The 144,179-nt window shown below is 42.7% G+C and overlaps 1 protein-coding gene across 1 annotated transcript; it reads left to right on the top strand.

Annotated features, from left to right (window-relative positions):
* Positions 1-49,094: 49,094 nt before the first annotated feature.
* CPLX1 (complexin 1) lies at positions 49,095-130,519 on the top strand (the record flags this gene model as incomplete). The annotated part of the gene is made up of 3 exons (XM_080363166.1): positions 49,095-49,125; positions 98,347-98,522; positions 130,316-130,519. 3 exons carry the CDS (start codon positions 49,095-49,097, stop codon positions 130,517-130,519), a joined length of 411 nt encoding a protein of 136 aa, XP_080219292.1.
* Between the last annotated feature and the right edge of the window lie 13,660 nt (positions 130,520-144,179).

Below are 144,179 nucleotides of genomic sequence, written 5' to 3'. Positions count from 1 at the left end.
ATCAAAATGTTATTTTCAGTATTATTCAGGAGATTTCTGGAACTGTTTGTGTCTGCTGTATGTTAGTTCCAGTTAACATCTGTGAAGTTGAAGTTGCCTGTAAGGATGAGGGCAATTGATCTAAAGATTTCTATTAATTCTTTATAAGAATAATAATACATCAGTGTCACCATCCTGGCTGGTGGTCTGGGAGTAGACTCCCACAATAACATCCACTTTATTAATTTTATCCCTATTCTTTACCCAGATGCTGTCAACAATGTCATCCCCAAGCACAAGTACCCTACAGTCGAACCCCCTCTTTACATAAAGGGCTACCCTTCCACCTTACCTGCCTTGCATATCTCTCCTGAAGAAGCTACAACTGTCCATCACAACACTCCAGTCACAGGACTACTCCTACCAAGTCTCACTTATACCAATGATGTTGTAGCTCTGGGACTGAGCCAAAGCTCTAGTTCCTTACACTGCATACATTAATGCACAAACATTTCAGAAGTGCTCCAGTGTACTCAGTACCTTATGGAGCAGAGTGAAAGCCCTCACTGGTACATCATCCCTCTAAAGTTGTCATGGCATCCCATAGCTTATAACTAATAAGCCTGATTTTATTCCTTTTCCCCTTTGAACCTGCTCAAAAGGTCTTTCAATCAATCTTGCTAACTTGTGAGTAAAAATATTTTTTGCCCATTGAGAAATGTGAATCCTGTCAGGCCTAGCAGGCCTGTTGTTGTATAGAGGATCCCAAAAGTCTTCTATGGTCATTTACAGTAGCGGTCCAAAAACTTCTCTCAACCAAGGTGTGTCATTGGTCAAAAGCACTGTCTGTCAATCAAGGGGCGTGTGCATGACCATAGTGGTAGGTCATCCTAGAACTTCCTGTTGCTTTGGGGAGGTGGGGAGAGGGGAGGCGCAGGGTGCAGTGACAGGGGGCATCTGTCACACTGTCCAAACCAGGAATTCTTTGGCTTTGATTTCCTCTGCAGTGGCTGAGCAAGGCTAAAAATCCACAGCTCTCATACTGCAGGCCTTTCAGGAGGCTGTGGCTCAAACTCCAGTTCAAAACTAAATCAACTTTATCTAATAGAACTTGCAAAGTGATTGCTTATGACTGTATCTGATATCTCTATATCTGAACCATGGTATTTAGGATTGTCTGGTTTTTTGTGGGGTTTCAATGGTGAGGAAACCTGTCAGACAGAGAAAGTGGCAGAAAAAACACTTAGTATAAATTTCTGCTTTTGGTCTACAAGACTGCTCCTGTGCCTCTATGATTTCCTCCTTGAAGAGAGACCAACCTTCCTGGACTCTTTTGTCTTTCAAGACTGCCTCCCAAGGGACTCTGCCAACCAGCCTCCTAAACAGATCAAAGTTTGCCCTCCAGAAGTCCAAGCTACTAGATCTGCTAACCACCCTGCTTCTCCAAAAATAGAAAACTCAATCATTTCATGGTCACTATGCCCAAGGCAACCTCCAACTGACACATTAACCACAAGTCCTTCTCAAGTCACAAACAACAGGTCTGGTGGGGTGCATTCCCTAGTTGGCTCACTCAAGAAGCTGTGTCAGAAAGTTGTCTTCCATACACTCCAGGAGCCTCCTAGACTGTTTCCTCGCTGCTGTGTTGTATTTTCAGCAGACATCTAGAAGGTTGTAGTTCCTCAAAAGAACAAGAGCTAGCAATTGGGAGACTTCTCCCAGCTGCCTGTAAAATATTTCATCTGCCTTTTCATCCTGGTTGGGTGCTGTAACAGATCCCCACCAGGATGTCTGCCTTGTTGCCCTTCCCCTTGATTCTTACCCATAGACACTCAACCCTATCATTGCCCTCATCAAGCTTCAGACAATCAAGCATAACATACAGGGCTATCCAACCTCTTCTCCTTCCTTGCCTATCCTTTCTGAACAGTTTTTAGCCACCTAATGCAGCACTCCAGCTGTGAGAGTCATCTCACTATATTTCTGTGATGGTAACTATATAATAGTTTTTCTGCTGCATGATGGTTCCCAGCTCCTCCTGTTTGTTGCCAATGCTGTGTGCATCCGTACAGATGCACTTCAGCTTTGCTATTGATCCTGCCACCTTCTTCTGGTGAGAAGACCTAATTCCTTTGTGGCCATCTTCAGGTGCTTCCTTGGTTTCTAACACACCTATAACCCTTATGTCTCTTCTACTGCATGACTCTCCATCCCTTGCTTCCACTGGGACAGCAGACCAAAGGGCCTTGTTAGCACTTCTTCCCTCAAATGCTGGCATGCTGCCCTTGGGTTTTCCTCTGCCACACCTGGTTTTCTCCCCTAACCCCTTCAAATCTAGTTTAAAGCTCTTTTAGTGAGCCCTGCTAACTCCTGCCACAGGATCCTTTTCACCCTTTGAGAAAGATGTGTCCTATTTGTTGCTAGCAGGGCAGATGTCATGTAAGTTGGCCCATGATCAAAATCCCCAAAATTCTGCTGGTGACACCAGTCCCTCAGCCAGGTATTTATCTCATGGGTCTTCCTGTTTCTTCTCTCATCATACCCTGTGTCCTGGTTTTGTTAAAAACAAGTTTCTCTTTCAGTGAATTTTGCCTGTCAGCTAAAGCCTTCATATTAACTGCATTTTCCTGGAGAACCAGACACATGTTTTGGTAAAACCTAGCAATGGAATGCAAACTTATTGATAAGCATGGATGGACATCTCGCGAGAGGGGCGATGAGGAACAACTGACCAACTGTGTATAACATTCCATTCACGTGAATACTTAACATAAAATGGGAGATCACGAGGATCTCGTCCCTTTTTCCCTTCTGCTTATGGCCAACATTAGGAGAGGACCTTGCTAGTCGTCCCTGCGAACTGAGGCCTAGTGACAGACTGAATCTAGCTCTGGTTGGCTGTGGAGTCTAATCCAGGACTTTGGGTGCTGGCTCTGCAGTTGCTGAGACTTTCAAGATTGGTTTTGTATATTTTGTATTATTTTCTCTATTCTTATTAGTAGCATTAGTAAAACATCTTTAATTTTTCCAACTCTCTTCTCTCTGTCCTTCTTTTTTTCCTCCCAATCGCCTCTCCTGAGTGGAAGGGGGGGAGAGGGAGGGGCAAAAAGGGGGAAGTGGGGGGGGAGAGGGGGTTAACAATACATCTGCCAGGGTTTTATTGTCACCCCGCAATCTTAACCCTCGACACCCTGCAACTGGGGGGACAGAGGAGAACACTACTTGTGTTCCTGGTCCCTTGACCAGTCATCTCAAGACCCTGAAGTCCCTCTTGATTGCCTTAAGTTTTCCCTTTTCAGTTTGATCTCTGCCTACTGGGAAAATTATTAGGGGATAACAATCTGAGGACCTAACCAGGGCAGGAAGTTTTCTGTCCATGTCTTCAACCCTGGCCCCACGGAGGCAGCAGTCTTCCCTAAGAACTGGGTCTGGCTTGCATATAGAGCCTTCTGTTTCCTTTAGAAGGGAGTCTCCTATGACCACGACCTTATCAACTTATGGAGGGGAATCAAAGATTATTAGTGTGATATTGCCACCAGTGCACTGTTGTGGTAGAAAGCAACACCTGCTCGTCATCAGCCCTCAGCAGTCCTACAACAGAAGGATCCTCTGAGAGACTAGGCAAGTTAGACAGCTGGTTGATGTCCTGCATCTCCACAGCTGCTATGGCCAAAGCACACCAATAGTTTTTGGGTCTTTAAAATACCCTCTCCTGACATAGTCTACACCCAGGATGCATGGAGCATCTGGACCAGTAGCAATGGGGTGCTTTTGCCAGTCTTTTCCAGTCAGACTCACCTCAGTGTCTAATACAGCCAACTTTTGGGATCCCCCAGTCACTCTGGAAATGGTGATGGGTTCTGCCCCTTCATAATTTGATGGAATTAGAGTACATTGGGCCCTGGTGTCCACTAGAGCCTTGTACTCTTGTAGATCTGATGTAACAGCCTATCAAATCCACACAGACCAATAAACCCTCTCCTCCACCTGGCCGGAGGCAGGGCCTCTCTAGTCCTGGTCATAGCATTAATTGTTTACTTTTTGGAATAATTATTCAGAAGTCCTTTCAAGAGCGTCAGAAGCAAGATCAGGTCTTCTAGTCTGTCTGAAGAACTACCCACTGGAAACTGGGGCAACATTTTTTCCTGGCATAATGTCCTCCTGTCATTGTCTTTCCTTGCCACCCATGTACTCTAGGACTGAGGCAGGTTTCCATCCAACATCCTCATGTCTTCTCCATTGTTATGTAGGAAAAACCACAGGGTGCCCATTAAGTATATCCTCTGTATTGTCTCTCTTTATCAGAGAGACTCTCATTCCAAGTAGCTGAGACCCTAGGCCATACAGGTGGGAAGCAGAACTTGTCTTCAAAACACTGGAACTCTTGGGCTAATTTTTCAGGTAACACGTCTGGCAGTTTCTCCATAGCTGAGACACAAGCCCATAGGGAGGAAGATGGACATCCCTCGCATCGCCGGAGCTGGCCAGCCAATCATCCACCATTTGTCCCTTGCTTGCTTTCTGTGACATTACTGGCAATGAGCTGGCATAGGACAATGGTATACTCTGGAGGAACTTCTGCCACATGGGTTGTGGGTAAATTGTCATTATTGGTGACATTATAAATCACCTCCAGAACAGATAATTCCCTCAAGCACTGGATACCTTTCTCCATGGTGGTCCACTTTCCTGGGTGACTTGTAACATCTTCCTTGAAGGGATACCTTTCCTTCACACCTGACAGAAGTCTCCTCCGGTGGCTGAGGGTTTGTGTCTTTCTTCCAATTGCTTTCTCAATGTTCCCTTTCCTAGGCAGGAATCCTAGTTGCTTAGGCTCCCTACCTTCTAATTACACATTACCAGCACCATTATCCCAGCATCAGAGCAGCCAAGCAACAAGGTGCTTGCCATCCCAGCAACTGAAATAATTTTGCATATCTTGCAGCTCACCTGGGGACAGAGATTGAGTGATTATCTCTGGTTCTGCCTCCTTCTCCTGCTCTTGTGATGGGGTTGGCACCAAAACGTCGTGGGCAAGAAGGAGCAGTCCCAAGCCAGCAGCAAAGCAAAAAAAGAACATGCCCGTGGCTTCTCCTTTATACTTGAGCTTGACCTTATATGGTATAGAATTCCAGGATGTCCTTGCAGTGTAAAAATTAACCCCATCTTGACTGACTCAGCACACTGGACTTGCTACAGAGCACAGCTGAGCCCTACCACTGAGCCCCTCAGCCAAGCCAGTGGCATCTCTGGAAATGTCGTTAAGAAAGGGCAAAAAGTGCTGCACAGCAACTGTGAGAGTGCACAGTGAGAAAATACAAGAGGAATTTAGAGACCAAAGTGAGAAAATGAGGAGGGAAGAGGTGCTCCAGGCTTCCCCTGTAGCTGTGGAGGTCACGGTGGTGCAGATATCCACATTGCAACAGTCCCTGGAGAACCCCACACTGCAACAGGGGGAGATGTCCCCCAAGAAGCTGCAACCCATGAAGAGCTTATGCCAGAGCAGAGTCTTGGCATGAGCTGCAGCTTGTGGAGAGGAACCCAAGCAGCAACACGTTTTCTGGCAGAAGCTGCAGCCCACGGGGAACCTACACAGGAGCAGTTCATGATGGACTGTATCTTGTGGAGAGGGACTGCTGAAGCAGGGGGATAGTGAATAGGAAGGAGCAGCAGAGAGGAACTGTTACGGACTGACTGTAACCATCACTCTGCAATGTCATTTACAAGGAAGAGAGATTAAAAAGTTGAGAGTGGAGAGAAGGTGAGAACATGAGAAGGTGTGGGATAGCAGGAAGGTATTTTAGTTTTGCCTTTGTTTCTCAGTATCTTACTGTCTTTCAAATCAGCAATAAACTAAATTGAACTATCTAACAGAGTCTGTTTTGCCTGTGATGGTAATTGGTAAGTGACATCCCTGTCTTTATTTCAGCCCAGGAGATTTTTCACTTTATTTTCTTCTGATGTCCTGTTAAGGAGGCAGAGTGAGAGAGTACCTGGGTGTGTGTCTGGCAGCAAGCCAAGGCTAACTTGCTATGAAAAGAAATAAAAATTCTTGCTTAGAAGCTTTCTATTACTGCTCTGTTTTTTTATCAGCTTGGTAAAACTCAATTCCAAATGTTTTTGGAGTGCCTGTACTTCCTAATTATTATCAGCATGTGTTCATAAAGTTCTGTATTGGTGCTTCCAGTTAGATTTAGTAAAGTCTGCAGCTGCCAGATGGGAAGCAGAGTAGATAACTTTACTTTCTGAAGAACTATAGGTTTTAACCTGATGCTATGGGATACTTCTCTCATTCTGATGCATGTCAATGTCCACCTTTTATACATGTTAACTTTCTGCCAACTTGGACTCTACATCTGTTTTGCAGTTCTCTGTCTCATGGAGGAAGATCAGGCCATAAAGACATGTGCTTGGTCTTCCTGTTGACTACTTCAGCAGGACCAACAGGAAGGTAGGGGAAAATTATGAAGAAACCAGATAATGAGAGGGTTTGTGAGTGCAAACAAGTCAGAGAAATATCACAGAGTCATGGCAGGAGGGATTTTTCACACACAGAAACACCTCTGTTTCATGCTTAGGCAGTAAATACGTCACTGCAAAAAACCCTCCATAATGTGCATGAGAGATACTAATTTTTCCTTAGGATGAGGCTTGGGAAATATTTGTTTGTCATCTGGCAAACTGTTACAAGTGGACTTTGTGGCTTTCAGTCACACAGTATACAAACAGACAGCTGTTCATTTTTGCTTTTGTGTCTGTACACAAAGTAGTCTTTAAGTTTTATGCAAGAGACAATATTACAAAGTTAAAATTAGTTGATACCACGCTTTGGTCAGTATTTGAAATGAAATACAATATGTAGGTGGGCCAGGTCGGCAGAGAGGGTAATTTCCACAAGAAGCCAGGACAGCTGACCCAAAACTAAACAAAAAGATATTCAATACCATATAAGGTTATGCGGGGTGCTGGCTGAGGGGAGGTTTCTCTTTCTCTCTGCTGGGGAGCGGGGTGGTCTAGGATGCTCTGGACCAAGTGCGTTTGGTGCTATTGTATTTTGAGCACAAGCTGCTGTCTGGGGTGGGAGGGAGGTTTTTTTCATTGGGCCACAGCTGGGAGTTCATGATTGCTGCTCAGGTAAATAGTTGCTTGAAAAGGTTGACTGCACACCAATATTACCATGCGGTGACAGATTATGCTGTAGATCCCTTGCTTTGCATATTCTTTCATTGGGTTTTTTTGTTTGCTTTTGGTTTTGTTTTCTTCTTCTCTGTTCTTATCCCAACCCACAGATTTTGTCCCTTTGTTTCCTGATTCTCCTCACTTCCCACAAGGTGTGGGGAAGGGATGAGCAAGCAGCACATAGTTTGAACACTTGGGCTCAATCAAGCCAGTAGGCTCAGCAGCTCAGATTAGCTGGGACTACAGGCATACACCACTATCGCCCTCAGCCAGCTCCCGTTTTAAAACTGGGTGTGAATTTATATGGTATTGAAAATCCTTTTGGCTAGTTTTGGGTCAGTTGTCCTGGCAGTAGTGAAGCTCTCATTCATTACCATATTTTAGTTGGGATGAGATCACCACCAAAACTTCAATATACAAACATTTTCTGGATAAAATAAACATGGATATTCCAAGTGGTTTATCAATCTAAGGACAGAAGCTCTACAAACAACCTGTCATTAACATTTCAGCTATATGGTCCTCACTAGTACACTCATGATTCATCCAGACTGACTAGTTCTCCCTCATGTTCCAATATCCTCTGACAAGAACTGTCTCTGAGCAGGAGTGAGCTTTTGAGGAATTTGTGAATTTTCTTTCTCTTAGGTGTTTGTCCGAATTTAGACATATTGAAGCTGCGAGCTGTTTTTGAGAAGGGAACAGGATCTCTGAAGGGATATCTGGGATCCCAGTTTTGTGTGTATCATTGATCTGGCTTTTCCTGGTTGATGAATTTTGTAAGCTGAATAGTCATAAAATCAAATTTGTGGGCATATGGGTCTGATTCTGTTCACACTTGCTCCACTGGAGGCATTAAGCCTGCCTGATCTTGGCATGAAGAACAATACCTCAAACTGCAGACTGCAGAGTGTTTCCAGGTCACAGAGTTGTTTGGAGGGTTTTGTTTTCTACGAAAAGCTTAACTTTCTATTTGTAGTGATTGAGCACTACAGTGGTCAGAGGAACTCAGTGGACATTAAGCACAGAGGACATCTACAATGCAAGAACATTTTGTGATTCTGAATCTAGTGATAACTGTGTCACTGCTATTGGGAAGTGGTGGGTGGGAGACCAGGATTGGAGTCTAGGAATGCTGTAGAGCTTTAATGAGCCTTACTGTTATACCTTGTACAGATGCATTGAACTGTGCTATGTACCCTGAAAAGGAAGAGAATGCAATATGATATTAAAGATCCCTAAAAGAGGAGGTAGCTTAATTACAGGAACTAAGGTAGTTACATAAAGATCCAATGCAATGGAACAGGACTGGATCAGGATTATGACTTTCCATTCCTCCCTGGAGCACTGGCTCATCTTGATCAAAAGCCAGGTGTGGTTTCCTGCACTCTGTACATTTTATGCTAGTGTCAACTGGTCCGTATGGTGTAGTGATGGAGTCTCTCCACTGTTGTTCTATCAAGGCAAGGCTCAGTTTTAGGAGTCTCATAACATGTCTGTGACACATGGCTGGGATCGAAAGTCATCACTGGCTAAAATAAGCAGTGCCATCAGAGCAATGCAAAGAAGCCTTCTTGAAATGAGGATCAAGAGGAGGAAAGGATTTTGGGGAACTTTTTTACAGCCTGGTTGATTGCCAACTTTAGCTTGTTTAAACAGCAAGCTCTTGAGGGAGGACTACTGTCCTCTGACACTTCGTGCACAACCCTCAGCTCTCAGGTCCCAGAAACAGCCCACATTAAATTATGTTTACCTTTCAGTTCCCTGCAACAACAGTGTTCCTCTGCTTTTGCAGGAAAAAAAAAAAAAAAAAAAGGTACAGCCTGTAAAGTTCATGGAAAATACAGCCTATAAATGTTATAGAAAATAAGTGCAAGAAACTAGGCCTTTTGCAGGACTCCCTCTAAGGCAGAGTCACTGACTGTTGTCATAGGGGATGTGGGTGCTGTTTTTGCAGTGGTTACCATCAAGAAATACTCAAACACCAACTGCAAATATAGACATTTTTATAACAGATAAAGCTGTATATGCTCCAGTCTTTGAAATAAAGGAGGGATGCAATTTATTCCTGTGATCTTTCCCTGCTGTTCTAATTAAGACCTTGTGAGCTTTCCTATTATAAAACCCATTATTCAGATATCTAGCAAGAGCTGAATGAATGAACTCCAGTAAAGAATTCATCCAGCAAATTTGCCTTCTGTCTCAAATGTCGGGATGTACATACTAGGCACAACTATTAATAGTTTCCCTTAGTGCATGCATACTCATGACTTGTTAACAACATTTTTTTATGATGCCTGTGGATCTGGAATCCTCCCAGGCTTAAACTGATCCCCTCAGCTGTGGTTGAAGGCACCAAATTTCCAATAGGTATGTGTGGTCACAATTCAGCTGGAGAGCTATTTTGAGTTACCAGACCAAAGTATGTAGACAAGGATGTCTTAGGAGTGATACTGTCACCTGCAACAAGCAAAACTGACTAGGCAAGCTTTTTGCACTTGCTCAACCTTAACTTGAAATTGTTCAGGTTTCCTTTCGTCCTATTTCTCCTTCACATACAACCCTTTCTCTGGAATTAAACTTTTTTTTTTGGTTTTTTTTTTTTTTTAAATAAAGTTATTTTTTAGTTAAGATTGAAAAAAAAACCTGGTTGCTTAGAATCTCTGAATTTACAGCCATTCTGGAGACACAACTTCTAAGCCAGCCTTGCCAGAATATCTGTTATATTTGTAAACAAATTAAAAAAAATCCTCTTACTGCTCTGTGAGCACAATAGCTAATCTTTTAGAACAGTCAACAACAGTGAACATTAAGGTATGTTGTAACTAATGCCTAATTCTTTTACATGTTTTCCTCTGTCTTGTCTGAACTTGGTTTGGCACAAGTCACACTTTTGGTTCACATAAATGCCTGATTGCAAGGCAACTGAGAACCTCATATGGGATTTGTCATTAAATTAGTCAAAAGCTTTTGACTGAATTTTTGAAGGTAGGTTTGGATTTTGTTTTTCCTTTATCTGAACCAATACAGATTTTAAAAAAAGTAGATGGTACCTATTTCATCAAAATATTTTAGACATTTTTATTCTTTAATATCCTTAAAAGATGGCAAGTACATAAACTTTATTCCCAGCAGGCTGTCAGCTAGTTTGTATGTGGAAATGGAAAGCTTTAAAGTTAAAATGATCATAAAGGCTTTTAGAGTGACCCAGCTGTGCTGAGCAAACCTTGATCAAGTGTGAAACATATGGTTACCATGTATAACAGGTGCATTATTAATTTATTCCTTACAGGATGTGACACATATATATTTTGTATACAGTATTATACTCTGCATATGCATATAATAGCTTTTCCTATATTGTATACATAAAAATATACAATATGTATACAATACAATACTTAATTTAGATAGTAGAAAATAAAATATAGTGTAATGGTGTGGCAGAATGCAAACCCCCCTGTCTCTCCTTCCCTCCTTCACCATGGAAGGTGTAGACACATCTCCCTCTCTCTCTGCTGCTTGAGGCTAACAGCTTCTTTTGTTTGGCCCCAGGAGCCCCCTGGCCAGGGCTGTTAGGAGAAAGGAGAAGGGAGTGCTGAGGCACCAAGGAGCCGCTGGGTGCCTGCGGCCAGCGTGGGGATGTTTGGAAGCTTCAGGGGCACCCTACAGCGAGTGTGGGGGTGCAGAGAAGCTTCTGCAATGCCTACAGTCAGATCTGATCAGTCTATAAAATGGGATTCTCATCGACACTCCGCCCTTTGTTGCAGATCTCTTGGAGCATGAGCGAGATGCTGCCATCGAGAGCCCTGCCCGGGATGGAGACTCTGCTTGCCTTGCCGCCACGTGTGTGAGTAAAATTAGTCCTTGCAAACCTCGGATTGCGAGTGTATCTACTTTCCGTGCACATATGCACGCATACTTTCCAGGCTCAATACAAGCACGTGTAAAATTAATCCTCGCATAATCACAGGTGTATTTTCTTCCCTTGCTTCCACATAAGCACCTATAACCTTCTGTGCACATTTGCAAGCGTACTTTCCGTGCTTAATACAAGCACGTGTAAAATTAACCCTCGCAGGATTCTGAGTGTATCTACTTTCTGTGCACATTTGCACGTGTATTTATACTTTCTGTGCACATTTGCATGCGTACTTTCCGTGCTCAATATGAGCACATGTATAAATTAACCCTCGCAGAATCGCGGGTGTATTTTCCTCCCGTGCTTCCACATAAGCACGTGTAATATTCTGTGCCCATTTGCACGTGTATTTCTCCTCACAGGATTGAGAGTGTATGATAAATTTATCCCCTCAGAATTGCGAGTGTGCACTTTCCGTACTCAATACGAGCACGTGTATCCCTTTAAAATAATCCCACACCATGTTCAGGCAAGTGTGTACTCTTCCCGGGCTCAGGGGGGGCTCTGGCATTGTTTTTGGTGATGCCACAGGTATGCACACTATGGACCTCCTGAATTATTAGTTGCCGCCCCTTAATAATTTTCCTCAACTGATATCTGAACCTGTATTTAAGTCACTTTTGGAGTGCTAAAACCCTGTTTCTCACCAGTTTAATAAAAGTTGTTTTGGACCCTGTTGTCCCTTAAGCAAACCTCGGGGTGCCTCCGTGACAAATGGCAACAAAGCAGCCAGTGCTAGTTGTGCAACCATCACAAGATATGTGATAATTCTTGTGTGTGATATTATGTGCACCTTGTCTCAATCCATCAGGCTCTCAAAGAGCTCAATACTGCCAAGGTTTCCAGCAACCTGAACAGTCTTCACCCAGTGTTCAGGGAGGATACTGAAGCACAGTTGTCTGCCAAGAGTCATGATAAGGTATTTTTTTTAAGATTCCAACCTCCTTATTTAAAAGAACGTTTGGTAAATTATAGATTTGGACATTAGAATATCATTTTTCTTCCATCAGCAGTTAATGCATTCATCCATTCAAAATGAAGTTCGTGGAGATGAGGAAGGGCTATGTTTATTCTTGCTATGTTCTTGTAGCAGGGCTGCTGGGATTATTGGCTCTTCTTTGCCTAGCTGTAATTATTATCACATTGCAAATGTGTGTTTTACAAAAGACCTTACAAAAAGGGTTTCAAACTCCCATCCATAAAGTCTTAGGAATTTAGATCTAGACTTCTCGGATAGCAAAACAGACAAAGCATTAATGAACAGCTGGGCTTAAGAGTTTCTTCAGACTTGTAGAAGAGTCCACTGTTTAAAGAGGAATAATATTTTCTGAGGTTTCTGGTGATGTTTCTCCAGATGAAAATGTTTATTTTTAAATATCTTATCTGATGATTCTAAGTTATTTATCTGATGAAAATTGTTTCATCACATAAATATGTTTTTTGTCATCAGGCACACTGTAAGAACTTTTAAGAACAGTAGCAATTTTCCAAGATTATTGGAATCTAGTGTTTGTTATGCATCATTGGCATAGGGTGAAAATGGAAAGAAAACCATTGAATTTGAGAGCTGATGAAGGAGGGTTTCCTGAAGTGTTTCACATTGCAGTCCACAGCAAGTTTTGAGTCCTTCCAGTGCCTGTAAGTTCTCAGCTTTCAGCCACTCTAAAGTCATTGCTCTCATCAGAGAATCACAGAAGTGTTTAGGTTGGAAGGGACTTTTGAGGTCATCTGGATCCTCCTTCTTTCTCTTCTTGAACATGGGAGTGGCATTTGCTTCCTTCCAGTTGTCAGAAGCCTCTCCCTTTCACCATGACCTTTCCATGACCTTTCCAAGACAGCCTAGCAGTGGCATCAGTTCAGCTCCCCCATCATTTGTGGGTATATCCTGTCATGCCTCATGGACGTGCATATCCAGTTTAACTGCTCCCTAACCTGGGTCTCCTCCACTGAGTGTAAGTCTTCCTTGCTCCGGACTTCCATTCTTATCTCAGGCCTCAGTAATGACTGAGGCAAAGAATTGTTGCCTTGCTTTAAACCTTGACATAAGGTCACAGCCCTGTAACTACACACAGGCTTCTAATTCTTCCTGTTTCTTCCCTATGCTGCATGCATCCATGTAGAGACATTTCAGAGAGACACCCAAGCATGCTGATTCCCAAGAACAGGCATGAGAGCTTTTCGCATAAGGCTATTCTGCAGACAGTTCCTTCTTTACATGCGTATGCTTGAAGTGACTGCCTTTCACCTCTGCTTTGTTGATTGCTGTCTCTCTTCTGTTCCAGGCACCCTGGGCCCTTCGCTTTCCTACCTTATCCACAACTCCTTCACTTGTTATTTGATGAAACTCTCTATGACACCATAATTCCTGGCTTAAACTTCTCCTTGTCAGGATGGCAAGCCTGTTGACAAAAATAATTTTGTCCCACCTTGCCATGTGGATTCTGCCTCTTACAAGAGGCTGTTGACCATGAAACAGGTCCCCAAGGTCACAGACACTGATCAGCAGAATTGAGGCGAGCACCACCTGGCTCCTCATCCCTTTGATATGGTCCTCAGAGCCCTGTAGTCACTTCCTAGGTCACCCCCATCTGTCCCTATATAGAAGAGTAGACACAGGTAAGAAGTGGACAAGCAAGTGAGCAGCAAGCCTTCCTTGATGGCAAATCAGGTTGGGGACTCTCATCACTTGTGGTAGAGACTCCTACCACTATTACTTATCACTTCCTTCTAGTGATACTGTGTGACTCAGACTCCGCTGCAAGAAAAGATCCATTTGGCAGCACTCCCAGCTCCTCATCAGCAATGAGAATATTGAATGTATTTCTGTAGGTGCAGGGCGGGGCAGGACCTTCCTCTTAATGTGAGTAATCATCAGCTTCCATCCTTCATCATGACTGGAGTTTTCACCCTTCCTGCCCCTCTACTACGGCTGAAGGTTCAGGCTCTTGAATCTGTGGTGTCTTAGATGTGATCTGGCTCATCTCTTTCTCATTCTTTCTGACGCTGTAGGGTATGGTGACCTTCTGCAGCTCTTCTGCTGAGTTAGATTTCAGTACTCAGATGTTTCTTTTGCAGCTGAGTGAAGTCCCATTTCTGCAAGGAAAGGAACACTGCAGATGTCAACATATGTGGTCCCTTTTCTGGGTGTAAGTCTGGTGGGAAGTGTTTATTTTCTGATGATAAAATGCAGAAGTTAACATTTTCATGACTACATTTGGAAAGCTTGTTAATCAAAGTGGTGAACTGCAGTTGGAACTGTTTTTACACATATGAAAATTATTTCTTTTCTTGTTTCTGTTACTATGTTTATATCCTCCGGGCTGTTGGACTTTCCAAAGCTAGTCTGTAAAGCTAAGCTCATCTGTTTGTGGGCAGTGTTATATGGAACATACGAAATAGGGCTCAGTTGGACACTTCTTCAGAAAGAAGAGACTGCAAAACACAGCTAGACTTTACCTTTCTGGATTGATCTAGCAAGGCCAAATGAAGCTCTGCAGCAATATCAAAATTACATAAGATAGTACCTGCTCACCTGAAAACACAGAAGAAATCAAAGGAAAGAAACTGCAGAATACATGGGAGTTATTCAAGTCCACATCTGCAAGGAATGACATCATGGGAATGGGGCTTTGTCACGTACTGCCCAGATATATGAGTTGGGGGAGAAGTGATTTGGGTTTGTGAGCCACCTTGGTTGGAAAACAGAACGCACAGTACTTACGGTCCATAAACAAAAGGATTGTAGAGGAAACCATATGAGGAGCAGCTGAAGTCACTTGGTTTGTTCAGTCCGGAAAACAGACCTCATCATGGTTTACAGCTTCTTCGCAAGGGGAGGAGTAAGAGTAGGCACCAAACTCTTCTCTTTAGTGACCAATGACAGAACCCGAGGGAATGGCAGAAAGATGTGCCAAGGGGAGGCTTAGGCTAGACATTAGGAAAAGGTTCTGTCCCGTCCCAACAGATGGGATGAGGGATGAGTTAACTCTGAATGTGACACGTGCTCTTACTCAAAAGATGAGATCAGGTGTGAGTTAACTCTGGGTATTTCTGCACCGTTATGAGAAGTGAATGACAGACAATCACTCCAGGGGTCCAATTCAGTTATGTGTTTACTAAAAGCACTTGATGGAATACAAAGTACAGCGATTAGTGACTTGGCAAAAGTATGTTATAATATCACAAAACTTATCAATACATTGACAGCAGAAGACTTTCTACAAATGGTGGATTGGCAAAAATTAGTGACTATAATACAAAACTTAACAAGACTTTACAAGACTTGTACAAGTCTTGACTTAACAATACAAGACTTGTACAATACAAGACTTAACAAGACTATGTTTATATGTTCAAGAAAAAGGAAAAGAGAGAGAAGGAAAACCAAGATATGAGACAGAGAGAAAGAGAGTAAGATAACACCACTCCACAGGTTATTGATCCAGTGATAAGGGAGGGTGGGTGGATGCACTGAAGACTTTGGTCATGCTGCACAGCATACACACACACCACACCTGATACCATGTGTGGGGTCATTTTATAACCCGGTTCATTTACATGCGGACAGTTTATCTCCTCCCTCTGCCTGCTCTTCATGCTAATTAGGAAGACTCTTCTGGAAATGGGTCTTGGGTCTTCAGACTAAGGGAAAGTTCACAGTACTGACCAGAATTGAGTTGTCTTACCCATCAGGGGTAGCTGTTGGTTCATGGTTACTTCTGATAATTAGTTGTCTGACAAATTGTTCATCTCATTCCAATTAGGCCATGAGGCCTTCACAGCAATTGACAAGGTGCCTGACACCACAACTATATATCTCTTCCACCAAAAACACCACTTTGGGAAAGATAAGGGAGAAGCCTGCCTACACAACCATCTATCTTATCCTCCCAAAGTAACAAACCCAAGACATTTAAGGCATAACAAGGTCCTTTGTTCTACTGAGGATGGGTGGGGAAGTGCTTCAAGGTTGTCACAGGTTCTCCACCCAGAGGGTGGTGGAGCACTGGAACAGGCTTCCCAGGGAGGTGTCACAGCTCCAAGCTTGACGGTATTCAAGAAGACACTGGAGAACACCCTCAGACACATGGTGTGAACTGTGGGGTTGTCATATGCAGGGACAGGAGTTGGATTCAATAATCCTTGTGGGTCCCTTCCAACTCAGGACGTTCTATGATTCTGTGATTATTGTCTTAAAGCTTGCTTGGTAAAATAATGTGAATTATTGTCTCAAAGCTCGTTTGGTTGGGGCAAGAAGGCAGGAAAATGCTTACAGTGCTTGCTTGTTGTGTGTGCTGTAAATACTTTACCACAATGAGTTCAGGCAGAAAATAATCACTGTGAGCTGCTGTTTGTGGAGAATGCTTATGTAAACTCAGAAAAAGCATAAGCCTTGTGTAAGCTCAAGCAAAGCTCAAGTCACATCACAGTATGTTTGAGATTGGAAGGGACCTTCATGCTAATTAGGATGACTTTTGGAAATGGGTCTGGGGTCTTCAAACTAGGGGAAAGTTCACAGTATTGACCAGAAGTGAGTTGTCTTGCCTGTCAGGGGTAGCTGTTGGTTCATGGTTGCTTCTGGTAGTTGTTTGTCTGACAGATGGTTCATGTCTATCATCCCAATTAGGCCATGAGGCCTTTCACAGCAGCAGTGTTAATTGTCCTTATCTTCCAAGATGTCTGCCTTCATGGCCATAAAACTTCGGGAAAGATAAGATGAGGTGTCATCTATCTCTTTCTCCCAACATAACAAAACTCAGACATTTAAGGCATAACAAGGTCCTTTGTTCTGCTAAGGATGGGGGGGAGGGGGGCAAGCGCTTCAAGGTTGTCACACCACCCCGTGACTTAAACACTGGGTTTTGCTTCATCTAGGGTAGTGATCTTGATGTCCAGAATGTCTGCCACCCCGTGGTCCAAAAAATCATCATATTTGGGAATGGTGATTCTTACATAGCGAACAGAAGGAGAAAAGAGGGAAGAGGTAGAAGAAAGCAAGCAAGAAATCATACACTTAACAATAGCTATGCCAATCATTAGGAACAGTAATCCAGTTATAATGGATAGTCCAATTTGTAATAACCATTGTCCCCACCCAGTTAGTCCCAATGGCCTTAGGACAGAGGAAAACCATGAGCTTGGACTCCACCCATTAAGGATATCTCTGGGTTGCATTGCTAGAAACAACTCTCCCGTAACATCTGCTATCTCTTTCATTTTTTGTCGAGCTTCCTCTATAGTGGAGGAGGCATTGTGTATAGCTACACAACATTCTCCTTCTGTAAGATTCAGAATACCACAAACACCATGTTCCTTTAACAACAACACATCTAGGGCTAAGCGATTCTGTAAGGTCATTTTGGATGTGTGTTGTAATTGTGAATTTAATTCCCCAAAAGCAGTTCTTGACCAATTGCTGAGAATGTGAAGATGTCACGTCAAATTTTCCAACACATATTGATGTCTTGTAAGTGTAACGTATGGCATAAAGAAATTCGTAAGGGAGAGGGACATTTTCATGCTGAAAGTATAATAATCAGGTACTTCGACTCCATGTATTGCCCAATCAGGTTGTGCTTTTGGTTTTTCAAATTCTCTGCGTTTTCTAACAGAGTGTGGGACTGAAAAGTGAAATGTTTTAGATAGACACATGGTAGGAAAACCAACAGAATATCCTAGCCCTGTCATTTCATAAATGTTCAAATGTGAATATGCTTTGCCATCAGAACATGCCCATATGGTTCCCCATGGAGGAGGATACTGAGTAGTGGAACAGGTGGTCCTACCATCACTTGCGTTGCTCTGCCAACAGAGCGTATAAATGATGGTTTACCATGTTCACCTCTTTGAGAGGTTATAGGTATTCCACAATGATGGACAATTTTGTATCCAAAAAAGTCCATTTCTTTGTCACACAACATATTGTTATTTTGAAAACCTAAATCTGGGTATCCCCAACAGGTACACATGTCCCATATGAAGGTTCTTAATTCTGGAATATACCAGGTTTCTATGGGATCACCAGCTCCAGCAGTACAATTCAAGACCTTTTTACAGCTAAATTTGTCAGATTTTGTCCAATTTTTGTGTGGTATTGCTAAAAGAGGTACATTATCAGGTTCTTCTCCATGTGCAGGTAGGTCTTCCAAGTCCAAGCCCCTTTATAGTTGGTGTGTTCACCTCGATCAGTGATTTATGGACCTACTGTGTTGGGAATTTCAATACACCATTCAGTGTCCCATTCAACAGTAAACTCATGGTTGTAAGAATCGCTCTCAATGTAAGGGGGCCACCATTCTACATAGGTACATCATGTACTAATTCTCCTAGAAGCACGATTACAAGTAGATGGGTTTGATCCCTTGTCAGAGGATGGCCATTTGCAACATGTAATGTTCCATATATCAGCCCAAGTAGAGTTCCTTGGGATAATAAATTGGGTCCCAGAGGGGCCAAACCATGTGCTATTTTTATCAAGATGAATGTGATCTAATTTCTTTGACAAAATATCAGAAAAGTTCAGGTTAATTATCGCAAATCTAAAACTTTCGCCTGCAGATGTGGGCAATGTAATACATATACCCTGGTCAGTTTGATTCCAAAGACGGACAAATCCTTGTAATATTTCCTAAGCTAGGTTTTGGTCAGTTACATTTTTGGGAATTTGTACAGCAATGCATCTATACAATACGAATCCGTAACACAAGATCCACAAGTTGCTCCAGGCCATTTTCCTCCTTCTTATTCTATAACAACAATAGGCATTTCTTGTCTAAGTCTACAAAGATTTAGTAACCCAAAAAGATATTCACACAAATACAAAAAATAAAGCTGAAACTCTTGACAGGCGAAGATCTGCTTCTGTACAAACATCTGTTTTTCTTCTTCCTGCAAGGAAAAAGAAAAGAAAAAAAACAGCTCAGTTTGTCACTGAACCAACTTTAAAAAGAAGGAACAATCCACCTAGTATTGATTTTATGCTCCCTGCCATGGGCATCAGTGGCTACCCACATATATTTGTTGAAAGGGGTTTTTAATACCAAGGGGACTTGTCCCACATTGGGGAGTTCAACTAGGACAGGTTGTCCAGAGTGATGGAGAACGTCTCTGGCATCTTCAGTTTCTCTCATTTGAGGAAGTAAAGATGGTGATTTAGGGCAAAATGGAGTAATTCGAGGACATCCATTAACACCCCAGTGGTCATTTACTTTCGTTACAGCTTCTGAGAGCTGCATGAACCATCCAGGCTCATGAGGTTTCAGAAAACATTTCAAGAGACCATTCGGTCATTCTACTATCCCATTAGCTTGAGGATAGCAAGGCATGTGAAATGTCCATTGTATACCCTCTGATTTTGCCCACTCTTGGACCACCCCGGCAGTAAAATGGCTTCCATTGTCTGATTGAATTATTTGGGCTTTGGCAAGAAACTAAACCACAGCTTCAGTTTTTCCACTGTATTTTCTCCAGTGGCCCGTGACACTGCTCCAGCTTAAACAAGTCCTGATACTACTTCTACCCCAATGAGTACATAATGCTTCCCTTCTGATCTTTTAAAGGGTCCTATGTAATCAATCTGCCAGGTTTCCCATAATCCTTTTCCATCCCACGGATAGAGCGGAGAATCCTGTAAAGGGTGTTTCTCTAATCTAGTGCAACATAGCCCACAAGCAGAAATAACTGCGCTACATAATTCTTGGGTAATAGGCCATCCTCTACTCACAGTTTCCTTCAGAAGGTCTTTGACACCTGAATGTCCATGTTTAACATGCAGCCACTCCAACAGGTGTTCCCATTTCTCCTCTTCCCCCTCTTTTGCCAGTGAAGCTAAGTGACTGAGTGAGTCTACCTGGTTATTCCAGATGTGTGCTGGGTGATTGCCTCCTTGGTGGGTGGCCACACACCCCACATATATGGGTTTCTGTTTAGTCATGGCTAATATCTCTTCCCATCTTCCTTTCTGCCAGACAGGCACTTGATTAACCTCCCACTGGTTCTGTTCCCAAAAGGGGAGTCACTCAGTACATCCTTTGAATACAGCATATGAATCTGTATAAACATATCCAGGTTCAGTACTGTCAGCACCCTTCATTATTACACTCCAAACCGCTACCAGTTCTCTTGCTTGTGCAGAACCTTCTCCTTCTGTTGTAATACATTCCCCAGAATCAACACACAGAGCTACTGCCCGATACTTCCATGCTTTTCCTTCTCTTTTAGCAGAAGCATCAGTGAACCATACATTCTTCAGGTGAGAGTCAAATGAAGGGGCTTCCTTTATGTAGGAGAGTGGTGGTTCCTTATCTGGGAAAATGGATGATCCCTCGTGTATTTGAAGTGTCTCAGGTGCCCCTTCTTCTACCTGATACATGTGACTGTAATGTTCTAACTGGGCATACCACTGCCTGACTGTTTCGCGTTGTGCCACTCCCACAGGGGGTGGTGTGCCAGCCAATATGGATTTTAAAACTTTAAAAGGCCCCTGTAAGATGATTTGCTGTTGTCGTATAATTTTTTCAGCTTCCTGCAAGGCTAAACTGACTACAAAAAGACCTTTTTCCCAGGTTGAGTATAATTTCTCTGCATCTTTAAAACTGCGTGAATAACACCCAATGGGGTGGGTTGGACCTTCTGGGCCCTGCTGTCACATGTGTATAGATGCTCTGTGGATTGCAAAACCCCATTCAATTTGGAGTGGATCTGTTGGATGTATTGAGCCTAGGGCTTGATATGCCCCTGCCTCAAAAACTAATAACTTTAAGGCCTCTTCATGGATAGGGGTCCAGTACCAGATAGCTTTTTTGTGGGTTAAATCATGCAGAGGGCAAGCTATGATAGAGAAATCTGGGATGTGCTTCCTTCAGAATACCAGTAAGCCTAGGGCGTGTTGTAGCTCCTTTTTATTTTCCGGAATCTTTATCTGTTCTAAAGTGGTTAAAGTTTCAGGAGGAATACACACTGTTCCTCCTCTCCACCATATACCTAAAAGCTTTACCTCAGGAGAGGGAAGCTGTATTTTCTCTGTAGGAATCTGAAGTCACCTGAATTTTCCAGGTGAGTAATTATTTTTGCCTGAGTTTGTCCCACAGCATCAACATCAGGCCCGCCCACCAATATATCATCAATGTATTGGTAGAGTTTAACTCCCTCTTCTGGATTGATTTCTGTTAATGCCTGGGCCAGAGCGTGATGCAGTAAAGTGGGTGAATGTCTGTACCTTTGAGGTAAACGAGTGAAGATGTATTGAATACCTTCCCACATGAATGCAAATTTATCTTGATCACTTTCCTGTATGGGTACCATGAAAAACATAACTTTCACATCAATGGTGGCTAGGATTTGATGGGCTTGCTCCTGTATAGTGGAGATCAGTTCAGCTATGTTAGGCATAGCTGCTGTTAAAGGGCTAGTGCCTGCATTCTAACGCCGATAATCAACTGTTAGTCTCCACTTACCATTTGGTTTGCGAACTGGCCACACTGGTGAATTATTAGGAGAGTGAGTTTGAATGATTACTCCCTGCTCTTGCAGTTCTCTTATTACCCGAGTAATCCCCTCTCTGGCTTGCAGTGGCAGAGGATGAGGTTTCATATTCACAGTTTTGGAGGCGGGGAGAGTAGGAGCAGTTTGTAAAAGCCTTATTGGGACTGATGAGGACCCAAACTTCCATTCACTACGTGCAGAATCCATCCAGGTTTTCCACTTCAGTAAATCCAACCCCAGAATGTTTGTGGGAGTCCTCAGTATCACAGTAGTCTCAGTAGGAGTGGTGTCCCCAGGCAGCCAACACTTTACTTGGGCTGTGGGTTGGAGCTTAGAATATCCAAAAACATCTTTAATCCATATTTGGTTTTTTGTCAGCGACAATTCCACTTTGGTCTGCAGTGTCAGAACCTAAAGCAGACATTTGGGCTCCTGTGTCTACTAGAAAAGTAGCTGAAGTCTTGAAAGGGCCAAGGGGAAATGTTACCAGCAGATCCCCCTGATTATTTTCAGTGAACCGTCTGAAATATATCCATTTGCCATCCCCCGGCTCACTTACTGGGGACGGCGAAAGAAGTTTCCCAGCTTTAAGGGGTTGTTGAATTCCTCTCTAGGAGCTGTAGGAACAACTGGCACAGCTGACACCTGAGTTACAGGGGCCATGGGGGTGTCTTGCTTTCCCGGTTGATCTGTATCTGCTGGTTTCCACATCTTTACAAGCAGCTGTAAATTGGGGAGGGGCAAACCATCCATCAGTTCCCGGGGAATACTTTTATCCAGACCTAATTTCCAGCAAATATTTGTAGCTGTGCCTGTGCCAGATATAATCCATCCTGAGAACATGTCACCCACCACTTTTTGGATGAACAGCAGATTGAAAAGGGGATTAATTGAAAAAAGCTCTTTTGCAGCATGTACTGTTTGAATCCTTATTCCCCTGTCCACTGGTATTATTTTTTAGATGTTGTTCCTCCCTGGCTGCTGCAGTTGTGAATCCTGATTGAAATGCTGCTGGCATTCTGGATGTTGGAGACAAGTGGTTTCCTGAGGATTACTACTACAGTTGTTTTAGTGTCTCTCCATTTCAGTAACATCAAATGATTCAGCAATTCATTCCCTATTTCCCCTGTTGTCACTTCCTCCCATGATAGGGGTCAGGATCTGGTCCTGTGATAGAATTTAACCTTTGACGTGACAATGCAGAAATCTGTCCACCACAGCCAAAGTGTGCAACATCACATTTGTCCTTAGAGGTGATTTCTCATGGTAAAGGTTTGGGGCTGAAGAACTGGCTTAGCTCTGCTTGCTAACTTTAATCTTTCTTAGTTTTTTCCTACTTCTCCCCCGTCACCTTGCACCCTCCCCTCTACCCCTCCCCAAAAAAGGACAAAAGATGCATCACAACTGCTCCTTTCCAGAGGTATTGAAAAGGTTTTTCAAGGGAAAAAGAAAAGGAGAATAGTTCCTAGAGGAAGCTGTGTGCATATGTGGGTGACAATTTTTCACCAAAAAAGTACCTGGAATTTCCTAATTTTAAATTAAAAATTAGTGCATTTTCTTTGGAGATGGGGATAAGGAAACCAGTGTTTTGTGATTTTCTGATTATTTCTCTTTCATGCATTGTCCCTTCTTATCTAGGTACAGGAATGCATATGTGAAAATATCATTGCAAATTCCTGTAAGGAGGGGTGGTAACATGTCATGCACTACCCATTCCTGACACACTGGTGAGAATGTCATCGAATCATAGAATCACAGAATCATAGAATAGTTTGGGTTCACAGTATCACAGTATGTTTGGGATTGGAAGGGACCTCAAAAAATCATCTAGTCCAATCTCCCTGCTGGAGCAGGAACGCCTAGGTGAGGTCGCACAGGAATATGTCCAGGCGGGTTTTGAACGTCTCCAGAGAAGGAGACTCCACAACCTCCCTGGGCAGCCTGTTCCAGTGTTCTGTCACTCTCACTGAGAATAAGTTTTTTCTCAAATTTAAGTGGAACCTCTTGTGGTCCAGCTTGATCCCATTACCCCTTGTTCTATCATTGTTTGCCACCGAGAAGAGCCTGGCTCCATCCTCATGGCACTCACCCTTTATATATTTAGAAACATTAATAAGGTCACCCCTCAGTTTCCTCATCTCCAAACTAAAGAGACCCAGCTCCCTCAGCCTTTCTTATAAGGGAGGTGCTCCACTCCCTTAATCATCTTGGTTGCCCTACGCTGGACCTTCTCCAGCAGTTCCCTGTCCTTCTGGAACTGAAGGCCCAGAACTGGACACAATATTCCAGATGGGGTCTCACCAGGGCAGAGTAGAGGGGAAGGAGGACCTCTCTTGATCTACTAACCACTCTCCTTGTAATACACCCCAGGATGCCATTGGCCTTCCTGGCCACAAGGGCACAGTGCTGGCTCATGGTCACCCTGTTGTCCACCAGGACCCCCAGGTCCCTTTCCCCTACACTGCTCTCTAATACGTAATTTCTCAACCTAGACTGGAACCTGGGGTTGTTCCTGCCCAGATACAGGGCTCTACACTTTCCGTTGTTAAATGTCATCAGGTTATTCCCCGCCCAACTCTCCAGCCTGTCCAGGTCCTGCTGGATGGCAGCACAGCCTTCTGGCATGTCAGCCACTCCTGCCAGCTTAGTGTCATCAGCAAACTTGCTGATAGTACACCCTATTCCCTCATCTAAATCGTTAACGAATATATTGAATAATATTGGCCCCAGTACTGACCCCTGAGGCACTTCACTAGATACTGGCCTCCAACTAGACTCCGCACCATTGACTACCACTCTCTGGCTTCTCTCCTTAAGCCAGTTTGCAACCCACCTCACTACTCTATTGTCTAGACCACACCTCTTCAGCTTAGCTGTGAGGATGCGGTGGGAGACTGTGTCAAAGGCTTTACTGAAGTCAAGGTAGACCAATCCTCGGGCACCTCTCCCGTTTCCAAGACTTGGCAAAGATGAGGGAGAGCGGTCCAGCAATGACTTCAGCCAGCTCCCTCAGCACCGGCGGATGCATCCCATCTGGACCCATGGATTTATGGATTTCCAGACTATTTAATTGCTCTCTGACCCAGTCCTCGTCAACTAAAGCAAACTCCTCCATTGACCTGGTTTCATCCGGGGTCTCAGGGGTACAGGGCTCCTCAGGACACCTCCAGCAGAGTAGACAGAGACAAAGAAGGCATTCAGTAATTCTGCCTTCTCTGTATCTTCTGCCACCAGGGCACCAACCCCATTCATCAGTGGGCCTACACTGCCTCTGGTATTAGTTTTATCTGCTATGTATTTGAAAAAGTTCTTTTTGCTGTCCTTGACCCCTCTCACCAGCTGTAATTCTAAGGAGGCCTTGGCTATCCTAGCTGCCTTCCTACATCCTCTAACAGCAGCCTTATATTCCTCCCAAGTGGCCAGCCCCTGCTTCCATGACCTGTAAACTCTCCTCTTCTGCTTGAGCATACCCAACAGATCCCTATTCAACCACGCAGGCCTCCTGGCTCCCTTCCTTGACTTCCTACATGTGGGGATGCTCTGATCCTGAGCGTGGAAGAAGCAATCTCTGAATGCAATCCAGCTGTCTTGGGCCCCTTTTCCTTCAAGCTGTCTTGCCCATGGGATTTCCCACAGCAATTGCTTGGAAAGCCCAAAGTTGGCCCTGCTAAAGTCCAGGGTTGCAATTCTACTTGCTATTCTGTTCCTGCCACACAAGATGCTGAACTCCACCATCTCGTGGTCACTGTAACCCAGGCAGCCCTCAAGCTTTACTGCTTCAACCAGACCCTCCTTGTTAGTGAGGATGAGATCCAGCAGTGCACCTCTGCTAGTTGGCTCCTCCACCATTTGCATGAGAAAGTTATCATCAATGAGCTGGAGGAACCTCCTGGACTGTGGCTGGCTGGCTGAATGGTCCTTCCAGCAAACATCAGGGAAGTTAAAATCACCCACCACAACCAGGGCCTGTGACTGTGAGGCCACTCTCAGCTGCCCATAGAAGGCCTCATCAACTTCCTCAGTCTGATCTGGTGGCCTATAATAGATGCCCACAACAGTGTCACCCCTGCCAGCCTGCCCCTTGATCCTGACCCATATACTCTCAACTCGCTCCTGGGCAGAATTTAGTACATTGTAGTTGCTCTCTCACATAGAGAGCAACTCCACCACCACGCCTGGCTGGCCTGTCTTTCCTGAAAAGGACATAGCCATCCATGACCACATTCCAGTCGTGTGAACTGTCCCACCATGTTTCTGTAATTGCCACCAGATCATAATCTCCCGACCAAACATAGGATTCTAACTCCTCCTGCTAATTCCCCATGCTGCATGCATTGGTGTACAGGCATTTCAGGGAGCGAGCAGAGCACACCGATTTCTCCCTAGGGGCATAGGACGCCACCCAGTCCTCATCAGTTTTAGAATGCTGCACCACTGGGACAAGCCCAGCTACAACCCCTTCCCCCTTCGAGCCTAGTTTAAAGCTTTCCAAATGAGCCCAGCTAATTCCTGCCCCAGCATCCTTTTGCCCCTGCGAGATAAACCTTTCCCGCATGACACTATCCGGACTGGAGTCTTATAAAACCAACCATTATCAAAAAATCCAAAGCCCTGCCTGTAACACCAGTCTTGGAGCCAACCATTTAGAGACTGAATTTTCCTTTTTCATCCCATATCGTCACCTGAAGATGGAAGGAGTGAAGAGAAGATCACTTGAGCCCCTGAGTCTTTCACCATCCTTCCCAAGACCTTGAAATTGTTCTTCATTCCCCTCAGACTACGGGAAGCAGCTTCCTCCCCATCTGTCTGTAAGACCAGCAGGGGGTAGTAGTCTGTCGGGTGCACCAGTTTGGGGAACTCTCTAGCGATCCGGGCTCCAGGTAGACTACAAACTTCCCTAAGATAAGGGTCAACTTTGCATATTGGGCCCTCTGTTCCTTTCAGAAGGGAATTTCCTATTACAATCACCCTTCTTTCTTTCTTATCAGAGGCAGTCTTAAGTTGTGAAGTCAACTGCCTCTTCCTGTGTGATCTTGTAGGCAGGCTTGGCACCACCTCCTCACCTACCTCCTCTTCGAGATCCAAGGCCTCAAACCTATTACGAAGGGGCACCTGGGGAGGCAAAGCAGGCAGGGAGGAGCGCTGCCTGTGACGCCGAACTGGAATACGCTTCCAGCCCTCGTTGTCTTTTAGGTCCCCTACCTCTGCCCAACAGCAACAAGGGTGGGGCTGTCTCAGGACTTCCACCTCTGTCTGAGAGGGCAGGAGGTCCATCTCCTTTTGGGGGGTACCTCCCTGAGACCTCTCCCACTGGCACGTCAGGGTGTTACTTCACCAGTCAATCTCCCTTTCGCACTCCCTGATGGTTCTCAGCATCTCAACCTCTTCCTTAAGTTTCACAACCATGTCGAGCAGGTCTTGCACCTGCTCACACCTCACACAGGTGGAGTGCTGGCCTCCCTCCCCCGGCAGCAGCATGCTCTGGCACTCCCTGCAGCCAGAGACCTGAACAGCCACCGTTCCGGACAGAACCTCAGTCTGCGTTGCCATAGTCTGTTTGAGACAAGCTCTCCTCCTGGAGGCGACCATAGCCGTAAGCAGTCTGCGATGCTGGCAATAAGTTAGAGGGGCTGACAAGCAACAAGTGCTCTCTACACCTTGCTGCACAAGCTACCACACCCGCTGCTGCAGCACAGTGTGGGTGGGGCTCACGCACTATGCAAGCTAATTGCTCCTCCCAGCACCTGGTGAGCCGCTACTAGTCCCCAAAGGCTTTTTCAAGGCAAGGGGAGGGGATGTGGTCACCGTCACAGTGGGAACGCCCCCGGCCACGTCAGCCGCTCTCTCACAATGGCTGCCGGGGCTACGGGGATCGGGAGCCGCTGGGAATCACGCTGTCCCTGTACGTTTCCCTCTGAGTTTCCTAATCTCGGCTGAACCTCGTGGTCGGCTGAACCCCGCTGGCTTCTGTTCTCGCTGGGCTGGCTCCGATCAGCTGACTGAATGCTAGTATCGAGTTTCAGCCGCTTTTAAACCTCCTGCCGTCACAGTGGGAACGCCCCCGGCCACGTCAGCCGCTCTCTCGCAATGGCTGCCGGGGCTGCTGGGATCGGGACCCGCCGGGAGTCACGCTGTCCCTAGACATTTCCCTCTGAGCTTCCTGATATCGGCTGAACCGAGAACTGGGTTGGAAGAGACCTTCAAAGGTCATCTAGTCCAACTCCCCTGTAATGAGCAGGGACATCATCAACTAGATCAGGTTGCTCCAAGCCCCATCTAGCCTGGCCTTGAGTGTTTCCAGGTTTGGAGCATCTACCACCTCTCTGGGCAACCTATGCCAGCATGTTACCACCCTAACTGTAAAAAATTTCTTCCTCGCATCTAGCCTCAATCTTCCCTCATTTGGTTTAAAACCATTACCCTTTGTCCTGTCGTAACAAGTCCTGCTAAAAAATGCATCCCCATCTTGCTTATAGGCCCCTTTAAAGTACTGAAACGCCCACAGTAAGGTCTCCCCCAATCCTTCTCTAGGTTGAAGAGCCCAAACTCTCTCAGCGTTTCCTCAAAGGAGAGGTGTTCTATCCCTTGATTGTTTTTGTGGCTCTTCTCTGGACCCTCTCCAACAGATCCATGTCTTTCTTGTATTGAGGGCTCCAGAGCTGGATGTAGTACTCTAGGTGAGGTCTCACAAGAGCAGAGGGGCAGACTCACCTCTTGGACCTGCTGGCCACACTCCTTTTGATGCAGCCCAAGATACGATTCGCCTTCTGGACTGCAAGCTCACATTGCTGGCTCATGTCCAATCTTTCATCCACTAGTACTCCAAAATCCTCTGCAGGCTGCTCCCTTCATCCACCAGCCTGTATTGATACTGGGGGTTACTTCGACCCTTGTACAAGAGCTTGCACTTGGCCTTGTTGAACCTCATGAGGTTCCCATGGGCCTACTTCTCAAGCTTGTCCAGGTCCCACTGTATGGCATCTTATCCCTCAAGTGTGTCAAATGCACCACTCAGCTTGGTGTCATCTGCAAACTTGCTGAGGGTGCATTCAATCCCACTGTATATGTCATTGATGAAGATATTAAACAGCACTGGTGCCAGTATGGACCCCTGAGGAACACTACACTGGGTAGTGTTCCTATCACTAGTGTCCATCCAGATATTGTGCCATTCACTTTCTGGGTGTGACCATACATCCAGTTCCTCATCCACTAAACAGTCCACCCATCAAATCCATACCTCTTCAATTGAGAGAGAAGGATATTGTGGGGGACCGTGTCAAAAGCTTTTACAGAAATCCAGATAGACAAAATCCATAGCTCTTCCTTTGTCTGCTGATGTAGTTACTCTACTGTAGAAGGCCACTAGGTTGGTCAGGCAGGACTTACCCTTGGTAAAGCCTTGCTGGCTGTCTTGAATCACCTCCCTGCCTTCCATGTGCCTTAGCATAGCATCAAGGTCTGTTTCGTGATCTTTCCAGGCACAGATGTGAGGCTGACAGTTCAGTGGTTCCAGGTGTCTTTCTTTTTACCGTTTTTAAAAACGGATGTGATGTTTCACTTTTCCCAGTCACCAGGGACTTCATCTGACTGCCATGACATTTCAAATATCATGGAGAGTGGCTTGGCAACTATGTCAGCCAATTATCTTGGAACTCTGTGATGCTTTTCATCAGGTCGCTTAGATTTACATATGTTCAGGTTCCTCAAGTGGTCATGAACCTGACCTTCATTTACAGTGGGAGGGACTTTGCTCCCCAAGTCTCTGTCTTGAAGTTCATCGACTTGAGAAGTGTGGGAAGAGAGCTTGCCAGTGAAGACTGAGGCAAAGAAGTTGCTGAGTACATCAGCCTTCTTCTCGTCCATTGTTAGCGGCTTGCCAGTCTTGCTCATCAGGCACGGTACACTTTCTTTGACCTTCTTTTTCTCATTGACATACCTGTAGAAGCCCTTCTTGTTATTCTTTGCATCCCTTTCCAAGTTCAGCTCCAGCTGTGCCTTGGCATCATCTATGCACAACCAGGCAGTGTCCCTGTACTCTTCCCAGAATACATGTCCCTGCTTCCACTGTCTGTGCAATTCCTTTTGCCCTTTATTTTGACCAGCAGCTCTTGACTCAGCCATGCTGGCCTCTTGCCCTCCTTCCCAGTTCATTACACCTGAGGATTGAGAGCTCTTGTGCTCAATGGAAAACATCCTTAAAGATCTGCCTGCTCTGATCTGCTCGTTTGTCCCTGCGGACAGTTTCTGAAGAGAATGTCAGACCTGCCTGATTTCAACTGACATCTGAGTGAGATTATCTTTCACTTATGCTGCTTTGTGTGCCATAAAAGATGAGCTGACACAACAAATCCAGAACAAATAATCAATGTGCTCTTTCACACTTGTTTCTACTAAGAAGCACAAAGCTTGAAAATGAAAAGGCTAGAGAAAAAGAAATCCACAACAACCAAAACCCACATGGGAATACATAATGTACTCACTGCAGGAGTACAATCCTCCAAGGTTCTGGTAGTGATATTGTTGAAGTATTATTGCTTTTGTGAACCAGGCAATCACATGATGCAATATTCCAAACAGTAAATCAGTTTGAGCAGTGGTGTACCTTATAATTAAGCAATGCAAGTAATCTGCCTAAAATGGGGGACATATGAAATTGTAGTGTCATCAATCAATAGCTCAATCACAATTCTGTGTAGAGTTTGGTAATCAAATGAAAAATATTGTTTAGTTATTAAGGCCCTGAATTTTGAAAATCCTAGTAAGTGTTTAAGTACCCTGTAAGAACACAGAAATACTTCCCAGGTAAGTCTCAGACCTTGTTTTTGTGTTGAACTGGTAGAAGACATTTTTATCTCCCCTGAAGTCTGATGAGAATTGAGTTTCTGACAGTGTTTGTGTCTTCACTCTGGAAGCCTTTATTTTAAAGGTGAGAACACTGTGTTCCTATCCTTTTTTTTTCTCTCTGAAAGCTAATCATCTAGTCTCAGAAGTTTACAAAAGGATCCTACCATTACATTTTAAAAATCTTTCATAGGAAAAAAAAAAAACAAACTCTTGTCTTTTGTTCCATGGAATCCCTTTACAAAAACAAAGGGGTTTTAGACTTCTTTGTCATCAAAGTAAGCCCTTTTAAGTTTAAGAGGAACATTTTGAGAAGCAAATCTTCCTTTGTAGTTGAAAATATTTTTTCTTCTAGAAACTGGAAACAGAAATAAGTAACAACTTTATAAAACATGAGGTTTTCTCTGTAACATTTTCTGTAGAAGTCTTTGGTTTTCAGGTGATTTTGATAGAAATATGTGAGGTTGAATTTTTTTTTAATACCAAAAATACCAGATTTCAGAAATTAAACTACCACTATTTCTAGTCAAAAACTTGTTTTGAAAAACAAGTTGAGAGTGGTTTTTTGGTTTGTTTGTTTGTGGTTTTTTTTTAATTTTTTAAATTTTTTTTAGTTTAGCCTTTCTTGAACTCTTTGAAAACTTAAGCAAAAATAATTCAAATGAAAACTTGACAAGTAACAAAGGAAAAAAGCACCACAATACCAAAGCAAAAAAGGTCCTTCTACAGAAACTCTAATGAAAAATACTGTCATCCTGTGGGTTTTATTTCAATCCTGTTTTCTAGGGCTGAGGATTAACACTGTTCTAACAAGTTGCATTTATTTTGTTTGGGGTTAAGCTCTCATTAGTGTTTGCTTGGTAAATGCTTTTTCATTGATTTCATTTTCTGCCTCCTGTGATATTTTAAAGCTGCAGCCTACATGAAGTCAGAAGAGCTCTTATCTCAGCTGCATCATGGGGTGTGCCCTTTTTAGCCAACTGAATATATCACCATGACTTGAATTTTCATCTGGGATTTGCGAATTGAACAGATAGGTTTCTCCATTCCCTCTGGATTGATGTTCATTTGTGAAATCTTGATCTTTACCTGCTGAATACCCATTTCATTCTAGGCTGAAAATAATTCAGTTACAGAACCCTAATGAGGTTTCCCAAACTTGTTGGTCTGCTAATTACAAAGTTCTATCCTATGCGGGGAGCCAAGGACGGAACTGGTTATCAATTAACCATGACATTTCTGCTGTTTTCCTGTCTCAAAGTGAGATGATGTGTCCCACTAATCTTCTTCTTGGGTCTTCAGGAAGTCTACAACATATTATTGTTCTGTATACCATTATATTATCCAGTACTTTTCAACTAATATGTACTGTAGGAGCTAAATGTAACAAAACTCAATGCAAGACCTTATGGAAGAAGGAGAGACTTTAATTTAAATAATCTCTAACTAGGTTAAAGCTATCACTTACATTTTCACACTGAGTAACCAGCACCAAGATGAGTGTGCCCAGCTGCTCTAAGATCAGTATGACACAGAGAACAATGGATGCTCACTGCTGAGTCTTCATTGTATCTTTTGCATTTGTCTTGGTAAGTTTTTGGACAAATTGGGTTTTAGATAAGCCTTTCATACACTTCAGGAATCATCAGCTATTTTGCATTGAGTTTTGCTTACTCTGTCCTCCATGGACACTAAACAAGATAAGCCCCATGTCCTTGTTTCCTGAGTTTTATATAATATTAAGAGTACAGTCTATGTTCTTAAGATAGAAGGAAGAGGACCAGCATAGGATGTGCTATAGCCAAGTTGCCATCTTCCTGTTAAGAAAGGTATCAGTGACAAGTGGTGGGCTGTGACCTTAGAAGGGCACTCCCCTTCTGAGGTCAATGTAAAAAACCTCTTTTCTGGCATTTAGCACTTTGATTGCTGTCCCCTATGACCTTGGTTACCAATACAGTCTGTTGTTGTAAAACTCATTCCACTGTTTCTTCTGGTGCTCTTAAGTATATGCACACAGACACACAAATACATACCTTTTAAAGAGTTTCTCTTTCAGAACAATTGTTATCTTTCTGTTAAAAATCTTTATAGAACAATCTCAAAACCTGATCATTCAGCAACAGCTGTACAGCTAAAGGTCATGGCAGGTCACACTCTAGTTATTTCTGACTACATTTTTTCTGGACCCTTACTGTGAGCACTTCTGAGGGATGGAGAGTAATGGTTCCCTGATACTTCACACTGATGTTACCCAATTGAGTGAACTCTATTTTTGTGTCATACTCTGTTTTTGCTGCCGCTTCAGGAGTCTGAAAAACACAAGCTTTCCTTTTCAGGCTATGTTTCCAAAGGAGTCTTATGAACCTTGTTTGTTCAGCTTAGGAGGGTGTGTCCCATTACAGGGAAGAGTTTACCAAATGTGAAAGAGTCTGGCTAAAATAGCTATACTTCCTGCTGTGGTATTCATTTCTTCCTTTTCTATGATCATTCATTTTGTGAGGAGCACCCTGATTGGGTCATGGTAATCAGAAAATAAAAGCTCTTTATACTACAGCAAGCACTGGGGTTGCTAGTGGCCAAACTCTGGTCATGGACTCCACAGCAGATGGTCACATAATCTGGGAAAGACGTGGCCCAGAAAGGAAGAAAAAAAGGTGTAAACTTTCTATGTCCCAGGCAATGAAGGAAGAGGTGTCTTCATGCCTTCCTTTTGAGCCCTTTGAGAAACAGGTCCCCCCAATATGTTCTGATTTATCTCCTCTAATGTTTTGGAAAATATTAGCTTACATCAGGATTTTTGAATTAGTATTTTCTGCTTCTCTGAGCTACTGAGTAATGTCACTTCTCCAGGGTTACTGTCAGAGGTCATGGGCTTCTTTGGCAATTTTCAAAGGCCAGTATTAAAATAAAATTGAGAGTAATTAGAAGACATCTTACTTGAACCTGCTGATGAGCTTAATGATGCTGAGGCCATGTCAGAAATTTAATGCCATTTCTAATTAAAAAAATCCAAATCATAATGTGTTAGCTTTTACAGGAAAATCTATATATGAAATGCAGTGATATGAAGTAACTGCTAGCTCTGAAATCTTCCTCACCCATGGCTATGATCTTGGGGAGCTGACTGTATAAATCCTAGGATGCTTAGAACAGCCTGTTACAGAAAAGCAGCACAGTGTTTGAAAAACAACTCAGCTGACATTGTCTGAAAAAATGTTCTAGCATCTCTGTGTAAGAGCTTTTAGTGGAGTATATTTAGCTCAGATGCAGACCTGTCAGGTTGGGTGGTGGTTCGCACTGCAACAACAAAAGTGGCGGTGTATTATTTTTTCCCCTCGATGAAGAGCTGCTGATCAGCAATGGGGTTGAGAAGTAGTCATGGTAAAAAATAATGTGACTGGAAACAATCAATTTCAAATTCAAGGGACACTAACAGATGACATGTGTTTACGGAGAGAAGTGATTCACCTGAGGCCTTTCAGGATTTGTTTGGCAGATCCAGAGAAGGAACCCAAACAGTCTCCACTGGTCAATGTCATCTGCTTTTCATGCAAACTGGAAACCAGGTATGTTGATGTCTGAAAGCAAAGGTCCTGTAGAGGTTAAGGACTGACAGCATTTTGACTTCTGAGCATGCTGAAAGGCCATGACTGATTTGATGGGATGGTGGTTGTGGGGGAAAGAGTAGGAAAGTATATCTCACTTATTCCTCTTTCTGAATCTACAATCATGAAACATTGCAATTAGTGTTCTAATGAATCTCAAAGTGCCCCACAGACTGAAGCTAAACCTGAACCAGCAATATGCCCTTACAACAAAGAAGGTCAACAGCAACCTGAGCTGTATTAGAAAGAGTGCTGCTACACTGTTGAAGGAGGTGATCCTTCCTCTCTGCTGAACACTGGTGAGAATGCATTTGGAGTGCTGGGTGCAGTGCTGGGCTTCCCAGTACAAGACAGTACATGGTCTTACTAGAGAAACCCAATAAAGGGCCATAAAGGTGACTAAAGGACTGGAGCATATACAGAGTGAGAGAGTGAGGGCTGTTCAGCCTCTTCAGAGAAGGCTCAGGGAGATCCTACCAATTTGTGTAAATGTCTGGGGAGAGGGAACAAAGAAGAGAGAGTCGGTTGTCAGTGGAACCCAGCGACGGGACAAAAGGCAGTAGTCACAAGTTCATAGAATCATAGAATGTTGAGTTGGAAGGGTCCCAGAAGGATCATTGAGTCCAACTCCCGTCCCTGCATATGACAACCCCACAGTTCACACTATGTGTCTGAAGGCATTGACTTGTCTGTTCTTGAATATTCGACAGGCTTGGGGCCGTGACTACCTCCCTGGAGAGCTTGTTCCAGTGCTCCATTACTTTCTGGGTGAAGAACCTTTTCCTAATGTCCAGTCTAAACCTTCACTGATACATCTTCCTGCCATTCCCTTGGGTTCTGTCATTGGTCACCAGAGAGATCGGCACCTACCCTTCCTTCCTCCTCGCCTTGTGAGGAAGCTGTAGACTGTGATGATGTCTCCTCTCAGTCTCTTCTTCTCCAGACTGAACAAACCGAATGACTTTTAGCTGCTCCTTATATTGCTTCCTCTCCAAACCTTTCACTACCAGGAGGCCTCCTTATGCAGCATCCCGGACTAAGGGGAGGGCTCCAGTTCACTGTCCCACTGCTCTGAGAAGACCTCTCAAAGGGGGTCTTCAGTGGGGCCCCATTTTATAGCCTGGTCAGATCTGGCTGTGATCATTACAATATGGTCCAGAAGCTTCTCAGCTTCTCTGAACACCTCCTTTGTTGAGGACCCTGTCAATCGACTCATAGTTCCACCACTCCTGGCCCCAGGCAGATGGGGGTGAAGTCACCCTGGTCCCCAAGTGTGGGGAGGGCGTGACTGTCTCCACCATCCCAGGTGTATACATGGGGACAGGCACAGTGGGGCAGAAAACGTGCTGAAGAGCCATCAACTGTCCTATTGAAGGGTCCGGATCTCAGGGGGTGTGCAACTCTCACATACATGTTCAATGAAATTTCAATAAATGAGTGGTACAATTTGAAATCCATGCAGATAACAGGTAGCAGACTTCTACAGACTCTCAAAGGGCAATTTATAGTTTTTATTTATGAAAGACAGGTCCTGCTTGCCTAACCTCATCTTCTACGATAACATGAGCTGCTTAGTGCATGAGGGAAAGGCTGTGGATGTCATGTACTTAGATGTTAATAAAGCCTTTGTTACTGTATCCCACAGCATTCTCCTGGAGAAACTGGCTGCTCATGGCACAGAGGGCCACACTCTTTGCTGGATAAAAATCCATCTGGATGGCCAGGTCCAAAGATTTGTGGTGAACGGAGTCAAATCCAGTTGGTGGCTGGTCACAAGTGGTGCTCCTGGGGCTCAGTATTGGGGCCAGTTTGTTTAATATCTTTATCAGTGATCTGGATAAGGAGACCAAATACACCCTTAGTAAGTCTGTGGATGACACCAAGTTGTATGGGAGTGTTGATCTGTCTGAGGGCAGGAAGGCTCTACAGAGGGATCTGGACAGGCTGAGGCCAACTATATGAGGTTCAACACCGCCAAGTGCTGGGTCCTTCACTCAGGTCACAACAACTCCATGCAACACTACAAATCTGGGGAAGAGTGGCTGGAAAGCTGCTTGGCAGAAAAGGACCTGGGAGTTTTGGTCAATAGGTGGCTGAATATGAGCCAGCAGTGTGACCAGGTGGCCAAGAAGGCCAACAGTATCCTCCTGGCTTGTATCAGAAACAGTCTAACAATCAAGACTAGGGAAGTGATCATCACCCTGTATTCAGCACTGGTGAGGCCCCACCTTGAATATTGTGTTCAGATTTTGGCCCCTCACTAAAATAAAAATATTGAGGTGCTGGAGGAAGTTCAGAGAAGGGCAATGGAGCTGGTGAAGGATCTAGACCACAAGTCCTATGTGGAGCAGCTGAGGGATGTGGGGTTGGTCACCCTGGAGAAAAGGAGGCTGAGGGGAGACCTTATTGCTCTCTACAACTACCTGAAAGGAGATTGTAGTGAGGAGGGTGTTGGTCTCTTCTCCAAAGTATCAAGGCCTCAAGTTGCATCAGAGGAGGTTTAAATTGGACATGAGGAAAGGCATTTTCTCAGAAGGGATTGTCAGGCATTGGAACAGGCTGCCCAGGGAAGTTGTTGAGTCACCAACCCAGAGGTGTTTAAAAGATGCATAGATGAGGTTCATTTTGTGACGGAGGTAGCTCCAAGTAAAATGTTGAGTGCAGAAAAGATGGTTCCAGTTAAGTCCTTCACCATTTCAAATAGAAGGGGAAAACAAAGCCAACACACCACCAAGCTTATATGATGTGGATTTCTTAAAACGTCTCCTGAGTATATACTCTGTTGCTTAGTGGGGATTCTTACTGTACTTTTTCCATCATGATGGCTTAACAAATTTAACTGCCTCTTCTCTACCAAGCCAATATTTTCCATGAAATTAATCAAAACTTATATTTTGGGACTTTTACTCCTCTGTTATGTGAGGCTGAAACTTGCTGGTGAATTAAAAAAATGATGGAACAGATAGAGGATACCAAATGAATGCACAGTATGGTTGTATAAGTCCTACTTTCTCCTCCTTCTTACTCCTTTGGGGTCTGAATCAAGCCACAGCTCTTTTTCAGCCAGGTTGCTTAAATATGTGCTAAGCTGCTAAGGCCTAACCCATTATTTGCATATTTATCAGTATTCCAGCCTAATACTGAAGCAGGAAACACTGAAGTGAGTGATTTAGTCCAAAATATAGTTGTGGTGCAGACTAAGTGGCCATGAAACAAACAACAATTTGGAGAGGAAGCCCCAGAGAGGAATTTACCACCATCCTCAGACAGCGTGGCAACCTAGATTAAAAATAAAATAAATGGAATAGGAAAATGAAGTTTTCTATGTGGCTGCTTAAGCTTGCTATGAATATGCATTTCTCAGTCCTGTATAGACAAAGTATGAATGCAACTTCAGGCAGACCTCAGTTTAGCTCCCCCTGCCCTGCCCCTGCGTGTTAGTTAGTTTCGGAAAGTGGATGAATGACCGCACTCTGATAAACTGTAGCTGGCACAGTAAGGGGGAGCTGGCAAAGAGGCATCCATTTTTATCTGCAAGAATAATTATCTGCTTTGCTTGATGTGCATCAGCTGGCTTTCTGTGTTTGATTAATGCTATAATTTGAAGATTAGATTTTATAAAAGGAGATTAGATGAGAAACAGCACATAACTAATTAGTGGGAAGCAATACGAAACTGAAAGGCAGACAAACATATAGGACAATGTTTGTTTTTAATGAAGATTCAGGCACACTAATGATTAATCATTTGAGTTATTGAATCCTGAAATGCTTTGACTTTCAACATAGGACATTTTCCTCTTTATATCTGCATCTTCTGAAGATTCACAAATTCAGTTAATTTTACCGTGTAGTCTGTACCTGATTATAGCAAAGACTAATCGTAAGGCAGTCCTTGTGTAAGAGTTACATTGACAGATCATGTTTCCAAATTACACCATTTGTATTCAGGGAAACCCATCATTTGAGATGTTCAGGCCTAAAGGAGCTAATCTGGATTCAGAAAAGCATCTACCTACATGCACTAATGGAAGTATCTGCTTAAGTCTAGTTATTTCAGTGTAGCTTAAGGACCTGCTTTAAGTCAAACCCTTTCTCTAGTGCTTTATCTTAAATTGGAACCTTTGTTTTTGCCTTTCTTCTCTAATACTCACTTCATTTATGAACTTTTTTATGACTACTGACATCCAAATTCTACCAGACAGTAGTCAGCTATCCATTTAATAACTGTTTAATAGAGTCACAGTGGATGTGTTCCACACAAACTAACATTGTATAGCACAGCTAACTTTTTTCCTTTTTGCTAGGGCATTCACTTGCATACACTGGGCATGGTGAGGATGTGAAAATGGAAAAAATAAAAAGTGGGTTTTTGTTTGTTTGTTTGTTTGTTTTTAAAAATAAATTTTAGTTATAAAAGTTATTACAGGATCAGAATAAATCCCTGGAGTCTGACTTACTAATTGCTATATAACCCAATAAGACAGTGGGATGATATTGTAGACCTAACAGATGTGGTATGAAATACATGCTAGTAAGAGAAGAATCAAGAACAAACACAAAATTTTAGCTCCACTTGCTTTGAGTTGCACATGTGTATACTTTCAGAACAAGAAAGATGAAATGCAAACTTACAGTATTGTCAGGAGAGTGTGGCACTTAATGATGAGAGAAAATATTAAAAATATCAGAAGGAAAATGAAAAACATTATAGGGACTGTAGGGACTATGACATATATGATCAAATGACAAGATGAGGATGAAACAGGGATGGTAGTGGATCTCCTTGGAGCCTCTTGGGGAGAGGGTTTGTAGACGAGTTTCCTCATTGCATGGTGGACTTCGTGGTCACTTGTGCAACCTGAAGGTATAGAATCTCCAGCATTGCTACTTGCAATCTTGTTCCCACAACACCTGTGGAGCTGTTAGTTGTCTGACACTGAACAGACCAGCTGCAAGAAATATCATGCTAGTAAAGGCAGGGAACGAGTTGGTTGCTCACACTTATTAATTTATATGACATTACAAATTATACTTTAAAGTTCCACTGAGGGAAAAAAATAGTCATTCTAAGCTGAAATGTATGTCTATATTTTGTGGATCACATAGACCTGCTAGTTCTAGGCACTGCTCTCTTGCTCATCCTGATTCAGCAAATACCTTCTACCTAGAAAATTACTCCATCACATGCTTAGGTTCCTTATAAAAGAGAGGCAGCGGAGAACAAATTCAAGACTGAAATAGGAAGGTATAAGGACTCCTGAGCTGTTGGATTGTATCCAAGTATTATGCTCTCTTTGGAGACATCTGAGCGTAAACAGCATAAGATAGTAACAACTTAATTTGCTGGCATCACACTTCACAGCTAAAAGTAATTGTTCCACAAGTGTCTCAAGTATCTAAAGAGATAAGCGCACATTCACTTTGTGTCCAATGAAAACTTAAAAATAATAAGGAATTTAGTTGGTTGTTATGGCTGGGAAATTATGCCTACTAAGGTGCATAGTTCCTTTCCAAGATGAGTTCAGAACTCTGGACTACTCTTTTTACTTGGGAAAAGAACTACAAGACACAGCAGCTGATACCAAGCTAGCATCTGGAAGCATGTGCTGTGCTCTGTGCCACTGTCTGGAACACTATCCTGGGCCTTGAAAAGCAAGTCTTATGGTGACATGGCACCCAGAGAGAATTGAGTTAGACAAAGGGACTAATTTCTGAAAAAAACTCATAGATACTTGGACCAAGGAACATGGCATTGAGTAGGTATATCACATCCGCTACCATGTACCAATCTCTGGGAAAATCGAATTATACAATACATTTTTGAAGACTACACTGAGAGCAATGGGTGGTACAACCTTCAGAAATTGGGATTCAAATTTAGGAAAGGCCACCTGGTTAGTTAACATTAAAGGATCTACCAATCAAACTGGCCCTGCCCAATCAGAACTTCCACATACTGTAGAATGGTATAAAATCCCTGTGGTGCAAATGAAGAATGTGTTGAGCAAAACGGTCTGGGTTACTCCTGCCTTGGGCAAAGACAAATCCATCAATGGCATTGCCTTTACTCAGAGACATGGGTACACTTTGTGGGTAGTGCTGAAGGATGGAGGAGTCCAATGTGTACCTCAAGAGGATCTGAGTCTGGGTGAGAATACTCACTCATGTTGTGAACTGTAGGATGTTAATTGCTACTGATAGTTGCTACATAATACTATACACCATACTAACAGTATTCAGTAACTGCCTTTCAGGTTAATGAAGAACAAACTTTGATAAAAATGAACAAAGTGCTGCAATGATAGAACCAGAGCTGGCTTCAACTGTCATCCAGACGCATCCTTGAGGCTGGCACCTTTGACCTGCAAACCATGCACACAAACCATGCCAGATGCACCAGCTACAAGTTCAGGATGCAGCATGCAACAATGGAACACTCCAACATGGCACTCCATCTTTCTTGCACTGGGATATCATTCTGAGAGACAGAACTCGAAGTCATGGACTGAATGGACTCAATGAACGTTTTAGCAGGATAAGATGATGCCATGGGCTAATGGAATAATACTGGTGTGCATGTGTGTGTGTATGTACATATGTATATATATGAAAAGTGATAGTAATTAATTGAAATGCACTGGTAACTGCAAGACCCGAGCATGATATAAATTGTATAGAATGAGGGGTGGAATGTGCTGGGTTGGCTGAGGCAGGTGTTGAGCATTGGTAAGGATCATGGCTGAAAACATTGTGACTAGTTCAGCCAGAAGAAGACACATTCAGAGCAGGAGGCACTGCGATCTGCACATCAACGACGAGCTAATGAGCCACAGATCGGGCTGGCTGACCGACAGGAGATGGAGGATGTGCTGGAGGGCACATAGACCCATCTCCTGATATGCCCAGCTTGGCAAACCAAGGGGAAAAGTTGAGACCCTTTATCATGGCCCAGAGCTTGTCAAAGCTTGTTGATGTTTTGCAATCACCATTTCCCCCTGGATTTCTGCATGACACAAAGGGAGACCCTCAACGTGGCCCAGGACTTGTCCAGACTTGTCCCTTTTTTGCAATCACCACTTTTGCCCCGCCCTGAGACTTTCCCCTACTCTGGAAGCTATAAAAAGCTCACCCTAAAACAGCATGGGGGGGAATACCAGTCTCATCAAGGGAACACCAATTTCACCAGGGCCTACCAGTCTTCACCAAGGGAATACCAGCTGGGCCTCACCAAGAGAATACCAGCACCCTGAGGACCCTCACTCTGAACCAGACATCGGAGGACACTGCGCTCCTGACCCCAGTATCCTCGCCGTAGAACACCGAGGCCACACATCATCGTACAAGTCCTGTCATCCACACTGTGGAGCTGTAAGAGACTGGATCCCTCATTCTTTTCTTTCATCCTTTCTCTCTGCTCTTTCCTTCTCTCCTTTTTTCTATACCCCCACTTCTTTGTCTCTCCTTCAATATACATAAAATTTTCTTTTTCTCTTCCTTATACCTTAGTTTTCCTTCCCATTCTACCACTCTAGTTCTCTCTTTCCCTTTTGAACATATAAGGATAACACCATCTTTAAGCTCTGCTGTTGATTTCTGGTAAATTTCATATTTTAGCTACTGATGGTTGTCAATATACCGCTTGTAGTAGGACTTTCGCTGTTAATGTGTTGATAAGTTCTGTTATACTTTTGCCAAGTCACCATTTGCTGTAACCAATATCCCAACAAGTTCTTTTAGTAAAACTCACAATTGAATTGGACCCCGGAGGTGATTGTCTGTCATTAACTTCACGTAACTGCGCAGAATTAACCCAGAGTTAACTCGCACCTGGTCTCATCTGTTGAGTCAGAGTGCGTGTCGTGTCTAGAGTTAACTCCTCCCTCATCTCATCGGTCAGGATGGGACAGCAGGGTTAGTTTCCACAGGTAGCTGGGGGATTACATAGCTGACCCAAAACTAGCAAAAGGATTATTTGATACCATAGAAAGTTACGCTCAGTTATAAAAGGGGCGCTGACCAGGGGCTGAGTATCTTTCTCATTGCTGGGTGGCAGGGTGGTCCAGGATACTCTCAGTTCTCTTTGGACAGCATGGTTCACTGCTACTGTGCTTTGAGCATGAGGTCTGGGATGGGGAGGTGAGGTTTTGGCATCGGCTGTGGTTGGGAGCCCATGGTTGCTGCTTTGGAGGAATCGCTTGCTTGGAAAAGGTGAACAGCAATAGTGGGAATACCATGTTGTGGGTGATTTCACTGTGTATCCCTTATGGGTTTGTTTGTTTTTTTTTTTTTTGGTTATGTTAAACTGTTATTAACACAATGGATGAGTTTTGTCTTTGTTTGCTGATTGTCCTCCCCATCCCACTGGGGGCAGGGGAGGGGTGAGCAAGCAGTACTTGATTTTAGTTGTCCACTTGCAGGGGTGGGGGGGACCAGGGCTAAACTATGACAGACTCTAAATTGCAACAACGAGAAAAAAATGTCACATCTTTCCCCCCTCCATGACACAGAAAATCTGAAAAAAAAAGGTACTCTGCTATGATTATGTGTTTAGTTTTGACACAGACATGCATTGCTAGAAGAGTCATGGTAAAATGATTTAGTCATTGCCAAAGTGCAGTGCTTTTTTTACAAGAAAGTAAGAATATTTTCTTTAGCTATTTTTGCCTTTAAACTTCTGTATATACTGACACATTTCCATTTGGATTACTCTTATTTACTGACAGAAAAACTCCTGTCAAAAATACTTGAAGTAGTGATCTCACAACAAAAAACTTCATATGCTTTGGATAGAGACATCATGATTTTATTACCTGAGTGATAAATATGGATTTGCAACCTTGGGGACAACTTCTGTCTGCCAAAGAAGCCTTATAATATAGAGCAGTACATCCTGGAGATAAGAGCTAGTATCTTTACCCCATCATACCTATCTATCTGCAGGAATCCTGAGATGGGACTTTCTATCTGTCAAGGCAAGACCTTATTCAGAAAATAAGAAACAAGAGAAAGGGATGGAGCTACAGGGACAAGTTGGGTAGAAAAGGGCTTGGACACCTGTGCTCACAAAAAAGAAAATATAAAATGCATGCCTGTGTCTGCAAGTCATGGAGACACGGCAATTGATAGTAGTTTGTTTCAGATTTTATAAGTGCAGGCAGCTAAAATCTGGTCATGTGATAGCTACAGCAAATGCTCACCTAGAAAGTTGATCTGCAGGAACTCTGAAGTGACTTTTTCTTCAGAGCTATCAGAAATGGTTGGAAAGTCCTTTCACAGTTTTTACTTAAGGGAAGCACCAAGTTTTTTAAAAGAATATAAATATATATTTGTATTTTGTTGGAATATAAAGAACTTACTTAAAGCCTGCTGTAAGTTGAGTAGAACAACAAGAAACAAACAATACTTTTGAACAGACAAAAATGACTGAATTTTGAAATGTTTTGATAGTCAGAATTGACAGCTGAACAGCAAGCAGAAACATGCAGTCAGTTTGTGTTCAGTGAATTAAACCCCTGGAAAGAGAGCAACTGCTGTCCATAAACCACACTTAGCAAGTGTCTGATGACTCAAAAGCTAATAATCTTGTTGCTGTTCTGCCTGCAGTTCCCTGAACAGTGCTGCTGTTACATCACTGTGAATTGATAATGAGGTGGCAAAAAAACAAACTAAGCAAACCAACCAAAAAAACTAGGAAAAACAAAAAACCCAAATGGTTCATTTTGGACAGCTGCTTAAGTGTTTAGTGTAACTTTCATACTTAGTTTGTGAGCTTTCTTATTAGTATCATTTTAATATGGCATTAATTTCAGTTTAGCAGTCAAACACCATATGGAACTGAATAATGAAGCATTGCCTTTAAAGATATTGAAGAGATTGAAATGATTTTCTTGAGACCTGAATATATATATATATTTTAAATGTAAACTGTGATCAAAACTGATTATTGGCTTATTCCATCATACACAGACATCAGTAAATGCACAGATTCCAAGATGATGGCCAAGGAGTCTGAGTTCCATGGACAAAGCTCTATAGAGGATCTCTTTGCTCTGAGTTTTCTGTACTTTCATCTGCACTAAGACAGGCCACAGCATGGATTAGTTTTGTTCTGGTTCTGTAAAGGAAGAATTAAGCCTGTTCCCATAATCAGGATCAGGTATATCTTAGTCATACAATGCAAACCAGACTAAGAACTGGCTATAGTATTTTGGTAAGTTTTGGACTTATCAGCGTGTGTGTCAGTTGTCGGTGTGTGCAGCAGTTCTCCTCTGTACTTGGTGCTGGGATAGATCCCACGTGCAGATACCAATTGCTGTTCCTTGCCCTGATGAGGAAATATTGCTATTTCTGAGTTTTATTACTGTCCAGTAAATATACTATTAAATTGCACTACTGCCAGATTCATATTCATAATATACTCTGGACATAATATATTGTTATATGCCATCAGAAAGAAGATCCTTGGGACATTGCTCATATAATTGCTGTACTAGGCAAGCTGTTATTTTTCTTGTAGCAGAAGTCATATATCTCAGGTAAATCACATAACAGATCCCCATGAGTCCATTCTTCCAGGTTGATTTCTCAAAAGTTGAGGGAAGGTTGTGTCAAAACACCTCTGTTCAATAACTTGGGTAAAAGCCTTCTCCAGAAGCCTTTCTGAGACCATTGTGAGATACAGATCTATAGACATCATCTATTTTTCACCATGTCCTTTCCTTTCACTGTGCCTGGATCCTATGTGGTGAGATGGGTACTGATGGGATATTTTATGACTGATAATTCAGGGTACAACCTGGATAAGAGGTGCCAAAATCAGGCTCAGAAGCATTTGGGTTTTCATCTTGATGGTACATCCTGTGGTAGTTGCTTGGAAGCTGGAACTTGAGCTAGGGAAGAGATGCTGAAACTGGGACTATGAGTATCTCAGTGGGTTTTGTGGTTTGTTGATTATACCTTGTTGTCCTGAAGAAGAGGGAGGGAGCTGTGAAGAGTCTGTTTTGAGGTCATGTTTCATTGCCTCGTCTATCTTGATTTTCTGTGGCAGCTGTTTAATCTGTAAAAGGTAGGAGCAGTTTGGGGGCAGAACCAAGTGCATGACCTTTAGAGAGTTGGCTGGTTCTGGGAACAGAGCAGCAGCTATAAACAGGTCAACGAGAAGCTCAAGGACCTCTCAGAGTCTTCTCCTTGATGTGCCTGTTGTTTTGCCTGGCTTGTGAAAGGCCCTGCAGATGACATCACTCTGTTTTCTGCACACAAGGGATCACATGTGCTGTTGCAAAGCCTGTAAGGAGCCTATGAACAGGAAGAATAATGTTTCTCACCAACTCCACTTGGCTATCCTGACCCTTGGCTACTACAGGAGTTCCTTGATGTAGCAATGCTCCACGATCTGCAAATCAGGGAGAAGGAACCTGGGTTTAGGCAGTTAGGGCTTTTAACTATTAACCCAACACTCCTTGTGTTTGAGGACATTTGAATTGTTTTTCCCTAAACTCCAGGATATAAGAGCAAAGTGTGCACCTGGAGATTTAGTAGTGTGGCGTGGGAACACTGTCCTCTTCTCCAAGAGAATCACATGATGAAGGAAGAATGTGAGGTGCTGTACAACAGATCCAAACTATAAGCCCTGCTGAAAATTATGTGGGCACTTGTGGAGGCAAAACAAACCTGGAAATAATGTGTTAAATGCACAAGAACCTGGACGCACTAATCCAGCAGGGTCTCAGGTTCATTCCTTGGGTACAGCCATCTCTGCTGAGCCACAGCTATACATACACTGAATGTTTTGAAAAGAGACCATAAAAAATATACCAGTATGTCCTTTGGATTGGAAATGCTAGAGGCGAGTTAAGTTTTAAAATAAGAGGGTTTGCCACCCTCTCTGGAATTAATCTTTCCTTTCTGAATTTTGTTAGTAAAAGTCTAGTACAAGCCTACCCAATTGAGCTTCCTAGGCTGATACTAGTGTCTGTTTGAAAAGTGGCTTTCTGGGAACTCAAGAATAGAATAGAATAGAGGAGAGGAGAGGAGAGGGGAGGGGAGGGGAGGGGAGATCAGGGGAGGGGAGGGCAGGGAAGGGGAGGGGAGGGGAGGGGAGAGGAGGTCAGGGGAGGGGAGGAGAGGGGAGGGAAGGGGAGAGGAGGTCAGGGGAGGGGAGGGGAGGGGAGGGGAGGGGAGGGGAGGGGAGAGGAGGTCAGGGGAGGGGAGGGCAGGGAAGGGGAGGGGAGGGAAGGGCAGGGGAGGGCAGGGAAGGGCAGGGCAGGGAAGGGCAGGGCAGGGAAGGGCAGGGCAGGGAAGGGCAGGGAAGGGAAGGGAAGGGAAGGAGAGGGAAGGGAAGGGAAGGGCAGGGCAGGGCAGGGCAGGGCAGGGCAGGGCAGGGCAGGGAAGGGAAGGGAAGGGAAGGGAAGGGAAGGGAAGGGAAGGGAAGGGAAGGGAAGGGAAGGGAAGGGAAGGGAAGGGAAGGGAAGGGAAGGGAAGAGAAGGGAAGGGAAGGGAAAAAGGGAATCGTTCAGTGGAAGAGACCTACAATGATCATCTAGGTCAACTGCCTGACCATTTCAGGATGACAAGAAGTTAAAGCATGTTATTAAGGGCGTTGTCCAATTGCCACTTAAACACTGACAAGCATGGGTCACTGAGGCAAACCTAAGTGAGTGGACACTGTCCTGAGTGTAGACATATTCCATTCTGCATCTGCAGCTGGCAACCCGAGAGCTCTGCAGGCTGCGGAGCCCCAGTGGCTGTCATTGCTGCCCCAAGCAGGATTAGTTTGCTTGCCATTAATCTGGACCTGCATTAAGCTGGACCTGCATGGCTTTTCCTGCAGTGCCAGGTGCGACCCCAGTGCCCTCTGTGACCTTCAGACAGCATCACCCAGCGGGTAATGCCAGAGCCTCCCCATGGTGCCGGCGCCACTGCTCTCACACCCCTGGGCTCCCACTTCTGCCAGCACCATTTCACCCCCTCCTCCCCCAGTATTAGCTCCATATTGGTTGCTCTTGGGGGTTCTCTCCCACATCTCCTGCTGTTGACAGAAGGGTGGGTCAGCAGCAGAGCTTGTTCCCCCCCACCAGGGCCCAAGACGGCTAACGGCATCCCTAAAGGTGTATGCCGGTGCCGTGAGGGAGTATTGTTCTGCTTTGCCATGTAGCACTTGCATCGCACACAGCTCCTCCCTCCTCATCTTCAGATGCTGTCCCAAATCGGGACTCAACAACGGATTGTTGCACTCGCGCCCTTCAACTGGCAACTGCAGGGAGGGGACATACCCCTTCCCTCCCCTTCGTTCAGCCCCTCCAGCTTCCTTCTGGGCTGTAAACACCGCTGGAGAATGAGAGAACTGAGCTAAGCAGCTGGTGATCCTTATCCAGTCACAGTAAAATCCGAGGTGAAGGAAGGAGGAGAAGGCTCTGCTCGCTCCCTATCTTCTCCATTGCCACTCCAACTCCTTCCAGGACCTAGGCAGTGGGAGATCTTCGGGAAGGACTAGGAACAGAGGACGCGGATAGCTCTCCCACCCTCTCCCTCCAGCAGGACGCCGTAATTGCAGATATTTCCCCTGACATGCACACTGACTCCGGAGGAGATGCAAGGAGATGCAATTGCAAAATTTAACAGCGGACTGACAACCTTCCCTCCTTCCTCCACGGCAAAGCGCAACGACACACGGCTGCTGCAGACAGACGGGGTTGGGGTTGGGGGACATACATGCAAATAGACGCACCCCTCCGAGGGGCTGGGGCGCGCTGTGGTCCTCCTCGGCAGCGAGCATCGCATCAAGGGGCGGGGGCGGTGCAGGGAATGGGCGGAGGAGCTGGAGGCAGGGCGGGGGAGAGAGCCCAGTTCCCGCAACGCGGGGAGGAGGAAGGAAGAACCGTGGCGGTGGGATGGTCCGGAAATCCTGTGATAAAAAGAGGGGCGCGGGGGAAAAGTAGGGAGCTCATTCTCTCTCCCCACCACCGCATCCGCAACTTTCCCCGCAGCCCTCGGGCTCATGGGCGCCGGCTGGAGCCGCTAGGAGCGGAGACGCCGCATTCACCTGTCGCCGGCCCGGCACAGCTCAGCACAGCGCCCGCCGCCGAACGAGGTATCGGCGCCGGGGAGGGCGAGCTGTGCTGTGGCGACCGGCGTGCGGAAGGGCAATGAGGAGACGGCGGAGTGTGGGCATGCAGGGGTGGGAAAGGCCCTCCCACGTGCTAGTGGGCCGCGCAGCCTCACGACTCGGCTGTGACCCAAAACCGCAGCGGGTGCCGGGTGCGGGGGTGGCAGCCTGCCTCCGAGCCGAGCACATTCCTCGCCGAGGCCAGAGGGAGGCAGCAGCCTGCGCAGCGAGGCTTTTGTGCTGCACCTGCCGCCGGCTGCTCTCAACCTTGAGCCGTCCTGGCTCCTCCTGAGGAGGTGCAGCCCTTTCTGGCATCGCGCTGGGGGATTTCTGGATGAGGTTTCTGAAGGGTTAAGTTTGGGGAGCCTGCAGTGCATCCATGCTCTCCATCTCGCCGCTCGGGCTGCATCCACAACCGAGTCGCCGAGCTTGTCCCACTTGCCCCTCTGGGCAATTGTGGAGCGCTTCACCTTCAAATGCCCCCACGGTGGTCACCGTTGCAGCTGCCACTCGGAACCTAGCCCTTCGAAAACCTAGAGGACCAAAAGCAGGCGAGGAAACAAGAAAGTTCAAAGGTTTAACGCTTTCTTGCCTATCTGCAGGAAACTGGGAGGAGGACTGCGGTACTCCTCCAGGCTCACTCCTGGCCACCTGCCCTGCCCGGGGGAACCACCATGTCCCCATAGCTGCCCCTCCTCCTGCCCATTTTCTGCTCGCCAGCATTCATCTCTGCTGCCCGGGTGCCTTGTCCTGCAAAGCCAGGGTCTGCAGGGGTAGACGTTTGGAAACTTGCCTGCACTCAAACAGCGGGAGGAAAGCTGTGGGGAGACAGCAGAGAAATGCCAGACATCAGCCTTTTCTCCTCCTAGAGACATTATTCCTCTTTTGGTTGTGCCTCTTTGCAGGCTGCCCTCTAAGGATTCCTGGTCTCTGTGCATGTGAGGTGTGAAGGTGGGCAGCACGCTGAAGCCATCACAATGGATTTTGTTATGAAACAAGCTCTGGGAGGTAAGTACGCTTGGCACGTGGGGGCCATGCATCCCTTACCCCTATTCTTTTGCGCTTGGCAAGAGAGGGGATGAGCTATGAACCTCTGCTAGGGTCTGCACCTGGAAGAGCTCTTTGGGGACCCAGGTCAGCATGCCTGTCACTGCTTCATGATCTCAGAGCCAATTGTTTGAAGAATCTGAGCAGGAGATGGCAGCAACAAGCAGAGACAAAACTCCCATGTTAGGGGAGAGACCTTCCACACAAGGTGTGCAGAGAATACCTTATCTGACACCCTACCAGCTAGCTGCACATTTTGCTGTGCAGTGCGCAGGTCTTGCTTTGCTTCATGCCATGCCACTGAGGCAGGTATTACAAAGGTTGCAGACAGGTTCAGCCAGAGTAAACCCAAAGAAAGAGTAGCATTATGTGTATGAGTCCCTTTTTCATCCTCCCTCCAAAATCTGGCCAGACCTTCATCAAAAAACAGGCATTGCAGAAATTTTTGTCCCTGGTATTTGGAAAGTTGTTTCTAGTAGGGATATTGCTGCATTAAGCAGGGAAACACTAATAAAGTATCCCCTCCACACCCTACCTGGTTTTCAGGCCAGATTTTTATATGGTTTCAGTATATTTCCTTCCATGTGTGATGAATTGTTTTAACCTAGTGCCAGGAAACAGAAAAGGAAGTGGTGTTGGGGGAAGAAATTGAAAACAATGCAGAAGTATTTGGGAATAAGATTCCTTTGTTCTGCCACAGTTACGCTGCCTTTCTGGGCTGCTTGGCCTGAACATTCAGTCAAAACAAGACTGTCACTGAGATGATACTGAATGCTGGTTGCAGTTGGGAATTGGAATAGCTGGCCTCAGAAGAATCTAATGAAGTGGTTCTGATAATTCTCTATTGTACTGTATTTCATGTGTGGATTTTCCATTCATTTGCCTTTGAAGAAACTGTAGAGTCATGGTCATGTTTCATGCATGGTGTTATTGATGTCATATGTACCTTCAACATTTACTGCAGAACTCTCTCCCATGGCATGAAAACATGATTTCTGTCTTTGAAAGCAAAAGACCTGGTGTTGTGGGTTGGTTGTTTCCTTGTTTGTTTGGTTTTTAAGAAAGGGAGCAAAATTCTCGCAGTTAGAATAGAGCAAGCCACCCAGGTTTTAGTTGGAGTGTTTTGAATGGCAAGATCAAACTGAAGAAGAAAGGGTCTAGTTTGATTACATGAAGGTATCTATGTGAGATGATAACAGTTTGTATGATAAGAGTGTTACATTTTATTGCTTTTCAGTGCCCATTTTGAAGGAGAAATAGTTTTGAGAAGAGCAGATTTTGCACTGTTTGCTACAATGTGAATAAGGTTGCTTACACAGAAATGAACAAGTATCTGAAAACCGGACAAATAGCCACTGCAGCTGGAGATCCATGAATCCACTGAAGAGAAATAACTGCTTAGAGACTGCAGTTAAAGGCAGGGGGAGGAGGTTTGCAGCAAAGGAGTAACAGCTGAGATGCCTGCCTTTTCTTGCAGCTTCGTGACTAACCTGAGTTGGAAGCAATGTCTTCCCATACTTAACAGCATTTACTCTGGTTGGGTGGTCATGCTAACATAATGTTTCATGCCAGGGTCACGATTTGCATTACAATAGGAGTTGCTGAGAAGGCAAATTGAAAAAATGTCTTTTGGAGAAGCCTGAGTTTCTGATGTCTGTCAAGATTCTGTCAAGGGCACCAGCTCTTCTGCCTGATGACTTAATGTATCAACAAAATGCGGCTGCAACTTGTCCACTTAGTAAAGGAGAAGTCTCTGCAGAGTGGTAAAATCCAAGAAATGTTAATTCATTAAGCAAGAGACCTATTTTAAAATTAGAAATAGTTTCAAAGAGGAAAACCAAGATCTCCCAGGGCAAATATAATTTGGAAATTAAAGGTGTTTGTGGACACTTCTTTCCTACTGGAGTTAAAGCCCAAGCTGACGCAAACGTGCAATCTGGCCACACTGATACAGAAAGCCAAGGACTAAGGGTTACAGTTTGTTTTCTTAATTATGGGGCCAGCATCCTTTTTATTTGCCATTTCTGACATGCAGAGGAACATGTTCAAACTGAGCAAAGCAACAAACCTCTGGTAGATGACAGGCTTGCTTTGGTTGGAATATATGATGTGATCTGCTAGTTAGCTTTTTATTATCCCCACTTTCAGGGAGATCTTCCTTTGGACTTCATGTTGTTGATTTTAGTTTAATGTGGATTTTCCCAGATCACCTCTGAATTAATTTTACTGTCAGCTTAGGATTTTTTGAATGGTGCAGAGTTTCTTATCCCACCCTCAAAATCTCTTCTGACACTCCTGGAAGAAAGAAAAAATACTGCAATTTTGTCAGCCAGGTCCCCTCCAGTTTACAAAGAATCAGACTTGATGCAGGTATTGCTTGCAGACCACCTACAGCTATAAAAGCTTAACCTTTGCCCTGTCTCAGGGGAGGACACCTCACACAGGCTGAGGGCCAATTGAATTTCCTTGTTTCAGCATTACGGGCACGGTATTTTTTCTTCCCAACACCTAGGCCAAAGCTTATGGTAGCTCGGAACCTGGATTTGAGAACTGTTTGCAGGTGGGGTGCTTTTGTACTTTTTCCTGCTGGACAGGGCTGTGCAGGGCTCTGAAGCATATGAGGACTTTGGACCAGGTTTCATCTATTGCAGTGATCAGAGGAGGTACTGGAAGGAAAAAAAAAAATCTTTCGTACCTTCTTATCTTTTTGAGGAAAAGGAGGTCTCACACTGTTTAATTAATAGTGAGCAGTAGCCTTAGCAGAACACTCCTGTGGGAGTTTTCCTATTGCCTTTGAAAAAATCTTTGAAGACATTTTCTTTGTCTCTGATGGCACAGGACAATCAGCTTTGTTATTCCTTTGGGTTTTTGCAGTTTGTGGGGAAGAAGACAGCAATGTGCTTTAAAAGGCAGGTGAAGTAAGTTAGCAAGCAAGGAAAGGCTTAGAGATTGCATAGAGATTCTTTGTCTGAAGTCTGTGTGACTAGAAGATACAGGCTTTGTGTTTGACAGGTTATTGTATTGCTGAAGGAGAATGTGTTCCTTCCCTGACTTCTTGTTAAAGATGGTCTGCAGAAGCCTGCTGTTTCTATGCAATGGAAGGTGTGCTGTGCTCTGCTGTGCTGCCAGCACTGGGCTTTTGCTGCTAGTGTTGGCAGCAGTGTCTTTGCCTGGTGATTTACAAGCTTGCTATGTGTCTTTGAAAATCCCTGCCCTCTTCAGTGTAAAATTCTTGATATTTTCATTAGCAGTGGGAACTATGGTCCAGGAAAAAGCAGTATGAAATATTGACTTAGCCAATTTGCTTCTGTGGCCTTTTTTGTGCTTCTCAGACCTTTCAGCACCCTGAACGCAAGTCGCTCCATTTACTGTCTGATAGTGACAGAAGCCGTAGAGATGAAATGCAGTTGTGATGCTGATGAGCTGTGTAGGGCAACAAGAAGAAAATAGCAAGAGGAAACCTAGAGGATTAAAATTGCTGTTTGTTCTTCCACAGAACTAACAGAGACAGCAAAGGAATGTTTTGTATCTGTGACCCTGCCACACTAGCAGACATTGATATAGGTCTGTAGCCAGGGTGACTGGTCACTTTGCTGTTCCTGTGACAGTTCACTAAATGAAGGTAACCAAAGTAATTCCATGATTGCATTTTATGTTGTCAGTGCTCTTTACTAATCCAGGTCAAAGCTCTGGAGTGCTGGTTTTGTGACAAAGGCATATGATTTCCCAGGAAAAAGCTATAAGTGAAGAACATGAAATGGTCCCTGTAGTTATTTATTCATAGGTTTACGTGCAAGGGTGCATTAACACCTGACTCCCATGTCATACAACATGGTCTCATTTCCTCTGTCACTGGTAACTTGGACAGATAGGGAAACTGGACAGAACTTAATAACAAACTTAATGACTGGCTGTCATCCTGCTGCTGGGACACCTGAGGACCAGGAGTCTTAGGCATTTTCATGACGAAAAAGAGAAGGGCAGAGCCGATAGGCAGGATTTGTCTGTGGTGGAATCATGATGTGGTTAAAAAGGTAGACACTTCTTACAGCAGAAGCTAGCATTGTGTAGACCAAAACACTGTGAAGATATGGATATACAGAACAGCCACAATAGCTCTATATTATATGGTGTTGTTCAGGGCCCTTTTGATGTGTTCCTTTTATTGGCACAAATAGGAGAAATGTCTAGCTCGGATGGCTGCCTTAAATCATGACTTTTCCTAATGTCATCCTGTGGATAAATTGTGTAACTTGTTTAATATATAATGATGCACATGGATGCTACTGTCTAAATTGCTTCCTCATGCTGCCAGTACCGCTTGAATTCATTGTGTAGTGCAAGCAGGAGGAAGGGTACATTTGGTATCTGGGTGGATATTTATTGGGCTATATTACAGGCATGTTTTTCTGTTTTATTGGCAGCAGCTTAGAGTGAGGACTGCTGGTTGGCATTCACTTCTTTATCTGTCAAGATTAAGTGAAGACTTGTTTTCATTCATAAAGATTCTTAGAATACTGTAAGCAAAAGACAAATGCAACCAGACTGCCATCTGGAATATGTCAGCAGGAGGGACTGCCTACTTCGTGTCCCTTACTGACAGCTTTGGTTCAGGTATACCACAAAACACAGTACAGAGGGACTCCCCTTCTTCTTGAAGATAGCAGAGATTTAAACTCTCCTGAAAATAATGGTATTTAAGTCACTGCCTATAAGCTCTGAAAAAGCAGACTCTGTGCTAAGCTTAGGTTAGTGAAGATGTGTGTATGAATGCCAGATAAGCCTGGAGGGAAGCTGTGCTAGTATTGAACAACACCTTAGTAGTGGCCTTCTGTGTGGCTGACGAAGTTTTTATTTTGCTGCTGCATTTGCCTCACTTCATTTCCTTGTAATGTGGGGATTAAGTCCTTATTTTTTCCTGGAGAAGTCAGGGAGAGGCAAAACAGACCTGTACAGGCTAGAACAGGCAATGAAATAAACACAGTGGTTTCTGCTTTCTCCTCTTCCAACTCAGTCTCTTGTTTCTCACATTCACAGTTCTCTGCTGAGCCTCTATCCTGCTCTAGAACCTCATGCATCAGCTAGACTGTGCTTTGCTGCTTATGCTAATTTATGAAGTCCTGAAGCAGGACAGAAACTGTACTACAGAACTAGAAGTTGTTGTGCCAACAAGTAGTACTGGTATTTACTTCTGGGGCCTGTAGTCCTTGAAACCTTTGACATATGTGGTCTTTCACTTTGCAGTCAGGTGTTTCCAAGTCACAAAAACTGGAGAATCTGAGATCAGACAGGAGGTTTCCAGCCCACTGTATCTTGAGGTAGATGTTGAGACCCCATCTACCTTTGTTCTCAGATAGCTTCTGCCTGTATTGTGTGCAGTTCTGGGCCCCACAATTTAAAGAGGATGCTAAGGCACTTGAACACATCCAGAGGAGGGCAACAAAGCTGGTGAAAGGCCTGGAAGGAATGTCCTATGAGGGATGGCTAAAGGTAGCATTCTGCCTCTGCAGTACCTCTTCTTGCCCACTAGAAGTTGCAACACAAATTGTTTAAGGCATAACCAAGGTCGCATACTCTGTCCATCACAGGGCAGGCAGTTGGACTAGCTGATTGTTGTAGGTCCCTTGCACTGAACTATACTATTCTATACTGTTCTTAAATGAGTAAGAGTATAAGATGAATTCTGCAGCCTTATTTTGTAGTATGATTGTGTTTGTGATCTGTTATCTTCTAGATCCTTTTTTCTTTCTTTGTCTCATGCTTTGAGTATATAAATTTTAATGGCATTTTGAAGATGAAGAGGTAACAATGATATCTGATGGACACATTTTTCAGGAATGGTTTTACGGGCTGCCTTTTTTTTTTTTTTTCTTTTCTAAAATGTATGGCTAGCAAAGGGATTTTCATAAAAAAAAATGGATTAATTTGAATGCAATCATGATGTCTGTTGCTGAGACAAGGATAGAAAGAAAAATCCCACGTAGCTGCCTCACTGCTTTCAGAAAAACAACACAACAGAAGTTCTATAGCTGTTCAAGGCTGATTACTCTATACCAGCCTTGGATCTTCTTTATTCATGTATTTGATACCAGATCCTTCAATAGCAATAGTCTGTTCTTCAGGAATCCCCATTAAAACCAAGGAGTGAGATGGCTTCCAGGGAAGCAAATTGTTCACTGTGGAGACGATACCAGTGGAACAAACACAATAAGGGTCAGCTGATTTATTCCATTCATGATCCAAACCAGGAGGAGGATAACTGGCCAGGTTTTTTCTTCCTGTGATTTTCTTGGGAAACATTTCTTTTATATTTTCTTGCCTCTGTTGTACCTGTTGCTGTTAGAATCATACAAATGCTCTCACTTGTGTCTGAGATCTTACTTCTGGTTGTCTTATTTGTAAACTGGCACTGAGAGCAGAGTGTCCTTATTTAGTATCCTTGGAAGAAATGGGCAGCCTTCAGCCTGCTGATTGTAGAGATACTCCACAAAGAGCTTAATTAACATTTCTCCTGCTGAGCATCTGCTTGCAGATGTCCCTTGACTTCTTCAAGGGACATGACATGGATAAGCAGGAAGTTTTCTCGCTGAGAGACAGGGAGAAATAAGGAAATTTCACATACATTAAGGAGTTTGTCTAGGATTCCTTCATGGCAGAACAAAAGATGCTTCTGTTTGATTCTCTGTCCACATTGAAGTACTTTTCATGCGTACTTTTCATTTTAGCATCTGTTGCTGTATACCTGAATATTTCTTGCTTTTTTTCTTTTTCTTCTTTCAGAACTGAAGTCGATTCTCATGGGGCAGAGAAAAGTGATGGTTTCTTGCCAGCTACATACTTTTGGCACAAATAGAGTTTGTCAGTGCTGAATTTTTGGCCTCTGTTGCATAGGATACCTTACCTACAGCAACATATGTGGGGCTTGGCAGGAGTTTAGTGCATGATGCATTACAGTTATTCAGACCTTCCTGGTGATGTGTAACTCCAAAAATATAAGTTACTTGGTCTTCCAAGTTCTCTTTCATTGGTGGGGCAGAGAACACTCTGCCTTAGCCTTTGATGCTCCTTTTTGGAAGTTCGCAACTCTGCACTGCTTTTGTATATTCATTCCATGTCCTGAAATCAAGTGCTTGCTCAAATCTAGACAGAACCTTAAACATTTGTGGAAGTTATGGCTTTAAGAATTATGTTGGTTGCTGACTAATTTTTCACCTGCAGCTTAATTGTGAGAGCTTGGATATAGCCAGTTGTTTCTTGTAGGTTGGTTTTAGTGACTGGAGTGTGTGTCTCAAAGGGTGTAGTGCTTTCCTGAGAAGGCTGAGAATTTATGTAGGTTGCTGAGCAGGTGATCGCGTGGTTTTCTAAAGGATAATAGCTGCAGTTACTGATATGGCAAAGGTTACTAGTGATCTTCCTATCACTGGTACAAATCCCAGTGCATATTAGAAACAGAACACCTAAAAAAAATTGTATCTGTCTTCCAGGCACAAAGTGATGATCACACTGTGCCATTTGAGAATTGATTTCTTGCCCCCCCTGCATCCTCCCACAGTTTAAAATGAACTGATTTTGAATTGGGCAGATGCTGTCACTGACATTGCAGAAACGCATTAATATAAAACATGAATTTAATCTGCTCACTTTGATGTACATCTTTTTACAATTTGAGTTTGTCATTACTTACAAGAGTGAAGCTGCTTACCAGCTGCTTATGGTTTTGCAGCATGATTTGAGTCTTGTGGTTATTTGCAGTGATACAGACTTTGAAGGAATGTAAAACACGCAACATCAACACAAATTTGAGATTCAAATGGCTGTGAATTATTTTCTGTGGAAAATAAGGGAAGAAATGAAGAAACCCAAGTCTGGATGGTGGAGCTGTTTTGATAACTCTTGTCTCCTGAGAGAAAGGGAGCAATGAAGGGGAAGGCAGATAACAATTAAAGGTAAAGGGGTGGCAAAGAAATGTGTGTCAATGCTTGGGTTGGCAGATAGCAAATCTCTCTGTGTCGCTGGATCCACCTCTTCTTTTTTTTAATGGTGAGCATAGGCAAAGTTGACCAGTGGAAAATAATTTTCAACTTTGTCTTTGAGTTAACTGAGGGGGAGATGGTTGTCTCAGCTGCTGGCCTTGTCTGTGGGAGAACTCTGCGTGTGTTTGGGAAGGTCACTTGCTCTCCTCCAGTCCCCTGGCATAGGAAGCAGTATGTGGCTCCATTGCCCGAAGAACCAGACAGTTAAGCGTGACTCAGGGGCACCTGAACACCGCCCTTCTCTTCATGAGAAGGGAATAGCATTCTTTTTTCCTTCTGGTACTCTTTCTTCTTAGTGCTTGACATAGCTGAACTTGCATAATAAATGGATTTGAAGTTTTGTCCTTGACTTGATATTGGCAGTGAAACTTGTTCATTCTGCTTCCCTCCCACTGTGTTATTGCATGCAGTGTGAGACTTTCTGCATGTACCCTGAACTGGCAGAAGCTGTGGGACTGTCTGGTCTCTGTTCCAGTACCTGTTGTAGGTGTAGCTGCTCATTAAATTCCTTGAAAATTCATGTGTTAATTAAAATTTTAATTTGCAAAAGGACTTTGGAAAAGTTTACTAAAACATGTTTTTTTTCAAGAAAAGCTTTTAGACACACAGTTTGTACTTTCTTAGCAATCAAGGAGAGAAACACCCGTCACAAACCTGAAACACTAAGACATCATACACAAACAGATGTATTTTTAATCTGTGTCAGACATTTATTTTATGCTGGAGTTAAGCATATACATACCATTCTTCACTCAATGAGTGTGGCTCTTACTGAGTGAAAGATTTTGTTCTTTGTGAATGAAGAAATTTCTCTTTGCAGTTTCCTTCAGATTTATTTTGTCATTAAATAAAAAATTTGTTTTTAAAAGCACAAACAATCAAAATACAAACAAAAAATGAGGAGAAAGAGAAAATATTCAGAAATTTTGGTAACTGCCAACACATTGACATAGCTGCTTCTATGCACAGCTCTAGATGGGAATAAACTGTTTGGGAGAGTGCTTAGAAAAACCCCAGTCTCCATTAGAAATAGAGAAGTTTGTTTTTTTTTTTTTTAATTTATTTTAAAACTTTTTTAAAAATACATATATCCTGTATAGTTAAAGCTTTTCTTGTGACAGTTGCAGCTTTCTCCTCTGTGTTTTACTTACTCACTGTTTAAATGTGAGCAGTTCCTGTTCTGTGTCAGCCAGCCTGCGCAGTAACAGATTAAAAGGAGCATGAAAGAGGAATTCATAACTACACGGAGATATGTTAAAATACTGAGGAAAAAGGTAAAGAAGGGACCCAACTCCTCTCTCTAAACATGTGATAGAGGTAAACATTGCAGTGAAGGAAGAGCTACTTAAAGTGAAGGACAATATTGTAAAAGAAAAATGTGAATAAATTGGCCATGCACATACTCAAGTCATGAAGCAGAAGAGTGTTTCTGACTAGAAAAAGACAACAGAGGTGCCAGAGGAGGTTTCCACTGGAAGAAGTGAAAGCTGAGTCTCAGGGGGGTTTCAAATATTGCATCAGTATAATTGTGCATGCCCAGAGAAATGGGGCCAGTGAGGCAGGAAATAACTTTCTATCCTGAGTACTTTAATAGGAAACAGACAACATCTTTGACTCTGTCCATAATAACAAAATCATCTTTAAAAGAGGCTTAGTTTTTACACTCAATTTTGATGTTGTTACAATATGTCATAGTCTCTGATGGGGCCCAGGGATCCGGCCCACTTCAGCTGGAGCCAGCAGTGTGCCCCTCTGGGTGAGGTTGTCACAGAGCTATGGTTAATTTTCTCTTTTCTGAAAACTTTTTAGTACTGTTGTTTCTGTATGAGAGGAGAAGAGGTCTGCCAGCTATATCATCTCACTATTCCAAGGATGATCTGAAATGCACTATCAGAATCAGATTAAAAGTTATTTTATTTCAAAGGACTTGGTGGATTTGCAAAGTAATTTCTAGAATAGCTGTTTGGGTTGCTGCTGAGTAAAGCAAGCTCACAGCGACACTGGATATTTTTCCAGCAGTGGTGTTTCAGCCAAAGCAGAGATTGAGTTTCATGTAAGAAGCATAGCTTGAAATTGCCTCCATGGTAACTTACCTGCAGTTCACATGGAAACAGCTCTTTTCAATACTTTCTTTGTTTTATGCTACATTTGAGAAAGATATAATTTCAGAACTACGTGCTTCCTGGGAATCTCCTCCCAGTTTTGAAGAGTTGTCTGAAAACAAACTATTCTGTCTTCCTCAGTAACAGTATTTACCATTGTGATAGCACATTGTTAGACTCAGTTTATACTCCTCACTTTATGCTCCTGCTCTCTACCCCAGCAATATCCTCGACTCATTCTTGCATTCCAGTATGACTTTGTTCTCTGCCTAGGTAGGCGCTTTAGGAGGGTGCGTCATGCTGGTTTAGCACCCAGGAAAAGAAGCAGGTTTTGTATGCAGGACAGAATATCTTGGGCTTAAATATCTCTTGTATGGTTGTGCAGCTTTGTCCCCAGGGCTGATAGCTATCCACCTAAGTCTCCTTAAAATGACCTGACTACTGGAGGAGTGTTTGTGTTGTTAAAAATTAGTCCTAATTAAAAGACAGATATTGAGCTAATCTAGTCCAACAGATACAAGCTCTGGGCTTAATTCTGCACAGCAGAATCCTGAACCCTTATAGGCACTACTCTGATACAATATAATATAATTTACAAATTTCAGCTGTTCTAAATGTATTTTTTGACAGAGATTTGTCAGTCTGCTGCAGCTGAAGGCCAACATTTCTACTAATTTCTTGCAGATGCAAGTAAAATAATCATAGGATTTTTCTTCCCCTTCTCCTTAAAAACTCACAAAAATCTCCTCAAAATCTCACAGGCTGGAGTATTTCTTGTTTCCACACAGTCTGAAAAGTATGGGTCAGATATTCCATGTCCGCTGGTGGATGTGCTTGGAAGAGGCATTTGTATCACATTATTAGGGAAGGGCTATCTAATCCAGAGATTCTGTTAGTTACATGACATCTCAAACACACCCTAAGTGCCTCATGGATGCTTTGGAGTGAAGCAGTTTTCTATTGTGTTGTTTTAAGAACAGAGCAACCTAGATTATTTCTTCTTTTTTTTTTTTTTTTTTCCCTTTTCTTTTCTTTTTTATTTTTTTTTTTTCCCCTTTTCTTTCCTTTTCTTGCCCACTTAATTGATTAAGCTGCAACACTTTTATAACTGGTTATCTTACAGTTGGGAATAAAGCAGATGTAGAAAGACTGGAGGTGTGCCCCTTCTGCCATTTTTCTTAGCTAAGAAAAAGTTTTAAGAAGGATAAGGAAGAGAGGCTTTAAGTTGGAAAGGGTTTAAAGGCTTTACTAATGCTACTAATAAATAGAGAATATATACAAAATATACAAACCCCAATCTTGAATGTAGCAAGGTAGCAGCGTTTAAACCCTCCTGTGGTGGGCGGAGCTGGCGGCTCCAGCAGCTGCAGGGCAGGCACTCCGAAGTCCTGGTCGGGACTTCACGGCAAACTGGAAACTGGATACAGGGATGCAGGGCCTGGCCTCGGATTGCAGGCACAGGTGGCAGGGTCCTCTTTAGATGCCGGCCATGGTTGAAGAGAGTGAGACCCTCATAATCTCCCTCTTATATAGGGTATATGATGCTTATGGGATGGAATACTCAGTTGGTCAGTTTTAGTCACCTGTTCTGTCTGCCCCTCCTTACAAATATGCCCCAATCACAACAGATCATGTGAAATCTTATCAGGATTCTTGGCTGTCATAGCAATAAATCTAAACATGAGCTTCTTCAGCATTCCATTGCCACTCTTATGTGTCTTGGAGCACAGTGTCCAAGAAACATGCAGGCAAAAACTCAGAAAAATGCAGTTGCTTAGAAGTCACTTAGAAGAACTTAGCTGAAAGGAAAAATCACTAAAAGAGAACTGGTCTTGTTTTTAACAAAACCAGGACATATAGTGACAGTGTGGTTCATATTTTTTCTAAGTTAATAAATCAACCACATTGAGACTGTGCGTTATTTATAATTTTAATGCACCTGCAAATTCTCTAATAAATCATCAGATGCATCAGTAGGGCAAAGTAGTCATCCAGGTAAAGTTTGCAGAGGAGGTGACCAAACTCCAGCTGGAAACAACCCACCCTGCACAGTCTTTGGTAACAGAATTATCCTTTAGGTTAAGGACATGACAGCCAGGTGACATATGCTCAATGCTAAATAATATTGTATTTAACAGAAACAGACATTATCTCAGTGTCATATTTGTTTCTTAATCTGTTTTCTTCTCTCACTTAAGGCTAAGGGAACAGAACAAAAGCAAATCTGTTCAGTGAAGGACAACCTGAAAAGCAAAATTCCTCTTCCCATAAAGTTCAGGGAGGGAAAGGATCCAACTAGAACTCCTAATCCCTGAACACATGTAGAGTCAAATTGCCCTCCTAGGTAAATATCTTTAGGCAGATATCTGTAGCAGGGATGAAGCTATGGATTGAACCCAGCACGAGATTTATGCATGAACTCCAAATGGTGGGAATACCTTTTTTCTCTTTGGGCTGGGTGATTAGCACAGCTTTTTGCTGTAGTATCACATCACCTGCAGCTGAGCAGTGTGCATTCACACTGTTGCCACCTGCACATTCAAGCATGACAACTTTTCCAAGTGAAAAAGCAGCTGGCATTTTCACAGAATCACAGAATCGACTGGGTTGGAAAAGACCTCAGAGATCATCAGGTCCAACCCTTGGTCCAACTCCAGTCCATTTACTAGATCATGGCACTAAGTGCCATGTCCAATCTCAGTTTAAAAACCTTCAGGGACGGTGAGTCCACCACCTCTGTGGGCAGGCCATTCCAATGCCTGACCACTCTCTCTGGAAAGAATTTCTTTATAATATCCAGCCTAAATTTCCTCTGGCAGAGTTTAAGCCCATGCCCCCTTGTCCTATTGCTAACTGCCTGGGAAAAGAGATCAGTCCCCACCTGGCTATAACTTCCCTTCAGGTAGTTATAGAGAGTGATGAGGTCACCTCTAAGCCTCCTCTTCTCTAGACTAAACAACCCCAGCTCCCTCAGTCTCTCCCCATAGGTCTTGTGTTCAAGTCCCTTCACCAGTCTTGTTGCTCTTCTCTGGACCCACTCCAGCACTTCAGTATCTTTCCTGAACTGAGGGGCCCAGAACTGAACACAATACTCCAGGTGTGGTCTCACCCGTGCAGAGTACAGGGGAAGGATCACTTCTCTTGTCCTGCTGACCATGCTATTTTTGATACAGGATAGGATACCATTGGCCTTCTTGGTCACCTGGGCACACTGTTGGCTCATGTTGAGCTTCCTGTCAGTTAGTACCCCCAGGTCCCTTTCTGCCTGACTACTCTCCAGCCACTCTGTGCCCAGCCTGTAGCGCTGCAGGGGATTGTTGTGGCAAAAGTGCAGGAGCCAGCACTTGGCCTTGTTGAACTTTTGCTTTTATTTGTCTCTGACAGTGTGGAAAGCTGATGCCATAAGTACATTTCCTGATGGCAGGACAGAGGAAGCCTATTCATTCCTCTTTTGAAAAGCCCTGTTATCCAGGTTCAACTGTAGTGTGCTGTCTTGTTGCTCACTTATTACTTCTGCCTCTGAAAGTGGTCTCAGAGCTGCAAAGTCTGTTCTACACACTGTGAGATGGATTCTCTCCTTACCTGCCTGGATTCCCATTTGGCTTCAGCAACACATGAAAGAGGTATCAATCTGTGCCAAAATCTGTCTGTGATACTCTGGGGATTAAAGGAGTTAATCAGGGATCAGAAAAGAGCTCAGGGAGAAGGGTTTGGGAAAATTCTCCTTCCTGTATTTGAGCTGAGCTTCCTGGTATTGGGAAGGAGTGGGCTGGTAAGGAAGCAGTATGCAAATATTCTGGGAGACACTATACCAGACTGATGGCTGAGTTAATTGGTTATGGTAACAGCCAGATCTGCTCCAAGTGCAGGTCACGTAGTGCAAAAGAGAAAGACCACACTCTTCTATCTTCAAACAGTTTTCAAGAATGAAGTGCTGTTCGTCTTTATAGGGAAATTTTTCTTCATTGGGAAGGATTTATCAGAGATGCCACAGAAGTTAAAAGCCAGTAATGTAATTTGAGGGCCTTGAAGGCCCTGGAAGACCTTGATATAAAGAGGACTGACATCAAGGGGTAGGCCACACTTGATTTCAAATGGTATGAGTGCCATTTGAAATTTGAAAGCATCTGAGACATTTGCGCATGATTTCAGATACTTTTCTGTGTCTCCTCTGTGTTGTGCTTTTATGTTGACTTTCATAGTTAGTTTTCTGTCCTGAATAGCTAGCTTACACATGGACATTGACCTGGTGATTCACGTTCATGTTATCACCCCGCACAGAGCAGTAAGTCGTCCTTGTCTACCTGCTTGGCATTGTTGGGGATCCCTTCCTCACGTGCTCCTTAGAAGCAGACATTTTTTAATGGTGCAGCTGGTAGGGGGTAACAGCATGAAGCTACTGACATTTTGCTAGTGCTATGCGGTATGGCCAGAGCTTCCATTTGTATTTTGTGGAAATGCTGGATTCTGTTCTGCAACCATAGTCTTAGATTCTAGTACTTGCTGTTATCTAGAGCCAGGTGCTTCTTGGGCCCAGCACTCAAATGCATAGACCACCTTGATGATGTAAAGTAACATGAGTAATTTTAACTAGAGAATGTTTGGTTACGTTACATTTAAAAACGTGCTTACCTCAGCAGATCTTCAGCACCTCTGGGGAACATTTACAACTTCTTATGAGTAAGCATGTGTTCCTTCTCTAGCCCTGAAGGCAATAGTGAAGACTTTAACAGGATCTGTGGTAGTTCTTTGCTAGAGAAGGATGAAATACAGCATTGGTGTATGTTCTGACCACCAATAAAAGGAAAGGGGTGAAGGTCATTTAAATGTTTTCAGCAGAACACAATCACTCAGAACACTGACATCATCTGCTGCCTGATACACTCACACTACATCAGGATAAGGGAGAACTGTACTTAGTAGCTCTTTAATCTAGAGTATGACTCCTTTTCTGGCCTATTGCATTGATTTTCATCTCATCATGATCCTGTGATAATTGTAGAGGCAGGACAAAACCTAATCTAGTCTCATTTTTCAATTATCTTCCATGCCTTAGCTGTGACAGTATTTTAGATCTCGTCATCTCCTTTTCAACAGAACTTCTGGTGAGTCCTCACTCCCATGTGAAGAGTGTACTCGTGCACTTGAATATTCCGTTTTTGATAGACAACTTTGGTTTTGCACCTGGTTGGTTTTGTGTCATTATTTGAGAGCACTTATAATGCTAATTTTGCCCTGTGTGTCAGCCCCTTTTAGGTTGCCATCATGAAGATAAAGAACTGCAGAAAGGCTAGTGTGCTTGAAAGCTGCTCTGTTGTTTTCTGTGGTAATGCAAAGTCTCCTAACAAGCCATCCAACTCCCACTTCCTCACATTACCCAGTTTACACTTACTCTACTCTAACAATGGGTAAGTGTCCCTGTTGTCATTCAAGCAACTAATTAAAATGAGGGCTAGACCTTGCAGAACGCTCTCCCTGCAGCACGTCCTTCCAGCCTGACAGCAAATCAATTGTGCATCAGCTTCCAGACTTGACAAAGCAATACAAGTTTTCTCTAGGAGCCCTTTTATTATTTCTTCTGCAAACGCACTGATGGCTATAACTAGCACAGCTAACCAGCAGATTCTGAGGTCCTCTCAAAAGAAGCAACATGAACTGACCTGCTAAGGGACCTCTCAGAGGCAACTTCTCTTGAGGAGAACGGAGAAAGCACAGACAATGTTCCTTTACCATATGTGCTGGATGCCCATATTAGCTGAGATAAATCCCATTAGGATTGTCTACCTGGGAGAATGCCCTAAATCCTCACACCTAGGGACCCAATTTAGGCCAGCCTGAAATGTTTGCAAAAAGAAGGAGGTCTGTTCATGCTTTCATGTCTGCTAAGCAGCAGTTGGCTTTCTAACCTCCTTGCAACAGTTTACTATTTTAATCCTTTGCTTGCCCTTGTTAAATCTTGGTAGACAAATGAAACAAGGAGGAGTGCTGTGAGACTTGAGCAGGTTTTGAGAGTAATGAGGAGGTATCCTGCCAGTAGAATTTAGAGTCTGACTGGTCTTTTAATATTAGCTATCTCAGAGCTGTGGGTGTCCTAGAACTGAGACATGCCCCATATCTTCTAGAACTTGGATAACAATGCTGGAAGAGCATCCATAAGGTTTGTGATTGGTGTTACACCCAAGGCAATAAATTAAGGCGTTGTGTGTGTTACATCTTCTAATGTATTATACCTTTTATAGGTGCAAGGAGCTGCAGCACAACTAGAAACTCCACCCATGGCAGGAATGAAAATGAGATATCATATGGTGGACTTCCTGTTCTTGTCTCAACTTCATGACTGCAAAGGCATGTTTTCTGACAAGGCAAGCAGAGGATGTAAGTTCCTGTAGCTGGTCTGTGGGCGTGACAATGGTGATAGTGCTGGCTTTGCTTTGTCCTTCCCATCAGTTGTGGTACTGAGACAAATTCAGAGCCCTTGTCAGGATTGACAAGGGTTCAATTTTATACAGGGACACCATAATGAAGATGAGGGGACAATATGGGGGATGGAGCTGAGATGCCATGTTCACAAGAAGTATGGTTTACTGAAGCTGAAAAAGGAGTAACGTGGCTTACACTGGCAGTAGGTTCCTTGAACAGTTGCCTGAAGCTGCTGTGAATAAGGTATGCTGCCCATCTTTCTGACTATCCATCACATTACATTTTCCTTGAACAGGAGTAACTGGCATAAACTTAGAAGCGAGAAATTAATTTTGAATATTCTCACTAGTCTAAGAGCAATTCCAAGTTTCCAACCTAAAGAGGCAGGCAGGTCTTCTTAATTGTCTGACATTCTGCAAAAGCACCTAAACCCATGGCAGTCTTCAGGCGTGTGCTGATTTGGGACCATGTTTGAGCTTTGTTCTAGCAGCATTTACATTTAATCTCCCCCCCCCCCTTTTTTTTCATGCCAGATGTTGGGAGGTGGTATGATTTCCATCAGTTGTGGCCAATGTAGTGTCCCCTTTTGTGTAGGCTGCCTACATAGTGGTGGTAGAAGAGTTCTTTCTGTACTGGAGAACAGTGCACTGAGTTCAGAAAACAAGTGAACCTGTTGTGTTCTTTTAAAATTGGATAACTGTAAATTCGTTGGGGGTGTTCACAAAACAAAGGAATTGAATGGAAGTGACTCAAGAGTTAACCAGATGGTCCTATTCATGGAGGTAGTCATGGTTGAGGCATGGCACTCAATGAAGGCTTATCTCAAGAGCATTCAAATTTGTCTCTTTTTTTATCATGTTTGAAACTGGAGCTTGGTTTTTGACTCTAAGTGAAAATGACACTTCAAAGAGCTATTTTGGTGCTGCTCATTCCTTGCAGCAATTGGCATTTATTCTTTGCAGCAGAAAGACCTGTTCACCCCTCATTTTAAATATTTGGTGTCTGGCCAATTTGAAGAGTGTTCAGTCTCAAATTTTGCTGGCCACTCTTCTAGGCCATGTTCCGTCTTTCTTTGCATCAGTTCTCTGTCTCCAGTATTGCTTCAGATGCAGCTGTGCTTCGGGGTTCTTTTGCATAGCAGATTTAAGATTGTGATAAGCAGCTACTAGTTGGAATGGAGGCTTACGGGCTTGTTATCTCACAGTGACACCAGGTATATTTTTGTTTGCATACTAGGGGAGCTTAGCATACCCTATAATTACAACCTCTGAAGGCTTTCCATCCTCCTGAGGCTGAGCAGACACTGTTTTTCTGCTCGTTCGATAAGTAGCAGCAAAATTAACCATTCATTTAGAAAGCAGATAGATTTCTGGTACCGTTGACAGCCATAGAGGTGGTACTTTTTCTATCTCTCCTGCAGGCAATGGGACACCTCTTCACTAATAACAATGAATTCTACTTCTTTAAAACTCACTAGGCTGCAAGGTATTTTCCAAAGGATGGCAAGGCCTTAACTCCTTTTCACAGAAGCCAGAGCTAAGGCTCAGAGGTAAAACCCACTCACTAGAATGTGAGTTGGGTGATCTTGCCATCCTGACTAAGAACCAGCGGTGTCTGCAATGCTCATCTGTCCTGTTGTATGTGTGGTGTGATAGGGGGCTGACACAGGCTTAGAAGATGACTTTATTCTGCTCCTATCTTCAGTCCCAGGTATTAGCCTTTGAAACAGGAGTTGGTAGACTGACTGAATTTAAAGTGAACTCAGTCACCAAGGCACCTGGGATAATGTCCATATGATAGGAGAGGAGAGTTGTGGCAAGCAAAAAGGAGTGAGGAAGGAAATGGGAACACCGTGTGAGGGAAGGAGAAAAGAATGGAGATATCCTGAAGTTTCTCTGGCTAGAAACTCAAATCAAGCAAATATGCTTTAAAGAGGATGCAGGTCTGAATTCAGACCTGCTTTCAACAGAGGTTGCACTAGAGAGCTCTCAGGGTCTCTTCCCACCCAAGTGGCTAGGTAATCCTATGGTGTGTGGATTCTGCTCCAGTACTGGTTCATGTCAGTCCCTCTGGAAACAGCACTCAGTGAAAACAAATTAGAGAACTTGTCTCTTGTCTGTTCAGCCTGAGTAGAAATCCAGCATGCCCTTCTGTTAATCTCAAAATCTTGTTACAGGTACAAAGGAAATATATATTACATATGTAAAGCAAATAATATATTATTAATATGACAGGAAACTTAACTGTCTAATCAAAGATGTATTATTAGCTCAGATTTAATTCTTGCAGAACAAGAAACCCATAAATGAATACTGCTATACAGAAAAATTCTCACTTGTAGTAATAATACAGTTAAAACTGTCATACACACATTCTAGTATTTATCTTTCTATTCCATTTTGTGATGACATGCTTGCTGTACCACTTGAGCTCCTAAGGAGGATAGCTTCAGTCTGGTTGATGGTGAGGTTGTCCTAAGTATTGGGGGTCTTTCACCAGGAGAAACATGATGGTGATGTTAATGATTTATTTTTCCTCACTCAAATATCCAAGTGGGGTCATATTGATGTTTCCTGACACACTTTTACACCTTGCTCTTTCTTTTAGTTTGTATTAATATAAACTATGTATGATTCCATACACATATTTTCTTTCTTCTGTTATCTCTGCAGCTGCTTTTGTCTATCTCCAGGTCTGCTTTTCTTTAACTACTAGTGAGTTGCAGGATCTCCAGTTCTAACCTGTGCCACATCTTTTATCTCCTGCATGCTTGCAGACATGACCTGTAAGGGTTTCCTATCCTGCAGGAATGTAAGATTGCTACTGTGGGGTTCTCAGGATTCCATAACATACAAGGACACAGAGGTTTAGGTTTCTGTGTCATGTCCTGTCCAGAGATATGGGTGGGGGGAGAGGTGACTCAGGTTCATTGGTCCCCTTGGTATACACAATACTTAAAGTCTGTAAACAAAAAGCTTTTCATTTGCAGCTTGGCCCAACTGGCAAATGATTTGGTGGCAGAAGGACTTACGTGATTTAAGTTCAGTTGGTAAACATAAAAAGTTTGCGGCACATGTGGGGCCGTAAATCTTACATTACTATATTACTTATGAAAGGGAAAGCAAAAGAATAGAAGTGTAGAAAAGAAAGAAAAGAGACAGAGAGAAAGATTTCATCATCCTTATGGTTCCACTTAGTGTATGATGGGGTTCATAGTCCTGGATTCATGATGTGCAGTGTCCTCTGGTGTCTTGTTCAGTTCCTGTGCTGAGACTACTGGGCAGAGTGGTCCTCAGGATGGTGGGTGCACACCACCAGTGCTTGTGCAGATGGGCTTCTTATAGTCCTCTGGATTGCCTGCTTGCATAATCTTTGGTCTTTTGTGCAGACGTTACTGAGGGCTGATTGTGAAAGAAGGGTCTCAGACCACCTTGGAGGATCTGGGGACTTTTCCCCTAGTGCCATGCTGGGCCTATCAGGACATGGGACTACTAGGTGCCCTCAACACATCCCCCACCTCCTGTATCAGCCAGTTGGCCTTTGTTTGTGGCTTGTTAGCTTGTCATTGTTATGTAAATCACAATTCACCTTATCATCAATTGTCCCATCTGCTGTTCTTAGGGATGTCCCATCTCCTGTGGCTGGATGAACTGTTTTTGCCACAATGTTTGAGACGATAACCTTTTCAGTCTCTGACATTCTGTTAATTTATTATATTACATATTACTACAAATTACTACCAGTAAAACAAGTGTGCATTAGAGGTTACTATAAAATGACCACTAGTAAATATATATATAAAGTTTTTAGAATAATTTGAATATTTGGGATTTGAAGAGACCATCAGAAATAATCTGTTTCCAACCCCTCTGCCATCTACTAGAACAGTTTGCTTGAAACCTCATCCAACCCAACTTTGAACACTTCTAATGATGGGGCATCCACATCTCTGGGCAACCTGTTTTTACAGAATTACCAAAAAGAAGTATATACTTATGAACATTTACCTGTATGCTCACCTATATGTGTTGAGAGTACAGCACTCAGCAAACTGTGTCCCAGGAGTGTGGCTAATCAATGATGGAAAAGTATCTATTCATAGGTGATCCACATCACAGAACTTGGAGTCAGCCAGGGAGCCCCAGTGAAGATCCGATCTGGGATATGTCCTGCAGAGAAGGTTTCTCAGAGAAATCCATGCAGAGAAGCTCATCTTGGGTAGATAGTCAGTTAGTTTTGATATAGTTTTGGTGTAGACACATAAGGGAGCATAGGACATAGTTCCTAGCTTTTTTCATCCTCACATTTTCTTTGTTCTGCCAGCAGTACTTGTGTCAAGTATGTCTCAGCTCCTGGAGAGCTTATAGGGGAAATCCTGTGCTCTTGCTGAGCTCTTTGAGAATATCTCAGCCTCCTGCTGAGTTCACCAGAGTGCTCAGCTCATCAGGGATGCCTCAGAATGGAGTGGGTGCCCCCTGGCTAAATAGATATCTGTCTTTGTCAGTAGATATACTTGGTCACCTTTGTGATGGCTCAAATCAGCTTTTCTTTACAAAATCCTGTGTCTGCCCTTCTCAAGGCCCCTGCTGTTTCCTCTAAACTATGCCAAATTATGCAAGAGTCATAGATAAAACTACACAGCGTAACTGCCTACTTCTACTATAAATTAGCTAGTCATTAGAAAAAACTGCTCTTAGAGCTAAACCAAGCATAAGTGTAACTCCAAGAGGGTCAAAACAAGTTCAAACAAAGAAGGCCTGGCAAGCCTCAGCCTTGAGGCCACGCCAACTCGCTACACAGTTTGTGTTTGGTTACTCACACTGATAGTATTGCAAAGTGCCTGTTATAGACGATCACAATAAATAGCACGCACTCATCGGAATAAATTGTTTAGAATTTATTGCGGCAAGCGGGCAAAACAGCGCTGGGCGACCGGGGAGCCTGCGCTCGACCACGGCGCATCTTTCGAGTAGCAGCAAGCTTGGTTAAATGTGGTAAAGGATTACATATTCATGGTTATTCCAGGAACGTCTATACATATTCATAACTTTTTCCTCAAAAAGGCCGTTCTTATTAACACGAGTTCCAAGGAATTATATCTATAATCTTCACCTTTGGCTCTTTCCTGTTGCTCCAGCACAGTGTCTCCGGGTGGTCACGGGCAGGGGTCTTTTGGCTGAAGGCTGCAGTCTATCTTGTCGTGCACTTCTTATCTTTGGCCTAAGCATGCTGGGTTTGGCCAAGGCTCCAACGGCTCGAGCTGGTTTTCCTCCTGCTTTGTGCTAAAGACCCCCATTATCTTGTTCACACAAGGATGCAACTGGGCCCTTATCTCTGTCAGTCTCTTACTAAATGTTCTGCAGGGTACACTAAATTAGGCTTTTACACATACCTGTGGAATAAGTTTTTTACAAAGACTACATACAGTTTGCTTTGTTTAATGGCAGCATGTACTAATGTCATGTTATATGCTCAGGTTTCACAGCCACTGATAACATATCCTTTTATACCAGTTCGATTAACAAATATATCGTGAAGTCTGTTACAGTGCCTCCATCAGCCACAAGTCTTTAGCCAGGGTGAATTACGTTGCATGGACTCTGGCTGTTGTGGCTGCCTACCTGACTCTCATCTTCCACCTAGATGGCTTGAGCCTGTTCGTTTTCTTAGGTTTGCTGTCTCCAGCTGCACCTACTATACCATAAAATACAGTGCAGAAACCCTGCTCTTACAGTGTCATTAACACCTCTTTTTACAGCTTTCTTGAGAGAAATTTTAGCTCTACCTCAAATTTAACAACATTTGCATTTTAATTCCTGGACCTCTCCATGCTGACCTATCATTCATGCAGATGAGGATTACACCCATGTATTTCAAATCTAGGCCTCAGATTTTTTTTTTCTCTTTTTTTTAATGCTTAGTGAATTCACATTGGAAATGTTCCATCACTGCCATAATCAACACCAACTTGAATCTGCCAATATTTGTAACCAAGATTTTGCTATGGAGACTTTCCTGGGGAAAGCACAATGCATCATATTTTGTAGTAAACAGTATACTGATTTTTGTAGCATGCAGGATCTTGTGTTTGCCATATTAATCAAAATGTGTGTGTTACATTGCCTTACTGTTGCAATTTGTTTTCATGTGAAATGCAGCAGAACCTCATGGACTTCTATGACAGCTTGCTATGAGTTTAAGAGGTGACCTAGTTCTCATGTGTAAACTTAGAGCACTGAAGGAGAATACTTATGTATGTATGAGCAGGCAGCATCCAAAATCTATCTGGAAATGATTAAAAAGAAGAAAAATGTGGAAGGTAATAGAAGGGATAAATATATCTTTACTGATAGTGAATGGGCAGGAAGGCTATTCCAGGAAGGATATAAATAGCTTCCTGATCGAACACTAGTTAAGTTACTAGTCAGCTAGAAACACTCCAGAGTTTTTTGCAACAAGGTCACATGCCTGAGTACAGGATTTCTTTCTGAGGATGAGCCATGGTTCTGACTTCCACCGTGCATGTAGGTTACCCATACTGCACTTCTTCTGACATGTACCAAAATAGATCTCGGGTCTCTGATCACCAGGGCGTAGTTTCCATTGATGTTGATTTCACAGGATTGCAGGCCAGTTCACAAATTGTAAGAACTCAGCTTTCACCTGTAGTTCGCAGAAATAGCAACATCTTTGTCCACCTTACATACACTTACTGTTGATGCAAGCTGGATAATGTATGGAGGAGAAGATCACTGTGGTACACACATTATATCTGTAAATGACAAAAAGTTGAAAATTATTTGAATCTGCTCTGTACTTGATGTTAGAAACGTAAAGACAGAATAAATTACACAGAAACAGAATTTCTGCCTTGCAGTGAGTGGGAACAATTTTTTGTATTTGGCATAGCAGGCCTATAGGGAAGCATTTGTTATAAAGAAGCTCAAGATGAACACAGAATGGATCCTGATAGTGACCAAAAAAGTGCTGTGCAAGAAAGATACTTCCTTGTGGCACTCGTCCCTGCTCAGTAAGCGGTGGGATTTGCCTGGATAATTGAAACCAAAAGTAAAAGATGTGTAAGATTCCAGTGAACGTGACATAAAGCTGGCAGATCTGAGTTATCTCAAGGCATTATTGAGAATCTTGCTATGATTCTGTGTTTTGGTCATGGAAGTTAGGGCCCTTAATATGAGAGAATACCAGACATTTGGATGATGAAAAGACCTTGCCCTTCAAGTATTTAGGGTGGGTGAGCACCCTGTGAAAACTTTTCTGATTCTTGCTCTTCTTCCGTCAGAAAATCACTATAAATATAGCAGCTGTGGTATCCCTCTACTTGGGAGATTTTCAAAATCTGAGTAGACAAGGGTTTGAGCAGCCTGATTTAACTTTGTAACTAGCCTTGCTTAGAGAAGAAGGCCTTGCTACAGACCTCGAGAGATACTTTCTAGCTTAAAGTGTTCTGTGATTTAGCCACTTGAAGAGAGGTGCTAGTTAGAGCCATTGGAATGTGTCTGTGGTGAGTTGACTCTGGCTGGTGCTCACCAAAGCTGCTCTATCACTCCCTCTTCTCAACTGAATATTGGGGAGAAATTATAATGAAAGGCTTGTGGGTTGATATATGAACAGATAAATCATTCACCAGCTACCATCATGAGCAAAACAGACTTAACTCGGGGAAATTGATTTAATTTATTACCAAGCAAATCAGAGTAAGATAATGGGAAATAAACCTAAATCTTAAAAAATACCTTTTCCTCATCCCTCCCTTCTTCCTGGGCTACTCTTTACTCCTGATTTTCTCTACCTGCACCCCCACAGCAGTGCAGGGGGATGGGGAATGAGGCCTGTGGTCAGTTCACCACATTTTGTTTCTGCTGCTTCTACCTCCTCACGGGGAGGACTCCTCACACTCTTCCCCTGCTCCAGCATGGGTCCCTTCCACAGAGTGCACTCCTTCAAGAACAGACTGCTCCAATGTGGATCCTCCACAGGGTCACAAGTCCTACCACCAAACCTGCTCCAGCAAGGACTTCTCTTTCCATGGGACCACTGGTCCTGCCGGGAGCCTTCTGCAGCATGGGCTTCCCATGGGGTCACAGCCTCCTTCAGGCATCCACCTGCTCTGGCATGAGGTCCTCCATGGGCTGCAGGTAGATTTCTGCTCCACCATGAGCCTCCATGGGCTGCAGGGGGACAGCCTGCCTCACAATGATCTCCACCAAGGGCTGCAAGGGACTTTGTTGCCTGAAGCACCTCCTCCTCCTTCACTGGCCTTGGTGTCTGCACAGTTGTTTCTCTCACATATTCACACTTTTCTCTTTGACTGCAGTTGTGCAGCTTAAACAAACTGTAATTTGCAATGGAAACTGAAAACAGAACAACAGGTTGAAACAAAATGACAAAAACCAATGTGACGTGGCTGGGGGTACCAGCCCCCAAACCAATCAGTACTCCGAAAACATTTCATGAACTGCAGGTTTGATATACCAGTCAGGGATATTATTACTACATGATAGCACAAGAATGACAATCCAAAGTGTGCACGTGCTCTCTCAAAAAGAAGCCTCTCTCATTCAAGGGTACCCAGAAGAAATAATGACTTGCCTGGGGTGAGGGGTGCAAGGACTCACTCAAAGATAAATCCAGGACAAATAATCACTCACCAAGGAGAAGGTGAGGGCTCTCGATCTCAGGAAGTCTCCTTAAATGTTTAAAGGGAGGGATTTGATCACAGTCCCACTGCTCTGAGAAGTCAACGCAAAGGGGGTCTTCAGCAGGACCCCCATTTTATAGCCAGATTGGATCTGGGCTGTGGTCATTAAGAGCATGTTCCAGAAGCTCCTCTAGACCTAAGATGAGGCTGAGGACCCTGTTTCTTGACCAGGATCCCACCCCTTCTGCTCCCCCAACCAAGAGGGTGTATGTGACTGGAGCCATCATGCCCTGGGTGGGCAGGGTGTGATGATGGTTGGCATCTGTCAGTGTGTATGTGACAGCCACAATGGTGCACAAAAGGTGTGAAAGAACCTTATTGGGGTGTGTGCAATTGCCACAGTTGGGAAGCTACCAAAGTACAATAGAGTACCGAAGGGCAGCTCCTCTCACACCACCACTGAGCTGAAATACTCAATACAGAGAAAGGAGACAGGTTGCAGAGCACCGGGGTTCATTGTACAAACTGTACCTTTATCTTTGGAGGAAAGCTGATGCTCTTGGGGTATGGGCTAGCAAGGTCCATGTTCAGAGGTAATTGCAAGGCTAACATTGTTAAGCACAGCAGCGATTTACTTGTGCTAAAACAGGGTTGTCAGAGAAACTTAGATTGTGCTGCGCCCTTGCTTCTAGTGATTTTAAATTACAGTGTTATCTCCTCTTTAATGAACTGGGCATAGCAGGCTTCTAAAATGTAATGCATTCTGGAGAGAGCAAATCTGTGTATATTGTAAGGCATGAATATTGTTCTGTAGTTGAAAACATGAACGAGGAATATTTTTATTTTTCTGGAGCCCTGATTTTGTCAGTCATTTACTCTTGACTGTAAACACTGGGTAGATGCTACTCTGTTCTGGTGGAGACACAGCCTTGAATTCAGCAGGAGCTGAGATCACTGTCAGGTGGTTTGTTAGCCACTAAAGCAGGAGACTGAAGCTTAAATGTCTTAAATGTGTGGTTCTTTTCATTTCAGATGTGGACTGCCAGACCTAGAAACATATGGCTTCCTTCTCCTGAATGAACAGCTTTTAAAAACATTATTTAAAAGTATTAAAAACTGTTATAAATACATTTTCTGTGCCCCTGTCCTTACAAGATGCGTCATTTCTAAAGCCTGGGTTTCAATCTAACTCAATTGTCTGCTATATTTCTGAAAACATTCTACACTTTCCCTTCCTCCTTCAGAAAATCTCTATCACTGCAGACCTTGGTTGCATGTGGTTGCATTTCCTCCTGCCTATATCACCTTACAAATTAGGCGCTACCCTCTTGTTAGGTGATCCAAGGAAGGATCCTAGGGATGTGGTTCTTGTGGATCCAGTATGCAGAGCCAGGATGAGACATGCACTTTCCTCCTTGCTATGGAAGGGATATTACCAGGTTAGGAAGGCAGAGTCATAAAACACAGAGAAGGATTTATGTTTTGAGAATATTCACTTCTCAGAAGTCAAGGGACTGCAGTACCAAACTGAAAAATCTCAATGGTCTAACCTGTCAGAGGCTGAATGCTTGGTCTTACAAACTGGGGTATCAGTCTTAAATTGAGCTTTCCAAAAGTGTCAGTGCAACTAAAAAGCTGTATGACATGATGAGATTTTCTACTAATGCCTTCTGTATTACTTCCCGCTGTGAAATCTCAGCCTCTGTCTGTTCTTGAGATGTGTGAAGAAAAATGGTTCAGTTGGAACATATATGAGAAATAGTGCAATTAACAGCGGTTCTGGGGGCCCATTTCCTGTGTGACTCTGGCCATGCATGCATCATAATTCCTTCTAGAACTCTCAAATGTTCAGCACAACAGTCTGTAACCATACAAAAAAGATACCAGACTAATGCTTTAAGTGCTTCAGACCTAATTCCCTGAGCTAATGATCCAGAGCTTTATCCGCTCACCCTGGGCACTGTGGGTATAATACAAAGGTAGGACAGATCAGAAATGGATCCTGGGCAGACAGTTTCCATAGCAAGACTGGTCCTAGAATTACTACCAAAGCTCTTGTCACCAAAGTCCTACGTTGGTGCCATGTGTTTTCCAGTAGGCTGTTGCCCTTTTCTTTCTTGTCTGTCTGTGGGGAAAAAGGAAGGAGAGAAAGAGAAGGAAAATGAAAGGTGATAGACACAGTCATCTTCAAGCAGCAAGGTCTGGCACTGCTTCAACACACATTTTACATCAGTCTTGTAGGCTTCATATCCGTCTGTCCTTCCCATCCCTCTCCCAGTCCCAAGTGAGTCTGTTTGTCAGTGTATTGTGATGGCCCTTGTCTACTTCTGAAAAATCACACAGAAGACTTTCTGTTAACTTGGTGTCAAGGATGTTACAGTAGGAGCAGGGACTATAAAGGACCCAGTCTCTCCTCTTTTAGGGGCAAGCTTTTAATTTTTGATCCAAATGTTCAGGTGGACAAATTCCATTAGTCTGTCATGAAGCATTTCTGTAGAATAGATTTCGCATAGCCTTGTATTTCCAGGTGATTGTAGGCTTGCATTCATAAGACTGGAGACATATAAGTCCGTTTTTGCTTCCAGCTCCTGACATTGTTTAGAACTGTTGTGCTTTCACTTCTGGATATCTAGACCTGGATTTTACAGCTCCACTGATATTTTCAGTGGAAAAAAAGCAAACTCTACAAATTATCAAAAAATAAATACAAAAATAAGACTTATCTGCATGTTTCTTTTTCAAGAACAGCTCATCCCTGAATATCTGCATATCTGAACATGTCTGTTCCAGAATAATTTGTAGTCCAGAGTAGCTTAATTCCCTTTTAAAGATATTGCACTTGAAACTTTCCATTTCCCTTAACCTGAAGGAAGTTGTGGGTGAAATGTCCCGAACAGGAAGCTGTGTTTTGTAGGACTGATGACCGAACCAACACACAATTCTTACCAGTGGTTAAAGGAAGAACTGTTCCTGGCTGACATCACAGAACCACAGAATCATGGAATCACAGAATCACAGTATCACAGAACATTAGCAATTGGAAGGGACCTTGAAAGATCATCTAGTCCAATCCCCCTGCTGGAGTAGGAACACCTAGATGAGGTTACACAGGAAGGTGTCCAGGCGGGTTTTGAATGTTTCCAGAGTAGGAGACTCCACAACCTCCCTGGGCAGCCTGTTCCAGTGTTCTGTCACCCTTACTGAGAAGAAGTTTCTTCTCAAATTTAAGTGGAACCTTTTGTGTTCCGGTTTGAACCCATTGCACCTTGTCCTATCATTGGTTGTCACAGAGAAGAGCCTGGCTCCATCCTCGTGGCACTCACCCTTTATATATCTGTAAACATTAATGAGGTCACCCCTCAGTCTCCTCTTCTCCAAGCTAAAGAGCTCCCTCGGCCTTTCCTCATAAGGGACGTGCTTCACTCCTTTAATCATCTTTGTTGCCCTGTGCTGGCCTCTTTCCAGCAGTTCCCTGTCTTTCTGCAATATCCTGTGATGAGGAGTTTCACGGGTCTGTTGCTTGCTTTATTTTTCTGTTTTTCTGGAGTTTTCCTCAGATTAACTTTGTTTGAAACTTTCTTCCTTCTGTGTTCCTTGCTCAGCTCATATATATAAAGATATAGTGAAGAGTCATTCAGCGTCCCAGTCGCTTCTGATTCTGTAAAGCTCCAGCTATGGCTTTTTCCCTGACTGGAAAGTTCCACTCTGTTAACAGTTTCTTGGATCAAAGCTGTCCCATACCTATCATCTTTCATGACCTACTTTCATGTCATCTCACTTACCTTGGCAAGTTGCACAGACCCTTCCTGCAGTGCAAACAGAGTTTAAACTACACATTATGTGAACCTACACTTATTCACGACAGATGCTGACTGCATATGCACATGACAAAATGCATTGTGCCTCTCTCAGGTTACCACTTCAGACTATTTCTGTTACTGGAATTAATAAACTTTGTGTCACTGCTAGAAAACCTTTCTAACCTTTGATTAGCAAGCTTCTTTTGACTTAATTTATAAGATGTTCCTTTATTATAGCTGGGAATATATTATCTTTAATTTTTTTTTTTTTTAATCCTTTTCTTCCTGTCACAGAGTAAATGCTGATGTCTCAGCCTTTCATAGGGAAAAAAAGGGCAGCTGCTTGGTATTGCAGCCCATCTGTCTGCAAAAATGAGACTGGATCCAGTTGCAGCTGAGGTTTCACATGGATTGAAAAATAACAGTCCCTCTTCCTAGTTATTCTGGAGTGCATTTGTTAAACATCTCCATGCTGAAATTGCCCTTTTGATGTCCTTCCTTATGCCTACAGTTCTGGGTTGTAAATGAAGATCCTGAATATGTTTAATTGAAGTGAATAGTATCTGTTTATCTATGGGAAGCTTTTAATTGTGCCTTTCCTTCCTTTCTACTGCATATGATCTCTGTGTACCGCTACAGCATTACGGATCAGGTAAAACAGGGCCAGGTACGGCAGGCCACATACCAGATTATGTCTTAAACAACAAGCAACTATAGCCTTGAAAGGATGCTGATTGTGCTGTCACGTCAGCCTTACTTCAGTGACTGTTGATTCCAGAACAAGTACTAAGGGTACGAAAGACGTAACCTTAACTAGTTCTCCCATAGCAAATGATGTATGTGCTTGCCATGGCTGGGTTGCACTAAAGAAGCATGTCTTCACTGCATTTGTGGCAGTGGTGTTAAAACCAGTCTCTTTCTACAGTACTATCTTACCCTAGTTGAAGCTTGAGAGCTTGGAGTCTCTATGTATCATGCTTTCTTGTTTCGTACTGAAAGCTTCAAATTTGGTCCTTGAGCTCACTTGAGTCTCAAGGCTTGTGGGCACGGGGAATGACAAAATGGTGTAATAACAGTACTTCCTCCAGGGATAAGACTGTTTAATGAGATGCTAATTCCATATTCTACTGTAGAAAGTAGGTAGTAAAAAGACAGTTATTTTCTTGCCTGGCCTGTGGTAAGAAAAGACTGTACTCAATGTAAACACTCAGGTTCTGGATCCTGGTGACCTTTTGTAGATAGCCACAGGTGTGTTGAGATGCTCTTAGGAATTCTTCTGCTCTCTCTTGGATGGTTTGAGTGGCCAGAGGGCTCCCAACTGGCTGGGCATCACCTGAATACAGCAGTACTGCTAACATCACCAAAAGCTTGGAAAGAAATGTGGTGGAGGACCTAACTTGGATACCTCCCAGCTGAGTTCATTCAGGTGTGTCAGCTACTATTACAAGTGCACATGCAGGCAGATACAGGAGCTCTCCTGCTGCCAAAAAACTAGCCTGACATCTGACAACAGTTTTGTCTCTTATCTGGTGCAAATACTGCAGTGCTCAGGTTCACAGCAGAGAGAGGTCAGTGTAGTTAATGAGCTGTGTGTGGATTCTCTCCGAATCTGGACATTCTCCCTGAATCTGGAGGAGAGGAGACAAGAACAAAGAACAAGTGCAGAGCTGCAGAATTTTCCACTAAAAGCTAGGTGTTTCTGAAGTCTCATGGTATCTTCCAATTGCTCCATTCTTAAGTTTGCATCAGGTTATTTCTGGTTCCATTTTGGCAGTACTGACATGTTGAGTCATATTTGCTTCCAGCATAGTCCATGGACTAGGAAAAAAAAAAAAAAGGAATAAGACAATTTAATAGTCATCTTTACTCTGTGTAAGAGACCTCATTTGATGCTTCCATGACAGGATTAAGCTACTTGAACAAGCCATTTGTATAGGAATATAGCAGAAGATTTGGCGAGGAGGTTAGTTAAATGTAAATACGCTCAAGTGACTTGCACTTGTCTGTAGAAAAAGCACATACATCACACTAATTGTTTTACTGACCTTGTGTGCTTGATGAGTAGAACCTCTGTGTTAGATAACATAGGCCTGTGAGAAACTTTAGGCACCTTATCACTATGTCTGAGATTCCTGCTTTGCTGTGAGAAAGAGTGGGAGGCTGCACCTGCCTGAAGCCTTGAAATACAGGCGTGCGCTCAGCAGGCTCAGTGATCTTCCAGCAGGGCTGAACTGACCAGCGCCTGCGTCCCGCTTGTGTCACCTCTGCCTGGGAGCTTAGGTGTGGCTTTGGAGATCCCTCAGTAGAGAGGTAACTAAAATAAAACTTGCTCTTTGCAAATGCATTCATGGCCTCTGGCTCTTCTTGCGATGTGCCTGCGTATGTGTACACACCATTGAATATTGCACACTTCTAATATGAAGCAATCAGTTTGGTAATAAATCAAATGCAGATCTGTGAATATAAGAGTACAATGAAGAGACTGTGCCTGTGTAAAGTATCTATTTACCACAAGGAAAAAATGCATCTTTTTACCATGCTAGTGGAATCTCCAATGACAAAACACCTGTTTTATGCACAAAGTGAGATATGGTGGTCCTTTCTTCAGGGCTATGAGGGACACTGCTCCCCCCACCTTAGAATGCTTAAACAAGAGCAGGATGCAATCCCAGTTTATTGTGCTAGATTTGCTGGTAGCATATTTAGAACCATGTGCTATACTCCTTGCATAGGGCAAACCTGTATCATAGTGTAGTAATCAAGTTTTTGGGCATGGCTGTCCCCTCAGAGTCTCTTTCAAATCCTGATTTTTCTGTTGTTCAGATAAGACAACAGATGTGTCTTTGGCTGGTCCCCTACTGTACCTTCTATTCTGCAGGACAGCAAGAGGGACAGAATGTCTCTGGAGAACAGACTTAGTAGATCTACAACAATAGGCAGCAGTTCCCAAATGAAAAATATGTTTGCATGAGATATAATTGGTGTCTGAGCAATCCTGACTACCATTTGCAATACTTGCTCTAGAGTGCTGGAGAAGATAACATTCATACAAGTCAAGTAATGAATGCAAGATAAATGAAGCTGTGTTGCTTAGCTAGTAAGCTGTTCCCATGTTGTGCTGGTTAGCTGAATCAAGGTACATGCAGTTAGTCAGTTTTCTTCTTAGTAACTAGCACTGTCCATTGTCTTGGGTTTAGTCTGAGAATAACAAGATAGCACCCTGGGATAAAGCTGAGTAGTTTTCCAGTGTTCGGGATTTGGTTTGAAAAGAATGTAAGAACTCAGTGATATCTCTGCTGTTGTCAAGGGAATGAAGGGCTTTTCAGCTGTCCAGGTGCAGGTGTAGCATAGCCTCTGGGAGGGAATATAACAAGACAACACCTTAGATTGACATCCAGGTTGATCAGTGATGCATTCCATCCCACGAATGTCATGCTTCACATATAAGCAGGAAGTTACTGGGGACAGTTTTTGTTTTTTGATGGCCTCTCTCTCCTGTGCCACGCTGTTGATCTCTGTGTCACTGGACTCGCCGTGCTTGCAGTGTCTGCCCTCTGCCGTTCATTCTTGGGAGTGTGCGTCCCAGCAGCTAAGTATCATTCTTCTTTCATTATTGTTCTGTTAAATCTAATTCAACCCATGGGTCTTTCTTGCTTTCCCCTTCCTTCCGCCCTGGAAAGGAAAGGCAAGAGCGAGTGGCTGTTTACTGTTTCAGCTGCTGCCCAGGGCTAAGTGGCAACATTTTTAAAATCCAGATGAATTCAAAGAGTCAGAGCAACAGACTTACACAACCATTTCCTTGTCTTTTTCACTAGATAAGTAATATTTCTGTGAGCTGAGTGTTTTCTAGAGCTGTGAGGTATTGAAATCTTGTTTTCCTCATATTTCATTCCTAAAGAGGATATCATATTCTCAGTCTCAAATATGGCAACACTTAAAAATAGTCTATAGAAAATCTTAAAAAAACCTGTTTTGTCCTAGGACAAAAGTGTTCCATGGCCTTCATTTTTCTTTTGCCTCTCCTGCAACAAAAAGAAAGTACAGAAACGACATCAATGATTTTTTTGGCCCAATTATCTCCTGACCCTTGAGCTTTTCTGAGTAATTCTGTAGACTGAGGTAACTCCATACTATGCTGAAAAATGCATGGATGCATGCAGACATGGCCTATCTTTTAAAAAGTGTGAAAGACCTACTGATGGAATACCAAAAATAGAACAAGCACAAACAAGGCTTGCAAGAGGTCTTTGCTCCATTGGTCTTTAACAGGGCTGTGGGACTTTTGTCTCCTGAAGTAAATTACTGTAAAATTCTGCAAGAAAATTTACCTTCCTTCTTTTAAGAACATTTTTGCTGAGATCTGCATGTTCTAGAAGGATTGTGCATGTCTCACTATGATGGACACTTAATGAGACACCAGGAATGAAAGAGGCACCAAGAACAAAGCTGAATCTGCTTTTTTGCCAGGACAAAGATTTTAAGCTTTCTAGGTGAGATACAATCATCACCTAATAACGCAAGAATGACAGTTTTGAAAATAAACTCTACATATCTTACCTAATTATGAGACTTGAAGCATGAACAACAGTTCAATGAACTTTTGTTGTAATTAGACATTAAGAAAATTATTTCTCTTGTTTTATTTTTTATTCTCAATTAAAAAAAAAAAATCAGCTTGCATTTGCACTTCCAGTCTCTTCGAATATGAAACAATATAGTATGTTAATGACTGCCTTGCCATTGTGATTTTTTTTAATTAGTTTTTTTTTACAAATAAAGCCATATGTTTCAGGCTGAAAGAGTCTTCAGTTCTTTGTTTCTCTTGACAGAGTTCTGGTATCTCATATCTCTTGAAAGCTTTGAACTCAGCAGGGTCCAGCTGCTCCAACACTGCTTCCTCTCCACCTTTTTGGGATCTTTTTTGTTTTTGCAGCTTTCTGAAAATAGTCCATTTAGTGACCTGCATGGAATTCTGCTAAGTTCCATAGCAGAAGCCATGGCCAAGCCCTTTGGACAGGCAAGAGTGTTTAGAATACACTGGGCATAATGTGTGTGGAGTTCTTTAATGAACTGATTCTGTCTACAGTTGCTAATAGCACTAAATTATGGAGATAAGTGGCCAAGAAAACAAATTTGTCTATTACATGTCTGTTTCACCAAATTGAGATACTCAGTGCTTCATTCTAATCTTGCCTGCAGGCAGCAGGACATTGTCAACTAATTTCAGGAAATCCATGTCCTAAAGTTTCACTGTTGCCCCATTGGAAAGGCTACAAGGGTTGTGTGTGTGTATGTGTGAGGAGAAAGGAGACTGCTCATGCTGTGTAACTTTTCTGTGAATCAAAGACAGTGGGAAGCATGAGGTGAAAACAGGCTGGGAGCATTTGCAGGGCTTCTTGACCAGGACAGCAGTGGTAGTATGGAGGTAGCTCCCTCAAGCCACAGTGATAGGCAAGCCTAGGGATCAGTGGCAGTGAAAGGTCAGATTGGGCATGGCTGCTGGAGAGATGCAGGCAGGACTTCCTCATGAAGTGACCCCAGAGAAGGGAATGGCCTAAGGCTCTGCGGCAGGTGACACAGAGACTCCTGGGTGAGAACTCACTCAGTGCAGGTTCAGGGCTTTGAAGCACCTCTGATGTGAAGCTGAAAACACACTCCTCTGCCTCTATTACACCAAGAAACCCCTTGCAGCCTGGACTCCACATCTGCACTTCTATGCAAAAGACAATGTTCTTGTTCTGCCCAGACATGCTAATTCTGGGCCAGCTTTGGTGGTGCTCTGCAAGGATAGGGATAAGAAAGGTGCCACACAACTCGCTTTTTCAAGAAAACTTCAGGCACTGACAAAGAATCCTGTCACTTCAAATTACATCAAATCTGTTAATAAGTCTGTTGGGATTATGACATGGATGATATTAGAAGTCAAGTCTCTGCAGTAATCTTTTTTTTTTTTTTTTTTTTAAATAAATTTAGGGAAGGTAATGGCTTTTGATAACTTCTGGAAGTCCTGGAGACACACTTTGCCTTTTTCTGTCTGAATTTTTCCTTCCAAATTTGTCTGTTTGAGGTTTTATTTATTTTCGATCAGTGCTGCATCCTATGCAAACTGAAATAGGCCAAACGGCAGAGGGAAGAGTGTGGCAGAATGCAAACACCCCTCTCTCCCCCTCCTCCTTCCATATGGAAGGAGTAGACACATCTCCCTCTCTCTCTCTGCTGTTTGAGGCTAGCAGCTTATTTTGTTTGGCCCCAGAACACCCTGGCCAGTGCAGTTAGGAGAAGGGAGTGCCAAGGTGCCAAGGAGCCGCTGGGTGCCTGCGGCCAGTGTGGGGTATGTTTGGAGGCTTCAGGGGCACCCCACAGCCAGTGTGGGGGTGCAGAGAAGCTTCTGGAATACCTACAGTCAGATCTGATCAGGCTATAAAAAAACGGGACTCTCGTCAACATGTGTGGCCTTGCACACGATCTCTTGGAGTTACAAGCTTAGCCCCTGTCGCCAGGAACCATGGTGCGCCCCTCCTCATCCCCAGACAGAGACTCCGCTTGCCTTGCTGCCAGGTGTGTAAGTAAAATTAACCCTCGCAGGATTGCAACTGTATCTACTTTCCATGCACATTTGCATGTGTATTTATACTTTCTGTGCACATTTGCACACATCCTTTCCATGCTCAATATGAGCGCATGTATAAATTAATCCTTGCAGAATCGTGAGTATATTTTCCTCCTGTACTTCCACATAAGCATGTGTAATATTTCGTGTACATTTGCACTTGTATTTCTCCTCGCAGGATTGTGAGTGTATTATAAATTTACCCTCGCAGGATTGTGAGTGTATTATAAATCTACCCTCGCAGAATTGCGAGTGTGCACTTCCTGTACTCAATACGAGTATGTGTATCCCCTTAAAATAATCCCACACCATGTTCAGGTAAGTGTGTATGTACTCTTCCTGGACTCAGGGGAGGCTCCAGCATTGTTTTAGGTGAAGCCATGTGTATGGACACTGTGGACCTCCTGTTGTATTAGTTGCCGCCCCTTATTAATTTTCCTCAACTGATATCTGAACCTGTATTTAAGTCACTTTTGGAGTGCTAAAACGCTGTTTCTCACCGGTTTAATAAAAGTTGTTTTGGACCCTGTTGTCCTTTAAACTAACCTCAGGGTGCCTCCATGACAAAGAGAGAACTAGTTTGGCTAGTTGGTATGTATGTGAGTGTATATATTATGTTTCTGACTGTTGGTGTATGAAGAAACTGCTGAGAGCAGACCAAATTTAAAGAGTTTCTTTCTGGGTTTTCTGTGTCTGAAAGCACTGTTATTTCCTGACTATGGAAATTAGACAGCTTCTTATGACAACGTTGTCTCCTTTACTCAAAAACTATCTACAGAACCTCAGGCTTGAGAAAACATGAAAAATCACTGACTGAGAATATGTTAACATTTCTTCAAGCAGAACTTGATTGTATGCAATAAGCTGAGGTTTACAAGCACTTAATTTGAGTAACAGCCCGTTCCAAAGAACATTTTCCTCCGTATGGTATAGTACCACCCCACTGATGTCACTGTAGCTGCTGGGAAGCATCACAGCACCAGTGTATTACCAAGCATCCACATTTCTTCAAGAGTATTAAGAAAGGTGCATAATTTATTTATTTATTTGTAAGATTTTCCTGCCTTTTCTGATAGGTAAGACTTGCCTCCCACCTGAGGGAGAAATCATATTCTGACTGCTTTAATCTCTCTGCTCTCTTTAGATGAGTTTGAGCCTGCTGCCAATTGTGAAACTCTGTATATATGTATTAAACATGTCATGAAAGCTGTTGTTGTATGGTGGTGTTTCAATTTCTGTTAGCTTTTCTTTAAAACAGCAGGGAGAATCCAGTCAGCAAGACTGCCTGCCAGGCTAAGGTTTTCTGGGCTTCTTGGATCATCCTCATTTGTCAGTAACCATGGGGACAACCGTCATTTTTCAAGGCAACAGAAAAGGTCTGGAATCGGTCACCAGCATGGATTTAGGAAAACTATTAGAGCAGCAGAAATTTGCACACTTAGCAATGTGGGGTTTTTTTTTATTCAGCTGTTCTTTCTGTGCCAAAGTGAGTAATTTACTTAAAGGAGGGAAGTGGGACTGGAACAATTGTAAATCATAGAATTATAAAAAGGTTTAGGTTGGAAGGGACCTAGTTCCAAGCCCCATGCTGTGTGCAGGGACACCTTTCACTAGACCAAGTTGCTCAAAGCCCCATCTGACTTGACCTTAGACACTTTCAGGGATGATGCATCCACAGCTACTCTGAACAACCTGTTCCTGTGCCTCAGCGCCCTCATAGTGAAGTTTCTTCCTTATATCTAATATAAATCTCTAATCTAATATAAATTTCTAATGTAATATAAATCTCTTCCAGTTTAAAGCCATTATTCCTTGTCCTATGGCCCTTGTAAAACGACCCTTTCCAGCTTTCTTGTAGGTCCCCTTTAGGTACTGGAATGCTGCTGTAAGGTCTCCTTGGAGCCTTCTCCAGACTGAACAACCCCAAGTCTCTCAGCCTTTCTTCATAGAAGAGGTGCTCCAGCGCTGTGATTGTCTTTTTTGTGCTCCTCTGGACTTGCCCCAACAGGTCTATGCATCTCTTACGTTGGGGTCCCAGACCTGAACACAGTACTCCAGGTTCAGTCTCATGAGAGCAGAGTAGAGGAGGAGAGTTATCTCCTTCAACTTACTGGTCACACTTATTTTGATGTAGCCCAGGATACGATTGCCTTTCTGGGCTGCAAGCACACATTGCAGGATCACGTTGAACTTCTCATCAATGAACACCGCCAAGTTCTTCCCCTCAGGGCTGCTCTCATTCCATTTTCCTCTCAGCCTGTATTTGTTCTTGGGTTTGCTCTGACCCATGTGCAGGACCTTGCACTTGGCCTTGTTGAACTTCATGAGGTTCACACAGGCCTGCACCTCAAGCCTGTCAAGGTCCATCTGGATGATATCTCTCCAGCGTGTTGACTGCACCTCACAGCTTGGTGTCATTGGCAAATTTACTGAGGGTGCACTCAATCCCACTGTTATGTTGCTGACAAACATGTTAAATAGAGCCAGTCCCAATACCGAGTATCACCAGTCTTTGTTCTCCACTTGAACACCGAACTGTTGACTGCAACTCTCAGTCTGACCATCCAGCCAATTTCTTAACCATCAAGTGGTTCATCCATCAAATGCCCGTCTGTCTAATTTAGAGACAAGGATGTCAAGTGGAACAGTGACGATTACTTTGCACAAGTCCCAAGCAAATAAACATTGTGTCAAGCAGACCTGCTCTCAAGTTCTTTTTCCTGTTGGAACTACAAGCTGCATATGACTAATACCAGGATGCTGCAGTGCCCATGGGCTCATATGAACAAAGTGCCTAGGTGGTCTTTTCCATCAGTAGATTTCCAGCCAGCAAATCCAGAGGAGAACTCCACTCCTAAAGTAGGTGCTTCCACTTGTCCAGAAGGATCTCATCCCAAACTCTGCAACTCTTTGGAATAGATCTCCATGGCCTAGGAAGGGAACATGGGCAGCTGGCTTGTGACATCTGGCTAGCATAGATTATTTATAGCTACACCATAGCTGGGTCATAGGGGTCAGGATGACAAGACAAGCATTTGACAGGAATTATTGATCAGAACAGGAACAGAAGCCACTGCATTTGTGGTATGCAGGAAGTTGTCACTGCTTTTTGATTGTGGTGTCGCATGGAGTGTACACCTGAGAATGGGACTGCACCCTTCCAGGTGTAGTTACAGAGATCTGTCTCAAAAATACCTGCCTCCAGAGGGTTTACAGTGCAGATGGTAAAGATGAAAAGAATTCCTGAGAAGGTGAAATGGAAGTGCCTCCCAAAGTTATATACAGCAGCTCTGGAACAGTGGTGGCAACAGAAACTCCTTTTACCTGTTAATTCTGTTAATCTTAAAGTGTCTCTTAATTCCTTGTCCAGTCATAAAAGGCACCATTTTTTCTTTTAAGTAAAAATGTTATATGATATTATAGTTTAAAAGAACAGTTCACACAGTGAATGGCTTGTTATTTTGGTGTAAGGCAGCTGAAACCACATAATTCAATGTGTCCGAAGGCAACACAGAATGTTTTTTAGCTACGATTGCACACACTTTGCAGCATAAGTTAAAGTCTGTGGCCTTTCAGATATCATGGAGTAATGTCCCTCCAAAAGAGCTGTCAGGTCTGCACTCTTCAGCTGGCAGCTCAGTCTGGTATGCCGGGATCACTCTGTTGTATCTGCATCATTCTCATTTCTGTTCCTGCACAAGCTGCCCATACCCAGCAGCGGCACAGTGGTTGAATAACTTCTTAGTGCTGGGTGCTGAAGGCTGATGATTGTTTTTGTTTTTAGTTTCTGGCTTTTTTTCTCCTGTGCCCTTGTAGCAGCATTTAACTGGCAGTAGTTAGCTAAAAGGAGTCTCAGGAACCTGCCTGCTGTGTTTGTTGGTCTCAGGAACAAACATGTCTCCTCCTGGGCTCTCCTTGCACAGCTGCAGGACCTTGAAAGCTCATGACCTGGTGCTCTTCAGCAGTGGACACAGGCCTCAGTGTGAGATGAGGGAGGAAGAACATTCCTTCAAGATATCTGTTTGTGAAAATGTCTGTGTAAAGCATGTGGGAGTAAAAGCCTAGCTTTTACTTTTGGAGTGATCTGGGCCAGTAAGGGTATGAGCTGGGCCAGTCTGATGGTGTGTCCCCAACCCAAGACATCTTTTTTGGGGCAGGCTGACCTGGACACATTGTCTGTGCTCATATTGAGCTTTGCATGTGCATCATCAGATGTTTCCTTGTATGACAGGTTTTGAATTACAGGTATGCTACTTAAACACACGTGCACACTGCAGTAAAGCCTTTTGCAACAATACTGGAATAGAAATTATGTTTGAAATATTGCAGAAAAACTCTGTTCTTTGAGCCAGTTTTGTGGTCTCATCTTCAATGGGACCTGCTTAGCTGAGCTTACCACTTTTTCAGGCAGTCTATTTGCAATCAACAGGAGTATTACTTTTACCAGTGACTAAAGTCACCATTTCCTAAGGGCCTGTGTGTCCACAAAGACAATGGTAGAAGTGCTTCATTGTGTTTTGAGTGTTGCAGAATGATCCACTCAGATGAGAAGGAAACTAATCTCCTATAGAATGTCAGATGTATTCATGTGTGGAACTGAGACTTCTTTAACCTTTCAAAGCCAAGATGCAGCATACTGTATCAAGAGAGCTCTACTAGCCTTAGGTTTCTTTCTGCTGCAAAATCTTACCACCAGGTCAGATGTAGATAATTTTCTCACAGCTTCTGTCTTCCCACATTTGCATTATACATTTGTCTCAGTCATCTCATCATATATCACCATCTTGTAGTTCCAGACATGAAATAGAATAATCTTATTAATATTAATAGCTATTTGGCACATAGTACACCTAAGATATCAGAAAGTAATTGTTTATGCTGCCTTGTAGGCTTCATGAGATGTCACAGAGCTGAAAGAGGATGAATGAAAGTTCATTAGGGAACAGAATTATTTCAACTAGAAAGTGCACTTATTTTTTACAGCAGAGGAGATTTGCAAACTAATGAATCAGCAGAAGTGAACATTTCACTGTTCAGAGTATATTAAGTAAATTAAGTATACTGAATTAGCATATTAAGTATACTAAATTGAATGTGCAAGGTGCAATAAGAGAGAAGAAGAACACTGACTCTGATGTATACAAATGAAGTATCACTGACAGGACATCAACAGTCTTTCTAGTTTGTCATTAAATGGAACTTGTGATTGGCAATTAAAAAAACAACCAAAGTCAATACGAAACAAAAAGGCTAAGTGCTGGATCCTGCACTTGGATCACAACAGACCCATGCAACATTATAGGCTTGGGGAAGGGTAGCTGAAAAGCTACTTGGCAGAAAAGGACCTGGGGATGCTGGTCAACAGCTGTCTGAGTATGAGCCAGCAGTGTGCTCAGGTAGCGAAGAAGCCCAACAGCATCCTGTTTTGTATCAGAAATAGTGTGGCCACCAGGATGGGGGAAGTGATCGTCCCCCTGTATTCAGCACTGGTGAGGCCCCACCTTGAATCATTTGTTCAGTTTTGGGGCCTTCACTACGAGAAAGACTTTACGGTGCTGGAGGGAGTTCAGAGAAGGACAACAAAGGTAGTGAAGGGCTTGGAGGGCAAGTTTTATGAGGAGCAGCTGAGGGAACTGGGGCTGTTTAGCCTGGAGAAAAAGAGACTGAGGGGAGACCTTATTGCTCTCTGCAGCTACCTGAAAGCAGACTGTAGCAAGGTGGGCTTTGATCTCTTTTCCCAAGTAGCAAGTGATAGGATGAGAGGAGATGGCCTCAAGTTGCACCAGTGGAGGTTTAGACTGGGTGTTCAGAAAAACTTATTCATGGAAAGGGTTGTCAGGCATTGGAACAGGCTACCCAGGGAAGTGGTTGATCCGCCATCTCTGAAGGTTTTTCAAAGACTTGTAGATGAATTTCTTAGACAGATGGTTTAGAGGTGGTCTTTGCAGTGGTGGGTTAATGGTTGGATACTATGACCTTAAATGTCTTTTCCAACAAAAACCAATTCCATGGTTCTATGAAAAGGAAGAAGGTAGAGCCCCGTATTTCCAGGATAATATCGCTGTGGATCTGAGTCTGTGAGTCAGATGAATGTCACCTGAAAATTATTTCTCCACATATGTGCACCAGTACAAAGGAATAAATCATACACCAAGTGAAGAATTCACTTAAATACATTATTTGATTGTTGTAAGCCAGAAAGAGAAAATAGAAGAGGGACATATAACACCCATTTTGCACAAAGGCTCAAGGAATATTGAAGTTAGATGTTGGTTTGTGTGCAAGTGCTGTGCTGCTGTACATAGCTAGAGAGAAACTGTCACTGTGCAGATATGGAGACTTTTCAGAGGACAAACAGATTCTAAGTTTAAAATTAGAAATTATCCTTGTGTGGCTGACAAGGTCTTACTCTTTACAAATACCTTCTTTTGTCTACCAAAAGACACTTTCTAGCAGCTGGTAAAGTAGGAAAATCATTATGTTTTGTTCACATGGCTATCTACCTCATTCAGTTTGGGGCTTTGATACCCACCTGCAGAGTGTAACATTGCTCTTGCACATGTTAGAACCTACCAGTGTCTCAGAAAAATGCAAGAAAAAAACATTCCTAGAAAGCTCTATGTACCTTCACATGGATTTGTACCAAGTTTGAAAAATGCCTTTCAACATCAGCCTTTAAAGTCTGTCTTGGGTTGTGTAAGGAAAATGAAACGTTACCATGGTAGTGAGAAGAGGCATTTGTCTCCAAATAGCTAGAGTTCTAAATTACTCCAAATATCCTTAAATATTTCAATTACCTGTACACAAAGTTTTCTCAAATTATCAGGTTTTTTTTTTTCCCAGCAGGAGCAACTCTGAGCAGTGTGGTATGTCTGGCTGGATACAGAGGGAGAAAGAGTAAAGTAAAATACTGGAGACAAAGAAAGCTGAGTCTGAGGAGGCAGAATGGCTGAACCAAAGGTTCCAATGGACAGTAAAATAAAGGGTTCTCTGTCTAAACATGGACAGTCAGAGCAAATGCCTGCTTGCTCAGGACCCTTTTCTGAAGAAGGTGCAGGAAATGGCAAGGCTTGAGATTTTTTTGGTGTTACACCATGAAACTGACCAAGGTGGTAAAAAATCCCAGGATCTGAAAGAAGAAAAGTTGAGCAATAGATATTTTGCTGATGATCACCCTAGTCTCTTGATCACCCAAATGTGTCTTGTCACAGTGCTTGTTCTGGGAATAGCTTCTCACTATTACAACTGTCTGTCTTGGCACCTGTTATGTGAAACAGGTCTCAGTGAAGCCTTTGTTCTAGGTGCTGGATATCCTCAGGCCTGTATCTTTCCTGGTTAGCTGAAAACAAAGTAAGATGAAGCTTTGGGTGCTCCTTTTCTACTTCCTCATGCCCAATTGTGTTTTGCAACTTCATAACTTGTACAGTAGCCATGATCAATGGCTTGCCACTTGATATGTTCAGATGGACCTCACTGAGGAAAAATATTATTTTTCTGACATCTCAGAAAACTTAATGCTGAAATGAATAGGTGTCTTACTGACCTGGAAATAAGCCTGAAACCACAGGTCAACCCAGGGAGCAGAAATGCATATAAGCGTGCCCGTTCTTGGCTGTGTAAGACACTTATGCTGAATGGATCTGAAGAAGTAAACAAATAGTTCTATGTCTGCTTTGAGCTTTGAATTTCATTAAGAATTTGAATGAATTTGAACTTGAATGAATTCTTCATTTATTACTATGGTAATGGTCCTTATTAGCAATCCCCACTGTATTAAAAAGAACAGAAAATGTCATTTTCAGAGATCATATGATTTCTCAGTGGGGCTCCTTAACTGAACTTGGCATCAGTTCTTTGTGTATGAGAGAGGAAATACTAATGCATTTTAGTAGGTGTATTAGTTACAGTTAATTAATAAATTGTGATAGTTCCTTTGGGGCTATTCGGTATTAATGTGTCAACACAGTATTTCGTTCGTGCAAGCACCACTTTGCAATATCATATGATACATTCTTGAAGGGCCATTATATTTTTCAGCTGAAAAGATTGGCATGACATTTACTTTTTTGATGGAAAATAGTAATTTGGTGGCTAATAAAACTGCGGAAGGAAAAGAATCTGCACGTCTTGGAGCGAGATTGGCATCTAGATTCATTGCTGCTTTACAAACAGGGAGACTGAAGAAAGGAGATGAAAGAGGGCATGTCTGAAAAGCTCACAAGGTACAGCCTGTAAATCTCAGAAGAGAAGGGAGCACAGAAAATCTTACTGGACAGAGACCCTGAAGAGCTCAGTTCACTCATTCTTTTCCAATCTCATTTTCAAAGAAGAGTGAGACAAAAAACTATGGGAAAGCTCAAGTCATCAAAACTACTTTGTAATGTTGAGAACTCTCAGAATGAAAGGCAAAATGAAGTTGTGCAGCATATCCATCATCAACTGCTTTTTATTCCTTTCTGTTTGGCCCATCTGGTTGCTAAAAATCTGAAGGCCACTACTTTGTTTTCACCCAGTCCTAAGAGGGAAAGTTTACATTCCTGCTGGTTTTAAACAAAGTCACGGGAGTTATTTGTGTACAAGTTAAAGACAAGTTAAAGAGTAGTAAGTTTGGGGCTGTTTCATTTTTGGGAGACAGAGAAACTCACGAATGATTCAGTTGATTTTTCAAGGCATTGTGGAAGTGTGTTGCAGTAACACTGATAAAATCCAAACAGCTTCTAGAGATCAGTGGGTTAAGTCTGGCTGTAGAATACATACTCCTTACTTTCCTTTTAATTTGAGAATGAACTAGCTTATTCGCTAAAATGCTGTTTAGTGATCATTCATCTATCACCGTCTTAGCTGCAGGGAAGGTTGGTGATATGTTAGAAACACATTTTTCTTTGTTTGAAAGGAAGTACATTGTTGTACAAACATAATGTGTTTAGGAGCCTTGCTGTTTCTTGTCTATATTTTGTGCTAGGGAGAAGTTACATTCAAGTCTCCCCACCATTCTGCTCCTGTAGACTGTAGTTTTGAGCTTTTACTCTGTCTCCAACTAAGATGTATATATAAATCTGTATCTCACCATGATGCTTATCTGACTGTTTACTAGATCACAGTAGGCAGAGATACATCCCACTGTGTAAAAATAGGCCAAGGTGTCTACATGAGGTATTGACATGGCAAATACGTATTCAAACTCACAAAAGGTAGGAGTGTGCTTTACCTGAAGCTTGATGGAGTTTTGGACTTCATTTGCTGGATTGTAATTCTATAGGAAATCTCACACAAGGGGCAGACAGAGGGAACTGAAGGTCACAATGGGCTTCCGCCTACTGTAACAGGAGGCCAGATACCCAGTGCACACGGATGCATCTCTGAGCAGAAACTTGAATCTAGCCATCATGTTAGGAATTGGATTTCAGCCTTGTAGTAAGACCCGCCTAGATGCCTTCCTGTGTAACCTCATCTAGGTGTTCCTGCTCTGGCAGGGGGATTGGACTAGATGATCTTTCGAGGTCCCTTCCAATCCCTAACATTCTGTGATCTGTGTGATCTGTGAACCGCTCTCTCAGCCAGTCTAGTTCATTCAGGTGTGAACAGCAGATGTAACAACTTTGATGGAGAAAAGTAAATGAGTTAGAAATACAGCACCATATTTTGAGGGCAGGTGGAACAGGGTTTTGGTTTGTATTTTGTCTAAAAGAAACTCACCTTCTGGTGTGTATTTTGGCTGCACCAGATGACAAAGTTAATGTCACAGCAGCCACGAGGAACAATTTGAAAGCCTCGCTGTAACACCTAGGGGATTTGGACAAAAAACGCTTGAACATGATCTGATTCCCTTAGATACAATTCGTAGTGGGGAAAAAATTGCATATGAAATACCTTTTATTTAATGAAGTCTTTATATAAATGCCAGCCTAGACTTTCCTAACAAATTAGTTATTAGATATCTTGACTTATGGAGAGAGTAAGGAGCCCTGTAATAAGGCTTTTTTCTTGATGGCAAGTACACCATTTTCATGAACCTTAAGGTGCGGAAAGGACTTCTTATATACCAGAAACAGGCTCTGCATTATGACCTTGATGAAAAAGGTCTCTCTCCAGTGAAATCAATAAAATATTCTTAGTTCTGGTTCTGAAATGCTGCTGCAAAAATGAATGACCTATTCCTGCACTGGGACAGTACTTTGTGATTAGCTCCAAGTGTTTGGATGATGTAATAAAAATAATGCCGTGATTTAGAAACTCTGAGACATCAGTTGTCCTGTCTGTTTGATCTAAATATGTCTCAACCACGAACAGTGCTTCCATAAAACCACCTAAAAAATTTCATCAGGGCATGCCTGTTTCAGGTAAACCTCTCACTGCTTCCTCTGACACCTGTGATTGAGAGGGGGAACTTCTGCAACATCCTCTGAGATCCAAATCCACACATATGCAGCCTTCTTGAAAAACAGGTATGGGGTGCTATTTGTCTACAATATGAAATCGGATTTGTGCAAAACAAATCTTTTGATTTCACTTAATTACCTTACCTAAAGCAATGGTATGTGCAAATTTCCATCATCCTTTCCTTAATTAAGAATGGCCAAGATGTCCTTATTAATCTCTTCCTTTGTAAGTCATCCTTAAAAATCCTAATCCTGTTCCATATAGCTTTTGTGCCAAATAGCTTTGCATGTCAATATTTAGGAGAATTTTTTTATTTTCCTTTTTTTTTCAAACCAGTAACAAATTGAGCATTGCTCCTGCAAGTTGATTCTGTGAGTTTGTTTTCTGTGTGAAAGCTGGATTGATGTCAGTCAGATATTGAAGGGTTAGGTCATAGGAGGTGGTGCTCCTGTGACAGAGGTTCCTTCAGTTCAGCTGCAGGATCTCTTTGGGTATGTACGCTTCTCCTTTTCCTTGAAAAATTCACTTCAGTCACTTTCAGTTGCCATTTAAACCACTTATGAGATCTCACAGAGTCATGGAGTGTTTGAGCTTGGTAGGGATCCACAGCGGTTGTCTAGTCCAACCCCATTCTCAAGCAAGTTGACCTGCAGAAGGCTGCTCAGGCCTGTGGCCTATGAAGTTTTGAATATCTCCACAGATGGAGACTCCACAGCCTCTTTCTGCAACCCCCAATTTTCTTTTCTTTTCTTATGTTTAAATGGAATTCCCTATATTTCAGTTTATTTACATTATCATGTCTCCTGTCACTGGGCATCAGTGAGAAGAATGTGGCTCCTTCATATTCTTTCCCTTTCATCAGGTATTTATGCACATTGCTGAGACCTCCCTGTACCTTCCTTGTCTTCTTGAGGATACACAGTTCCAGCTCTCTTAGTCTCTCCTTGTATAGAGAGTCCTTTTGTATAGACAGTTTTCATGGCCCTTTGCTGCCTCGCTCCAGTAGCTCCATAACTCTCTTGTATCTGAGAGCCCAGAGCTGGGTACATAACTCCAAATTTGGTCTGAGTAGAAGGAAAGGATCCCCCAGTCTGCTGGTGACAGTCCTAATGGAACCCAGGCTGTTGACCTTCTTTGTTGCAAGGACACATTCCTGGCTCATGGTCAACTTGTCTACCAGGACCCTAAGACCTTTACTGCAAAACTACTTTCCAGACAGCTGACCTGCTTTCCAGCTGTTTTGCTGGGGAATGTCTCCCACGTGTTCCTGAACAACTGAATTACTGCTTTTCAGATACCTGATGACAATTTAAACCAACAAATCTCACATGAAAGTAGATCTGAATGTGCTTGTATTATTTGACTTAACACCTGATTGCCTAGTTCTTTAGCATATATGGATCAAGGGAAAACTATGTTTGAAGTGCCTGCCATGCTTCTTGTCTTCTAAACAAACCACCTCTGAGATGCTTTCCCTCATGGAATTTTTTGTCCATTGGAGGCAGGATTGTTTATTATAGCCAGAAAGGTGACAGTTTGCACATGTTGTCCTGGAGATTTAGCCATTTATTTGTTCTTCCTGTGACCTTGTCTAGAGATGTTGGAAATAATGTTGATTGAAACTCCAAACTGATTAGTGATTATTTTGGCATTGCCGGTCTTCTCTTTGTGTCAAGGTAGATGTTATGGTTGGGCTGTGAAAGCAGACAAAAAGACCCAAGCTCATCAGATTCAGTAAATGTGTTCTTCCCCTCTGATTCCTTAGAAGCTAAAAAGTAGACTTGAGAACAGAACTACTGTATTTTCTTCCATTTGTGCCTTTATTTGCAGCATCTCAGTTGCATGTAAATTAATGCTCTGGAGCCTTCACTGATGAATTGCTAAAGCCAGAAGCAGTGAATACAAGGAATCCAGGGAATATTAACAACGAAGTCTAAAGTTTATAATGAAGAACAAATGAGACAGAAAAGTAGCTTTTCTATACCACAAGTAACACAAAAGATCACAATGAAAATGTAGTGTGAAATATTGCTTCTCATAATACATTTCCTTCCAATTAGTTAACAGTGATACTACTGTGCAGCATTCTGCACATCTAGAAGGTGACTTTGAAATCAGGGGTGAATTAAGAGAACCCTTGAGGATCCTGAAACTACATTCTTGTTCTTGTAGGTGTCCTGTTTGCTGAATAGCTGCAAAAACAAATGCCTAAAGTATCAAAAATCTTTGTCTTGTCTAAGATTAAAGAAGCTCTATTTAATTTCATGCCTTACATGATGAGCTGCCTTGATATTATAACTTAATGATAGCCTAGAAGTACAGGGCTTTTCAAAAAGATGGACCCAAAATGCCTTATGTTGTGGTTTCAAATTGTGTTCACTACAGTACTTAGAGGGAAAAAATATTTCTGTTGCTAAATTCTGCTTCACAAGTAACTAAGTGTTACACTGTCTGGGTAGCTCTAAGTGAAGAGAAGCTAAAAAGAGATAAACTCAAGAAATTATTGAACCCAAATCAATTTTATCAGAGATAAACAGAGGGGCATGCAAGAAGCCTCCCCATTTGTATGGTTGTGCAAGGGCTTTGCACAATAACGAAGAGCTGGCTCAAGAGCACACAGGGGCTGAAAACTTGGATCCAGTGTGCATGTGGGTGTAGAAGGAGGACCACACAGAGGTATGATCCCACCTACATAATAAGCATTGGAGGTCGTGGTGTCCAAGGGCAGATAAGAGACCTATAGAGGTACTGCTTCTTTCTGATCTGTGGTAGTAGCCTAGAAATCAAAACCTCCAAATGTTTGCTAATGCAAGACACTCCAAAATCAATCTTCAGTCACTTGACTGAGCTGATGGAGTGAAAACATTGTGTGGATGGCAGCTTGCCTTCTCAGGACTACAAGCTAATTGTGTTGCCATCATGCAAGTCTACAGATGTATTCTCTTCCTCTTGCAGCCATGCTTCTCCCACCAGTGCCAGGTAATCCACCTGGTCAGGCTGGGTGCTTTGCCCACCTCCTGCTTGTGTGGGGAGTGCACCTCCTGATCAGTGGAAGGAGAAACTTTTCCAGATGCAGAAGGAGTGGAAGGAGGTCCTGAGTGTGGGGAAGGAGAAAGACAGCATCATGGTGGTTTTCCCACATTCTTACAAAGCTGACTTTCTCTTGTGCTTTCCCTAGGGGCTACAAAAGACATGGAGAAGATGCTGGGTGGGGATGAGGAGAAAGACCCAGATGCTGCCAAGAAAGAAGAGGAACGACAGGAAGCCCTCAGGCAAGAAGAGGAAGAGCGGAAAGCCAAATATGCCAAGATGGAGGCTGAAAGAGAAATTATGAGACAAGGGATTCGAGACAAGGTAGGGATCCGGCTTTCAGCACACACTGGGCAACTCATGATGCTCAGTGGAGAACTGCTGTTTTCAGCTGATTCGTGACCAGTTCCCTGTGCACCTGGATAGAGCCAGGTAATTACTTTGCCACACTGATAACTTTCTAATCTTGATCACTGTCCCTGGAGCTCTGCCCCAGTTTACACATGCCTCCCACACTAAAAAGCTCTGCTCAGTATAAGAGATGTTCCCTATGGAGTGCCTGCCTCTGTGCAGGTTACAGTGCCCTACGAACATGTCTGGGAAAAAGCTTCAAAGTCTCATCACATAGCTGAAAACAGCTGTCCTTAAACAAAACAATGTGTGCATTGGGCAAAACTTCTGACCTAATCCTTATGATTCAGGAGAGAAGCTCAGATAAGGATGAATTATTCTGATGGCAAAGTGCATCCTATAAAGGGGTGCAGAGAATTGTTCTGCAAATAAAGAAATTTGGGATTATGGTTCTAAGAAAATAAAGTACTGACAAAGAATTGTGTACCTGTGGCACTGTCAGATAAAGGTATTCATATGATCATCTAGAAGAGGGTATTAGTTATCAGAAAGACAGATTATGAACCCCTACCTGGTCAAATTTTTTTTGTTTTATAATGTATTTAATGAATATATATCTAGATAGTGTAATGTATTAATCTAAACATATCAATGTGTGTAGTATATGTTTAATGTAGGTTTATAGGTGGAACTGTTTCTAAGAGATGACATAGGTCTGTAGGTCTGTATTAGAGGGAAAAAAAAAAAGAGTAATTAATTTCTGAGTTGCAGGCAGGTGGGTTAATCCTCTGTTTTCAGTGGTCACTGTCTTTTCTGCTAGACCATTGAATTGTTCCCAGAGGCAGACAGGGTTGCATTTTTCTTGCTGTTGCACAAATGGCTGTAAAAGCATTTAAGAGAATTGAGATGCCCTCTGTTACAAATCCATGGTGATCTAGACTAGAATTCACATGCTCATGAGTAGGATGCACACAGCCTGAGCTTGGATGAAACATCCACCCAACAGGGATTTCCCTGGGATACTACTAGCTATTCAGTCTTTGCTGAGTCAGGCTGAGTACTGGGTGGTGAGGTCTCTTGGAAATGCCTGTTCTCCCGACTGATATGGCAAAGGGTCGGCTCTGCAGAGAGAGTAAACAGGGATACCTGGAGGAATGTTATTCGACCAGTTTTTCTTGTGATGTGGTGGATTACCTTTCAGTTTAGGAACAGGAAGTCCTGTTTTGGGCACTGCATGCAGCTTGTGAAAACACAGGATGTCAGTTTCCTGTGGTTGTTTTTTCTCCAGGTAACATGCATTTGAAAGTTGAAGCTGTTTTCTGCAGAATCAGAAAAGATAGATAAAGCTGTAGAAAGAAGCTGGTTTTGTGTTTGGTTGGGTTTTTTTTGTTTTGTGTTTGTTGTTTTTTTTTTTTTTTTTTTTAAGTTTGACAGTTCTGTGAAAGAGAAAGATTATTTTGTCCTGACAAAGAGATGGATTTGATGATATACAAGACAGTTTCCAAGTATTGTGAATTGATGGCTGGAAATCTAAAACAAATGTTAAAAGAACAGGAAAAAAAAAAAGGGCTGGATTATTTCCTCCATTACTTGTTTATTTAGAAATTATCTTCATTTCTTTGCCAGCTCCAGTAAAAGCAGAAATATAGAGAAGAAAACTGAAACAGAGGTTCTGTCTGGTATGTGTACATACACAAGTTATTGTTAGCAGCTCTGAATTAAATCCAAGAAGTTTCAAGTATTAGGTACTTCCCTGATATTTGCTCATTTCTCACATGAAAGAGTGAGAAATGAGCACGTGAGTTGAGCAAATAGGAACAGATTATTTATGCAAAATACAAGCTTGAGACTGTGTATCCTAGGTCATGAACCCACAGTCACAAAGTTCCTCTCTTAATGCAACTACAGGATGTTGGGGGAAACAAGCCAGAGAATCACGGCTTCATCAGTTACTATGGCTCTAGATGAGGTCTACAGAAAGGACAGGCTCATCATGTTCATTGTTTTGGACTTTTTGCCTTGGCTCTTCAACAAGTGTGATGAATACACTCTCTTGTTTAAGGCTTCAGGAAATGTAGAAGCCATGCAGAGCTTCAAAAGGTTACCATAGATATGTGCTAACTTCAGGTTTTAAATTCAATCTGTTAAACTGAGCTACATATGCCCTCAGCTCAGCATGGCAGCTGGGCACAGAATGACTTAGGGAAATGGTAGAATGAATTATAGAGCAATAAAATATTTTCTCACAGAAGAATATGCAGCATTTTTGTTTGGAATGAATTTTTAAGGATGACATTTGGACACGACATTTTGAAATAACTAGACAACTAGTTGTCTACCAGCTCATACCCAATATTAAAGTCCAGCATCTGAAACTGAAAATGGATTGAAAGCATGTAAAAAACAAAACTATGGTATACTCCAACTTTCTTCTACCCCAGGATGTGTGTATGCAGCTGGCTTTCTGATCCGATCTGGGCTTGCTTTCAGCACTACTGCCTCGCCAGGATTCCTGCTTTCCAAACTGAGCATGAAATCTGCATGAGAAATATAGATGGTGGCAAGTGGAAAATTCAAATACAGGAGGAGTTAAGGTTGTCTCTGCAGTTGTAATTGGCCCTGTTGGGCTCTGTGTAAAGATTTTGGCACAGTGCTTAATTCATACATTTAGGCTTCTAGGAACCTCGGCTCTCCCATTGCACGAGGTGAGGTCTGCTTTTTTAATAAACAGATGTTCAGTATTTCATCTCAGCCACACCTCACAATGTGTGTTCTCAAGCTTATTTGCTATGCAGTATACAAATTCTGATGGCAATATAATGAATTTCCTCATTTGACTTAATTCTTTGTTATTATTATGCTTCCACTAATATAGTTCATGAGTTCTTCCCAACCACATTTTCTTCTGAGATCTGTCTGGGTGAGGGACAAGGAGCTTTTCCTATTTGCAAAGTTCAAAAGCAGAAGGGTCATTATGTGATTAAAGCCTTCACGGCAGAATAATGTTAACATCCTTTTGGATGAATGAGCCTCTATGGCACAGTGAGAAATGCCCAGGGCTTCCTAGTGCTTTTATTTGCAGTACAGAAATGATGAAGTCCTTCTGTCTCTGGATGTGTGCCATTATTTCTTCTCATTTTTCTTACTGGGCCATTAAATGCTCACAGTGTTTAGGCAGCAATATCCTCTGCAGTATTTGGAGTTGTCTATGTCCCAGGAAAACCATGAAAACTATTTAGTTCTTTGTAGATATATAAGATGTGATTTCAAGGTGTTCCATGGTTTAAAGTAGGTGGTACTGGAATTTACTTCTAGAAAAATGAGAACATTTGGGTTTCTGGCAATGGGAGAAGTCCTAAATTAGAGCCTCTGTTCTCTTTAGTAGGAAAGTGTTCCAATAATTCTGCCTTTTTTTTTTTTTTTAGTTTGTTGAACTCACTTTTGATGCTAAGTCACTCAAACAAAAAAAGCAATCAGTGTTTATAGCTGCAGTCCTAGATTCTTATGTGAGATGATCAACATGCAACATCATATAATTATTTTATTTTAATATTTCATTTGCATATTTCCATATGTTACTGGTGCATAGCTGTGAAAATTCTATCTTACGGCACAAAAAATACCAGAATGTGAATTGGCTCTGTTCTGCAGCAATATCAGACCTCTGAAACTAAGCTCCAATCTCAGGAGTGTAAATTCGGTAAAACTCTGTTGCTATAAAACAGATTCGCAATGTTAGTTAAACTTTCCCATGTTAGTACATCTGTGGGATATTTCATTCTTGTCTAACTTCAGACGGAGATATTGCCAAGGGTTTTAAAGATTCCTAGACCAACAAATGAATTTTCACCACAATTTTGAAAGTGTAGTCTTCCTTGCAAGAAAGAAATGTGTAGTACGTTTTTCATTGGAGGCTATTGAAAATGGAAAAAAAAATGCAGAAATTGTATTATTTGCATGTCAAAAGGTGAATGATCTCAAACAAAAAAAATATTTTCCTCAGGAATTAATCATGTTCTGTAATTCAAATGATAAAATTCATATCTCAGTGAACAGAAACATGCTGTCTGATCTCTTCCCTTTTAAATCATTGATATTAAAGCAGTGATGTGAATTTTTATCCATCGCTTGTGATCTAATGAACCTGCAGCTACTGTTCAGTGTATGTGCCTTAAAGTAGATTTTCAGAGATGTATATGTATGCTACAGATGGAGAGATATAATTAACTTGACTCTTCCCCTTTTTCCACATAGGCTTTTGATAATTCAGGATTAAAAAAAATTAAAAGGCCAAAGAAAAACAAGAAAAGTCTTTTTAGTCTAGCTCAGTGCAGATACTCTTTGTACTATAAACCAAAGAGTGTTTACAATGGGGTCACAGGCCTTCTAGCTATGAGAAAGCAGTAGGCTATAACACTCCCAATGTTATACTTTGCAAAACAAGAATTATATTGTGCCTGCCAATAAGTGGGCTCTGGGGTAGGTGGAAACAGTCATAATGCCAGTAACAATGACAACTGGGAAGCAATTGAATCATGGGCTGTTCTGGGTGAAGAAGGCTGCAAGGACCATGTCCTGTGGTATTTTCTGTGTTCTGGACACAGTTGATGCATTGGTTATTGAAGACAGTGGAAGCTGGAGTAAGCCCAAGCAGCATTGCAAAAAGGAAAGGACATTTGCAGGGTGACTGAAGAGCACCATAACCCTGCAGGTCATCTTCATATTTGTATCTGGAGGCATCCAAGCAGATACTGTTGTTTGACCTGGACTACACCTCTGATCTCCGAGCCAGAACTTGTCCTCCAACCGCTTGTATGCAAGAATGTCCTGACTGGTCTGTGTTGCCTCTGAGCCAAATTCTTCAGCTTCCCTATCAGTTTTCTCCATAGCTTAAAGATCTTTAGCATTAAACTTTTTTCCATATTACAGTCCTTTGCAATTTTACTAAGTTACTCACTTCTCAACAATTTCAACATTTGCAAATTCCAGTCAGATTTAATTTTCTGCCTTGTTTCACCAAAAAAGTACCTTATCTGCAAGGCTGTGACTATCTTTTGTGAAAAGGTGAACGAACAGGTCTGCTTCAGTAAGATGAAGCAGAAATAGAAAGCCAAAGGTGGACAAAATTATCTGTGTGTAGTTAAATTCAGCAGTCTCTGTTGAAAGTTGAGAGAGAGAACAGTGCCTTCCCAGAAGTGTTTTTCAGCATGGAACAAGAATTAATGTACCTGCTAAAGACCTCCAAGGCCACTATTAAGCATAGTAATAGTTGGCATTATTTTAGGGAATCTGTGCCTACGTATCCACTGTAGTTTCATCTTTGTATTCCCTTGGAAGTCCCAGGATTTGCAATGTATCTTGGTCTTTGTGAATCCAGCCACTTACATGTATAGAATTCTTTAGGTCAGGGGTGTCAAACTCATTTTCACAGGGGGCCACATTAGCCTTGCAAGTTGCCTTCAAAGGGATGAATGTAATTTTAGGACTGTATAAATGTAGTTACTACTCCTACTGCTCTAGGTGATCTGAATGAAAGTGTGTGTTCTAGGTCTTATCTCTTGGCATTAAACTACCAGAGCTTCCCGAATAGGAGAGCTGCATGGATTACTTCCTGCCCTGTAGCTTTAGGCCATTTTTAAAATTTAGGAAAGGGAGGCACCATTAGCAAACCATTGGAACTCAGAAGCTAACTGACATGTTTTTCATCTGATTCCACAATAGTTAGTGGTTCAGTTATTTAGCAGAACTCAGGAGACTCAGTTTCCAGCTGCTGATTCCCCCACTATTATCTTGCAACCTTGTTAGTCAGCTTCTTTGTCCAACTCTACCTTGCTCTAACTTCATTTCTACATTTCATCCTAAACCAAATCTTCACCAGTAGATATCACTTTGTATACTTGCTGATGAGATCCCACTGGTTGATGCTTCTGGAGTTACTGAAATGAGTCTTGAAATGCAGCCTTTTTTACTGTTATGTACTGATTAGGGGGTCTTGTAGAGTCATTCAGCTGAAATCCTTGAACAATTTTTGTCTCACTGAGCTGGCTGGCAAAACTTAGGCACATTGCTGGCATGGGGCTGAGCAGAATAATCCACTCAGGACTGGGTGCAAAATAAACCCAAGCAGATGATGTATGGTGATTAGTGTTGGAATTGCTAGGAAGAACATCTGAATGGTGTCTCAAGCCTTCCTGGCTGTGACTTATTGAAATTCTAAGCATTTGTGTCACCTACTTGGAAAGACAAGAAGTGTGGAACCCAACAAATGACCTTTTGCCAGTTCTTTTCGAGTACTGTTGCAACTGATAAACTGTGTCTGAACAGCCAGACATTATTCTGCTGAAGATGCCGTTCTGCCACCTCGCAGTCCAGTCTGCACTTCTGACCTTCTTACCAGGGTTCCCCATTAACAGGAGATCTTTTGGGAAACTAGTATCTATCAATTGTATTTGACAAATTATTCTCTGTTCGTAACAAGAAGCTCTTCAGTACAGCCATCCCTTATCCCATCAGTTATTTATTTATGTTACCAGCCAGAAGACAAGAAAGGTGTGAAGGCATTTGTAATTTACTGTCTGATCACACAGTACATCCTCCCTCTCTTTTTCCTTGTGCCTTTTTATTTCCTGGTTGAACTGCTGTTTTATGAGTTTTCTGGGTGTTTTTTAGAGCCAGAATGGCCTGTCTACTGTATTGCAGAATAAGATTGTGTGACCTATGAAGCACTGCTTTGTTTCTGCAGAACATCCTTACAATAGGGAAACAGTATGAACAGCCATTGTATATTACCAAGTTTGTGTGCATGTATACACAGAGAAAAGTGTAAATGAAGAGTTCGAATAGATTTTCTTTAATCAGAAGTATTATTTTTTTCTTTGCATATAGAAGAAGATGAATGCAAAGGGACATAATGGACAAAACCTTACTTCATTCCAGTTTCAGTGGCAGTCTGCATTCACCCTTCACCATGTCTAGTCCACAACTTGAGGAAGTCTGTGAGGCACCTGCCATTCTACAGGGGACTAGCAATCATTAACACCCACATAAAGAGGATATTGAGTTATAGCTTATTGGGTAGTAGCATTCACAGTGATCCCTACACTGACAGGTAAAATCCACTACATGAAGAAGGAAGGAAAGCCACTTGCATGCTGGAACCAGAGTTCACTTTTTGCAAAAGCTGCAGACTTGTCTTAGCCTGCTTTCCTAGCAGAGGAGGCATAACGTCTACCTGAGTTTTGGCTGGGGTCATTCATGCCAGCTCTTCAGAACAGGAACTGCCCAAGTCTATACAATTGGAGGTAGGAAGCTGTATGAAGAAATGGTGGCAGGTCTTTTCTCTTCAGGCCCAGACTCCTTCTGAGAAACTTAAAGGCGATAGGATGCATTCACCTCTGAAATATCAGATAACTATGTTTCTGGTTTTTTTGATGCTCTTTGTGATTGTGTGGTCAAATAATGTTTCTTGTTCACATCAGCCAGCAAGACCAAGGTGCACAAGTGAAGGACTTTTTCCCAAGAGCTCTTCAAATTATTATTTAAAAATTGTTGTTATTTAACTCAGTTATAGATATTATATATGTTATATATTAATTATATAACATATAAGTTATCATATATTACATTATATATTGTATGTTAATTATATAGTTGGATTAATCACCTGATTATTCTTTATTTTTACCTAACATTTATAAGTAGAGACTCATGAGTGGAGAATTGGAGCAGCTTGCCCAAAATCAGGCAGTGGTTAAGTAGGGTATCAATCTTCTGAGCTGAAGGCCTAGAGATAGCCTGATCCTTGTGTATATGGGATTCCTTATACTCCCGAAAACCTGGGCACCTCCACAGGCAGCACTCCATGACAGAAGTTTAGGACTAAGAAGTGAAGACTATCCCAGAGCCTGTATGAGCCACACTCCCATTGCTACTGGTCTCTACAAGTGGCTACTATGCCCACACCCTTTCACTCAGAATTTCTTTAGCCAGTAGAGCCAAAACCACATGAAGGTTCCTCCAGTGCATTGATGATAACTGCTGGATCTCATCCTCACTAACAAGGAGGTTCTGGTCGAAGCAGTAAAGGTTGAGGGCTGCCTGGGTTGCAGTGACCACGAGATGGTGGAGTTCAGCATCATGTGTGGCAGGAACAGAATAGCAAGTAGAATTGCAACCCTGGACTTTAGCAGGGCTAACTTCGGCCTTTTCAAACAATTGCTGGGGGAAATCCCATGGGCAAGACTGCTTGAAGGAAAAGGGGCCCAAGATAGCTGGATTGCATTCAGAGATTGTTTCTTCCATGCTCAGGATTAGAGCATCCCCACACGTTGGAAGTCAAGGAAGGGAGCCAGGAGGCCTGTGTGGTTGAATGGGGATCTGTTGGGTATGCTCAAGCAGAAGAGGAGAGTTTACAGGTCATGGAAGCAGGGGCTGGCCACTTGGGAGGAATATAAGGCTGCTGTTAGAGGATGTAGGAAGGCAGCTAGGATAGCCAAGGCCTCCTTAGAATTACAGCTGGCGAGAGGGGTCAAGGACAGCAAAAAGAACTTTTTCAAATACATAGCAGATAAAACTAATACCAGAGGCAGTGTAGGCCCACTGATGAATGGGGTGGGTGCCCTGGTGGCAGAAGATACAGAGAAGGCAGAATTACTGAATGCCTTCTTTGTCTCTGTTTACTCTGCTGGAGGTTGTCCTGGGAGCCCTGTAGCCCTGAGACCCCAGATGAAGCCAGGTCAATGGAGGAGTTTGCTTTAGTTGATGATGGTTGGGTTAGGGACCAATTAAGCAATCTGGACATCCATAAATCCATGGGTCCAGATGGGATGCATCCGTGGGTGCTAAGGGAGCTGGCTGAAGTCATTGCTGGACTGCTCTCCATCATCTTTGCTAAGTCTTGGGAAACGGGAGAGGTGCCTGAGGATTGGAGGAAAGCAAATGTCACTCCAGTCTTCAAAAAGGGCAGGAGGGAGGACCCAGGTAATTATAGACCGGTCAGCCTCACCTCTGTCTCTGGGAAAGTAATGAAACAGCTTATTGTTGGTGCCATCTCAAGGCATATCAAGAATAAGAGGGTTATTAGGGGCAGTCAGCATGGCTTTACCAAGGGTAAGTCATGCTTGACCAACCCCATAGCCTTTTACGAGAATGTAACAAGGTGGATGAATGATGGCAGAGCAGTGAATGTCGTGTACCTTGACTTCAGTAAAGCCTTTGACACAGTCTCCCACAGCATCCTCACAGCTAAGCTGAGGAGGTGTGGTCTAGACAATAGAGTAGTGAGGTGGGTTGCAGACTGGCTTAAGGAGAGAAGCCAGAGAGTGGTAGTCAATGGTGCAGAGTCTAGTTGGAGGCCAGTATCTAGTGGAGTGCCTCAGGGGTCAGTACTGGGGCCAATATTATTCAATATATTCGTTAACGATTTGGACAAGGGAATAGGGTGTACTATCCGCAAGTTTGCTGATGACACTAAGCTGGCAGGAGTGGCTGACATGCCAGAAGGCTGTGCTGCCATCCAGAGAGACCTCGACAGGCTGGAGAGTTGGGTGGGGAACAACCTGATGAAATTTAACAACGGAAAGTGTAGAGTCCTGCATCTGGGCAGGAACAACCCCAGGTTCCAGTATAGGTTGGGAAATTACATATTAGAGAGCTGTGTAGGGGAAAGGGACCTGGGGGTCCTGGAGGACAACAGGATGACCATGTCCAGCACTGTGCCCTTGTTGCCAGAAAGGCCAATGGCATCCTGGGGTGTATTACAAGGAGGGTGGTTAGTTGATCGAGAGAGGTCCTCCTTCCCCTCTACTCTGCCCTGGTGAGACCACATCTGGAATATTGTGTCCAGTTCTGGGCCCCTCAGTTCAAGAAGGATAGGGAACTGCTGGAGAAGATCCAGCGTAGGGCAACAAAGATGATTAAGGGAGTGGAGCACCTCCCTTATGGAGAAAGGCTGAGGGAGCTGGGTCTCTTTAGTTTGGAGAAGAGGAGACTGAGGGGTGACCTTATTAATGCTTATAAATATGTAAAGGGTGAGTGCCACGAGGATGGAGCCAGGCTCTTCTCAGTGGCAAACGATAGGACAACGGGTAATGGGATCAAGCTGGAACACAAGAGGTTCCATTTAAATTTGAGAAAAAACTTCTTCTCAGTGAGGGTGCCAGAGCACTGGAACAGGCTGCCCAGGGAGGTTGTAGAGTCTCCTTCTCTGGAGACATTCAAAACCCGCCTGAACATGTTCCTGTGCGACCTCACCTAGGCGTTCCTACTCCAGCAGGGGGATTGGACTAGATGATCTTTTGAGGTCCCTTCCAATCCCAAACATACTGTGATACTGTGAATCTTTTCTTGGCTAAATCCCAAAAAAGGCATGAATGTATCCTTTTGCACTGAGGGTCAGAACAGTTTATTTGCTTCTCTGCTGCTATGGGGATAAAATATTCTTTCCTCAGTGGAAAAAGCCCTTAGTCAGAATGATTAAAATTTGGCTAAGTGGCTGGCAGACCTCTCAGGTTTTTTTCAACACATCCTTTCCAAATCTTTTGATTCATCTCGTCAGACAGTTCAGTCTTGGGTCATGCTGTTTGTGTCAGCCTCAAAATCGAGATAGTGGCATGAGAGTGATTTGATCAGTGCCATTGCCTGTAATAAGTACAGCTACATAATTTTTTAAATAGAATTATTTTTTCTTTTTCTTTTTTTTTTTTTTCCCTTAGATTGCAAATCAGATGCAAGTAGGAGGGCTTGTACATTTGTTGGTTCTTTTTTATGTAAAGTTAATCCAAGGACGCTGAAGGTCACAAAACCAGATTTAAAGGTCTGTTCAATTTTTGCTGCAGCCAAAGAGCTGCCATCGCTGCTTAAAACCAGGCATAGCCACATTGTGTCTCGTATATTGGTAGTTTGTTACCTGAGTCTGGAACAATCAGATAACTCACTAGAACTTAATGAGACTGGTAGAGTTACTCCAGTTTAAGAATGCCTTCATGGCTCAGCTAACAGATTCATTGTTCTTTTCTGTTAAAAGTAATCAGAGCCAGGCTCAGCCTTTGAAATGCTGCTGCTTCTTTAGAGCAAGATGTGACTTTGTGCTGGCTTCACCATGAAGGTCTGTGTCTGTTTTGACATTGCTTTCAGTTTCATCAGCCTGGGATTTAAGACTGTCAGGGAGAATTAGTCATCCCACATACCTGAAAGAAGGATGGCTGATACAAGGCCACATATCAGTTCGTGCATTGGACAGTGTGATAAATTTTGGGGCAAGGTTTGCTTGTGGTAGTTGTGTAGCCTTTGCCTGCTGTGTGTGTTTGTTCCCTGTGTTTGTTCCTACGGTTCCTATGTTCCTGTGTTGGTTCCTATGGGAAAATAAAGGAATTCCCCATTCCTAGTGAGTGCCAATTCGTATGACCTTCTTGAGGGTCTGAGAGAGGCCTCAGGAGTTCTCTTCTCTTCCTCACTGGCCAGCTTTGCGGCACGCATGAGTGGAGCTGACTTAATCGTACCAGACTCTTGTGCAAATTGCCCTGTCTGAGGCTTGAGGCCAGGACAGCCCTCATGCTCATGCAGGAGGAGGACTGTGGCCTTTCTTTGACCATGTCAGAGTTTGGGGAACACAGACTGGCTGCTGCTGGAGGAGAAGCAGGATATCTGGGGAAAAATTTACTCTTTCATAATTTCCATTGGATGTGGTTTTCCAGGATTCCCTCCTTTTCCTTTCAGCACAACCTTGAGTACTGTCTCTGCTGTAAGCCTCCTCCTTTGTGAAAACAAGATGTAAGTATGCCTCCTCCTGGGAAGCACAGACTCAGGTAATTCATTATCTAATGAGGTGTAGACTTCACAGAATAACTGCTTTTCCTTAGTTAGGAAGAAGAGAGGAAGAATGCAGCCTGTCAGCTTCAGGCCACCACATTCAAATTCCTCAGCATTTCCTGGAGCACGGTCTTCACAAGACCATCAGCCTAAACCAAGTACTGTGGAGCAGATACAGGGCTTTTATGGTTTTGGTCCCAGCCAGACCTCTAAGCAGCCCATTAGAAGGCTAAGGTCATAATAGGGCTGATCTGACTTTTAAAACTGGCACGACACAGGTCCATAGGATCTCACTAGTCATTTTACAGCTGCTGGATTATTTCTGTCATGCTCATCGGGATGTAAATTCTGTCTCCCTGTTAAACAGGCTGACCCTAAATTAGAGGAAGGGTTCTGCAGCCAGAGATCAAAACAAAAGATAGTCCAAGCAAAGACCTGATGTGGGAAAGGCAGCTGATAAATTGCCTCTTGAACAGAACTCTTCATCCACTAAAATCCAGAGAGCACAATGGGGCTTGTAGGTGGTTTTTATTCAGGACTTGTAGAGCTGACTTCTTTCATTGAAGTTCATTCCAACTGCTGCCAAGGATCTCTGGGGTTGGAGACATGCCAGTGTACCTCACTTGAAAATCCCTGGAATTTTGATGTTTTATCACATTCTGATGTTTCTGATGAATCCCTGACTGTTGATTAGTGGGTGGCATTGAAAACATTTCTTTCCTCTCTCCAATGAGTGGCTTGTACCATTTCCTCTTGTCCTACCAGTTGTTACTTAGGAAAAGAGACAGACACCTGCGTCTCATAACCTCCTTTCAGGTATTCATAGAAAGCAATGAGGTCCCCCCTCAGCCTCCTTTTCTTCAGGCTAAACAACCCCAGATCCCTCAGCCACTCCTCATAAGACTTGTGCTCAATCCAGACCCTTCACCACCTTTGTTGCCATTCTCTGAACTTTCTCCAGTATCTCAATGTATTCCTTGCAATGAGGGACCCAAAACTGAACACAGTATTTGAGGAGGGGCCTCACCAGTGCTGAGTATAGGGGAACAATCACTTCCCTACTCCTGCTGGCTACACTATTTCTGATACAAGCTAGGATGCTGTTGACCTTTTTATCCACCTGGGTACACTGCTGGCTCATGTTCAGCTGACTGTTGACCAAAACCCCCAGGTCCTCTTCCACCAAACAGCTTTCCAGCCAATATGCCCCAAGAATGTAGCACTGCATGGGGTTGTTGAGACCCAAGTAAAGAACCTCACACTTAGCCTTGTTGAATGACAAGCAATTTGCGTCAGCCCATCAATTCAGCTTGTCCTCTGTATTGCCTTCCTACGTCCAGTAGATCAAGGCTCCCACCCAACTTGGTGTCATCTGCAAACTTATGAGAGTGCACTTGATCCCCTCATCTGGATCACTGATAAAGATAGTAAACAAAACTGGCCCAGGTACTGAGCCCTTGGGAAACAGGACTCGTGACTGCCAGCCAACTGAATTTGATTCCATTCAGCACAAGTCATTGGGCCTGGCCATCCAGCCAGTTTTTTACCCATAGTATGCTCATCCAAGCCATGAGCAGCCAGTTTCTCCAGGGGAATACTATAGGAAAGGGCGGCAAGAGCTTGACTAAATTCTAGGTAGACAACATCCACAGCAATTCCCTCATCTACTAAGCGGCGGGTCGCCTTGTCGTAGGAGATCAGGTTAGTCAAGCAGGACTTGCCATTATGAAGAGAGATGGTAGTTCAGAGCTCCTCCCTGCCTTTTCCTACAACATATATCTTGGCAAGTGTCTTAACCACAGAGGAGTGTGAATAAGAACACCAGCATAACCACAGTAGCTTTATGAAAGGTTGTCTGTAATTTGTTGTCTGCTTTTAGTGAGAAAGCTTTTAGTGAATAAAGTATACTTTAGAATTAAATAAATGATTGATTTGACTGATGTGGACTGCTTTCGTCTAGTGGCCTGAAGTAGTTTAGAAATAAACATGAAATTTTGGTTCAAAAACTAAATATAAAAAAATCATCAATTTCTCTCAAGTCTGATGTGCAATGGAGTTGAGGAATGAGCTATATAGTTACTGAGTGTGGCAATGATTCAGGTGCAGATACACCACTAAAGCTGCTTTGTCTGTCCCTATAGCACCAAATAGCATGAAATCCATTCCCATATCTCACACATACACCCTGCAAGATTTTAATGCAAAATATAACTCCACTTTTTTTAGAATAATTTCTTCACATTTGCTCAGTAATGACGCAGAAACAACGTGGTAAAACCTGCACTGTTGTGCACATAGATGTTTGTACACAATTCTGACAAAGAAACCTGAAGTAAAATGTTCAAGTCTTCAACACTAGGTAAGCACAGCTTTGAAGGAGTTCGATAAGAACCTCCCACAACAAGCTATAACTCTTTCTAGTGGAGTTGTCTTGCAACAGCATTGCATAGTTTCTGTTCCCCATGTCTTTTGTAATCAGAGCATCATGATTGTGAAGTAAGGCAGCTGCTTAAAAATAGTAAAAATGTTACAGGTCCTCTAATTAAAATCAAGCCTGAAAGCTCTGAAGTGTTGGCTAAGTGCAATAATAATTTTTAAATAACCTGGGAGATGCCAGGTCTCTCCGGTTTTGCTGTACTGAAGGATGCATTGAACAACTTCACAATATGAATGAAAAATCAAACTGGAAGCTCCACAGAGATCCCTGTAGAAACAGACTAATTTATAAGTTGGTGCAAAGCTAACAAAAGGCTACATTGGAGTAATTTATCATTATTTTGATAAATAAAACACAACTCTGCCTTCACAATTGTGATTAAATTGGGCGATTTATACACTTTGTAGTGATCATGCTCTTAAAGGCAGCTCCTCTCCTGTAAAAATGTCTGGTCTTGCATATGATATAGTCCTGATCACAGTAGCTAAAACTTCTGATAATTCCTGGTTTACAGAAGTAGATCTCAAAGGCAAAAACCTAATTTGTAGTTATGGATAAATTGGGAAAATCTGGGAAAATTCAAGAATTTCAGTAGCTTTATAATCTGCAAAATACAGTAAGTACCACACTGTCAGCTTAATGTTTTCTGAAACAGAAATTATGGTGGTGTTTTTGTGACAGGGTGAATGGTGAAGTGCCACGTAAGTATAAATTCACCTCCAGTTCAGCCTGGATTCGGGAGAGGATTTTAGTCTCAAGAAGCAGTCTGCCTTCAGTTTCTAGCAACTGTCTGAGTTAGGGTTGTAAGGTGGATCATTTGATCTCCACAGTCCTGTATGGAAGGGCAGCACACAGTGTCAGGGTTATCTCTGTCCTGAGAACACTGCTACACAGGTGTGGCAACATGAATAGAAAAGCACATGCAGAAAGTGAGCATGGCGTGGACTATGATAGGGCGTAAGTAACAGATTGATGGATGGTTTCCTCCATCCTCCTTAAAAAATTGATTTATGATACTATGAGTCCTCATCTAGCTCCTTTATTCAGCTACTTGCTGGTTGGCAGAACATTTTAGGAAGATGATACCAAAGCTAATAGAAAAATACCCTGTGGTAAAGAATGATTCTGCTATAGATTGCTATCCTAATGATGACAGCAGAACTCCAATTCGTTGTGTTTCCTATCACTTGTGCTTCACTGTTGATTTAAGGAGCCACCCCACTGTGAAGACCATCACAAAGCATAGCAAGGACAGGCACAAGTTTCTTTTGAATCTATGTTCCTTATTGAATTTGGATTCCACACCTACTTTTGTCTCCCACCCTGAGAGAGAGAAAAAGAAGAAAAAAAGGAAACCAGTTAATTCAAACTCACAGTAGGTTGCTGATTATGAGCTTAAACAAGATAATACATGCATGGATTTTTTTTTCCAGTTAAATATCTACCCAAAATATCAGCTATAAATTAGAGTAACAGACAATTTTATTTTGAAAAATTTTATTCTAAACTGCAGAGAAACATCCTACAGTATTTAACTTGTTTAAATGCAAGTTTAGAGATTAATAAAGAACCAATGATACTGCTATGCTAATCACAACATTTTTCATCTTTTCCACTAGAGGTTAATTTTCCCTTTCTTTTACTTCTGTAAGAGCTGGTATTGTCTGATTTTTTGTGCTGAACCAATGAAAGTATTCTTTGAGAAAAATGCAGAGTTGTTTTGCCATGGATATTGCATATACTTTGCGATATGTTTTGTGTCAGTAGTTAAACCTGTTTTGTCTGTGTGTGTGTATGGAATGGTTGTTTATGGTTTATCTGACACAAGATATCAGCCTTTCTGCTCCATTTGCCAACTTACAGTCAACTGGGACCTCCTGGCTAGCTGGGGAGGTCCTAGTTAACTGGAAGTTGGCAAACGTGATGCCCATCTACAAGAAGGGCCAGAAGGAGGAACCAGGAAATTACAGGCCTGGCAGTCGAAACTTGGTGCTGGGGAACATCATGGAGCAGATCATCCCCAGTGACATCACATGGCACATATAAGAAAGCCATCTGATCAGTCACAGTCAATATGGGTTTATGAAAGGCATGTCCTGCTTGACCAACCTGATCTCCTTCTACAACAAGGTGACCCACCTAGTAGATGAGGGAAAAGCTATGGATGTTGTGTACTTAGACTTCAGTAAGGCCTTTGACACCATATCCCACAACATTCTCCTGGAGAAGTGGGCAGCCTGGATGGGTGTACTCTGTGATGGATAAAGAACTGGCTAGAGGATGAGGCCCAAAGACTTGTGATGAACAGAGCCAAATCCAGTTGGCGGCCCATCACGAGTGATGTTCCCCAGGGCTCAGTATTGGGTCTAGTTCTGTTTAATCTCTTTATCAGTGATCTGAATGACAGGATTCAGTGCACCCTTAGTAAGTCTGCAGATGACACCAAGTTCAGTGAAAGTATTGATCTGCTGGAGAGCAGGAAGGCCATACAGAGGGCTGAGGCCAATTGTATGAGGTTTAAGAAGGCCAAGTGCTGGGTCCTGCACTTGGATCACAACAACCCCAGGCAGCACTACAGTCTTGGTGAAGAATGTCTGGAAAGCTGCCTGGCAGAAAGGGATCTGGGGGTGTTGATTGACAGCCAGCTGAACATGAGCCAGCAGTGTGCCCAGGTGGACAAAAAGGCCAACAGCATCCTAGCTTGTAACAAGAATAGTGTGGCCAGCAGGACTAGAGAAGTGATTGTGCCATTGTACTCAGCACTGGTGAGGCCCCACCTTGAATACTGTATTCAGTTTTGGGCCCCTCATCATAAGAAGGACATTGAAATACTAGAGAGAATGCAGAGGAGGATGATGAAGCTGGTGGGGGGTATGGCACTCAGATCCTATGAGGAGTGGTTGAGGGACCTGGGGCTGTTTAGCCTTGAGAAAAGGAGGCTGAGGGGAGACCTTATTGCTGTCTACAACTACCTGAAAGGAGGTTGTAGCAAGGAGGGTGTTGGTCTCTTCTCTCAAGTAGCAAGTGATAGGACAAGAGGAAATGACCTCATGTTGCGCCATGGGAGGTTCAGATTGGATATTAAGGAAAAATTCTTCATGAAAAGGGTTGTCAGGCATTGGAACAGGCTTCCCAGGGAAGTGATTGAGTCCTGGTCTCTGGAGGTGTTTAAAAGGTGTTTAGACAAGGTTCTTAGGGACATGATTTAGTGCTAGAGTTAGGTTAGGTTATGGTTGGACTCTATGATCCTGAGGGTCCCTTCCAACTGAAATGATACTATGATTCTATGATCACTGAGGAAGGTCCGCAGGTCACTGAGGGAAACAGGGATAGTTAGTGAGGTGGGGCATTAGGCTTGATACCTCAAGAGTTAATCTATTCCTGCCACACATTTCCCAGCTGAAATGATCATTTTGTGCGTGATCTCTCAATTGAGGGGCAGGTAGTATTATCATCCTGACTGGGAAACCATTAACTCTGTGGAAGGTCTTTCATATTAGTCAGGGAAGATATATCTTCCTTTTCCCAAAGAGGACAAGAACAGCACCTAGTGAAGCTGATCTTCGGTTCCTTAAAGGGATAGGCCCCACATTTAAAAAGAGCTAAGATCTGAGATGCAACAAAAAGTCTTGTTGTAAGGAAATTAGCATTGCAGGCAGACTATCCTGACACTACATCTAAATTGAATCCGTCTGAAAGCCAAGAAGTATATTCAATCAGCACTACATGAAGATAGTTCGGCCTTCATTTTAAAATACTCTTTTTCTTTGTGCCATCTGTTATCTGTGAAATGGTGGCATGCGACATAATATACAGTGGAATTAGTTGGGATATGCTACGGTGAATCTTACAGCCATTCCCAGCTTTCATTAGCAAATATATTCCCAGGGTGTTTCTGTTTCTGTAGAAGGAATTGATTGCACCGAAGGGAAGGGAGCTTGAGAGAGAGAGAGAAGAAGAAAAAGGGAGAGGAACCTTGCTGCTTTCTAATTTCAGTGAATTGGTCAGAGTAAGAACAGGTAATTAAGTATCTAGTTAAGAAAAATAAGGAACTTTACAAGGGGCACCTATGGAGCTCAGAGTAAAGGAAATAAGTTCAGCTGAGAAGGGAGCCCTGGGAATATTTTGCTATCATTTTAGGGATAACCAGGTTCATGAAGTGGGTTTGCCTTATCAAGCTTTAGCTATCAAACTGTTCCTTGTCCCCGCCTGAGCTGGTGTTCAATTATTCCTCAGTACCCGATAGGGAGAAATGCATAACTCAAAGGATGATGTCATAGGTGCCTGCCCTGGGAAAGAATGTATTGCTCTCCACAGTGTATGTCTCTCCCACTGACTAGAAAAGCTCAGAACAGATGCTTAACTTGTAGTTATGAAACTGAGCAAGGCGCTCATGGGAACCCTTTTCTTCTATTAGCAGATTCATTGTAAAGCCTTTGTGGGGAGTAGTGCCCCAAGTGGGAGAAGATCTTGCTAAGTAATTGGCTTAGTGCCTCTTAATAATGGGCCTTAAACTGAGTTTGCACTCCACGTCTCTCTTTGGAGCTGGCAGTTTTGGTGTCTGGCATAGGGCAGCCCCTCATCTCTTCTCACAGAGGCTCCCCCTGTAGAACCTAGCTGCCAGCACCTGGACACATAAGCCCAATACAGTGCGGCTTCCCAGGCTTTGTCTCTTGTACTGTTTTACAAAATGTCCTTTGTTTTTAAAGCATGGAGTAGAGGGGAATTGTTGTAGTTTTTGTCTGTAGTTTTTGCTTTTTGTTTTGCATATACTTTCCAGATGATATCCCAGCAGAAAAATCCACAAGACAAAGGGGAGAAAATATTGTTCATGTATTCTAGTTAAATTCATTGAAATAAAGCAGCTTCCTATTTCCCACATCCTTCAATGTCTGCAGTGTTGCTGTCCCTCCTTCAGCACAAGCTGGCATCTTCTTCTCTTGGGAGCCTGTTGTGGTTTAAACACAGCTGGCAAGAGAGTATGACCCAGCCACTCCTCCCTGACCCAGAGAAATTTTCTATCAGCAAGAAAATGCACATCATGTTTCCTTAAAGAACTTCAGAATTAGAAGCTTGTGCCCAGCTTAAAAATCTGTCCAATTCTTTTTTTTTTTTTTTTTTTTTTTTTTTTTTTAGCCAACATGCTAGCTTTCACACTCCATAAACCCCTTTGTCAGAAATCTTTCAGATGGAGGATTTCCACCCTCAAAGTGTATCAGGTCAAGAGCAACAAGTGCCTGAACTCAAACACATACCTCAGTATTTGCTGAGCAAGATATGAAAGGCAATCACAGGGTAATATACCTGCTTGACCTGTAGACGTGGTACCAGGAGTTGCCCACCAGTGGTCATGACATAACATCTCCTTTCAGTCCTGCAACCCAGCCAGCTCAGACACAGAGCATCTTTTCTGCTTGTCCTTTTTGCTTGTCCTGCTCTGGCTCTATGTGGGGCTGAGCTGGTTGCTGGCTTCTCTGTTTTGCATAGAGAGCCCTTTCTATTCCTTCCACCATTACCAAGGTTTCTGTTTTCCTCACTGCATTTGTGCTAGCTTCTTGTATGTGGGCTTGCAAGACAGACATTTTTGAAATACTATGTGGCAGCAAACACTGAGATTTGAAAGGGATTTTCCCCCTGCTCTTAAGGAAAAGCTAGTACATGAAAAGACTCCAGGTTTTAGCACCAACTGGGATAACTAGTGCCTTTACTCAAATTTGCTGAGGCTTTGGCCAAAAAAAACCCAAACAAGCCAGCTGATCTAAAAAAGCTCCGGTGTGTTTCAGTGAAGTGTATTCTTAGTTGTTATTTTTAATTACTCTTTTTACATTTGAAGAATAAATTTTCATTTAAAGCCTGAAGAGATAGACTTTTCAGAAGTTACAGCATTCCCTCTGTTTCATGGCTGTGTTAGGCATGCACAGATATTTTAAGAATGGAAAATTATGGGCAGGTACTAAACAGTGATAGGGGGCATGGAACAGAATAATCAGGTGAGTGTCCTTTTAATGTGTGTGGTCACAGGCATACACAGGATTAATTACTGATGTGTTTCCTTCCAGCACTCCCTGCCACTTCACATCACCCAAGGCTCAATTTGTAAGGTCTCTCTGTCACCCCTCCCCGCTTAAGCATAATGGAAGTCTCATTGATGATGCCAAAGAGCTCAGACAATACAAAAAAGGGATACAGCCTTCATTGGCGTAGCTTGAGGAGGACAATGTGAACATGACTGGGTGTCACTTATCCCATGAGTGAATACTTAGAGCTGCTGCTTTTTGAAATGGACACAACAACCAACCCAGCCTTACAGTACTATAGAGTCTGAGTGGTTACCTTTAGCACTGTAACACCACTAATGTTATTCTGTTGGATTGTTAAGATGTACAAGATATTCTTCCTTAACATCTTCTATTCACTACAAACATAACTTGCACAGCCTCTCAGGGAGCAAGAAAACTACCTTGAATTACAAAAGGGAGAGGCTGGGGTGCCAGATCAAATAGGGCTGGAGAAAGATAAGTGTTTTACCCTTTTTTTTCATGGCCCTGAAGGGCTACAGGGTGTGAATAAACACTCATACTTTCTTACTTATCTCTTTCTGGGTGTCAGAAGTGCTCTTCCCATTTTTAAAAAAATTTAATGTCTGAGTTCTTCTCTCCATTGCCAGCTAATGGGATTAAGAAGTAGTTTTTGTACTTCAGAGGGAAGAGTGTGTCAAAAGTTTGAAACTAATTAATTAACTACTACTGTTTACTGAGTCTTGGCTCTGAGCTTGTGGCAATGCTTTGGTCTTCATAGATGTACTGTCAGGGTGGGTGTGCTAATTAGATCCTTGCCACAATGGGGTATGGCAGGATTTATTCCACAAAGAAGAATCCCCAAGGAGTCGATGACAAACATGAAATAGCCTCACAGCAAGGAATAAAGATAATAATGTAACTTGTCTTTCTTGAGCTCTTAATATTGCAGAATTACATTGTCTTGTGCTGCCAGCATTGAAAACATTGGTGCAGGTTACTGAAGGAAAAAGAAGTCTTAATGAAAAGTCTGGGGGAGCTTAAGATCCTGTCAAAATAATCCTGTCAATCCAGGGGAATTACAGAGGACAAAATAACCTTATGAAAATTGCATAGAAGCATGATGATAAGCAATTACTGTGTTTCAGAGAAGACTGTCTCACTACAGCTCCTTTGGAAGAGTAAATCTCAAGTTGTCTGTCCACCAAGAAGAAATGAATTCTCTCTCATAGATGTCACACAGAAAATGGAGAAAAAAATGCAGATGCATATCTAAATATCAGTCTAGGGGACTATTTGCCATCCAGGTTAGTCCCCAGGATTCTCAGCAGTGGTGATATGTGTGTTCATGTTATATCTGGGACTGTTAGTTGTCTCTCTTCTAGTATTTTGGATTTTTTTTTTTCTTGTATAAGAATTAAGCCATTTTTATGATCCGTTGGGCTGTCACCTTTTATTGCAGGGTGACAACAAACCATGGCAGATGCTCTGTTAGCCCTCTGCCACCTCATTAAGGAAATGTAATAGGAGGAAAATGCAGACAAACTTACAAGTTGGGAATTTTAAAATGCTTTACTAATGCTACCAATAAATAGAGAAAACAATACAAAATATACAAACCCACTCTTGAATTTCTCGGGGTACTGCAGTGCTGCCCAGCAGAGTTGGTGTATCTCTGGCGGCTGCAGGGCAGGCACCCGGAAGTCCTGGGCTGGACTCTGAAGTAAACCAGAACTGGATTCAGCGATGTATGGTCTGGAACCAGGCCTCAGATCTCAGGATCGACAGGCAGGGTCCTCTTCAGATGGTGGCCATGGTCGAAGAGAGCAACAATTTTGGTCACCTGTTCTGTCTACATCTCCTTGCCCCTCCCACTTATGGGATGTGCAAAATTTATCAGTAACCTTGGCTGCCATAGCAGTAAGCCCAACCCTGGGCCTCTTCTCCATGCCATTGCTACTGTTATCACATAAATTTAGCTGAAACACTTTCAACCATGTACCACAACCATGTATCACTTCCACAATGCTTTCAAAGTTCCTTCTTGATCTGCTGTGATGAGCTCTGTTACCTGCCACTTCTATTTGCTGGTAACACACTCCTTCATATTCAACATCACTTTTTAGCATACTGCAAAATGCCAAGGACAACCTAAAGTTCATGATAACAAACACTAATATGTGCACAGAGAAATTAATTAACATGCTAGAAACAAACTGTCACTCAGAAACTCTTTTTTCAAAAGTCTACTTTTAGTGGCTTCCTAGAGATCTGCAAAGAGATCAGATGCAGAGAGTTCATGTTTATCTGCTGAGAGCTGAAGTTTAAATGAATGAATGATTTAAGTTTCAGCCTCTGAATTTCAGATGACTTCAACCTCTAGTCTGCCAAAGTGCTTGTGATCAATAAGGCAATAAAATCATGAACCCTGGCAAGCACAGATCTAGCATTGCAGGATAATAATAATTTCTAAGTCTCATGAGCAGTTAGTACATTATCCACCTGGAGAGGACAAAGAATAATTCTTTTGACAGCTATCAGCATCTTCACCATGCTTTGCACCATAAGACAAAAATTACTCCTCATCCTGCAGGGAACCACTCCCCATCCACTGGAGCACTTCTGTTAGTTTCTTGTAGCTCAGTCCTACATTGGCTGGATTAGAGCTTTCAAAATAATGCAGATAAAATAATGAAAAAAAAAAAAAAGATAAAAAAGAGCTTTTCACAGATGGTAAACAGAGGCTATGAAAATTAAATAGCTATATCTAATTGAGATTACTGCAGCATTGTGGGGAATTAATTTTACCAGCCGTGTACTAAAAAGAAGGCTTTCTTTTGGCAAAAAAAAAAATCGCAGGAGGTAGGAAGGAGACGGAGCAGCATATACTCAATGTTCTGATGTTGCAAATTGCACACATAAATACAGATATATCCTAATTATTTATGCTGTCAGATACATAGCCATAACATAGATTTTTCTAAACTTGTAAAAGTGACTGCATTTGTGCATTTCCAGGGTCCCTGCCATTGACTTCTGGGAAGATTTTATCATAAAAGATTAAATGCAGACATTGGAAACATGAGAAATCATATGCCACTAGGGCTAGGAGCACACTTGCTCTGCATCCCTGGAAAATACCTCTCTCCTCATGGGAACCTTCTGCAGCCTGACCCCATCCTGGTCACCATGAAGCAAAACTAAATTTTCACTCTAACCTATAAACAATTAAACTGTAATTGTTAGTGTGGAATATGTATCTTTTCTTTCTTATTATCCTGTCTCAGCTGCTTTGAATAATAGAATTGACCCAGATTTTCCTAATTGAAGCCACAAGGCAGATTCTGGGGGAGAGAATTTCCAAAGGACCTCATACGGTTATGGGAACAATATACACAGTACTTATCTTGGGCCCTGTGGTCATGAGTCAGTGTGATGATTTCAGTCAAACTCTCCAGGTACTTAAAAATCAATATTTTGGAGGCTCTGGTCCTGTGCTGTTCTTCATGACTCAGATATTCTCTGCTTACTCTGGAGATTTCTGCTCTGATTGTAAGATGGAAGTGTTTGTTATTCAGCAGTAGTTTAATTACCTCCACTCCTGAAACATTCTAAACCTGATTTGCTCTCACTGAGGCTGACCATTATGCAATAACACATTATTTTAATACGGATGCTGTGTACAGAAGGGGAAGCAAATTAACATATTACTATTTGCAAACACAGAGAGAAATAAAACATGTTTTCTGCTGAATATTCTGAAAAATTCATTATTTGTGATACCTATGCCTGTTCTTTCTTGTAGAGCCTTTCTTCCCAAAGAGGAGTGAATTTGTTCAAATCACCTGGATGTAGTAAGGGGAAAGAAGCATTTTGACTGGGACAACATAGCATAGTCCAGGCAGTTGAGCAGTAAGCAGAATGGCCAGTTTGCTTCAGCATCAAATCAGCATCCATAGTGGATCAAGCCAAAACATGTTTCCCATTTCTGTCTTTTAACCATATATGTCTGGTCCCACCTCCATTGAGACCAATGAAAAGATTCCTTTTTATTGGAGTTTGCAGTACATTCAGTGTCCGCTGCAACCAGGAACCAGATGAAGCTGTTTTTCACTTACAGTTACATAAACAGAAAGCACTGGACAGATGCGATGTTGCTTCCAAACAAGGTAAAGTACCAAGACTTGTTTAGCACAGATCAGGTCTGCTGAGGAGAGCAGTGCTTTATCTTTTACTGTATCCATTGTTGTTGGAGTGAATAAAGGACTCAGCATTCCGATTCAATATGAATCACGCAAAGCCATTTATTACAGAAACAAACCTCCTTATATATGCTGTTATTTCCTGATCATGCGTCCACGCTCCAAGCATGCATTAATTGATTGGATATCATCTATGTTCACGAGCTGTCCACGTGTCTGAGTTTCACAGCTAATCAGAATGGAAAACAGGTATGTGGTTCTCAGGCAGCAATGTTGCCATGACGGAGAAGGAAGTGATTGTCAGGTTCTCCCAGTGTCACCAGAAGAAGATGGTGATGGAAGGCAGACGAAGATCAGATAAAACCTTTGAATTTCACATCTGCAACTGATCTTTATAGTGCAAGCTGAAAACTGTGAGCTTCTGTGTACCCATCATGGGACTCCCCTGAGAGAAAGAGGAGATAAAACGAAATGTATACTGGAAGACCTGAACCAAGACAGGTGATGAATGCAGAACTGCTGTGATTTTGACAGAGCTGAAAGCCTGAGCCAGCAGAGAGGAGTAAAGCACACGCAGCCACAAGGAGCTTGTGAGGAGATGGAGACCTGGATGAGGTAAAGGATTGAAAGGACAGAAGCCATGTCTACAAATGATTTCTGCATGAAAACTAGATGGAAGATCCTGATGGGCCCCAAGAAGATGTCTTGAGAAGGTCTGTTCAGGAGAGACAAGGCATGAAGCAGAAAGAGCTCATACATGCATATCTCCACCTTTGCATCTTAAGTGCCACCTTTCTGAAGTTTTATTGCCCCCCTTTCTCTCTGTCCGTCACCTCTCTCTTGAGCTGCATTCTTGTTTGGCTTAAACACAATTGAACAATGTAATTTATGACTGTGATTGCCGGACATTGCCGTGTTATTTTCCATTATAAATCAAGCCTCTTCCACTAGCATGGTGACTGAGTCATGGTCAGCAGAGCTGTGCAGCAGCACATGATGCAAGGTCAGACACACCATCCCCCCCTCCTCAAAGGAGTGGCAGGGAGGACTGAGACATGCAGCCATCTCTCTCTCTTAACTTTCATAGAATCATAGAATCATGGAATGTTCTGAGTTGGAAGGAACCCACAAAGATCATCGAGGCCAACTCCTGTGCCTGCATATGACAACCCCACAGTTCATACCATGTGTCTGGGCATTGTCCAGTCTCTTTCTGAACACTGTCAGGCTTGAGGCCATGACTGCCTCCCTGTTGCAGTGCTCCACAACACTCTGGGTAAAGAAACTTTTCCTAATGTCCAATCTAAACCTCCCCTGGCACATCTTCCTGCCATTTCCTGAGGCTCTGCCATTGGTCACCAGAGAGAAGAGCTCAGCACCTACCCTTCTTCCTCCCCTTGTGAGAAACCTATAGATCAGGGGTGTCAAACTCATTTTCACAGGGGGACACATCAGCCTCACTGTTGCCTTCAAATGGCCGAATGTAATTTTAAGACTGTATAAATGTAACTGCTCCTACATTTATGCAGACTGACACCCCTGCTGTAGGCCATGATGAGGTCTCCCCTCAGTCTTCTCTTCTCTAGGCTGAACAAACCCAGTGACTTTAGCCACTCTTCATATAGTTTCCTCTACAAACTCTTCACCAACTTTGTAGCCCTCTTCTGGACACGCTCCAGTAACTTTTTTATCCTGTGGCCCCCAGAACTGCACACAGTGCTCCAGGTGAGTGCAGAGTAGAGCTGCATGGGTTTATATTAGCAAGACATTACAATATTACTTGCATCCCACCGGCTGCTGTAGGCTTCACATGCACACTCTAAGTCAGCTGAACCTTGTGTCAGACAGACTTGTGAACATGTCAGACTAGCCAAGGGAACACAATTTCTTCCTCTGCTCCAAGGACTGAAACATGCCTTTGTTCAGAAACACAGAATCATTTTGTTTGGAAGAGACCCTCAAGATCATCGAGTTCAATGGCTAACCTAACACTGTTGCTAACCCATGTCCCTAAGAACCTCATCTATGCTTCCTTTAAACACCTCCAGGGATGATGACTCAACCACTTCCCTGGGCAACCTGTTCCAGTGTTCGACAACCCTTTCCTGGAAGAAATTTTTCCCAATATCTAATCTAAACCTCCTGTGGCACAACTTGAGGCCATTTCTTCTTGTCCACTTGCTACTTGAGAGGAGAGACCAACACCCTCCATGCTACAAACTCCTTTCAGATAGAGCTATAATGGCTCCTCTCAGCCTCTTTTTCTCCAGGCTAAACAGCCCCAGTTCCCTCAGCCACTCCTCATAAGATGAGCACTTCAGACCCTTCATTTACCCTCCTCTGAACTCTCTCCACCACCTTAATGTCTTTTTTTGTAGTGAGAGGCCCAAAACTGAACACAGTATTCAGTGTGTGGCCTCACCAGTGCTGAGTACAGGAGGATGATCACTTCTCCAGTCCTGCTGGCCACACTGTTTCTGATACAAGCCAGGATGCTGTTGGCCTTTTTGTCCACCTGGGCACAGTGCTGGCTCATGTTCAGCCAGCTGGTGACCAGCACCCCGAGGGTGCAATCTGGGCTGCAGGACACGTGTGTAGTACCATAGCAGTCCTCATTCTCTGTTTATCCAGGTATTAGGATGAAAGAAATGTGCACTGTAAATATCCAGTGATGAAAGAAGCTGTGACTATACGAAGTATATACATAGTGATATTGAATAGTTTATAGAGACTGTAAAAGATGATAGTTCAACAATGGCAATAGCAGATAGAATTATGTGAGTAACTAAAATAATCTTTTCAAGTAACTATAATTATCTTAGCAGTATATAATAATGGTAAATATTAGCAGCATAATGTTATGGTTATTGTGTTATGTTTAACCCAAGCAGCTATGAGTCAGCAAGACCACTCCGTAGGTCTTTTGAATCCCCATCCAGAGTATGGGAGTCTCAGGGGCATCCTACCTGGCATGTCAATGGGAAAGGTGTTCAGCTTGGCAGCAGTTTATTTTCAGACTCCAAGATCCTCTGCACTGATAATCTTTGGCTGGTTCCACCATGCAATCTTTGAGTTGTCTTTATATCCCTCATAAAACTCCCTTCTGTATTTCTTTAGGTTGTCCAGATGAATAATTTGTTTCTAAGGAGTCAGTTCCAAATCTGATCCAAAGATAACCACTCACTTACACCTTGATTGCAGCTGTCTTCCTGGGGAGTCAGTTCTCCAACTGACCCAGACATAGCAGTTACTTCTGCAAGTGTCCTAACTGTGATGTTATTGCTTTATTTATTCTGTGGTCTAGATATTTGATATGCTCATTTTTAGTAAGGAATAGGGAGCTTGTAATGAGAAATGGTAACTTTATTTGCAGTGGGTTGACATTTTAGCTGTACATCCATCTTGGTTCAACAGTCCCACTGTTCCTTGACACACTTACTGCCATTAGAGTTAGATAGAGGTTCCAGCATATTTCTAGTTCATGCACTCATTTGGCTTCCTGTGGAAAGCAGAAGAGACAGGGATGGAAAGATCTGGGAGGAAGTTGATGTCAGCATTGTTAGTCTCCTCTTTTCCTGACATGCAGTCAGGGAGTGTGAGGTAAAGCAAGGGCCATGATATTTTGTTTGCTTTTTCCTGCTCTTTCCACCTGATGTCTGAGAACTCCATCCCACCAGTATTTTACCTACATATGACCCAGTGAAGACAGTCCTTGTGTGACAGCATAGTAGTGACTTTAGGAGTGGCAAGGTGGTTTAGATACTTAAAATGCTTCAGTATCTTTCTAGGTTAGGTTCTTAATTCTACCTTATTAACTACATAGTGGCATAAGTGAAGGCCAAGCAGATAGCAATAAAAACATAGCCTCTGATAATTTATTTTGTGGTATTGGACATTAAAATAAAGTGAAATCATTCTCATCCTAAAAATTTTTTAAGATAATGCAATATTTTCCATACTTGAGAAAGCCAGACCACCAAAATGTCATTATTTTTAGTTGGGTTTTGTTTGCTTGTTTAGATGGTTGGGTTTTTTTAATTATTTGTTGACTTCACCTTAAAGATTTCATGTGAAGACACTGAAATGCTTTTTTAAAATTTTGCTCATATCAAGACTTTCCTCTGTGTAATTTGATTTCCTATGAAACAATTTCAAACTTGAAAAATGCCATTGTATTCACATATGAAACATCATAGCATTACATTTTGATTCATGTAAAGCATTATGAAAGTTTAAATGATAACATTGAATTCTCAGAACTCATACTTTCTTATAAAAATTGCTTTTGATGCAATGTCATCTTTCTCCAAGAGAAGAATACTTTTGTCTTTGTTAAATTTGTATTTGGGTTTTACAGATATACTAGGGGGAAACAGAATCAGGGGCAACAGACACAGACTGAAACATAGGAGGTTCCATCTGAATATGAGGAAAAACTTCTTTACTTTGAGGGTGACAAAGCACTGGAACAGGCTGTCCAGAGAGGTTGTGGAGTCTACTCTGGAGACATCCAAGACCCACCTAGACACATTCCTGTGCAACCTCCTTTAGGTGTACCTGCAGTTGGGTTGGACTAGATGATCTCCAGAGGTCACTTCCAACCCCAAACATTCTGTGATTCTGCGATTTTTTTTCTTTACTGGTGAACAATGTAATCTGTTCTTAATGGAAAAAAATGTAAACAGAAAATCACAAAAAGAGCATCTCTTTCATGTCTGTTCAGCAGTACCATACTATTTATACTAGAAAATACTGAATACATTTTACCAACACAATTCTTTGATGTTTTTGAAATCATATCTAGTTTTCTTTTTGAAGTTTTTTTCATTCAAATTGTTTTGCTGGTCTTTGTATGGTCTTAGGTTAGTTATTTTATGGTTTTGATGGACGGAGAGCAATCTTAATTCCATTTGGTACTTTAATTAAAATTTGGGCATAAGTAAAGAAATGGCTTTTACAGAGCAATAATTTTGAAGCTGATAGCTGCTACAGCAAACCTTAATGCCTTTCCTCTTCCTCACAAAGGTCAGGTACCTCCCTAATGTAGCCGAACTGAAATGATTGTAAGTAATCATGCGGGTGCTTGTGAGGTCACTGAAGGCTTAGGAGCTGATAGGGCAGGAACAGGCAGGTGTGAGTAGCCATAAAGGTGGCTGGTTAGAAGAGGAAATGACTGAATGTCAAATGAATGTTCCCACCAGGCTAGGAGTTGTGAGCCTGAGGACCAGAAGCATCCTTGCAATGTGGAGCTAGTTTCTTTAAGGAACAGCTGGGATCAAGAAATGGGAGACCTCCTGAAATTGTGTTGATGATCACAAAACTAAGAAAATTTAACCTCCATTTTTTTTGTCAGAAAAAGTGGAAACAGTCTGAATAAACAGAGCAGGTCTCTGAGTGACCTGATTTAGGTGAAGATGTCCCTGTTTATTGCAGGGGGGTTAGACTAGGTCTCTTCCTTCAGAGGTCTGTTCCAACCCAAAGCAATCTATGATTCTGTAATAAAGAAGGTAGCTTGCAGATGTCATTGTTGCTGTAGATATGCATGTGACAGTTTGAGTCATTTTTTTTTTTTAAATTGTGTATCACCATGATCTCCAAAATTTCTGTGCAAACTCTTATGGAAATAACACCAAAACCTGAGAGTTAGTATGAAGGCTGAGGAGTGACAAAGGTTGGTGATATTTTCCTTAAACACGCCTCCAAACTAGCAGTTGGGAAGAAAGTCCTAGTCACTGTAGGAGCTGAGATACTATAGCACTTATTTCCCTAGTCGAATTCACTCAACCATTTGGGCTCAAAGGGCTATAGTAAATGGGGTTACATTGGGCTTGTGACCAGTCACTAGCAGGTTTCTGCAGGGATCCGTCTTAGGGCCAGTACTCTTTAATGCCTTCATAAATGACTCAGATGCAGGACTTGATGAAATACTAGGTAAGTTTGCTAATGACACAAAGCTGGGAGAAGCTGTTGACACTCTTGGGGACAGAAAGACAAATTAGAGAACTGGGCAATCACCAACCGTATTAAGTTTAACAAGGGTAAGAGCTGGATTTTGCACCTGGGACACTGCAAGCCTGGTTGTACACACAGCCTGGGGAATGAGAGGCTGGAGAGCAGCTCCACATAAAGAGACCTGGGGGTTCTGGTCAACGGCAAGTTTAACATGAGCCAACAGTATGCCCTGGCAGCCAAGAGGGCCACATATGTCCTAGGGTGCATCAAGCACTGCATTGCCAGCCAGTCAGGAGACGGGATTGTCCCACTCTACTCTAGACTGGTGTAGAGTATGGCACAGTGAACTGCAGTTTTGGGCATGACAGTATAAAAAGGGTATAAAGCTACTGGGGACTGCAAAGAGCAGGACCACGAAGTTGGTGAAGGGTTTACAGGGAAAGCCATACAAGGAGAGGCTAAAGTCACTTGGTTTGCTCAGCCTGCAGGAGACTGAGAGGAGACCTCATAGAATCATAGAGTAGTTTGGGTTGGAAGGGACCTTCCAAGGTCATCTAGTCCAACCCCCCTGCATCCTGGTCTACAGCTTTCTCACAAGGGGAGGAGAAGGAGCCGGTGTGGATCTCTTCTCTCTGGTGACCAATGATAGGACCTGAGACAATGACAGTAAGATGTGCCATGGGAGGTTTAGGTTAGATGTTAGGAAAAGGTTTTTCACCCAGAGGGTGGTGGAGCACTGGAAAAGGCTTGCCAGGGCCCAAGTCATGGCCCCAAGCCTGACAGTATTCAAAAAGAGGTGGGATTGTGCAGGATGTCTGCCATGTGAGAATATTTAAAACTGTCATTTTCACTGCAGTTTGCCTGTCTGTCCTGTCTTGTTTGCTTTCTTATGTTGACAAATATTTTTTCCTGAAATTTTGACACATCCATAAACCTATACTATAAAATGCTGCAGATAGAATGTCAAAATCATTGAAGATGATCAACTTGAACATCAGCCTTGTTGACAGAAAAGACGAGGATCAATGCCAGTAGAATAACAGCCTGAAACTTTACTAACATAGAGCTTGTACTGTCTTTGCTAGGCCCACAGCTCAATTCTCTAACATGCATGTTTCTGAGTGATCTGATCATCTGTCCATCTTGTCTTGTCAGAGCTGTCTATCCACTAGGCTGTATGTATGGGAGAGTTGTTAGGATTGATAACTTGGGTTTCTGTGTAAAAAAGCAAAAGCAGAACTTAACAATGATGTTCATACAACAGAATATGAACTACTGTGTGTGACGGCTAGCTTCATCAGTGATCGTGTTCAGTGCGTGACTGACAATGTGTTATCTCTCCCCTTGCAGTATGGGATAAAGAAGAAGGAAGAAAAGGAAGCAGAGGCCCAGGCCACACTGGAAGCTAATGCTGAAGGGAGTCTGACGCGCCCAAAGAAGGCAATTCCTCCTGGCTGTAGGGATGAGGAGGAGGAGGAGGAGGAAGAAGGAAGCATTCTAGACACAGTCATCAAATACCTACCAGGGCCCCTGCAGGACATGTTCAAGAAGTAATAGCTACAGACTGTTAAATGGGCATAAACAGCACTGCAAAGGATTTCTCTTTTGCCCAATGGGGATTTACAATCTTGCCATCCATCACACAGCCCTCCCCACCTCTGCCTTCTACTGCTCACTAGGAGTCCCCTTGCTTCCCATTCCCTTTCTTACTGACTTTTCCCCTTCCCTACACCCCAAGATTTATCCATTCCTTTTTTGTATATAGTCACATCCAGTAGATGCCTCCGAATGGATATAAAGATTAAAAAGCTGCAGACTACACAACTTTTATTATAAGCCATAGTACTATGTATGTTAAATAAGGCAACTGTACACTAAGCATAGAAAAGGAACAAACTGATGTGCATTTCCATCCAAAGCAGAAAGGAGTGTTCACTAAGTGTGAACAGTGGCCTCTTCAATTTTATTTAATTCTATTTTTGTTTTTATTGATAATAATTATTGGTGATTATTATTAATGTTCTTGTTAATTGGCTCGCACTAGCCATTTTTTGATGAGCACATCTGCCCTTTGAAGGGGTATCTCATTCTCTGACTGAAGCAGAATTTTCTGTTTTAATCCCATCACTGGCATAAATAAAAGATCATTTGGAAGGTAAATCATGCATGACTTACATAGCTAACATCACTCAGAACTGTGGAAGAAGTGAGTTATATCCTGGTAGAAGTTAAATGCCTCAGAGTCTAAGCAAGAGTCATGTTACTTTGGGAATTAGCCATACATTTAACTTAAAAGAGCAGATTTGGTCAGACGGTTGCCATACAGAGAACTGAAACCACAGGAGAGTGCATGATGCTCTGGTAGAGGACCTCTGCAACCCTTTTGAAGCCAATGACCAAGTACATAGGTTGCTCTGATTAGCTAGCCTTCCTCTTTCTGCCCAGTGCTATTTTCAACTGCATCATTCCCAGCAGTGCTTGCAGAATAGACATTTGTTTCCAAGTACATAGTTGTGGCTGTGTCCTGCCCACCCCTTCCTGCAGTGTGTGGGAGAATGTGGTGGCCTGAATGTTAGCCATGGTGCTGGAGATCCAGGAAATCCTGGGTATGTCTGCTCTATATTATGCTAAATTACTGCATTGCATTGGGGAGGTCACTTATTTTTCTTCCCCACACAGCTTCTCCAGCTGTAGAATGTAGGTTTCAGTCTTTGCCTTCTAAAAAGGCATAAAGTGAGGATGCTTCTCTAGTGCTGTGCTGGAGCTAATTAATAGTATACCTGTGTGTGTCATCCCTTGATGCTAGCAGAGTGGGAGGAAATCCCTCTCTCACCACTTTGTTGCTTTTCACAGACAGAGGTACAGAGGGCTTCTTTATACAGTACTGTAGGTATTGAGTATCTGCATATGGTAAGTGAAATTCTGGTACATACTTATTAGTGCATACACAAGCTTACATATATAGACATATGTTGAACACAGACCCTCATGATCAGGTATCTGGCTTGTCATCTGAAGAGCTGATCCTGGAGTTTTTGCATTTGGCCATGTCTCTGTAGTTACTGTTGTGAGAGTGTCATGCCATCTCAGTCTCACAGTTTTCTATGAGTATCAGTGTTTGTCTGGCAAAACTAGCATTGCTTGTCCCTGTCATGGGAAAAACAATCATTTCCTAAGTACGTGGAAGAGATTTGGAATCAAATACATACTTTCTACTGACAAAAAGGAAAGCAATTTCAGACACTTAATTATGTACCTGAATTAAGAATTTTATTTCAATGGAACTTCTTTGATGCACTTGTTCAGTAGAACTGAGTTTAGACAAATATCTCAGTATTTTCCTGAATAAGAAATTTTAAAAGACATCTATCATATTCTCAGGTAAGCAGAAGAAATCTGCACCATGGTTAAGGCAGTGAGCTTGTGAACTCTGTGCCTTTTAGCAGTATCTCTCATAACAGGCAAAAATATTACGAAAGAGAAGAAATTTATTTATTTTGCCCTCCTCACCCAATTCTTATTCAGACATGATAGTCCTTGTTCCTTCACAAATAACTTCCACTATAAGATTCCACCACATCAAAGTTGGAAGCAGAGGAAGTTTTACTGATCTACAAGGCAGAATCAGCTGATAAAGATGCATCTGATTTCAGGCTGCATTTACAAACAAGACATGTTCATTCAAGAACAAGCTGCCAAGGGCTTCCAAAAGGAAGGAGAAGGCAGATTTTCCCTTTCAGATAATGTCAGAAGTTTTTTGCCCTAACTTTCATCTAATGCAAAATCCCCTAGGACTTTAATGACCCAGAGCATTCTTTATCTCTGAATCAATGCTTGGGTAGCATTGGGTAGCAGTGTTGAGCAATTTACTATTTTTTTAGGAGGGTGTCCTACTTGTCCCGTGAAATTCAGTAACTAGTAATTTGGTCCTACTTCAGTAAACCTCAAAGAACTGAAAATTTTCTTTCTGTTGCAAAGGAAGTGGTTGTTTATTATGCTCTGCTACACAGAAAACTAAGTCCAACATCCCTGAAAGACAAAAGACAGAGTTTGGCTCTTTGCTTCAGCCACTCATTAGTAGAGAAATCTAGCCCAGATCACACTGACACACTGACATCAATATGTTTGAAATGCTCTGGCTAATCTCTGTGGCCTGCATCCTCTAATACATAGGCAGAACCAGCAGAAATGTGTCCTGGTTAAAAGGAACACATCAATTCGTATTTCCCTGGTCTTGTGCTGAAGAACTCTGCAAACAAATAAAAACTATGAGCTCATTCTGCTTTGCCTTGGCCTTTCACTTCCACTTCCTTGTTGACCATTCCCTATCCCCCATCATGTATTCACTTCCTCATCCAGCTGAATACTCCTGTCACAGAATTGTAATCTTCTGCCTGGTGTCCTCCTTGCATTGGTACTGGCAATTGTTTATTTTCACAAGTCTCCCTGGTAGCTTGATATGTATGTTTGTGCACATATGTGTGGAAGATGAGGAAAAAAGAGAAGAAAGGGAGAAGAAAGAGAAGAAAAGAGTGTTTGCTATTTTTTCTAACTGTGCTTCATCAGCTGTGCCGTTGAATGAATGGTTCAGGTCAGGATCTTGTGTGGTCTGTGCTCAAATTTTGTAAACAGGTAGTGCTATCTCTGGGCTCAGAGCATTCAAAATACTTCTTTTGTGAGCTGAGCTCCTGAGCTCTGTGAACATCTGAATACAAACCCTGAAGAGGGCCATAAGAACTCTATGCTGAGTTTGTTAGGCCTCATTGCCAGGCTCACAGAGCAGGAGGGAAAGGGAAGGTGGTTTATTAAATAATGTTTGATGAGTCTTTTTCATTGTGGGAGCTTCCCAGCCCATCTGTTATCACTTCTGTATCTCAGCTCTCCACAGTCCCAACAGCCCTGCCTCCATGGACAGCAGAGAGTTCAGCCAGGTGTGTACTGGTAGTTCCCATTCTAATTTTCCTTTTCTTTCAATAAAGACACATGACAGAAGATCTACCACAGGTACTGGACAGGTTTTGCTTGGTTTTGCCTCATGGAACTTTTGGCACCTTGCATGAGTTCTAGACCTCTCCTCAAGTCACTCCACTGTCCCTGAAGTGACTAAGCCATGCTGAACAAACTAGAGAGCAGGCACTCTCCCCACCCTGCTGTCCCATTTCCCTTCCCACTCTGAACTGGCAACATGGAACACAGACACCTTTCACTTGTGTATGAATGTGAGAAGTATTGTCTCAGACAATTTTCTCCCAGAACACTCAAGACTAAAGAGAAGCATGGTTCATGTTTTGGTTCTGAATATTTTTGTCTTTCCATGACATTATTTTATTTGCATCACTGGTCTGTTCAATCTCAGGTAAATGAGGTCTTCACGTTGATGGTGATTGGTTGGATGGCTGGTTGGTTGGTTATTTTTTTGTATGGATTTTGGTTTGGTTTGGTTTTGGTTTTAAATAGTTTTTATTTACACAGAAATGTTGGTGGCTAGATATTGCAGGCATTTTCACAGCTCCAAGACCTTACTGGTTAGGAAAAGAAAAAGTTAAAGGACCTCCCCATTAGGAGGGCAAATAATTTAGTTTGCCACTGCCTTTGTGAACTCACATTTATGTTTAGAGAAAGCCATATGAAATCAGACTGCAATATTAATTATGAATGCTACTTTTGTGTTTAAAATAAATGAAACAAAATGTAAGATCATGTGCTAAATCACTTTGGAGTTCCTCTGTGTTTGTAGTGTCATATATTGGCTTAGGTCCCTTCCAAACTCCTCTACTTGGTCAAGAAAGACCACACCAGTTATGCTGAATACATCTTTTTGGCAAGCTTGCTATGCTAGCATAAGCATTGTTAGAATTAGCTTTTGAGACCTCAATGTAATGTCTTATGTACCTGAAAGCTGCCCGTACCTGTTCTGGATATATGTTATCAGGGTAAGTGTTACTTCAGTAAAATGTTTCTCAGTAAAATGTTTCAGTACTGCCATTAAAAAAAAAAAAAAAAAAAGCTGCTTTCTCTTTTTCTCTCTCACACACACAGAAGAAAACTCAACTTAGCCATGCATTTTCTAGTAGAAAAGCTCCCAGGCTTTCTTTCAGGAGCATGCAGTACTCTGCAAGCAACTAGATGGTTTAGAGACTTTGCGTACGGGAATTTTGTTTGTTATTTGCCTGCTAATTTTTCCTGCATGATATGGGTAAATGGTATGATGTTCTTTTGAAATGGAATCACAGCCAATAAAAAAGGTGATTTCATACATTTTTTGCAATGCTTTCCTTTGAAATTCCTACCAGACCACACTTGGAAAACACAGAATCATGGCGTACTTTTGGCTGGAAAATACCTTAAAGATTATCAACTTCAACCATTAACCCACAACTGCCAAGTATGCCTTTAAACCATATCCCTAAGAATCTCGTCTACATGTTTTTGAAGCATCTCCAGGGATGGTGACTCAACTACTTCCCTGGGCAGGCTGTTCCAATGTGAGACAACCCTTTGCATGAAGAATTTTTTCTGAATATCCAATCTAAACCTCCCATGGCACAACTTGAGGCCATTTCCTCTTATCCTATCACTTGCTGCTTGTGAGAAGAGACCAAGACCCGCCTTGCTACAACCTGCTTTCAGGTAATTGTAGACAGCAATAAGGTCTCTTCTCTCCAGACAAAACAACCTCAGATCCCTCAGCTGCTCCTTGCAGGACTTGTGCTCCAGATCCTTCACCAATTTTGTTGTCTTTCTCTGAACTCTCTCCAGCACCTCAGTATCTTTCTTGTAGCAAGGGGCTCGAAACTGAACACAGTGTTTGAGGTGCAGCCTCATCAGTGCTGAATATAGCAGAATGATCACTTCCCTAGTCTTGCTGGCCATGTTATTTCTGATACATGCCAGGATGCAGGATGCCATTGGCCTTTTTTTGTCCAGCTGGGCACACTGCTGGCTCATATTCAGCCAGCTGTCGATCGACACCCCCAGATCCTTTTCTGCCAGGCAGCTTTCCAGCCACTCTTCCCCAGATTTGTAGCATTGCATGGGGTTGTTGTGACCCAAGTGCAGGAACCAGCACTTGGCCTTGTTGAACCTCATATAACTGGCCTCAGCCCATTGATCCAGTGTGTGCAGATCCCTCTGTAGAGCCTTCCTAGCCTCAAGCAGACCAATACTCCCATCCAACTTGGTGTCATCTGCAAACTGACTGAGGGTGCAATTGATTCCCCCAAACAGATCATTAATAAATATATTCAAGAGGGCTGGTCCCAATACTGAGCCCTTGGGAACACCATTCATGACAAGCTGCAAACTGGATTTGACTCCACTGACCACAACTCTTTTGGTCAGCCATCCAGCCAGTGTTTTATCCAGTGAGGAGTATGCTCATCCAAACCATGAGCAATCAGTTCCTCCAGGAGAATTCTGTGGAAAGGAGTGTCAAAGGCTTTAGTAAATTCTGGGTAGACAACATCCATAGTGCTTCCTTCATCCACTAAGTGGGCCACCTTGTCATAGAAGGAGGTCAGGTAGGTCAAGCAGGACCTGCCTTTCATAAACTCATTCTGACTGGGTCTCCTTACTTGGTTGTCCTGTAGCTGGCGCATGATAGCTCTCAGTGTGCTCCGTAGTCTTCCCTGGCACTGAGGTCAGACTGACAGGTCTGTATTTCTCCAGATCCCCTTTCCACCTCTGCTTGTAGATGGATGTCACATTTGCTAACTTCTAGCCAACTAGGACCTCCCTGGTTAGTCAAGACTGCTGATAATTGAAAGTTGTGGATGGGTTTCTGTTAGATGGAGATTTGTTATTGAACTAGGCAGGCCCAAAGGAATTTCAAGGTCACTTTGGAAAGCTGAAAACAGGACCTGCTGTGGGAGAGAGGCATTTCTACAATAACAAGGCCTCAACATGACGTAAATCAATGAACCTATCAGCAGTGAGACTCCAGCGCGTGGACAGCTCATGAACATAGATAATATCCAATCAGTGAATGCATACTTAGAGCGTGGACGGGTTATCAGAGAATAGTTGCATATATAAGGAGGCTTGTTTCTGTAATAAATGGCTTTGCGTGATTTACATTGAATCGGAGTGCTGAGTCCTTTATCGTTCCAACAGAAAGTGTTCTGGTAAGCACCACCGCCAGCTCCCTCAGTACCCTTGGGTGTATTCCATCTGGCCCCATAGACTTGTCTGTGTCTAAGTGGTGTAGCTGGTCACTAACCATTTCCCCTTGGATTATTTGGGCTTCATTTTGCTCCCCATGCCTGTCTACCAGCTCAGGGGTCTGTGTACCTGAAGCACAACTGTTCTGACTGTTAAAGACTAAGGAAGAGAAGGCATTAAGTAACTCAGCCTTTCCCTCACCCTTTGCCACCGTATTTCACCCCACAACCACTAAAAGGTGGAGATTCTCCTTAGCCCTTCTTTTATTGTTCATATATTTATACAAACCTTTTTTGTTGCCTTTTATAGCAGTAGCCATGCCCAGGTTTCGTTGGGCTTTGGTCCTTCTAATTTTCTCCTGGCATAACTCCACGGCATCCTTGTAGTCCTCCTGAGTTGCTTACCCCTTCTTCCAAAGGTTATAAACTCTCCTTTTATTATTGAGTTCCAAGCAAATCTCTCTGTTCAGCCAGGCCAGTCTTCTTCCCTGCTGGTTCATCTTTGGCACATGGGGACAGTCTGCTCCTGTGCCTCTAAGACTTCCTTCTTGAAGAACGACCAGCCTTCCTCAACCTCTTTCCCCTTCAGGATGGCCTTCCACAGGACTCTACCAGTCCATCTTCTAAACAGGTCAAAGTTTGCCCTTCAGAAGCCTAAGGTATCAGTTCTGCTGATCCCCCTTCTTACTTCTCTAAGAATCTAAAACTCTATGACTGTTGTGCTCAAGATGATAGCCTCCAACCATCACATCACCCACAAGTCTTTCTCTGTTTGCAAACAACAGGTCCAGTATGGCACCTTCCCTAGTTGGCTCACTCAAGAAGCTGTGTCAGGAAGTTGTCTTCCATACACTCCAATAGCCTCCTAGACTCTTTCCTCTCTGCTATGCTGTGTTTCTAGCAGACATCTGGTAAGTTGAGGTCCCCAACAAGAAAAAGGGCTAGCAATTGTGAGAATTTTCTTAACTGTTTACAGAATATTTCATCTGCCTCTTCATCATGGTTGGGTGGTCTGTAAGAGACTCCCCACAGGATATCTACTTTGTTGACCTTCTCACTAGTTCTTACCCATAAACACTCAATCCTATTGAAATCAAAGTATGGATGCTGATATACAAATAGAATGATAGCAAAATTGAGGAGAAACATGGTTATTATTTGAATGGATATGTGTATTTTTTCATTTCTCAAAAACATTGCTTTGTTATCTACAGGTGATGAGCAAATTTTACATAAGTTTTGCTATTAGGAATTAGTTTTCCTTAGGAAGAGCAGAGCAATGTTCCTTTAAAAGAAATGTAGGCATCTAACTGTGGTTTAGTGAGAATATGCTTGGATCTTAAAACAAAAAAGGCAAAAAGCTGTTTTGCAATGACATCAATTATATCTCTGGATCCATCATTTATGATATATACAAAAGGCTTTGGGTGGCAAGTTGCACACAACTAACCCTCATTTAACTTGTTCAGGGACAAATCAGCAGTTGTTACGTTCAGCATAAAAGGATTGCATCACGTTAGAAAAGGAGAAATAACCACTCATCTCATAGGAAATGCTGATACTCTTTCATCTAGGAAAGCTCTTTCTCAGGACTGTTGCATGGCAATGGGTTTTTGTGTGTCTGGTTGGTTGGTTGGTTGGTTTGGGTTCGGTTTTTGTTTTGGTTTTATTTGTTTCTCTTTGTTTTGTTTGTTTGGGGTTTGTTTGTCTTATGTTGTTATTTTGGTTTTTATTAACAGAAACAGCCATAGAACTGTCACAGAGAATCAACCCATATTAGTTGCATCCCATAACTCCTCCTCAGACTTTCTGCCTGGCACTGCTAAGGCCAACACATGCTAATGATATTGCAGCCTGTGAGTTCAAGAGTAGGCTTTTCATTTACTCCGAGCTCCAGGTGAGATCTGCATTTGAGGAAAGTAACAGGGCAAAGAAGTATTTTTCACTGTTTTCCCCAAGAAACAGCCATCTCAAGGGATCCAGAATAATCAAGTGATTTTGACAGGCTTCATTTTGGAATGGAGGTAAATTATTCTTTGGAATAAGCTTCTACCTTCTTATTAAAAAGATACAGAAAGATGATTCCGGTGGTTAAGCTGATGCAAACTCCATTTTCCCACTTTAAACATATAGTTTGCCAGGTAAAACATTCTCCAGAGGAGAACAAGACAGAAGGAAATCAACAGGCACATCATGAGTGGTTCTGCTTAAAAGCCACTCCAGTTACAGAGGTGCATTAGTGATCTTGTTTCTCAGATACAGGTCCTGGAATGGGATGATTAGCCCCACTGAAAGCTCTCAGCCTTCAATGACAGCAATGGAGGCACAAACTACATGCATGGGGCAGGTATGAATTTTCTAAATGAAAAGCTGGTTGCAATGATAATCACTATTGGTTATCCTGAGTAAGCCTGTTTTAATTGATTCATTTTATTTTCTTCCTGAAGTACCATGGATGATCTAGGCCTCATCAAGTTGTCTTGAAAATGGGACTTGAATAAAGGCTACTGGACAATGCTGGCACTATGCTGTCCTGTGTGTTGGTATCCTATGAGGTTTGTGAGAAGCATCAACAGTTCCAGTTAAGAAATCTTAACCAGATTTTAAATTCTTCCTCTCTACCTGCCTCTTCTCTTCAAGAAAAAAATTGTTACACCTACGTTGGGATATCTGTTGTTGAAGACAGCTCTGCTACAGACTATCCATGGTGATTTTACAGACAGTTGGAAGTAGGTGGTGGAAGCACAACTGAGAAAGACAAATGGCTAGAACATGTGATGTCAAACACCCATGATTTCTCGGGCCTTCAGTATTTAGGGGGAAGAGAATTCTGCTAGTACTGTGGCATGGAAACAATTTTTTCATCTGAGAATTGCTTTCCTCCCAAACCCCATTTTTATACTAGAGGGCCAGATGTAACACTGTGTTTGACAAGCTCAAGCTGAAAAAGCTGAAGGTGTTTTGAGTCAGAAAAGGATTTCCTTAAAACTTACGTGGTGAACATTTCAGATGGGGTATGAGAGGTTTAGACCATGACATGCAAAAAATGTCTGACTGAAAATGTAGTTCAATTCTATTTCATTTTTACTAAAAGATTACTTCAAAATTTACACAAAACAGAGCAGCATCTTTCCAATTTGTCAGCTGCTGGTCAAAGAAGAAGTAAAATGTAAGTAAATGCCAGTCTGCATGAGAAGGGAAAAATGACTCCTGAAATGGAATTAAGACTTCATATTCTGTTTCGGTTTCCACTTTATTCATGCTGAAAATAGCCAAAGTATGTGTACAATTACTTCAAATTTTGTTATGTAAGCCATCATTCTTAAGACCATGAATGGTTGAGATGGGACTCCTTGCTATTCTGGTTTCATAGCCTGATAAACTGTGATTTTCTTTTTCTTTTTTTTTTTTTTTTTTGCATTCATGAACCCAATATCTATCACCTGCCTTTCAAAATATTGAAAATGAGATACCTTTCCAGGTTTCCCTGTCTTATCAGCAGCTCATGAGACACACATCACCGGAAATATTTACAGCAACACTAGAGATCACTATTGTACATTTACAATTGTGATTAAAGCATAATTAAATTGTGGATTTGCAGTTGTGCATTTACAGCAACACTGGCAAAGAAATTCAGGAGACTGAGCCCCAAACACAAAAATGCTTGGATGGAAAAGGAATATCTTGCCTTTTGATAATAACCATTCAGCTATTTTGATGAGACTTCCAAATAATTTTTAGTCCAGCATCTGCCCTGTGGTGTTCTCCACTTCCACTCTGCTCCTTTCTCAGCCTCACTTCTCAAAAAAGAGGGGACATGCATGAGCTACAGGGAAATACTGAGATGATGTGTGGTAAGGAGACTAAAGAAGAGATGATAGGTGGGCAGATAAGAAGGGAGGAAAGCTGTAGGCATTGCAAAGGGGAAAGAAAATTAAATTCATAGAAGACAAGTGTTACCACTAGTCATCGTGTTACAGTAATAGAGACCAAATTCATGCTCCCCTGCCCCAGTATTATAACCTTTGTATCTCCCTCTCACAAAACTAAAAAATAAAAGCAGTCAAGATAGATGTGGTAGAAAAAAGTGGCAAATCACACTGTTTCAACTGAAAACCAGATCCAAAGAGAGCTGGGGAAACACACATTGCCTGCCACTTTCTCTGGATTTCTGTAAACCAGACAGAGATTATTGCTGCAAATGTAATGAGGAATAGGCCTGGGTACTGCTAAACATCTTGCATTGTCTGGACATGACAGTAACATCTCCATCACAGCTTCATTGCTTTAACTTCTTGCTGGGTTTTCTTTGGACCTTAGGTAAAGCAATTTGTTCAAACTCACTCCTGACATGCATTCCAGTCTGTCGGGATAAGCAAACCAGATGAACCAAAGTGACTGGTGTTCACATGCAAACAAAACTCTGAAACTATTAATCAAAAGGCATCTTCAAATTTTGCCTCCAAGCAGAAATATCACTGCAATGGATCCTGTTTAGCTTGCTACTAGGTAGTAATGGGTACACATTAAGCATGAAATAGGAGTCAGTAAAATCTTTGTTACTGTAATATTAGAAGTAAAGGACCCATCACCACAAATTTAAGAGCAGAGGAGAGGCTCATTTTTGAAAAAGTTCTGCTCGCAGCTTGACTTCCAAAGCTGAAATTTTAAGAGAAGACAGCAGATAAGCTAGGTAAAACTAGTAGCTCCCAGGAAAGGATCCAAATGCACTGTAGGCCCCTGGTCATAAGCACTGGGCTTCCGGAAATTTCTGTGTAAATTTTCATTGTTCACTGGTAACCAACACTTCCCATAGTTCTCACTGAAACTGCAGACACTAAACCTGGGAGTAACAGGTACATCAGCATACAACTGAAGAAAACTCCTAAACGCTTCTCCTTTCAATGAGAATTATTAGATGATGGTATGGCAAAGGATAGTCACACCTCTGTCACAGTGGATGATCTAAGCACATCCTTTTCTCTGCTGCAGCACAAACGAGGGGCAAGGCTCATAAGCTCTTCTTACTACACCCCTAACTGTGTCACATGGTGCCTTTCAATGTAAGAGGCTGGATTCATAAGGACTGACTGACTTAATGGATCTTTGGATGGGCAACATGGGTGTTATGGGAGAAAGTGGTGGATAACAATTCAATTTAAGTGCAGCCATCCACTGAATCCACTGAAGACAATTTCCATCACCCCATAGTACTCAAAAGTTTCCCTGATCAACACACCTCACACACACACTCATCAGGAGACTTAGAAGTTTCTCTGAACAACGCCTGTGTCCTGAACACTTCCAGATCTGTTCATCTGCAGAGATAACATATGTGTTTCATCAGATCAGCAGTCCACTTAGACCAATCCAACAGAAGTAATTCGTGGATATTGATAAGGAGAACAGGGTATAAAGCACAAACTTAGAGAGAACCTCTCCCTTTCATCTGCCATTCTTCAGCAGCTCAGATATTTACCCCAGAGCACAGAGCTTCCTTTCATATGGCTTTCCTGATCTACCAAGATAGCTGGTTCTGACTCAAAGGACAAAGATTTAGACCAGGAAGATGAAGAAATAATGATAAGTGATACTGAGAAATCAGGTCTCATTTGCTGCCTTGGACATGCCCTGTAATGAATAGACTAGCTGCCTCTTTTGGTGCCTTTTTAGATGGAAACCCACTGGCATTTCTTGTTCTCAGTTAGAAGAACCTTGCCCTGCCTCTAGCCATGAAGCTTTACTTTTGCCTAGCAGCCATATGCAAGGAAGAGCATGCAACACAGAACTTTCTCACAAACATTGCATGAACTATGGATTTCTAGGGTCGTTGTTTCTCAGGATGTTTTGAAGATCCCACCAACTACCTATGTTGTGACTCAGATACCGTAGTTTGCAGATGTCACCAAGTTCAGTAGGAATGTTGATCTGCTTGAGGGTAGAAATGCTCTACAGGGGGTACTGGGCAGGCTGGATTGATGGGCTGAGGCCACTTGTATGAGGTTCAACAAGGCCAAGTGCTGGGTTCTGCGCTTGGGTCACAACAACCCCAGGCAGCACTTCAGGCTTGGAGAAGAGTAGCTGGAAAGCTGCCTGGCACAAAAGGACCTGGGGGTGTAGGTTGAGAGCTGGCTGAACATGAGCCAGCAGTGTGCCCAAGTGGACAAAAAAGCCAACAGCATCCTGGCTTTTTTCAGGAATAGTGTGGCCAGCAGGACTAGAGAAGTGATTGTCTCCCTGTACTCCGCACTAGTGAGGCTGCAGCCTAAATACTGTGTTCAGTTTTGAGCTCCTCACTATAAGAAAGACTTTGAGGTACTGAAGAGAGTTCAGAGAAGGGCAACAAAGGTAGTGAATGGTCTAGAGGACAAGTGTTATGAGGAGTAGCTGAGGCAACTGGGACTGTTTGGCCTTTAGAAAAGGAGGCTGAGGGGAGACCTTATTGCTGTCTACAACTACCTGAAAGGAGGTTGTAGTGAGGAGGGTGATAGTCTCTTCTCTCAAGTAGCAAGTGATAGGACAAGAGGAAATGGCCTCAAGTTACACCAGGGGAGGTTTAGATTGGATATTAGGAAAAATTTCTTCCTGGAAACGATTGTCAAAAACTGGAACAGGCTGCCCAGGGAAGTGGTTGGGTCACCATGTGCAGATGAGGTTCTTAGGGACCTAGTTTAGTGCCAGTGTGAGGTTAATAATTGGACTCTATGATCTTGAGGGTTTCTTTGAACCAAAATTATTCTATGATACTGATTCTAAGATTCATGACTGAGTCAGAATCTTACTGAGGAAAAAACTCTTTGTCTGACAGTTGTGCTCCTTTTTTTAAGAGGTTGCTCTTGTATGAAATTTAACTCTAAAGCTCCATGACCTTTATAGAAAGTGGTTATCTTCTCATCCTTCTCAAAGTTTTGACTGTGCCTTCTCAATCCAAGGATCAACCTTGGCAGAGCCTGTCTTCAACTATAATAAGACAGTATCATTCATTACTGCAAACAAATTACCTTCTCTCTGAATGTTGCATCAGAGAACTCAAAAAGACACAAAAATGAATG

This window comes from Nesoenas mayeri (genome assembly GCF_963082525.1).
Source record: "Nesoenas mayeri genome assembly, chromosome: Z".
NCBI lineage: Eukaryota > Metazoa > Chordata > Aves > Columbiformes > Columbidae > Nesoenas > Nesoenas mayeri.
The sequence above is the reverse complement of the archived record's forward strand: the minus strand, read 5'-3'. Positions and strand labels throughout refer to the sequence as shown.